The following is a 101,004-nucleotide window of genomic DNA, read 5'->3' as shown; positions in this document are numbered from 1 at the left end:
CCACATCTAACTCCCTCTTAAATATAGCCAATGAACTGGCCTCAACTACCCTCTGTGGCAGAGAGTTCCACAGATTCACCACTGTCTGTGTGAAAAATGTTCTTCTCATTTGTTATATATGTATCTTGTATTTTGAGCAGTGGTCTTTCATAAGAGCGTACTGGGGTTTTGCTGTGTAGAAATAAAATAATTCTAAAAAGTTATAAAGCACAGGCAAACAAAGGCTGTAATGAGGCCAGGGAAGGGGGATCATGTGACTGATGTTGTAAATCACCAGAAGGACTCAGATGATTGGTTACTAGCTTGTCATACCCTCTGTATCTGAAATGTGTAATACCAATATAAATGCCATGAGTTTGTATCAAAGTTACTCCTCTTTGGACCCGCCCCAGAGCATCAGCTCTGTGTTGGAAGGTTCAAGAGACTAGTCTCAGCTGAATAAAGAATTGATTTTAACAGCAACAAGTGTTTGAGTCAAGTTGACTTTAGATTGAAAGAACTCAGTTTAACAGAGTTTGCAAGTTCTCCCTGTGACTGCATGGGTTTCCTCCGATTGCTCGGGATTCCTCCCACATCCCAAAGTCGTGGGTTTGTAGATTATTTGGCTTCTGTAAAATGCCCCTAATATGTAGGGAGTTAAGAGAAAGTGGTATAACATAGAACTAGTATGAATGGGTGATCGATTGTCGGCAAGCTGTATCTCTAAATTAAACTAATGCTGAGAACTAGATTCTACACTCCACCTTTTCCTTTGCTCTACTGATTGTAGTTGTGTTTAGACTGATTTTACTTATGTGTGGTATTATCTGATCTGATAGGATAGCATGCCAAACAAAGCTTGTCACTGTACCTTAAATTACAATAATAAATGTAAACTACAACAGAGTTTTTGGTTAGAAAGTTGTAATATGGTCACATAATCATAATGGGTTACATTTCTGGAAGGAAAATGCATGTGCTGCTCTGTATTTGTTGAGACTAATTAATCTTGCATTGTAATGTGTAAACGAACAAATCCTCCAGACAAACGATATTTGATCACCTGGAATTGTAATTAACAAATGCAACTTTCTAACATTTTACATAGGTTACAGTGTTTTCAAACGATTGAGAACATACTAGCTTTTGATCATTTTGATTATTTCTTTACAAAGAAGATGCCTGGGTTAAGGAGTATTAGCTACAAGGAGAGATGGGAGAAACTGTGATTGTTTTCTCTAGTGTGTCAGAGGTTGAGGAGATTCCTGATAACAGTATATATAATTATGGGAGGCATAGATGGAAATATCATAGTGCATAGCTTCAAGGTAACTTTAGAATTATTTAACAGACTATAAAGTGAAGGCATGCAGTATCACTGGTGACAATGGGTCTTCTCCCATTAGTTCACACTTTATGGTCAGTAAGAAGTTCCATAGTGTTTGGGGAATCAGCAGGATCAGACTTGTTTCGGTATCTTTCCCCTCTGTGCTGTTCCAAATACGGACCCCAATCAGGAGCTGACCTGCAAGCAGCAGAAAGTTTCTGCAAATAGAAAAGTTAAATATTTCATACATTATATTTAATTTTTTTCCACCATTAACTTACAACCAAGATTAGGCAATAGACTATAGGTGCAGGAGTAGGCCATTTGGCCCTTCGAGCCAGCACCGCCATTCAATGTGATCATGGCTGATCATCCCCAATCAGTACCCCGTTCCTGCCTTCTCCCCATATCCACTGACTCCGCTATTTTTAAGAGCCCTATCTAGCTCACTCTTGAAAGCATCCAGAGAACCTGCCTCCACCGCCCTATGAGGCAGAGAATTCCACAGACTCACCACTCTCTGTGAGAAAAAATGTTTCCTCGTCTCCGTTCTAAATGGCTTACTCCTTATTCTTAAACTGTGGTCCCTGGTTCTGGACACCCTCAACATCGGGAACATGTTTCCTGCCTCTAGCGTGTCCAAGCCCTTAATAATCTTATATGTTTCAATAAGATCCCCTCTCATCCTTCTAAACTCCAGAGTATACAAGCCCAGCTGCTCCGTTCTCTCGGCATATGACAGTCCCGCCATCCCGGGAATTAACATTGTAAACCTACGCTGCACTCCCTCATTAGCAAGAATATCCTTCCTCAAATTAGGGGACCAAAACTGCACACAATACCCCAGGTGTGGGCTCGCTAGGGCTCTGTACAATTGCAGAAGGACCTCTTTGCTCCTATATTCGATTCCTCTTGTTCTAAAGGCCAACATGCCATTTCGCTTTCTTCACTGCCTGCTGTACCTACATGCTTACTTTCATAGACTAACGTACAAGGACCCCCAGATCCCGTTGTACTTCCCCTTTTCCCAACTTGACACCATTTAGATAGTAATCTGCATTCCTGTTTTTGTTACCAAAGTGGATAACCTCACATTTATCTGCATTAAACTTCATCTGCCATGCATCTGCCCACTCACCCAACCTGTCCAAATCACCCTGCATTCTCATAGCATCCTCCACCCAACTTTGTGTCATCTGCAAATTTGCTCATGTTACTTTGAATTCCTTCATCCAAATCATTGATGTATATTGTAAATAGCTGCAGTCCCAGCACTGAGCCTTGCGGTACCCCACTAGTCACTGCCTGCCATTCTGAAAGGGACCCGTTAATCCCTACTCTTTCTTTCCTGTCTGCCAAACACTTCTCTATCCATGTCAACACTCTACCCCCAATACTATGTGCCCTAATTTTGCTCACTAATCTCCTATGTGGGACCTTATCAAATGCTTTCTGAAAGTCCAGGTACATTACATCCACTGGCTCTCCCATGTCCATTTTCCTAGTTACATCTTCAAATAATTCCAGAAGATTAGTCAAGCATGATTTCCCCTTCATAAATCCATGCTGACTCGGACCGATCCCTGCTAAATGTGCCAGGCTTTCTCATCTTACATCCAATGGACTCTCCAGTCCATCTTCCCCACCCTAGATGTCAGGCAAAAAATTCCAGAAGATTAGTCAAGCATGATTTCCCCTTCATAAATCCATGCTGAACTCGGACCTATCCTGTTACTGCTATCCAAATGTGCGGCTTTCTCATCTTTTATAATTGACTCCAGCATCTTCCCCACCACCGATGTCAGGCTAACTGGTCTATAATTCCCCGTTTTCCTACTCCCGCCTTTCTTAAAAAGTGGGATAACATTAGCCTACCCTCCAATCCCCAGGAACTGATCCTGAGTCTATAGAACATTGGAAAATTATCACCAATGCATCCACGATTTCTAGAGCCACTTCCTTAAGTACCCTGGGATGCAGACCATCAGGCCCTGGGGATTTATCAGCCTTCAGTCCCATCAGTCTATCCAACACCATTTCCTGCCTAATGATGATTTCCTTCAGTTCCTCTGTCACCCCAGATCCACTGGCCACTATTATATCAGGAAGATTGTTTGTGTCCTCCTTAGTGAAGACAGATCCAAAGTACCTGTTCAACTCATGTGCCATTTCCTTGTTCCCCATAATAAATTCACCTTTTTCGGTCTTCAAGGGTCCAACTTTGGTCTTAACTAATTTTTTCCTCTTCACATACCTAAAGAAGCTTTTACTATCCTGCTTTATATTCTTGGCTAGCTTACCTTCGTACCTCATCTTTTCTCCCCGTATTGTCTTTTTGGTTATCTTCTGTTGTTCTTTAAACATTACCCAATCCTCTTGCTTCCCGCTCATCTTTGCTACGTTGTACTTCTTCGCTTTAATTTTTATACTGTCCCTGACGTCCCTTGTCAGCCATGGTCGTCCCTTTCTCCCCTTGGAATCTTTCTTCCTCCTAGGAATGAACTGATCCTGCACCTTCTGTATTATTCCTAGAAACACCTGCCATTTTTGTTCCACTGTCATCCCTGCTAGTGTATCTTTCCAGTCAACTTTGGCCAGCTCCTCCCTCGTGGCCCCATAGTCCCTTTATTCAACTGCAACACTGACACCTCCGATCTACTCTTCTCCCTCTCCAATTGTAGATTAAACCTGACCATGTTATGGTCACTGCCTCCTAATGGCTCATTAACCTTGAGGACCTATATCAAATCCGATTAATTAAATAACAAGCTAGAACCCAATCTAGAACAGCCTAGAACCCAATCAGGATTTGCTTCATTCCAAGACATGGCAGCTTATATGAAGCATGTATATTTATCACAGGGTACAACTCTGATGTCTAAGGTTCCATTCATCGACTGCATTGAGATCATCTAAATAGAATATAGAACACAGAATAGTACAGCACACGAACAAGCTCGTCAGCCCACAGTGCCTGCGTTGAACATGATGTCCAGTTAAACCAATCTCCTCTGTCTGCATGTGATCCATATCCCTTCATTCCCTGCATCTCGATGTGCCTATCCAAAAGCTTCTTAAATCGACCTATTGTATCTGTGGCATTAGACATCAGAATCAGTTCTGTGCTTCAGTCAGGCAGCTCTGTCACTGCCCCATATCTCTCCTCATCTACCTGAACTCTGGTCTCTGGTTTCATGTGGAGATGAGAACAAAGGTCCCCCAGTCAAAGTTATACCGTATGCAGGGTGAACCAGACCAGACTGACTCACCAGTACCAACCCAAGCATCACACAAAGAACAGTGGGCTCAGAGTCTGGGCAGCACTCAGAGCCCAAACTCAATTCAGAACCAATACTCTGAAATCACTCTCGGAGCTTTCACAGCACAAGAAAAGTCCATTCATCCTCGGGGCTTCATCGAGGGGCTTCACCCCTCCACCCAACGCCTCGCCATTTTGTGTCCATCCTATGCAAATATTCATCCCATTCCTCAATTACCACAGGTGAAGCATTTCACAGCCCAGTGACCTCAGCACCTTCCTCCCCAGTGCCTTTGCACAATGCAAGATATTGAATAAAACAACCACAGTCATCTTTGTGAAGTGGATTTGCTCTTTGAAAGATGTCAAGGTGTTTCCTCACCTGGTACAATGTGGCGCCCTCAGCTTGGAAAACTCTCACGATGGCAATGATGGGGATCCACATAATGCATAAGGTGACCATACACCAGCCGAGTGCTATTGCCCAGTCGGGGTACTGAACGTGTCCGAATGTTGGTCGGGTAAATGTCGCCAAAGACCAGGCTAAGATGACCTGTTTTAAATGATTTTACAGAGACAGATCAGAAAATGAATGAATACCGGTGGTTCAATTATTTTCAATTCAAAATCATTAGAAGATGTGACCTTACCACCAGCAAACCCGGTGAGATAAAACACCAGCACACTTTCCACCACAGCCAGAACAGCCAGCTCCTCTCCCCAATCATCATCTCAATGTCCTTGATGAATCTGTTTACCCCTGTGGACAGCAGGAATGCAGAGATGCTCAATCACTTGTGTAGATGGTTTATGCATGCAACCTATAATGTAGCTACCTCATCACCATTAACACGCCCTCTCATATCAGTATAACTATGATCTCCTCCCCTTCCTTCCCCCCATTTTGTCCTGGTACGCCTGAAGGCTGGATGCAGCCAGTGCTGGGACGTGTGTGCCATGTGCTATAATAAAGACTCTAGTAAAGGTTACAGTGTGTCAGACTGAGTCCCTTTACAACTTGTTTTTGTTCCTCATGGTGTGTTAGAAACATAGAAACATAGAAATTAGGTGCAGGAGTAGGCCATTCGGCCCTTCGAGCCTGCACCGCCATTCAATATGATCATGGCTGATCATCCAACTCAGTATCCCGTACCTGCCTTCTCTCCATACCCTCTGATCCCCTTGCCACAAGGGCCACATCTAACTCCCTCTTAAATATAGCCAATTAACTGGCCTCAACTACCCTCTGTGGCAGAGAGTTCCAGAGATTCACCACTCTCTGTGTGAAAAAAGTTCTCCTTATCTCGGTTTTAAAGGATTTCCCCCTTATCCTTAAGCTATGACCCCTTGTCCTGGACTTCCCCAACATCGGGAACAATATTCCTGCAGTGTTGATGTTGCAGCTGAAGTCAACAATTTCAGTTCAGTTTATCGTCATGTGAAAAGCTTTTTTTTTTGCATGCTAATCAGTCAGCAGAAGGTCCGTCTGCAACAGTCCATGAGAAGGTGGTAGTGAGCTCAGTCCAGGAGGTGATATTATTCCCTGTGTTGTTACATTGTAAGTTTGACATTGATGAAGTAGCTGTGTACCCACTATGGATGGTATTGTGGGTCTGGAGGCACATGTGGACCAGATTTCTGAACGGGATTTGATGACAATCGAGTGGTGTCATGGCCGTCTGTAAAGTTACCAGCAGGTTTTTTCAGTCCAGATTATTTCATTATTTCACCTTCTGTGCTGGATTTGATCTCATGCCTCTGGATATTTAGTCTAGGGTTTTTCATTACCTACTGCAGTATTCCCCATTTTTTCCGCATTTTACAAGAAATAGGTCCAAATGAATGTAAGAATGAAGCCAAGGTACAGAAGTGAAGTTTGAAACTCCCGGGACCCAGGACATGTAAGGGATTGTTCTTCAGCAGGTCCAAGACTAATATCTTTGTTGAGAGACTAACTGGGCTGTTTCGGATAGCTTAAAGCAATTGAAAGGAGGAAGAGAAGCAGACAGCAGGTTCAGAATGGAGAGAGGCAACATTGGATATAGAATGGAGGGATTTAGGAAATCTCAGAAAGCAGCAGAGTATGGAGGCACAAGACCGGAGATGCTGAGATTAAGTTTAGATATCGGAGGAAACAAAGTCTGAAAAAAAAGGAACTTAACGTGGATCTGCTTAATTGTGTTTACTTTAGTTCAAGAAGCTTTAGAGATAAAGGGGACAAAGTGAGAGCAGTCATAGAGCCCGAAGTGTGATATCGCTGCCATTACTGAAGTTTACCTTGAAGGGGCAGGAATACAAGCTTAACATTCCCAGACACTGGGATGTCACGTTAGACAGACAGCTGGGTAGAAAAAGCAATACTTTGTGTCCATTTGATTTGTTTCAATGCTTTTTATGTTGTGCATACCATATATCCAGCTTAGACCGATGAGTTCCAGCAGAGCGATTGTAAGGAGAATCCATCCAGCACAGAAATAATCGGCTAAATGAACCCAGTAAATTCCAGCCTGAAGTTAAATAGAAAATTAGAAAATATTACAAGAGGAATCCCAAGCATTGAAAGTTCCAAAATATAAAGCTAAGAGGATTCATTTTACTATAAACCACTCAATTCTACATTGCTTCATTTGCATTTATTAGAATCGTAATCATATAGCACGGAAACAGTCCTCATGCCCAAATAGTCTATGCCAACCAAGAAGTTCCATTAAAGCAAGTCCCATTTGCTCACATTTGGCCCATATCACACTAAACGTTTTCTATCCACGCACCTGTCCAAATGTATTTTTAAATGTCACTAGACCAAGGGGGGGGGGGGGGGGGGGGGGGCGTGGTGCCTGTGGTGTCACACACACACTAACCACCCCCTACACACATGCGGGGGGAGAGGTAGGGGGAGGGAAGAGGGGAGTGTGGGAGGGGGGAGAGAGGAGGGGAGATGGAGAGGGGGGAAAATAGAGGGGAGGGGAGAGTGTAGGGGGGTTGGAGAGGGAGGGGCGGGGTGGAGGAGGGGAGAGGGGGTTAGTGGGGAGGGGGGGGGCAGAGGGGAGAGAGACGGGGTTAGTCGGGAAGGGGGGGGCAGGGGGAGAGAGGGGGAGGGGAAGGGGGAGAGTAGAGGGGGGAGAGGAGGTGGGGTGGGGGGAGAGGAGATGGGGAGAGAGGGGAGGGGAGGAGGTGGGGAGAGAGGAGGTGGGGAGAGAGGAGGTGGGGGGAGAGGTGGGGAGAGAGGATGGGGAGAGAGGAGATGGGGAGAGAGGAGGGGGGGTAGTAACTTAGTGGGTCAGGCAGCATCTTTGGAGAACATGGATAAGTGACGTTTCCAGTCGAGACATTTCTTCAGACCAACTCGAGATAACTCCATTTACTCACAGACCATCCCAGATGTTTGTGCTCCCTCTCCTCTGGCCTGCCCAGCTTCTCCAGAACCCCAAAATATAATTTCAATTTTCGTACTCCGAATTTCCCTTTATCTCTGATATTCCTCCACATTGTAGCTCCCTCTTGCAATCACACGTGGACAGGTAGTGGACAACCTACCTGTGTTACACACACAAGGCCGAGGAAAAATAGCAACACACAAGCACCAGCCGTCAGCAAAAGGCGTTTTGATTGCAGACGCTTGGGGTACTGGTCCATAAGGGATGTTAAAATTGTTTCTGATGAAACAAAATGTTAAATGAGGTTAGAATTATAAGCCTGTGTGTCTCGGGGACCAATACTGAGCCCATTGCTGTTTGTGGTTTATATCAATGATTTGGATAAGAATGTACAAGGCATGATTTGTAAGATAACATTAACATGGATGATATTGTAGATAGTGAAGATGACTTCCAAAAGGTATATCAGTTGGACAAATGGGCTGAGGAATGATTAATGAGGTTTAATACAAGTGCGAGGTGTTGCAAATTGGGAAGTCAAACCAGCGCAGGACCTTCACGGTGAATGGCAGGGCTCGGGGAGTGTCGTGGACCAGAGGGATCTAGGAGAGCAGATACATAGTTCCTTGAAAGTTATGTCATAGGTAGAAAGTATTTTTTTTAATACATTTCAAATATTTAAAAATAGAAAATAATTTTAAAATAACTTGAAAATTAAATGCAGTGATCACAACTAATACAGGGACATGAAAATTAGCTGAAACTTTGTTAGAGCCCATTGTCAAATTGAAATGATTGTGGTCAGTGCGCCTGTGCTACTTCTCATGGGAGCAGTATCGGTGAGCCGATTTCACAGACTGTCTGTTGGGAAACTGCAGGCAGTTATGTAGACTCTGAGTGTCCAGAGAGTGATACATTATGATACAGTGTATTGGGAAGGGGAAAGCTGCTTGGACACTCTGTTCCACTCCTTTAGATTAAGTACTGCAGGATTGTTCGGTCTAGAACAGTGGTTCCCAACCTTTTTTTGGCCACGCCCCACCTAATCACCTCTAAAATCCTGATGCCCCCCCCCCCCCCCCCATGTGGTGATATATAATTCTTATCATTTAAAAAGTGAACTCCGTTTCAACTGAAGAATGATGGCGCGGTGATTATGTAATAACTACACAATAAAGACCTTTTTTACCCCAAAAAAATTATTTACTCAAAATAACATCTGAAACATATAAACTACATATGTTTACCTGATGGAAAATCCTAAAAAATAAAAATTAAAAATTTGGACCTAGACCTCAGTCACGCTCAATTGCCCCCCTTAAAAACCAAATTGCCCCCCTGTGGGGTGTACGCCCCATGTTGGGAACCACTGGTCTAGAAGGACAAGAGACTGCAACAAGTGATGCAAGCATTGGATCAAGAGGTAATATTGGAGGAGCCTCAGCCCTTGCATTTGTCCAATGGATAGACAATGTTTTGACAAGAGTCCATAACAGGGAGGAAAGTGTGTAACCTGACCACAATACTAATGGCATTGGGACTGTCCATAATGTGACATGCAAAGAAATGTAGTAATGATGGTTGGCAGTGTATTTAGTGGGATGGATATACGTAATTCTTTGTATTCACCAGCACAAGATGTAAAGACTTTGCTGCTTGGCCAGTGCTAGGATTAGGGACCTCAAAAGACTATCAGAATCACTTGGACAGGAAGGGAAATGTCCAATTATTATGGCCCTTGGGGAACTAAAAACATTGATAGAACAATTAGGTACTGGTGAAGGAGAATCTAAATTAAAACGATGAACCGCAGACAATTATCTCCAGATTAATAAACTGAGCCCTAAGAAAATTGGAGACGATCAGAACTCCACCTACTGATGAAGCAGACGAGGACAACTTCCCCTCTTCATGCAACCCCACTCCCATTATTCTGATGTGTGGTAAACCTTGAGGAAGGAAATGCAAACTGCATAATTAATGTCCCAAGAACTAGGTGTAGTGGTTGTGGAAGAGGAATGATGGCCCAAACTGGGAGATTAGTAACCACTGGAGTAACTGGAAAACAGGGGTTGCATTACAAACATGCCCAGCGATATTTCCTTCACTTCAATTGTTGACTCATTTAAAACAAGTTGCCAGATGCTACTGGAAGGCAAGGAATGGAGTATTGTCTGCACAATACAATACAAAGAACTGTTGCACTACAATACTAAGAACTACATTCTGCACTTTGTATCTACCCATTGTACTTGAATTTGACTTGATTGCATCTATGTATTATGTTATTGTATCTGATTCAATTGGATAGCATTCAAAACATAGTTTTTCCCTGTACCTTGGTACTAGGCAATAGACAATAGGTGCAGGAGAAGGCCATTCGGCCCTTCGAGCCAGCACCGCCATTTAATGTAATCATGGCTGATCATCCCCAATCAGTACCCCGTTCCTGCCTTCTCACCATATCCCTTGACTGTTCCTGAGTTAGCTCATTCTAATTCTCGTGAAAGCATCCAGAGAATTGGCCTCCACTGCCATCTGAGGTGGAGAATTCCACAGATTCACAATCCTCTGGGTGAAAAGGTTTTTCCTCATCTCCATTCTAAATGGCCTACCCCTTATTCTTAAACTGTGGCCCCTGGTTCTAGACTCACCCAACATCAGGAAAGTTTTCTGCCTCTAGCGTGCCCAATCCCTTAATAAAAATATGTTTCAATAAGATCCCATCTCATCCTTCTAAATTCCAGAGTATACAAGCCCAGCCACTGCATTCTATGAACATATGACAGTCCCGCCATCCCGGGAATGAACCTCGTGAACCTACGCTGCACTCCCTCAATAGCTCCCTCAATAGCAATGTCTTCACTAAGGAAGACATAACTAATCTACCGGAAACAGCAGGGGACCAGGGGTCAAATGAGATGGAGGAGCTGAGTGAAATCCAGGTTAGCCGGGAAGTGGTGTTAGTTAAATTGAATGAATTAAAGGCCGATAAATCCCTAGGGCCAGATAGGCTGCATCCCAGAGTACTTAAGAAAGTAGCCCCAGAAATAGTGGATGCATTAGTGATAATTTTTCAAAACTCTTTAGATTCTGGAGTAGTTTCTGAGGATTGGAGGGTAGCTAATGTAACACCACTTTTTAAAAAGGGAGGGAGAGAGAAAACGGGGAATTACAGACCAGTTAGTCTAACATCGGTAGTGGGGAAACGGCCAGAATCAGTTATTAAAGATGGGATAGCAGCACATTTGGAAAGTGGTGAAATCATTGGACAAAGTCAACATGGATTTATGAAAGGTAAATCATGTCTGACGAATCTTATAGAATTTTTTGAGGATGTAACTAGTAGAGTGGATAAGGGAGAACCAGTGGATGTGTTATATCTGGACATTCAGAAGGCTTTCGACAAGGTCCCACATAAGAGATTAGTATACAAACTTAAAGGACGTGGTATTGGGGTTTCAGTATTGATGTGGATAGAGAACTGGCTGGCAGACAGGAAGCAAAGATTAGGAGTAAACGGGTCCTTTTCACAATGGCAGGCAGTGACTAGTGGGGTACCGCAAGGCTCAGTGCTGGGACCCCAGCTATTTACAATATATATTAATGATTTGGACGAGGGAATTGAATGCAACATCTCCAAGTTTGCGGATGACACAAAGCTGGGGGGCAGTGTTAGCTGTGAGGAGGATGCTAGGAGGCTGCAAGGTGACTTGGATAGGTTGGGTGAGTGGGCAAATGCAGTATAATGTGGATAAATGTGAGGTTATCCACTTTGGTGGCAAAAACAGGAACGAAGACTATTATCTGAATGGTGGCCGATTAGGAAAGGGGGAGATGCAATGAGACATGGGTGTCATGGTACACCAGTCATTGAAAGTAGGCATGCAGGTGGAGCAGGCAGTGAAGAAAGCGAATGGTATGTTAGCAATCATAGCAAAAGGGTTTGAGTATAGGAGCAGGGAGGTTCTACTGCAGTTGTACACGGTCTTGGTGAGACCACACCTGGAGTATTGCATACAGTTTTGGTCTCCTAATCTGAAGAAAGACAATCTTGCCATAGAGGGAGTACAGAGAAGGTTCACCAGACTGATTCCTGGGATTTCAGGACTTTCATCTGAAGAAAGACTGGATGGACTCGGCTTGTACTCACTAGAATTTAGATGATTGAGGGGGGATCTTATAGAAACTTACAAAATTCTTAAGGGGTTGGACAGGCTACATGCAGGAAGATTGTTCCCGATGTTGGGGAAGTCCAGAACAAGGGGTCACAGTTTAAGGATGAGGGGGAAATCTTTTAGGGCCGAGATGACAAAAACATTTATCACACAGAGAGTGGTGAATCTCTGGAATTCTCTGCCACAGAAGTTGAGGCCAGTTCATTGGCTATTTTTAAGAGGAAGTTAGATGTGGCCCTTGTGGCTAAAGGTATCAGGGGGTACGGAGAGAAGACAGGTACAGGATACCGAGTTGGATGATCAGCCATGATCATATTGAATGGCGGTGCACGCTCGAAGGGCCGAATGGCCTACTCCTGCACCTGTTTTCTATGTTTCTAAAGAATGTCCTTCAAATTTGGAGACTAAAACTGCACACACTACTCCAGGTGTGGTCTCACTAGGGCCCTGTACAACTATAGAAGGACCGCTTTGCTCCTATACTCAACTCCTCTTGTTATGAAGGCCAACATGCCATTAGCTTTCTTCACTGACTGCTGCACCTGCATACATACTTTCAGTGACCGATGAACAAGGACACTCAGATCTCGTTGTACTTCCCAACTTTTCCCAACTTGACACCATTCAGATAATAATCTGTCTTCCTGTTTTTGCCACCAAAGTGGATAACCTCACATTTATCGACATTAAACTGCATCTGCCATGCATCTGCCCACTCACCCAACCTGTCCAAGTCACCCTGCATCCTCATAGCATCCTCCTCACAGTTCACATTGCCACCCAGGTTTGTGTCATCTGCAAATTTGCTAATGTTACTTTTAATCCCTTCGTCTAAATCATTAATGTATATTGTAGATAGCTGTGGTCCTAGCACCGAGCCTTGCGGTACCCCACTAGTCACTGCCTGCCATTCTGAAAGGGACCCGTTAATCCCTCCTCTTTGTTTCCTGTCTGCCAACCAATTTTCGATCCATGTCAGCACTATACCCCCAATACCATGTGCTCTAATTTTGCCAAATAAACTCCTATGTGGGACCTTATCAAATGCTTTCTGAAAGTCCAGGTACACTATACAGTATACAATATTTTATTACATGTCATTTGAACCTCAGTGAGGCACAAACAAAACTCTGTTTCCACAGCCATACAAACAAAGTGGTTGGACAGGCTAGATGCAGGAAGATTGTTCCCGATGTTGGGGAAGTCCAGAACACGGGGTCACAGTTTAAGGATAAGGGGGAAGTCTTTTAGGACCGAGATGAGGAAAACTTTTTTCACACAGAGAGTGGTGAATTTCTGGAATTCTCTCCCGCAGAAGGTAGTTGAGGCCAGTTCATTGGCTATATTTAAGAGGGAGTTAGGTGGCCCTTGTGGCTAAAGGGGATCAGGGGGTATGGAGAGAAGGCAGGTACGGGATACTGAGTTGGATGATCAGCCATGATCATATTGAATGGCGGTGCAGGCTCGAAGGGCCGAATGGCCTACTCCTGCACCTATTTTCTATGTTTCTATGTTTCCTATGTAAAGACAATTCGTACAAGACATTCAAACAATTCAATTTACACAAACATCCATCACAGTGAATCTCCTCCTCACTGTGATGGAAGGCAAAATCTTTTCTCTCCAATGCTTCATTTCTCTCCTGATGTCGAAGCCCCAGGCGGGCGATGGTCAGTCCCACGGCAATTTAAGGCCGCGCCGGGCGATGTACAGCCCCGCTCCAGGCCCAAAAGTCACAAAATTGGAGCCCCCGGCGGGAGCTGGAATGTCCCGCGGCCATTAAAGCCGCGCCGGGCGATGTACGGCCACGCTCCGGGTTGTTCCAACCCTGTGACACGGGCTGGAGAAGTTGCGTTGCGGGAGCTCCAAAAAGCAGTCTCCACCCGGACCCACGAGCTACCGATGTCCCAGCCCACCAGTCTGCAGCTGGAGCCTCCGAGCTCCGGAGTCGGGCCGCAGCAGCGAGCCACGACCGCTCCCCACGCTCCGAAGCCGGCCGATGGTGGGTAGTCCGCAGGCTCCGCAACTGGAGCCCACAGGTCATTCAGGCTGGAGGCTGCTCCCCCGGTGCTAGGCCCCAACGACAACGGAGACCCGACAGGAAAAAGGTCAGGTCTCCCGTGCAGGGAAGAGATTTTTTTTAAGTGTCCCCCTCCCCCCCCATATATACAGTTAAAAACAGTATTAAAAAACACGAACAACTACATTTAACTAGAAATCTTTTTTTTAAAAGACAGACAGGCTGTTGGGGCCGCTGCAACGTGTCGTGCCGCCGCTGCAATACATCCACTGGCTCTTCCTTGTCCATTTTCCTAGTTACACCCTCAAAAAATTCCAGAAGATTAGACAAGCATGATTTCCCCTTCGTAAATCCATGCTGACTCGGACCGTTCCTGCTACTGCTATCCAAATGTCCACTATTTCATCTTTTATAGTTGACTCCAGCATCTTCCCCATCACCGATATCAGGCTAACTGGTCTATAATTTCCTGTTTTCTCTCTCCCGCCTTTTTTAAAAAGTGGGATAACATTAGATTCCCTCCAATCCACAGGAACTGATCCTGAATCTATAGAACATTGGAAAATGGCACCAATGCATCCACGATTTCTCGAGCCACTTCCTTAAGTACCCTGGGATGCAGACCATCAGGCCCTGGGGATTTATCAGCCTTCAGTCCCATCAGTCCACCCAACACAATTTCCTGCCTAATGTGAATTTCCTTCAGTTCCTCTGTCACCCAAGGTCCTCTGGCCACTAGTGCATCTGGGAGATTGTTTGTGTCCTCCTTAGTGAAGACACAAGATCCAAAGAACCTGTTCAACTCATCTGCCATTTCCTTGTTCCCCATAATAAATTCACCTGTTTCTGTCTTCAAGGGTCCAACTTTGGTCTTAACTAATTTTTTCCTCTTTGCATGCCCAAAGAAGCTTTTACTATCCTGCTTTATATTCTTGGCTAGCTTACCTTCGTACCTCACCTTTTCTCCCCGTATTGCCTTTTGAGTTATCTTCTGTTGCTCTTTAAAAATTTCCCAATCCTCTGGCATGCCGCTCATCTTTGCTATGTGTTACTTCTTCACTTTTATTTTTATACTGTCCTTGACTTCCCTTGTCAGCCACGGTCGCCCCTTACTCCCCTGAGAATCTTTCTTCCTCTCTGGAATGAACTGATCCTGCACCTTCTGTATTATTCCCAGAAACACCTGCTATTGTTGTTCCACTGTCATCCCTTTCCAGGGTCCCTTTCCAGTCAACTTTGGCCAGCTCCTCGCTCATGGCTCCATAGTCCCCCTTGTTCAACTGTGATACTGTCACTTTCGATTTTCCCTACTCCCTCTCAAATTGTAGATTAAAACTTATCATATTATGGTCACTACCTAATGGCTCCTTTACTTCGAGTTCCCTTATCAAATCAGGTTCATTACACAACACTAAATCCAAAATTGCCTTTTCCCTGGTAGGCTCCAGTCCAAGCTGCCCTAAGAGTCCATCTCGGAAGCACTCGACAAACTCCCTTTCTTGGGGTTCACTAACAACCTGATTTTCCTAGTCTACCTGCATGTTGAAATCTCTTACAACAACCATAGCATTACCTTTGCGACATGCCAATTTTAACTCTTGATTCAGCCTGCACCCTATATCCAGGCTACTGTTTGTGGACCTGTAGATAACTACCATTAGGGTATTTTTACCCTTACAATTCCTCAGTTCTATCCATACTGACTCTACATCTCCTTATTCTTTGTCACCCCTTGCAAGCGACTGAATTTAATTCCTAACCAACAGAGCTACCCCACCCTCTCTGCCCACCTGTCTGTCTTTTTGATAGGACATAGACCCTTGAATATTCAGTTCCCAGCCCTGGTCCTCTTGCAGCCATGTCTCTGTAATTCCCACAACATCATACTTGCCAATTTCTAATTGAGCCTCAATCTCATCTACTTTATTTCTTATACTTCATGCATTCATTTATAATACTTTTAATCCATTACTCCCCTCACCTTTCACATCGATTCCTATTTCACTTGGCCATATTCTCCTATCCCTTCCTGAGCTTTCTGCCCCGTTAATTCTGGTGTCTTTCATAACTTTTCTTATACTCTCTTTCCCTTTAACTCTACCAATGACTATGATAAATATTTACGCTCCAGATTTTGATAATCCCCAATTTTTAAAGAAAATTTTGGAAATAATATCAGAGTATAATTACCAAAATGTAATACTAGGGGGGGATTTCAACTGTGTTATAGACCTATACTTGGACAAATTCATAAAACCAAGGAAGGGTAATTCAAAATCTAAGAATAGCGAACTTTTAAATACAAACTAGACCAAGTGCAGACCAGTTGGGTCTGCTCCCCCAACGCAGCCGTTCCCTACCCGTAGCCCCCACGGGAGACGTGGTCCTCCAACTCAAGCGGCTCAGGAATCAGCAGTGCGGCTGTTTTTAAATGGCGTCTTTGAGGCGAGATGCGGGCGCCAGCAGCCGTTATGGTCGCTGGCCAGCAGGAGGTAACAAAATAAGTGAGTGGGGGGAGAAGGATTTGATTTAAAATGTGTACATAAACACGACGAAATGTAATGAGGAGTGGATACTTAGAAAGAAAAGTGAAATCTCTACCGAAATGTAAAAGATCTTGGCGATTGTGCGTCTGGAATCGGCGTGGCAAGGAATCAAAGGAAGAAAGGCAGCCGGCAGCCGTACATGTAAATGGATCCATTCCGATTGGACATCTGCGAGTATTGGGCATTCCGATTGGACATCTGCGAGTATTGGGCATTGTGACATCACACGATGGAACAAATCAAAAGGCAAAAAGGCAGCCGGACGGCAAGCGGCAGCCACAGAGTTTTATATACAAACTAGACCAAGTGCAGACCCATTGGGTCTGCTCCCCCAACGCAGCCGTTCCCTACCCGTAGCCCCCACGGGAGACGTGGTCCTCCAACTCAAGCGGCTCAGGAATCAGCAGTGCGGCTGTTTTTAAATGGCGTCTTTGAGGCGAGATGCGGGCGCCAGCAGCCGTTATGGTCGCTGGCCAGCAGGAGGTGACAAAATGAGTGAGTTGGGGGGGGGGGGGGGGGGGGAGAAAGATTTAATGAAAAATGTGGACATAAACATAACAAAATCTAATGAGGAGTAGATAGTTGGAATGAAAAGTGAAATGTCTACCGAAATGGCTACTTCTATGGGTGAGAAGCCAGTTTATTTTTGAAATATTGGGGGGTTGGGGGGGAAGAAGGATTTGATTAAAAACGTGTACTTAAACATGACGAAATGTAATGAGGAGCGGATACTTTGAAAGAAAAGTGAAATCTCTACCGAAATGGAAAAGATCTCGGCGATTGTGCGTCTGGATTCGGCGTGGCAATGAATCAAAGGAAGAAATGCAGCCGGCAGCCGTACATGTAAATGGATCCATTCCGATTGGACATCTGCGAGCATCGGCCATTCCGATTGGACATCTGCGAGCATTGGGCATTGTGACATCACACGATGGAACGAATCAAAAGGCAGAAAGGCATCCGGACGGCAGCCAGTCGGATGGCACGAGAGTTTTATATAATAATAGATAGATAGATATAAAAATACTAATATAAAAGACTTAAGGAGAATAGCTAACCCAACTGGAAGGGAATACTCGTTTTATTCATCGGTACATAAAACTTACTCACAAATTGATTATTTCTTAGTGGATACAAAATTAATTCCATTTACGTCCAATCCTAAATATTACAATAGTATTAATTCTGATCACTCTCCGTTGACTTTCACATTAAAAGTTCAGGGAATGCCGGGTATAAAACCTTTTTGGAGGTTCAACGCACAAATATTAAATAACCCACAAGGTTATGAATATCTAAAACAACAAATGAAATTTTTTTTTGAGACAAATGAGACACTAGGTATTTCACCATCCTTATTATGGGAAACTTTTAAGGCATTTATTAGAGGAGTTATAACTTCATACCAAAACTTTCAAAATAAAAAGAATAAGACAAAACAACGGATGTTACAACAGGAAATTAGACAATTAGAATTAGATAATGCCAAAGATTCAACTATAGATAAACATAATAAGATTATACTATTGAAGTTTAAACTAAATCGAAATTTATCGGCAAGAGTAGTAAGATTATTCCAAATTATAAAACGAACATTTTGAATTTAGTGACAAGCCACATAAACTCTTAGCTCGTCAACTGAAAAAACAAGAAAAGGAAAATACTATTATTAAAATTAAATCAGAGAAAGGTGAACTACTAACATTACCCAAGGATATTAACAAAAGGTTTGCTCAACTTTATCAAAATCTATATACATCTAAAACTAAAATAGAAGATAGTAAAATTACAAATTTTATCGATAACTATCATCTTCCAAAACTTGACCTCTCAGAACAAGAGGAATTAGCTCAGATTATAAGTGAAGAAATAAGAGAAACAATAAAATCATTGAAAAATGGTAAGACGCCTGGACCAGATGGCTTTAGTAATGAATTTTATAAAAGATTTTAAGAGATAACGGTCCCACGCTTACTTAAATTATATACTCACGCTTTTAACGAAAATAAACTACCAGAAACATTAGCAGAATCAACTATTACGCTTATACCAAAAAAAGATAAAGATTTAGAAGAACCGGCTTCATACAGATCCATATCACTTTTAAATACAGATCAGAAAATCTTAGCAAAGACCTTAGCAAGAAGATTGAGTAAATATATTAATAAATTGATAAATCCAGACCAAACGGGGTTTATACCTAAAAGACAATCATTTAACAATTTGAGACGCCTGTTTAATATAATGTACTCACATAAAACGGAAAACGAAGATATATCAATTGTCTCTCTGGACGCAGAGAAAGCATTTGATCAGGTAGAGTGGCAGTACTTATACAAAGTACTCCAAAAATTTAATATGGCAGAGAATTTTATTGTATGGGTAAAATTATTATATGATAAACCAACGGCAAGAATATTAACTAATAATATGTTATCTCCAAAATTCCAATTATCGAGGGGCAATAGGCAGGAGTGTGCATTATCACCCTTGTGCATTATGCCCTTATGATAGAACCTTTGGCTGAAAGGATAAGAATTTATCCGAATATTCAGGGATATAATACTAAAGACTCAAATAATAAAATCTCATTATATGCAGATGATACATTTTTATATATTACAAATTCACAAATGAGTATTCCAACCTTATTAAATTTAATAGAGGAATTTGGGTATTTTTCAGGATACAGAATAAATTGGAATAAAAGTGAAATTATGTCATTAAAGCCTCAAGAAACGACTCACTTATTAAAATTCCCCTTTAAATTTGCAACAGAAAAATTTAAGTATTTGGGTATTCATATTACTAGAAGATACAAATCATTAATTAATGCTAATTTTATGCTGTTATTAAATAAATTGAACGCGTTGATTAAATTCTAGAAAACGCTCCCGTTTTCATTAATAGGCAGAATAAACGCTATAAAAATGATTTTTTTTACCACAAATATTATACCAATTTCAATCTATACCAATATATATACCAAAACACTTAAAAAAAAAAATACTAGATTCTAATATTACCAACTTTATTTGGGACTATAGATCACATAGAATTCAAAGCAAACACCTGTGTAAACCCAAAGATGCTGGGGGACTTTCACTTCCTAACTTTTTGTATTATTATTGGGCAGTGCATATTAAGAATATAATTTATTGGCTGGACAGCCCTTCCCAACAGACAGAATGGATAAGAATGGAGAAAGAGGATTGTTCTCCCTGTGATATAGGAGCGGTCCTCTTCTCCCCGATAAAATTGAATAACACAATATACAAGAATAACCCAATTATCCATAATATAATAAGAATTTGGAAACAAATAAAATTAACTTTAAAATTAAGAAAGCTATCAGTGTTAACGCCAATAATGAATAATCCTTCATTTAAACCATTTCTTATTGATAAAACATACAACCAATGGGAAAGAATGGGAATTAAAAGGATAGGCGACATGTATGAAATGGGAAACCTGTTATCATTCCAACAATTAAAATTAAAATTTAAGCTGAATGACAACCAATACTTTAAATATCTCCAGATCTGCGACTTTATGAAGAAATATATACAAAAACATCAAACTATAATTTTGGACCCACTGGAAGAAGCAATGAATATTAAGGCTGACTCACAGAAATTAATATCATATCTATATAATAGTATCTTAAATAGAGAACTACCATCAACAGAGGCACTTAGAGAAGATTGGGAACGAGAACTAATGATAAAAAATCACGAAAGAAGCATGGGAAAAGTATTTGATATATATACATAAATGTTCGATTAATGTAAGACACAACTTAATTCAATTCAAAAGATTCTACATAGATTATATTATTCAAAAACTAGACTGAATAAATTTTATCCAAATATTTCTCCCATTTGTGATAAATGTCTATCTCAAAATGCCAATATAACACATTCTTTTGTTTCCTGCATAAAACTTCATAAATTTTGGTGCGATATTTTTGATATATTTACAAAATTATTTAAGATAAAATTGGAGCCTAACACTGAAATGATTATACTTGGAGTAACGGGAGACGGGAATAAATTAAACCCATTTCAAAATTCATTTTTTAATTATGGGTCAATAATAGCAAAAAAACTTATACTCAAATTTTGGAAAAATACACCCATACCAACGTTTAAAATGTGGATTATAAATATGTTGGACACAGCACATCTTGAAGAAATGCAATTCCTCCTAATATATAAACCAGACCAATTCTTAACGAGTTGGTCTCCATTTATTGACTTCTTGGATGCATGTGGTGCAACAGAATCGTAAAAATCAACTTTCAGGTCTGGGTGAAAGATGGTCAAGAATACAAATACTCATCTCCTATCTCCTATTTTCTACTCTTTCTCTCTTTTTTACTTTTCTCCCACTCTCTCTTTCTCTTCGTTTTCTTTGTCTTTCTTTACACACACTACACGTTTATCTACTCTCTATTATCTAGTAGGTATGTTACAAAACCTACCTGAATCGTGGCTGAGCATCTGCCCTACCCCGTGTGCGCGATTTTGGCGCTGTTTAGAGGGGGTGGGTTTAAAACGCGATTTTTACTAGGCTGTTGCAATCGAAAATGTTCAGCCTAGTAAATCATTAACGGAAAATCGCTGGAAGACCCCGTCGCAAAAGGTATTATTAGATTTTATGGCCTTGTATAATAGTTATAGTAGTTTAAAAATCACTCTCTCACTCCGCAACCTCTCGCAGCCCCAGGGTTTTATAAAGAAAACAATTAAAGGTATGTACCTTATTTTTACATTAAATGGGGCTTGTTTATAACCCTGTAATTAAAGTTTTCTATAGCGAGTAGTTCATTTTGGGCTCTTTATATCCCGCAGTATTTTTCTGGGCATTTGAGGGCACAAATCCAGCGCAATGTGAACGTTCTAAACCAGCGCGTTCACAGGAACCCACTAGAAAGCTGATTTAAATTGACTTTAATTTACAGCAATTGAACACTAAATTCCTTCCATTTGGCCTATAAATTGATGTAAATGAGATTTAAAAATCATGTTTTATTGTGAATTATTTGTGAATATTATTTGGACACTTGGGCTATTTAAAAATGTTAATCATTTATTAAGAAATGGATAGATGTTTAGATCTAGTAATTGAAGTTTGAAATTAGCTACAATTGGGTAACTAACTAATTATATGCTTTAATTTCAGGTCATCCAAGTAAGATTATTTTATATTTGTTTCAGAATGGTTCAATCTATGATAACTGAAAATTTCATTCAGTTCTCTTAATTTTTAAGAAGGTTATGGGCTTTTGACTGTCCACGATCACAGCTTTTTTGTTATGTCCATAGAAAATCAATAGGGAACAAGATGCTAATTTCCGAGTATGAAAATGGCCATAACTTTTTTATTACTTGAGATATGAAAGTGAATTAGGTGTCAAATTAAACTTATTGTTATGCTTTATCTGATGGGATAAATTGCAGACTTGATTTTTTTAAATCTCAAAATTTTGTAACATTGCTATATCTAGTCTCTTTTTTTCTCTCTCATTTCTTAAAAAAAAGTGAAGTTGTACATAGAATGTAACATGCCAACATATATTTGGCACCTGAAATAAGGTACCACTGTATTGTACTTACTTCTAATATCTAAAAAACCCCCCAAAAAACTCCATCCTTATATGTCCAGTTTGTCACCTCCCCTCCACTATTTAGTTTAAACCCACCCGTGTAGCTGTGGCAAACCTGCCTGCCAGAATGCTAGTCCCCCGCCTATTAAGGTGCAACCCGTCCCTTTAGTGCAATTCACCCTTACCCCAAAACAGTTCCCAGTGGTCTAAAATCTAAATCCCTACTTCCCACACCAGCTCCTCAGCCACACATTCAGATCCCCAATCTCCCTGTTCCTGCCCTTAACCAGCACGAGGAACTGGAAGCAAACCGGAGATAAGCACCCTGGAGGTCCTGCTTTTCAGCCTTCTTCCGAGTACGTGACAAAAATAACCTAAACCAAAACTAAAGAAGCAAGGAATGTTCATCCATTTTCATACAGCCAGCAGAAATTTCTCATGGTGTACAAGAACCATTCAGATAACTTCACTTAAAAAAAGGAAGAACTCTTACCTAATGTTCCAAACTGAGTGTCGATTCCCACCGTGACCAGCATGAGGAAAAACAAAGCGGACCATAGAGGAGCCCACGGTAGCTGCGCAAGAGCCTCTGGGTAGGCGATGAAAGCCAAACCGAAACCTGAACAGTGGATACAATCAAGAGTCAAGTGTTTTGTTGTTATATATCCCACACAGAACAAATGAAATTCTTATTTGCAGCAGCACAGGGCTGCCAATATTGGGTGAATGTTGGGAGTGAGATATTGCAAGAGACCAAGCCGAGGGAGCATAGTGACTGGGGGTGGGGGACGAGGTTGTGGGAAGGGGGGGGGGAGTACCCCTCCCATGGTATGGAGCTTTTGCATTTTTCAGCTTGAAATTGTGCAATCTGGTGCACACTGTAGCGAGGCTTTTAACTTACACTTGAATGCAATATTTATGCTTTAAATTGGATCAGGTATGTATAAGGTTAGGCTAAATTACATTCCTAATTACTTTCCACAGAAGAGCCAGACTCTGATCAACAGGTGCAGCACATGAATGATCCTATTTGGGTGCAACTGAGAAATGGGAAAGGTGTAGCAACACTTATAGGGGTGTATTATAGACCGCCTAATGGGGAGCGAGAATTGGAAGAGCAAATATGTAAGGAGATAGTAGATATTAGTAGTAAACACAAAGTAGTGATTGTACGAGATTTCAATTTTCCACACATAGACTGGGAAACATTCTGTAAAAGGGCTGGATGGTTTGGAGTTTGTAAAATGTGTGCAGGATAGTTTTTTGAAGCAAAACATAGAGGTACCTACTAGAGAAGGGGCAGTGTTGGACCTCCTGTTAGGAAATGAGACAGGTCAGGTGGCAGAGGTATGTGTTGGGGAGCACTTCGGGACCAGTGATCACAATACCATTAGTTTCAATATAATTATGAGAAGGTCAGAACTGGATCAAGGGTTGAGATTTTTGATTGGAGAAAGGGTAACTTTGAGGAGATGCGAAAGGATTTAAAAGGAGTGAATTGGGTCATTTTAATTTATGGGAAGGATGTAGAAGAGAAATGGAGGACATCTAAAGGTGAAATTTTAAGAGCACAGAATCTTTATGTCCCTGTTCGGTTGAAAGGAAATAGTAATAATTGGAAAGAGCCATGGTTTTCAAGGGAAATTGGACACTTGGTTTGGAAAAAGAGAGAGATCTACAATAATTATAGACAGCATGAAGTAAATGACGTGCTTGAGGAGTATAAAGAATGTAAAAAGAATCTTAGGAAAGAAATTAGAAAAGCTAAAAGAAGATATGAGGTTGCTTTGGAAAGGAAGTTGAAAGTAAATCCAAAGGATTTCTACAGCTATATTAATAGCAAAAGGATAACGAGGGATAAAATAGGTCCATTAAAGGACAATGGACAAAGGACATTTATTGTCACATACACCAAATGGTGTAGTGAAATTTGTCTTACCATGCAGCACACAGATAAAGATTAGACATAACATTAAAGAAATTTACCAATAAACATAAAAACATCCCCCCACAATGGTTCCCACTGGGGGAAGGCACAATGTCCAGTCCCCACCCCCAGTTCACCCATAGTCGGGCCTATTGAGGCCTCTGCAGTCGCCTCTACCTAGGCCCGATGTTCCAGGCCATTCTTGCCGGGTGATGTAGCTCCGGCATCGGGAGAATCCTCACAGCAGCTTGGGACACCCGGAACAGCCGCTTCCGTACTGGAGGCCGCGGCTTCCGAAGCCAACAAGGCCGCGCTGGATGGAGCTCCACAACTGGCGATCTCGGCGAGAGATCCCAGGCTCCCGATGAAAAGTTCAACGCCGCTGCCCGCAGTTGGCCGCTACACAGACCCGCGGCTCCGCGATGTTTTACTCGGCGGTCTTCAGCTCACCAGAGCTCCAGCGCGGCGACCCGGGCAAGGCATCGCCCGCACCGCTCCGCGACAGCGCTGTGCCGCCGCCGAAGCCGAGGTCCTGGGTGGTCCCCTCAGGAAACGCCACTCCAGGCCCGCTGGTAGGCCGCGAGGACGGGTCGGCGGTGCTACCCGGAGAAAAGCTGCCTCTCCGACCAGGTAGGAACCTTGAAAAGTAGTTTCCCCCTTCCCCCCTCCACCCCCCACATAAAAAAGGCTAGAACTCATAAAAACAAAACACTCAACTAACTAAAAATTAAAAAAAAGATGAAAAACAGATAGCTGCTGGCTGGGCAGCCATACCACACAGGATTGCGCCCCCTAGAGAGTCAGCGTGGACAGCTATCTGCAGAGCCAAAAGAGATGGGTGAGATATTGAACAATTTCTTTTCTTCGGTATTCACTAAGGAGAAGGATATTGAATTATGTGAGGTAAGGGAAACAAGTATAGCTATGGAAACTATGAGATTCAAAGAAGAGGAAGTACTGACACTTTTGAAAAATATAAAAGTAAATAAGTCTCCAGGTCCTGACAGGATTTTCCCTAGGACATTGAGGGAAGTTAGTGATCCGGTCCGGGGGCTGGGACGGTGCTCCGGTGGCTGGGACGACGTTCTTGCGGCGGTGTCCAGAGTCCTGGATTCAGCCGCGGGCCAGCGGCTGCGTGTGCTGGACTGGAGGTGTGGCGGCTTCGACCAACCCGGGCCGCAGTGTTTGAACCGGCCCGTTCGCAGGGTTCGGTGAGCTACGGGACTGTTTGTACCATCGCCTGGTGGGGAATCGCCTCAGCGCAGAGGGAGAAGAGGGAAGAGACTGCAGCCCTAAGATTTTTGCCTCCACCACAGTGAGGAAGTGTTTGGAGGACTCACTGTGGTGGATGTTAATTTGTGTTTATTGTTGTTTATTATTGTATCATTGTATGTATGACTGCAGGCACGAAATTTCGTTCAGACCGTAAGGTCTGAATGACAATAAAGGAAATTCAATTCAAAAATTCAATTCAATTCAAGTTAGTGTAGAAATAGCAGGGGCTATGACGGAAATATTTCAAATGTCATTATAAACGGGAATGGTTCCGGAGGATTGGCGTACTGCACATGTTGTTCCATTGTTTAAAAAGGGTTCCAAGAGTAAACCTAGCAATTATAGACCTATTAGTTTGAAGTCAGTGGTGGGCAAATTAATGGAAAGGATACTATAAATTGTGGAGGAGCCTTCTTGGGGAACGGCTGCTAACCAGCAGCCGTCCGTTTAATTCTTTTTTTAAAAAAAAGTTTTTAGCAAGTCTTGTTCTTCGTCTGTTGGAGAAATGGACTTCTTAATGTGGGGGGAAGGGGGTAATTATACTTCTAGGTCCCTACCTGGTCGGTGAGGCTGCGGGTCTGCGGAGCGGAGCGGGCGGCGCCGACTCAAACATCGGGAGCCTGGGAGCTCCAACCCGGCGCGGCCTTGTCGGCTTCTAGGAAGCGGCCGTTCCAGGTGGCCCAGCCGCTGTGAGTACTCTCCCGACGCCGGGGCAACACCACCCGGCCAGAAAGGCCAGGAAAATCGGGCCTCCGTAGAGGCAATAGCGGTGGCCTCAATAGGTCTGACTTTGGGTGAACTGGGGACGGGGACTGGACATTGTGCCTTCCCCCACAGTGGTATCCATTGTGGGGGGATGATTCTTTTGTGTGTAAGTAAACATGTTAGACTGTGTCCTAGATGGCTGTCGGAAGGGAGAGTGGACGCTGGCGCGCTTTAGCTGCCACTGCTCTCTCTTCACATTGTGTTTTTTGATTTTTTTTGTCTTTGGAGCGATTTCTGTCTTTAATTTGTGTATTGGTGATGTCCTTATTATTCTTTTTACTCCGACTATATGTTTTTTTTCTCCTCTGTTAATTTCTGTAAGGTGTCCTTGAGACTTTGAAAGGCGCCCGAAAATAAAATTTATTATTATTATTATTCTTATAAAGGCCTTTGACAAGGTTCCACATGGAAGGTTGGTTAAGAAGGTTCAATTGTTGTGTATTAATGATAGAGTAGCAAGGTGGATTCTTGGTGGTTGAATGAGAAATGCCAGAGAGTAATGGTGGATGGCTGTTTGTCTTTTAAGGATAACTAGACCAAGTGCAGACCCGTTGGGTCTGCTCCCCCAATGGTGTGATCCCCCAACCCAATATTCCACCATGCACCCGAACTGAGCCCGTTCCCAAATGTAAGTTTCCAGCACTCCCCTGCCTCCCTCAATGGCACCTCCCCTGCCTGCTGCAGCAGTGAAAAGTTCAGTGTTCCTGTCTTGCAACTTTGTTTCGAAGTGTGTTGGAAGCTGATAGGAAGGAGCAGCCGTCAACGAATCAAAAGGCAGGAAGGGATCCGTACTGCAGGCGGACGTCAGATGGATTTGAGTTTTATATATTAATAGATAGATAGATAGGGAAGTATTTTAGGACCGAGATGAGAAAATCTTTTTTTACACAGACAGTGGTGAATCTGTGGAACTCTCTGCCACAGAAGGTAGTTGAGGCCAGATCATTGGCTATATTTAAGAGGGAGTTAGATGTGGCCCTGATGGGTAAAGGGGTCAGGGGGTATGGAGAGAAGGCAGGTTGGATGATCAGCCATGATCATTGAATGGCGGTGCAGGCTCGAAGGGCCGAACGGCCTATTCCTGCACCTATTTTCTATGTTTCGATGTCAGGTTGGAGGCCGGTGACTAACGGATGCCTCAGGGATCTGTGTTGCGTCCACTGTTGTTTGTCATACACATCAATGATCTGGATGATGGTGGGTTAATTGGATTAGTAAGTATGCAGATGATACTAAGACAGGTGGTGTTGTGGATAATGAAGTAGATTTTCAAAGTCTACAGAGAGATTTAGGCCAATTTGAAGAGTGGGCTGAAAGATGGCAGATGGAGTATAATGCTGAGAACTGTGAGGTGCTACATCTTGGCAGGACAAATCAAAATAGGACATACATTGTAAATGGTAGCGAATTGAGGAATGCAGTTGAACAGAGGAATCTAGGAATAACTGTGCATAGTTCCCTGAAGGTGGAATCTCATGTAGATAGGGTGTTAAAGAAAGCTTTTGGTGTGCTGGCCTTTATAAATCAGAGCATTGAGTATAGAAGTTGGGATGTAATGTTAAAATTGTACAAGGTATTGGTGAGGCCAATTCTGGAGTATGGTGTACAATTTTGGTCGCCAAATTATAGGAAATCAGATTATAATCAAGTACTTGGCCCATGTTGACCAACCTGGGTCTCACTGCACACCTGGTATTACTCCTGAGCAGTTGCATACCTTCTCTCATTCCTGACCCCGAGTCCAACCGTACACCTGGCCCCCTATTCTACCCTGATCATAGCTGCTTACCTGCTGAGGTTCCCAGTGCTGAACACTCCCATTGTCCCAGCTTTGACTGCACACCTAGTACTATTCCAGACCTTGACCTTGAAGTTCAACAACATGGCAGCGGCGGTCATTATTGCACCGGATGATCGGATGGGTGATCATCGTCTGGTGACCTCCTCTCCGTCTCCCCCACCCGATCATCTGCCACGCCCCTCCCTCCAGCTGCTGATGCTGTTGCTGCTGCTGCTGCTGCTGCCGGAGAGTCGGAGGCTCTCTACAGGTCTGTGGACGACGGTGCCGGGAGCCCACGGCTCCCTGGGGGGAGACCGCTTTTCGGGGCTTCTGCGGCGGCGACTTCTCCCGCCCGAGTTGCGGGGTCGAAGAGCTCCTGGAGCGGGGCCTGACACCACTGCCCCGCGCGGCTGGAATGGCCGCGGACTCTGCGAGCGCACGCCGGGGGCTCTAACACCAAGACCCGGTGTGCGACCTCGCACCACCCGGCGTGGCTTTAATGGCCGCGGGACAATCGCCATCGCCAGCCGGGGGCTATGACTTTGACTCTGACATCGGGGGGGGGGGGGGGGGGGAGAGTGCAGTGGAGAGAGAAGTTTATTTGGCCTTCCATCACAGCAATGTGATGGATGTTTATGTTAAATGTAATTATGTTGTGTCTGGGGTCTATTTGTGTGTAATGTATGGCTGCAGAAACGGCATTTCGTTTGGACCTCCAGGGGTCCAAACGACAATTAAATTGACTCTTGACTCTCTCTTGACTCCAGCAGCTAACTGCTCCTCCCCACTGCTAACCATTCCTCCTTGCTCCTATCCTGCTCCTCCCCCCCCGCGCTACTATCCGTTCCCTCCGCGACGCCCCCCCCCCGGTCCCTCTCGCTCCCCCCACACGCCGCTCCACCCCACTTCGGGTTTTCCCGAGAGATGCCGAGAGTCAGGCCCTGTACTAGAGCTCTCTCTCATCCCGGGCTCTCCCCACTTTTTTTCGTAGCCCGATCACTCACCCGACTCCCCTCCACATCTCCCACCCCCCTTCTCTCTCTATCCCCCTCTACTCTCTCTCCACCCCTACCCTGCCCTCTCTCCCCCTCCTCTCTCTCCCCCGTTCCCCTCCTCTCTCTGCCCCTTCCCCATGTCTCCCCCCACCTCTCTCCACACCTCTCCCCCTCACACTCCCCATTCTTTACCCCCTTCCACCCTCTCTCCCCCTTCCCCTTCCCCCCTTCTCTCCCTCTCCCCCCCTCTCCACCTCCCCCTCCCATCTCCCTCCCCCTCCATCTGCCTCCCCTCCTCCCTCTCCCCCTCTCCCCCTCCCATCTCCCTCCCCCTCCCCCTCCCTTCCCCACCTCTCCATCTCACTCCCCCTTCTCCCCACTCTCCACCTCTCTTCCCTCCTCTCTCTCTCCCCCCTTCTCACCACCTCCCCCCCCACCACACTCTCACCCCCCCTCTCTCGCTCACTCCCCTTCTCAACCCACTCCCCCCCCTCTAACCCCTCCTCTCTGTGTGTGTGTGGGCGGTTGTTTATTGTCTCTGACGCCGCAGGCAGCCCCCCCCCCCCCGGCACAACTGCTCATTGAGGGGACAGGACCCAACGGTCTAGTAACTCTTAAAATATAACAAACATTTAAACGTTAAAGAGGAGATTTATTCAGTCCATTCCTTCTTGTTGTGTCTCTTGCTGTGTTCTGCAACCAGGGAAGGGGGCTGGCTTCAGGCGGGGGCTGTCCGGGGCCAATTGGGGGAGGGTCCTGCAGCCTGGGGAGGGGCACAGATTTAGCCGGGGCCAAAGATCCTAGAGGAGCAAGATAGACCACTCCTCGAAAAACGCGTGGTATCACGTGTGTGATCTTCGACGCCATTTTTCGAGGCATTTTATTGGGCTTCCCCCACACTGTCATGGCGTCCTTATCTAAATTTCATCTCACTGCTCTGCTATCAAGTATTCTAATCGTAAATCTAAACGACCCAACCTGTCATTCTTTAGGTTCCCCAATAAAAAAGAAAGGTGAGAAAATATTTTTATTATTTTCAGTCGATATTCTGTGGTGAAAATGTTATTTTCTGTTCTCCCATCAACGGCCATTGGGAAACTGGGTTTGTCGGTACATTAGAAAGTTATTAGACTTATTTTTAATATATCTTTACTCACCACAATAATAAAGACAATTTTAACACTTCTGTACGTTTTTGGTTTTGTTTTGTAAGGGATTAGACTCCACAATATGGCCCGCGGACACATTAGGTCCAGTGACCAGGAGATTTTTCGAGCTCAGATTCAAGTCCGAGAATGGGCGGCTGTTACCCATTATATTCCTCGAACATAGCAAACAACACTCACATACATACAAGACATCACAAGCAAAGATCACAAGCCCGCCGTGAAGAAGGGTGCAATCAAATATTATATAACTCTGCTCTATCATCTTTGAGTGCAATGGTGGGTCGGGGGGTTCGGTGGCGGCGGCCGCAATCAAAGATACTAGTGGGGCTCTGCTCTATAATCTTTGGTCGGAATGGGACGGCTGCGCGTTATAATGTGCTATCGTTCCACTCTCCCTCTCCCCCTTATCCTTCTCCCTCCCCTCTTCTCCCTGTCTCCCTCTCTCCCCCTTCTCCCTCTCTTCTCTCGATCTCTCTCTCCCCTCCTCTCGATCTCTCGCTCCCCTCTCTTCTCTCGATCTCTCTCTCTCTCTCTCTCTCTCTCTCTCTCTCTCCCCCTCTCTTCGCGATCTCCCTCCCTTCCCTCTCTCCCTCCCTTCCATCTCTCCCTCCCTTACCTCTTCGTGAGAGTTGGCAGCTCTGCTATGCCTTGGGTCCAAAAGAGGATAGATAGAAAATACTTAATGGTCTTTGTAAGAAGATTTTAATAAGCTCTTCTACATTTAAGGTAAATTGACATATTAGAGGCAAAACGCATTTTCAATATACAGGTCTCTCCACACAACTGAAAACAATTGCATTTAAGTGATATATCATCCATTGTTCAGGCAAGTAGCACTAGGTTACAATAAACTTCCTACATATTCCAGGAAATTCATCTCATAAAAATGGGAGAGGCTTAAATGCATTGTAAAATCATAAATCCATGTTGACTTGGACTAATCCTTTTACTGCTATCCAAATGCCCCATTATTACATCTTTAATAATTGACTCCAGCATCTTTCACACCACCAAAGTCAGGCTAACTGGTCTGTAATTCCCCGTTTTCTCTCTCGCTCCTTTCTTGAAAAGTGGGATAGCATTAGCTATCCTCCAATCCACAGGAACTGATCGTAAATCTATTGATCGTTGGAAAATAATAGAAACATAGAAACATAGAAATTAAGTTCAGGAGTAGGCCATTCGGCCCTTCGAGCCTGCACCGCCATTCAATATGATCATGGCTGATCATCCAACTCAGTATCCCGTACCTGCCTTCTCTCCATACCCTCTGATCCCCTTAGCCACAAGGGCCAAATCTAACTCCCTCTAAAATATAGCCAATGAACTGGCCTCGACTACCCTATGTGGCAGAGAGTTCCAGAGATTCACCACTCTCTGTGTGAAAAAAGTTCTTCTCATCTCGTTTTTAAAGGATTTCCCCCTTATGCTTAAGCTGTGAACCCTTGTCCTGGACTTCCCCAACATCGGGAACAATCTTCCTGCATCTAGCCTGTCCAACCCCTTAAGAATTTTGTAAGTTTCTATAAGATCCCCTCTCAATCTCCTAAATTCTAGAGAGTATAAACCAAGTGTATCCAGTCTTTCTTCATAAGACAGCCCTGACATCCCAGGAATCAGTCTGGTGAACCTTCTCTGCACTCCCTCTATGGCAATAATGTCCTTCCTCAGATTTGGAGACCAAAACTGTACGCAATACTCCAGGTGTGGTCTCACCAAGACCCTGTACAACTGCAGTAGAACCTCCCTGCTCCTATACTCAAATCCTTTCGCTATGAAAGCTAACATACCATTCGCTTTCTTCACTGCCTGCTGCACCTGCATGCCTACTTTCAATGACTGGTGTACCATGACACCCAGGTCTCGCTGCATCTCCCCTTTTCCTAGTCGGCCGCCATTTAGATAATAGTCTGCTTTCCTGTTTTTGCCACCAAAATGGATAACCTCACATTTATCGACATTATACTGCATCTGCCAAACATTTGCCCACTCACCCAGCCTATCCAAGTCACCTTGCAGTCTCCTAGCATCCTCCTCACAGCTAACACTGCCCCCCAGCTTAGTGTCATCCGCAAACTTGGAGATATTGCCTTCAATTCCCTCATCCAGATCATTAATATATATTGTAAATAGCTGGGATCCCAGCACTGAGTCTTGCGGTACCCCACTAGTCACTGCCTGCCTAATGAAGAACTCAACCATATTATGGTCACTCTTGCCCAAGGGGGCACGTACAACAAGATTGCTAACTAACCCTTCCTCATTACTCAATACCCTGTCTAAAATAGCCTGCTCTCTCGTTGGTTCCTCTACATGTTAATCATATGTATAAATATATATGTATGTATATATATATGCATGTATGTGTATATATATGCATGTATATATATATGTGTGTATATATGTATGTATATATATGTTTATATGTGTGTATGTATGCATATAAATGTATCATATGTATGTGTGTATTTGTATGTGTGCATACGTATGTATGTATGTATATATGTATGTGTGTATATATGTAAGTTTATATATATATATATGTGTGTATAAATATATATATGCATATATATATTATTACTATATAATTATATATATAATTGCCTTTATGGTTTATGTATATCATCTTACAAGACAAATAAATTAATAGTGATTATTTAAATCAAAGTTGCTTCTGATCCATGAGAATAAACTTAACTATCTCTAACTTGCCTCTCACACACAGACACACATTCATATAAATATATAAAATATGTATACGTTAAATTTAATTTTGTGCAGTGTGTGTTAAAGCAATACAATGCAAGGGAAACTACGCAAAGGAGGGGGCTGTTCCCGCTACAAGATACTCGAGGATCTTTGCTTTATAGCGGAGCCCTATAATCTTTGCTGGATCACAGCGGGTGGCATACTGGAAGTCGCGTGTCACATTGAAAAATGGCGGCCGTGACGTTCCGTCACGTACTACACGCCAGTCCATTGGATTTCGAAGGAGTGGTCTATCTTGCTCCTCTAGGATCTTTGGCCGGGGCTGCCGGGGGCCGGTGTGGGAGGGGGGAGCGTCCTGCAGCCTGGGAGGGGGAACGGCTTCAGGTAGTGGCCAGTCGGTGGGAGCTTTCTGGAGGGCTAGTATAGATGTGTCCACAGGGCTAATATGGACATTGTGGGCCGAATGCATTCTTGGGCTAGTCCTTCAGTTGGGGATGGGGAGGCTTCAGGTAGGAGGGTTCTGTAGCCGGGGGAGAGGGATGGCTTTAGGCAGGGGCCGGTGGGGGGGGGGGGGGGGAGCACTGCCGTGGTCTACCGTTGCCGTGGCAGCTTGTGGACTCACAGCTTGTGGACTCGGCCACAGCTTGTGGACTCACAGTTCACTGGGCCACGGCTTGTGGACTCAGTTCACTCAGCCACGGCTTGTGGACTCACAGTGCAGTCACTCACGGCTTGTGGACTTACAGCTCAGTCACTCAAGGCTTGTGGACTCACAGTTTTGTCACTCACGGCATGTGGACTCATTGTATTATTTGTACTGGTTCAAAAAATTCTCCTTGATGCACTTTTGAGGATTGGGTCCCAGCATCACACGGGAGGGCTGGTCACCCAATGCAATATTCCACCTCTCCACCAATTCCAATATTTGTGGCCAGTAAGGGGGCGGGAGGGGGGGCTTTCTGGAGCGCTAGTATGGGTGTTGTGGGCTGAAGGGACTGGTTTCCAGAGGGCTAGTACGGAAATTGTGGGCCAAATGGATTCTTGGGCTGGTGGCTCAGTCACTCAAGCCTGTTGTGCTGGCAGCTCACTCACTTACGGCTGGTGGGCTGGCAGTTGACACGGCTATTCCTTTTCAAGCAGGGTGCAAGGCCACTGAAGACAGCGAGCCGTGACCTCTCCCTCCTCCATCTTGCAGAGACTGAGCCACACCCACACTTTTATAGTCCCTCCCCCACTCCCACCAGAAGGGTCATGGCCTTCATGGCATGATTGGCAGGAAAGAGAATCTCAACATTTTTTAAACATTAATAACTCTTTTATTTTTCATCAATGGGAAAAATCCTCGGCACCTGATGAGCGGAGGGGGACTGAGTAAGATGGCCAAAAATCACAGCCGTACGTGGTAGCGTTTTTTCTAAAATCAATATAAAACGCAAAAAGTGGTCAAGATTAGACTTTTAATTATATAGAAGACAAGGCAACTGTAATTGGGCAAGGCAACTGTAATTGGGCAAGGCAACTGTAATTGGGCAAGGCAACTGTAATTGGGCAAGGCAACTGTAATTGGGCAAGGCAACTGTAATTGGGCAAGGCAACTGTAATTGGGCAAGGCAACTGTAATTAGGCAAGGCAACTGTAATTAGGCAAGGCAACTTTAATTAGGCAAGGCAACTTTAGCATTTCCAAACCAAAGGCAACACAGCTTTAGCATTTCCAAATCAAGGGCAACACAGCTTTAGCATTTCCAAACTATATTTTCAAACTACATTAAGGGCACTGACATGTCAGTAAAACCACTCACTGTTTAGTAGACATGTGTTCAGTGTTATTCGCAGCTCAGACTGAGAAACCTGACCCTCTCACTCCCCCATCTTGCAGAGACTGACTGGGGCATTCAACACTTCCGGGTTTTTTTTTTGGTTTTAAAAAAAAATTTTTTAATTAGAAGTACAGTAAATTACAATAATACACATCAGATATATCTTATTACATTTGTTGTAACACTTTGTTTTTCGAGCATTAAAAAAGATAGAAATAAAAGAAGTAAGGAAAGTGAGCAAGAATCGTGAAGGTGCAGGAAAGTGCTGGGAAAAGAAAGCCCCTTAGGGAAGAAGTTAGAGACGGAAGTAAAGAAAGGAAATAAGACCCTAGAAAGAAAAGAAAGAAAAAAGGAAAAACAATCACTCTATTGTAACACAAAACTCGCAAAAAAGGATATGCCAATAGTGTTTTAAAAAAATATATATTTTATACCCTCCGTTACCAGATCCTGGTACCATTTATATTTTAAATTACTATTGCACCTTATGCTTGTAATAGTTCCATAAATGCAGGCCACGTCTTTTGGAAGTGGTCTGCTTTGCCTGCTTCCAGGTTTTAAAGTCGTTCCGGAAGGGACATGGCCTTCAGGAGAGAGAAACTCAACATTTCTTAAACACTAATAACTCTTTTATTTTTAATCGATGGGAAACATTGAAACAGAAGATGTGGAGTCAGTATGAATAGAACTAAGGAATTGTAAGGGCAAAAATACCCAAAAAGACCCCAGACAGTAGCCTGGATATAGGGTGCAAGTTGAATCATGAGTTAAAATTGGCAAAGAAACATAGAAAATAGGTGCAGGAGTAGGCCATTCGGCCCTTCGAGCCTGCACCGCCATTCAATATGATAATGGCTGATCATCCAACTCAGTATCCTGTACCTGCCTTCTCTCCATACCCCCTGATCCCTTTAGCCACAAGGGCCACATCTAACTCCCTCTTAAATATAGCCAATGAACTGGCCTCAACTACCTCTGCGGCAGAGAATTCCAGAGATTCACCACTCTCTGTGTGAAAAAAGTTTTCCTCATCTCGGTCCTAAAAGATTTCCCCCTTATCCTTAAACTGTGACACCTTGTTCTGGACTTCCCCAACATCGGGAACAATCTTCCTGCATCTAGCCTGTCCAACCCCTTAAGAATTTTGTAAGTTTCTATAAGATCCCCCCTCAATCTTCTAAATTCTAGCGAGTACAAGCCGAGTCTATCCAGTCTTTCTTCATATGAAAGTCCTGACATCCCAGGAATCAGTCTGGTGAACCTTCTCTGCACTCCCTCTATGGCAAGAATGTCTTTCCTCAGATTAGGAGACCAAAACTGTACGCAATACTCCAGGTGTGGTCTCACAAGACCCTGTACAACTGCAGTAGAACCTCCCTGCTCCTATACTCAAATCCTTTTGCTATGAAAGCTAACATACCATTCTCCTTCTTCACTGCCTGCTGCACCGGCATGCCTACATTCAATGACTGGTGTACCATGACACCCAGGTCTCGTTGCATCTCCCCCTTTCCTAATCGGCCACCATTCAGATAATAGTCTACTTTCCTGTTTTTGCCACCAAAGTGGATAACCTCACATTTATCCACATTATACTGCATCTGCCATGCATTTGCCCACTCACCCAGCCTATCCAAGTCACCTTGCAGTCTCCTAGCATCCTCCTCACAGCTAACACTGCCCCCCAGCTTCGTGTCATCCGCAAACTTGGAGATGTTGCATCAATTCCCTCGTTCAAATCATTAATATATATCATAAATAGCTGGGGTCCCAGAACTGAGCCTTGCGGTACCCCACTAGTCACTGCCTGCCATTGTGAAAAGGACCCGTTTACTCCTACTCTTTGCTTCCTGTCTGCCAGCCAGTTCTCTATCCACATCAATACTGAACCCCCAATACCGTGTGGTTTAAGTTTGTATACTAATCTCTTATGTGGGACCTTGTCGAAAGTCTTCTGAAAGTCCAGATATAACACATCCACTGGTTCTCCCTTATCCACTCTACTAGTTACATCCTCGAAAAATTCTATAAGATTCGTCAGACATGATTTACCTTTCATAAATCCATGCTGACTTTGTCCAATGATTTCACCACTTTCCAAACCTGCTGCTATCCCATCTTTAATAACTGATTCTAGCAGTTTCCCCACTACCGACGTTAGACTAACTGGTCTGTAATTCCCCGTTTTCTCTCTCCCTCCCTTTTTAAAAAGTGGTGTTACATTAGCTACCCTCCAATCCTCAGGAACTACTCCCGAATCTAAAGAGTTTTGAAAAATTATCACTAATGCATCCACTATTTCTGGGGCTACTTCCTTAAGCACTCTGGGATGCAGCCTATCTGGCTCTGGGGATTTATCGGCCTTTAATCCATGTCGTAAAGGTAATGCTACGGTTGTTTGGGAGAATTTAACATGCAGGTAGACTGGGAAAATCAGATTGTTACTGGACCCCAAGAAAGGAAGTTGGTGGACTACCTCTGTGATGGATTGTTGAAGCAGCTTGTACTGGAGCCTGCCAGGAAGATGGCAATTCTGGATTTAGTGTTGTGTAATGAATCGGATATGATAAGGGAAGTTGAGGTTAAGGAGCCATTTGGAGGTAGTGACCATAATATGATAAGTTTTAATCTACAATTTGAGAGGGAGCAGGGAAAATCGGAGGTGTCAGTATTACAATTAAACAAAGGGGACTATGGAGCCATGAGGGAGGAGCTAGCCAAAGTTGATTGGAAAGATACCCTAACAGGGATGACAGTGGAATAACAATGGCAGGAATTTCTGGGAATAATACAGAAGGTGCAGGATCAGTTCATTCCAAGGAGGAAGAATGATTCTGACATCTACCGAATGGTTCTAGAACTCACTGTCTCCATCGTAGATTACAGACTACTGACTGACATCTACTACAAACCCACTGACCCCCATGGATATCTGGACTACACTTCTTCCCACCCTGCTTCCTGTAAGGACTCTATCCCCTATTCCCAATTTCTCCGTCTACGCCGCATCTGCACCCAGGATAAGGTGTTCCTAACCACGGCATCGGAGATGTCCTCATTCTTAAGGGAACAGGGGTTCCCCTCTTCGACTATAGATGAGGTTCTCACCAGGGTCTCCTTTATATCCCGTAGCCCCGCTCTCACTCCCCATTCTCCCACTCGTAACAAGGACAGTCCCTATTGTCCTCACCTTCCACCCTACCAGCCGTCACATACAACAGATTTTCGCCACCTCCAACAGGATCCCAACACTGGCCACATCTTCAAATCTCATCCCCTTTCGGCTTTCCACAGATCAATTTGTCCCTTCCCATCTAAACCACCACCTCCCCTGTTACTTTCCCTTGCACATGCAGGAAATGCTACACTTGTCCCTTTACCTCCCCCCTCGACCACATCCAACGACCCAAGCAGTCTTTCCAGGTGAGGCAGAGGTTCGCCTGGAGCTCCTAAAACCTCATCTATTGCATCCGCTGTTCTAGGTGCCAACTGCTCTACATCTGTGAGACCAAGCGCAGGCTTGGCGATCACTTCGCTCAACACCTCCGCTCAGTTCGCATTAACCAACCTAAACTTCCTATGGCTCAGCACTTCAACTCCCCCTCTCATTCCGAATCCGACCTTTCTGTCCTGGGCCTCCTCCATGGCCCGAGTGAGTCCCAACGCAAATTGGAAGAGCAGCACCTCATATTTTGCTTGGGGAGTTTACACCCCAGCGGTATGAACATTGACATCTCCAATTTCAGGTAGTCCCTGCTTTCTCCCTCATTCCCCTCCCCTTCCCAGCTCTCCCACAGCCCACTGTCTCTGCCTTTTCCTTTCTTCCCGCCCCACCCACACATCAATCTGAAGAAAGGTCTCGACCCGAAACGTCACCTATTCCTTCACTCCATAGATGCTGCCTCACCCGCCGAGTTTCTCCAGCATTTTTGTCTACCTAAGGTTCCAAGGAGAGTAAGGGGCGACCGTGGCTGACAAGGGAAGTCAGGAACGGTATAAAAATAAAAGAGAATAAGTACAACATAGCGAAGATGAGCGGGAAGCCAGAAGATTGGGTGACGTTTAAAGAGCAACAGAAGATAACTAAAATGGCAACACGGGGAGACAAGATGAGGTACGAAGGTAAGCTAGCCAAGATTATAATGGAGGATAGTAAAAGCTTCCTTAGGTATGTGAAGAGGTTGAGATACACATCTTCAGTTGTGTACCTCAACGTCACCGGGTGTTTCGGCCTTTTATCACAAGATACCCTCAGTTGAGGCAGGCCCACCGCAGGGAGATCAGACCTGGGTGTGTGTCTTATGGTTAACCTCTAGATGGCAGCCCACACAGCATCTTTTCTCTTCAGCCACAGCCAGTGACTGCTCCATTAGGCATTTTTCCTTCCATCTTCCTCTCTGCCGCTGACTGTGGCTGGTTGGGCTCTGGACTCGTGTCCATTGGTGGGACAGTATTTGGTTGAGATTCGCCTGGTGTCACCTGGTCCAGGAACACCACTGGGACCGTCAAACGGGCCCATCAGCGACTGCACTTCCTGAGGAAACTAAAACAGGCCTCACTCCCCACCAACATCCTCAGGACTTTCTACAGGGGTACGGTGGAGTCTGTACTCACGTACTGCATAAATACGTGGTACTGCACCTGCAACTGCTCGGACAGGAAGGCTCTGCAGAGGGTAGTGAGGGGAGCAGAGAGGATCATTGGCGTCTCCCTACCCTCGGTACAAGAACTGTTCCAGAGCCGCTGTCTGAAAAAAGCTCAGAGAATTGCTAAGGACAAACTGCACCCCCTCCACACACACCTGGATCTCCTGCCATCAGGCAAGAGATATCGAAGCATCAAAGCCCGGACTACAAGACTGCTAAACAGCTTCCTACCACAGGCTGTGAGGCTGCTAAACAGTCACTCTGTACTCACAGTCACTTGATTCTGCGGCTGGCACGGACACTTTAATAACTGGCACTGGCCACTCAAATCAGCTGCCCCGGACAATTTTTATGATTGGTTTATTGTATTTTAACATTGTGTTTTTACCTGCTTTTAACTATTTATACTGTTCCATCAGGGACTGGATTGTTTTTTAGTGTTATTATGTGTGAAATGTTTTAAATTTCATGTGCGATGCTCCGCTATTCACTGGGAAACGTCTTTTCATTTTGCACTGTACAACTGTTGCTTGCAAGATGACAATAAAGGTTGATTGATTGATTGATTGATTGAAACCCTGTGGACTGTGTGGGTTAACCTGCCACTGGGTTTCACGCGACTGATTTGCCCTACCTCTTAGAAAGTAATGGTCAATGCGAGGCCCCACACCAAGCTCTCCCAGGCACTTTTCCCTGCCCTGGTGGATCTTGAGACCCTTCTCTGATGTTATCTTTTCCCAGCCACAGATGCAGCTTCGTAGCTTATGCCCTGCCGGTGCTGCTGCTCTGTCAATTACTGTGCCAGTTGTAATATTCATAGTCGATTCCTTCCGTAGCAATATAAGGGTTGACCAAAACACTGATTAGAGAGGTGGCATAGAGAAAACAGGGAATTATAGACCAGTTAGCCTGACATTGGTGGTGGGGAAGATGCTGGAGTCAATCATAAAAGATGAAATAGTGGCACATTTGGATAGCAGTAACAGGATCAGTCCAAGTCAGCATGGAGTTACGAAGGGGAAATCATGCTCGACTAACTTTCTGGAATTTTTTTGAGGATGTAAATAGGAAAATGGACAAGGGAGAGCCAGTGGATGTAGTGTACCTGGACTTTCAGAAAGCATTTGGTAGGTCCCACATAGGAGATTAGTGGGAAAAATTAGGGCACATGGTATTGGGGGTAGAGTGGTGACATGGATAGAAAATTGGTTGGCAGACAGGAAACAAAGAGTAGGGATTAACGGGTCCCTTTCAAAATGGCAGGCATTGACCAGTGGGGTACCGCAAGGCTCAGTGCTGGGATCGCAGTTATTTACAATACACATCAATGATTTCAATGAAGGGATTCAAAGTAACATTAACAAATTTGCAGATGGCACAAAGCTGGGTGGCAGTGTGAACTGTGAGGAGGATGCTATGAGAATGCAGGGTGACTTGGACAGGTTGGGCGAGTGGGAAGATGCAATTTAATGTGGATAAATGTGAGGTTATCCACTTTGGTAGCAAAAACAGGAAGGCAGATTATTATCTAAATGGTGTCAAGTTGGGAAAAGGGGATGTACAACGGGATCTGGGTGTCCTTGTTCATCAGTCAATGAAAGTAAGCATGCAGGTACAGCAGGCAGTGAAGAAAGCGAATGACCTTCATAACAAGAGGAGTTGAGAATAGGAGCAAAGAGGTCCTTCTGCAGTTGTACAGGGCACTAGTGAGACCACACCTGGAGTATTTTGTGCAGTTTTGATCTCCAAATTTGAGGAAGGACATTCTTGCTATTGAGGGAGTACAGCGTAGGTTTACAAGGTTAATCCCCAGGATGGCGGAACTGTCATTTGCTGAGAGAATGGAGTGGCTGGGCTTGTATACTCTGGAATTTAGGATGAGAGGGGATCTTATTGAAACATATAAGATTATTAAGGGTTTGGACACGCTAGAGGCAGGAAACATGTTCCCGATGTTGGGGGAGTCCGGAACCAGTGGTCACAGTTTAAGAATAAGGGGGAAGCCATTTAGAACAGAGATGAGGAAACATCTTTTTACACAGAGAGCTGTGCGTCTGTGGAATTCTCTGCCTCAGAGGGCGGTGGAGGCCGGTTCTCGGGATACTTTCAAGAGAGAGCTAGATAGGGCTCTTAAAAATAGCGGAGTCAGGGGATATGGGGAGAAGGCAGGAACGGGGTACTGATTGGGGATGATCTGCCATGATCACATTGAATGGCGATGCTGGCTCGAAGGGCAGAATGGCCAACTCCTGCACCTATTGTCTATTGTTACCTGACTGAGCAACCTCTGAAACGGTCTTGTCCTGTACGTGAGCGATGTGTCCGAGGACAGAGAAGATGGCAAATCCGGCAAACACACTTGTGCCACTGTTCACCAGACAGACAATGATGGTGTCTCTGTAACAGTTATTGTGGAATTTGTTGTAGGATGACAGGGTTATCAAGTAACCCCATGCCACCGCATAAGAATAGAATATTTGTGTTGCAGCATCTTTCCAAACCTGGGGAACAGAAAATAAAATTAGTCGGCACAGGGATAGTAAATTCAAACTTATTCAACAAGTTTGGATCAGAGACTGTCAGAACCATTTCCCCCCAGCATAAAAAGAACACATACAAGATGGCATAGCTATGTGGAGAGAGGGACAAAGTTTAAAGATAAGTGTTGGCGTGGAAGATTGCAACCTTCACGTGGTCCGCCCTGTTTTGACGAATGCAATCAACCCCGCGTCCTACAACTTTAGGCTGTGCACGCCATACGCAAGAAGAAGGTAAGTGTTTTACACATAGCATGGCAACTGCCTGGAAAACACTGCCGGAGTTGGTGGTGGAGGCAGATATGGTAGTGGTATTGAATAATTTTTTCGATCGGCACATGGATATGCAAGTAATGGAGAAATATGGATTACGTGCAGGCAGTTGGTCTCAGCATCATGTTGGGCATATACATTGTGGGCCTGTTCTTGGACTTTCATTTTCGCACCACTGACTTCTCACTTTTTCATTCAGAGGATGGTGGGTAAATGGAGCAAGCTGCCAGAGGAGGTAGTTGAAGCAGATACTATAGCAGCACTTCTTCGAGTTAATAGGCCCTTCAGTCCAACTTGTTGATGTCAACCAAGACGCCATCTATACTGGCCTCATTTGCCCTTATTCCATATACACATTACCCTCTGAGTGAAACCATTGCTCAACCATTGATTCTTTTCACTCTCGCAAACCTATGTCCTCCTACCATGGGGAAAAATACTATGCTTTTACCCAATCTATTCCCCTCGTGATCTTATAGATAACCATATAACAATTACAGCACGGAAACAGGCCATCTCGGCCCTACAAGTCCGTGCCGAACAACTTTTTTTCCCTTAGTCCCACCGGCCTGCACTCATACCATAACCCTCAATTCCCTTCTCATCCATATGCCTATCCAATTTATTTTAAAATGATACCAACGAACCTGCCGCCACCACTTCCACTGGAAGCTCATTCCACACCGCTACCACTCTCTGAGTAAAGATGATCCCCCTCGTGTTACCCCTAAACTTCTGTCCCTTAATTCTGAAGTCATGTCCTCTTGTTTGAATCTTCCCTATTCTCAAAGGGAAAAGCTTGCCCACATCAAGAGTCAAGAGTCAATTTAATTGTCATTTGGACCCCTGGGGGTCCAAACGAAATGCCGTTTCTGCAGCCGTACATTACACACAAATAGACCCCAGACACAACATAATTACATTTAACATAAACATCCATCACATAGCTGTGATGGAAGGCCAAATAAACTTCTCTCTCCACTGCACTCTCCCCCCCCCCCGATGTCACAGTCAAAGTCAAAGCCCCCGGCTGGCGATGGCGATTGTCCCGCGGCCATTGAAGCCACGCCGGGTGGTGCGAGGTCGCACACCGGGTCTTGGTGTTGGAGCCCCCGGTGTGCGCTCGTAAAGTCCCGCGGCCGTTCCAGCCGCGCGGGGCAATGGTGTCAGGCCCCGCTCCAGGAGCTCTTCGACCCCGCAACACGGGCGGGAGAATTCGCCGTTGCAGCAGCCCGAAAAGCGGTCTCTCTCCAGGGAGCCGCGCGGGGTCGTCCGAGCCGTCCGCAGACCCGCAGTAGCAGCCTCCGACTCAGCAGCAGCAGCGGCAGCGCTCCTCCACCGCTCCGGTCTCGGCCAGCTCCGCGACGGCAACGGTGAGTCGGCACCAGAGTCCCCGGCTTCTTCTTCCTGTTGTAGGCCGCTCCTCGTTGCGGCCTCAACGACACCCGAGACCCGACGAGAAAAGGTCGGGTCTCCAGTGCAGGGAGAGATTCAACAGTTTCCCCCCCCCCTCCCACCCCACCCCCATCCCCCCACACACACACCCCAACAAAAAATAACAAAAACTACATAAAAACACAGACAAAAAATAATAAAAACGCGGACAGGCTGCAGAGGCCGCTTGCTGGCCAGAGCCGCGCCGCCGCCGCGCCGCCACCTACACATCAACTCTGTCTATCCCTCTCATCATTTAAAGACCTCTATCAAGTCCCCCCTTAACCTTCTGCGCTCCAGAGAATAAAGACCTAAGTTATTCAACCTTTCTCTGTAACTTAGTTGTTGAAACCCAGGCAACATTCTAGTAAATCTCTGTAAGATCGCCCCTCAGCCTCCTGCGTTCCAATCCATAAAGTTCTAGCATGCTCAACCTCTCCCTATAGACACAAAATGCTGGAATAACTCAGCGATTCAGGCAGCATTTCTGGAGAAAAGGAATAGGTGACGTTTCAAGTCTTATTCATACTCCCTATATTGTGTGCAATGTTGGTCTCCTAATTTGAGAAGGACATTATTGGCTAATTCCCGGGATGGCGGGACTGACATTGGATGAAAGAATGGGTCGACTGGGCTTGTAATCATTGGAATTTAGGATGAGAAAGGATCTTATAGAAACATAACATTCTTAAATGATTGGACAGTGTAGATGCTGGAAAAATGTGTAGATTGGCTACTTCTTACTAACCAATTGTAATGCCTGTTAGTAGAAGCTCCGCCTACTATGCAGTTTATATTATCAGACGTCTGCTTAAGTAATTAGTCTGAGTGGCTGCTAGTTTACTGTAACACCATGCAGAAGAATGCTGTGAGCGAACTTTAGTAAAGATGTACCCTGACATACGTATGACTCAGCTCATTACATGATGTCAAGAAGTAGTATCTTACCCACCCCGTTTAAGTTTATCGGGTTATATTTCTTTCTAACTTGTTTTATGTGCCTGTTATCTCCATCATGGTAAATTTGTCTAGCCGTCCTAGTATTCTGATCTTTGACTCTGATATCGTCGAACGATGGCGCCTTTTTGAGCGCGACTACACCCACTACATTTGTGCAATTCATTGCAACAATCCGCCAGAGATACGTGCTTCTGTACTCTTAAACCTCGCTGGCCCTGAGGCAATGAAGCGTGTGCTTCCTGGCCACACATTCATATCTCCGCTGTCATCAGGCAGAAGGTACAGAAGCCTGAAATCTGCAACATCCAGGTTCAGGAACAGCTACTTCCCCACAGCCATCACACTATTAAACACAACTTCAAACAAACTCTGAACCATAACAGCCCATTGCACTTTATCTGTTTATTTATGTGTGTGTATATATGTATTCTATGGTATATGGACACACTGATCTGTTCCGTATTCATGCCGACAATATTCTGTTGTGCTGCAGCGAGCAAGAATTCCATTGTCCTTTCTGGGACACATGAAAATAAACTCTCTTGACTTGAAATTTCAATTTCCTTTCAATTTCAAGCACAGGGCAGACCAACACCTCATTTAAATTTCAATTTCAATTTCATTTCCATTTCAAGCACAGGGCAGGCCAACACCTCATTTCAATTTCAATTCCATTTCCACTTCAAGCAAAAGGAAGGCCAACACCTCATTCAATTTCAATTCAATTTCCATTTCAAGCACAGCAGGCCAACACCCCATATAAACTTAAATTTAAAATTCCTTTGCATTTCAAGCACAGGGCAGGCCAACACCACATTTCAATTTCAATTTCAATTTCCTTTCCATTTAAAGCACAGGACATGCCAACACCTCATTTAAAATGTCAATTTCCTTTCCATTTCAAGCACAGGGCACGCCAACACCTCATTTAAGTTTCAATTTCAATTTCCTTTCCATTTCAAGCACAGGACAGGCCAACACTTCATTCAAATTTAAATTTAAATTTTCTTTCCATTTCAAGCACAGGGCAGGCCAACACCTCATTTAAGTTTCAATTTCAATTTCCTTTCCATTTCAAGTACAGGGCAGGCCAAAACCTCATTTAACTTTACATTTCAGTTTCCTTTCCATTTCAAGCACAGGGCAGGCCAACACCACATTTCAATTTCAATTTCTATTTTCATTTCCATTTAAAGCACAGGGCAGGCCAACACCTCATTTCAATTTCAATTCCATTTCCATTTCAAGCACAGGGCAGGCCAACAACTCATTTCAATTTCAATTCCATTTCCATTTCAAGCACAGGGCAGGCCAAATAACTCATTGCATTGTCATTTCATTTCCATTTTGCATTGCATTTTCAAGCACAGGCAGGGAAGGCCAAACAACATTGCATTTTCATTAAGGGCTAACAAATCATTTATTGCAAGTACATTGCAGACTCACGTTTCAGTTGATTTACAGCTTAAAATTCCAGCTGTGGCCTCTCCCTCGCGATCTTCCAGACTGACTGACTCACGTCCAGGCATCCGGGGTTTTAGCGTCCTGCCCCCCCCCCCCCCCCGGAAGGCAATTCATCATGGTGATTGACAGGCTAGAGGACCAATCAGCTGATCTCAAGATTTTTCAAACATTCATAACTTTTTTTTGTTTCATCGATTGGAAAAATCCTCGGGGCTGCCTCAGCGGAGGAAGACTGAGTAAGATGGCCAAAAATCATAGCAATATATGGTAGCGTTTTTGTTTCTCACTCTTATTGACAGTAGTAGCAGAACAAAATATCATGAACAAGAAATCAAGTTGAGCCAAGGATTGGCTAATAATTTTTACAAGAATGTTGCCTGTAGTACGGGGGTATTACCTACAAGAAGAGGTTGGACAGGCTTGCATTGTTTTTCTTCTGAAACTCCATAGGTTGAAGGAAGACTTGAGAATACAACTCAGCGGGACAGGCAGCTTTTCTGGAGAGAAGGAATGGGTGATGTTTCGGTTCGAGACCCTTCTTCAGATCTCGACCCAAAAGAGATACTTCCTGTCCCGCTGAGTTAATCAGCATTTTGTGTCTACCTTCGATTTAAACCAGCATTTGCAGTTCTTTCCTACACACTTGAGTATATAAACTGGGTTATTGCAACAACAGACACCATTCCCCCCATGGTCTGTTATAACAGTTTTCTGTATTTCTGTTGAGATTACCTCAGCTTCAGCCAGCTTTGAGAAGTTGGACTGGTTTCCAATGTAGAAGTCAATCCCTTTCCAGGCTCCCTCCAGGGTCAGTCCTCGGATCAGAAGTACAGTCAGAACCACGTACGGGAATGTTGCAGTGAAATAAACCACCTGGTCAGGGAGAGGGATTGTTAGATTGTTCTGCGTTGTTGTACATCCACACCACTGAATTCAATTAAAAGACAAACAGGAGGAACTATAATCAAATCAGAGGATGAAGCAAGAGAAACTGGATGAGAACTAATAACATGGAATGTATATTTAACACTGAGTTGCGCAGTGAACTAAATTTAAATGGCACAGGTGAGATAATTTAATGGCTTGTACACGCTGTACACGGCTTCGGACTCGGCTTGCACACGCTGGAATTCAGAAGATTGAGAGGGGATCTTATAGAAACTTACAAAATTCTTAAGGGGTTGGACAGGCTAGATGTAGGAAGATCATTCCCAATGTTGGGGAAGTCCAGAACTAGGGGTCACAGTTTAAGGATAAGAGGGAAGTCTTTTAGGACCGAGATGAGAAAATCATTTTTTACACAGAGAGTGGTGTATCAGAACTGAACAAGGAGGAGGACACAAATGCAGGCTCAGACACAGGGCAGATCAGTCTTCAGAGTTTAATCGGTCCAAGTCAGTACACAGGTAAGCAAAACAGAGGCAACAGTACAATCTAGGAGCAGGCAAAAAACAGAGGTCGAAAAACAGGCAATGGTCGAGGTCACAAGATTTCTAGAGCTGGAACGAGGTGATACCAAGTAGCATACACAATGAACTGGCCATGAGAACTAAAACACAAAGGGCTTAAATACAGACTAGCAGGGGATAACGAGACACAGGTGAAACACATCAGGGCGGGGCCAATAATCACATGAGGGTAAACGACCTGACAGGAAATGGGACCTGAAACAAGAGGAGATGCGAGACACCAAAATAAAACAAGAATGCACACTCTAATACTAACAAACAATAAGAAACAGAAACTAGATCAAACCCGAGACCTGACATGGTGAATCTGTGGAATTCTCTGCCACAGAGGGTAGTTGAGGCCAGTTCATTGGCTATATTTAAGAGGGAGTTAGATGTGGCCCTTGTGGCTAAAGGGATCAGGGGGTATGGAGAGAAGGCAGGGATGGGATACCGAGTTGGATGATCAGCCATGATCATATCGAATGGCGGTGCAGGCTCGAAGGGCCGAATGGCCTACTCCTGCACCCATTTTCTATGTTTCTATGTTTCTATGATACATCATGGAAACAGACTCTTTAGCCCACCGAGTCCATGCTGACTATCAATCAACTGCTCACACTAGTTCTATGTTATTTCACTTCTGCATCCATTCTCTACACATGGGACAATTTAGAGGGCCAATCAATTTAGAAACCTGCACGTCTTGGGGATGTCGGAGGAAACCGGAGCACATGGAGGAAACCCACGCGGTCACAGGGAGAACGTGCAAACTCCACACAGATAGCACCCGAGTTTAGGATTGACCCCGGGTCTTTAGTGCTGTGAGGATCAGTTCTACCAACTGCACCATTTTCCAACCACCGACTAAACAATCATACTCGGTACCATGAATGCAACCAAGCAGTGGATACATAATGGAAAACAGATCACAATATAAATGCTACACAGAAAAGCTGGAGAAACTCAGCGGGTGCAGCAGCATCTATGGAGCGAAGGAAGTAGGCAACGTTTCGGGCCGAAACCCTTCTTCAGACTGGAGTTTCTCCAGCTTTTCTGTGTAACCTTCGATTCTCCAGCATCTGCAGTTCCCTCTTTAACACAATATAAATGCTGGTGGGGGATTTTTATGTCATTCTTACTACTCAGTTGAATCACATTTCCCTATTTGGAAACCACCAGGTTACTGGGCCAGCCCTCATCTGTCCAATCACTGGGCCGGTGTTGATCAGCCTTCCAGTTGTATATTCACCCACAGTCCTGGAGGAGTGACGGAAACCCTGAGACCAGGGGCCGGTTGCAGCAGTTTGGGGACTCGCTGCCATTCCTTCACCCAGGGACAATCTTCAGATGCCCCGCTCCCCTGGCACAGAGCCAGTGGTAGCATCAATGCGATTTCCTTGTGTAGAAACCCATATTTTATCACCAGAGTTTGAACTTTTACCTTTCTAAAATTATTTTACCTTTCCTGAAGATTTGATTCCCTTAGACAGGGCGGCTCCAACTATCAGCCAGGCCAGAAGCACACAGAGAACCAGGTGCCAGACAACCTCCCCACTCTCATCTATCGACCTTGACCGGCGTAAAACCTGCTTACTGAATAAGATGAAAAGAAAATATCACATCTCATGAATTAGTTCAGTACACGCCATCATTATGAGATACAAACCATGAGGAATTCAACCGCGAGGCATTTGGATGTGTTAAAATCAACGTGTTAGCATGTATCAAAGGTAAAACACATAAAACTTTGCCAAGAAAGCAATCAGCTTCCAGCACAGGCGAGCCGAGACAGCATGGTGGCACAGCAGTAGAATTGCTGCCTTACAGGGCCAGAGGCCTGGGTTCAATCCTGACTATGTTTACAAGAATGATCCCAGGAATTAGTAGGTTAACCTATGATGAGCGTTTGTCGGCTCTGGGCCTGTGGTAGCTGGAGTTTAGAAGAATGAGGGGAGACCTCATCGAAACATACAGAATAGTGAAAGGCTTGGATAGAGTGGATGTGGGGAGGATGTTTCCACCAGTGGGAAAGTCTAGGACAAGAGGCCTAGAAAGTCTAGGTCAGAGGGTGGTGAATCTGTGGAATTCTTTGCCACAGAAGGCTGTGGAGGCCAAAGTGGTATTTTATAAATTCAAGAGGTTTGCTAGAACCAACTAGGTACAGTGAAGGAGTACAGGTGAACAATCTGCCACATGGAATTCATTTGGCCATTCCTCACTGTGATGGAAGGCTGATATAGAGGCCATTTATTGTCACTATACATGTACAGTGAAACTGAAAGCTGCTTTACTCAGTGCATACATTCAATTTAGTTCAAGTTCACGAGATTGGCGTGGAATAGGTATTGCGGTCACTACAACCAACAGATAGTCCGTGTTGGCGGTGTAGTCAGTGTATGTGGTACAGTGAAATTTAAGATTATTCTCCACTATTCCTGAGTCTGTTTGTCCTGGATTTGATGCACCTATAGCGCCTTCCAGAGGGCAGCAGGTCGAACAGTCCAAACGCAGGATGGGAGCTGTCTTTGATGATCTTCTTTGCCCTGCTAAGGCAGCGGGAGGTGTAGATGTCCATCAGGGAGGGGAGAGGGTCCAGCAATGATCCTCTGTGCTGTCCTGGTTACCCTCTGAAGCCTCTCCCTGTCTGCCATGGTGCAGCTGCCATACCATGCTGTAATGCACTGTGATGGAAGGCAATACGTTCAGTCATCTTCGATGGAATACTCAGTCATCTTCCTCCTTTGTAAACCCGTGGTCGGGGCCTTTGAACCATCTGCATTTGCCGCTGCCGACGGTCCGATGTTCAAGCCCTCTCGTCGGGATGATCGAATCACCGGCGTCGGGATGGATCGGAACACTCTGAGACATGGAGCTCCCGAGTCGAGATAGATAGATTCTTGATTAGTAGAGGTGTCCAAGGTTATGGAGAGAAGGCAAGAGAATGGGGTTAGGAAGGAGATATAGATCAGCCATGATCGAATGGTGGAGTAGACTAGTTGAGCTGAATGGCTTAATTCACAGTGAAATGTGATCACCACACAGCCATACAATAAAATAAAGAACACAACACATGATAGAGTTCAACATAAAACATCCCCACACAGCAGAATCAAAAGTTTCCCACTGTGAGGAAAGGCACCAAAGTCAGTCATCTTCCTCTAATGTTCACCCGTGGTCGGGGCCTCCCCGAACCCTCCGCAGTCGCCGCTACGGGTGGCCCGATGTTCAGGCCCGCTAGCCGGGGTGATGTTAGTCCAACGTCGGGGCTGGGGGACCTCCTCAGCGGCCTGGTCATCCGAGTCGGGCACCCCCTACTGGAGTCCGCAGCTCCCAAAGCCCGCAGGCTGCGCTGGGCGGAGATGTAACGCTGGCGGCCCTCGGCAAAGAGCCTCAGGACTCCGCGATGTTGTTCAGCGCCGCCCATGCTGGGAGCTCTCCCAAACCGCATTCCCACGATGTTGGAGCAGTGGCCCAACGCTCCGGAGCTCCAAACGGCAATCTAGGTAAGCATCGCCCACTATGGGGTGAATCCAGCGCTGCGCCTCTGCTGTTGTAACTCTGGTCCGGTTCCCAGCCAACTGGCACATGTGACAAATAAATGTATCTTGTATCTTGTATCGTTACCTCATTGGAGACCATCAGACTATCTTTACTGCCTTTATCTTGTACTAAATATCCACGTTATTCCCGTTATCATGTAGCTGTAAACTGTGAATGGCTCGATTGTAATCAGCATAGAAGCACCGCAAGGCTGCGTACTCTCCCCTCGCCTCTACTCTCTCTACACCAACGACTGCACCTCCACAGACTCCTCTGTCAAGCAAGTTTGCGGACGACATAACCCTGATTGGACTGATCCGGGATGGGGAGAAATCTGCCAACAGACAGGAATTGACACAGCTGGCGTCCTGGTGCCATCGCAACAACCTGGAACTCAATGCTCTTAAGACAGTTGAATTGATTGAATACTTTAGGAGAACTCCCCCTCCCCTCACCCCACTCACCATCAACAACACCACAGTCACATCTGTGCAGTCTTTTAAGTTCCTGGGAACCATCATCTCCAATGACCCTAAATGGTGTGTGTGGGGGGGTGGCACCATCGATTCCACAGTCAAAAAGGCACAACAGAGGATGTACTTCCTGCGCCAATGATGGTCCAATTCTACACGGCCATCGTAGAGTCTGTTCTCACATTCTCCATCATGGTCTGGTTGGGCTCAGCCACCAAGCACGACACCCGGAGGCTGCAGCGAATCATCCGATCAGCAGAGAAGGTTATTGGCTGCAACCTTCCCTCCATTGATGAACTGTACACTGCAAGGGCCAGGAAGCGAGCGGGCAAGATCATCTCTCACCCCTCTCACCCTGGCCACAAACTCTTTGAACCACTTCCCTCTGGAAGGCGACTCCGGACTGTCAAAGCTGCCACAGACGGACATAGAAACACCCTTTTTCCACGAGTAGTAGTTCTACTCAATAACCAAAAATCTGTAGCCTCCTTTTGCTCTAGTATTTTATTTAATGCACATGTTTAATCAATAATGTTTTATTATTAATGTTTAATGTTTTATGTGTCATTCCTAACTATCACTGTATGTCATGTTGTCACTTGCGGGCGGAGCACCAAGGCAAATTCCTTGTATGTGAATATTTGGCCAATAAACTTATTTATTCATGCACTCAAAGGGTAGCAGGTATATGGAATGAGCTGCCAGAGGAATTAGTGGAGACAAGTACTGTAACATTATTTAAAAGACACTTGGTCAGGTAAATGGACAGGAAAGATTTAGAGGGATATGGGCCAAATGCAGGCAATTAGGACTGTTGAGTGGATAGGCATGTTTCTGTGCTGTATCATTATGACTCCAAGTCAAACTCTTATAATCACTCATCAAACCAGACATTCACTTGACTATCCACCCCGGAGGAAGCGACAGGCAGTGTGGTGCGGGTGAATGATGTCGCTTTCTATAGCAAGTTACTTACTCCCAGTATTGCTCGGTGGGGGCTTGGTGAGGAACATAGATTTCTGATCCATTGGAACAGGTTTTGTTGTTTGCCTGCAGCCAGGTTGTATTCACGACTTCTGAATATCCGCTGTCCATAGTGAGGTTGCAGAGCGGATCTGGAAAATGTGGGGTGGCATTTACTAGATGATTTCTTTTGAAACAAAGATACATTTCCAGTCAAATAATCAGGGTCACTGTTGTTTTCAGATTGAATCAGTCTGATCCCTTTAATCAGCTGAGTGGGGTTTCAGAAGTCAGATATAATGGAACTGACTGCTCTGGTTATCACTCGGTGAGTGATGGTAGATTTTCAATCATACTATAATGCTGCTACTCTGAATAAGCGTAACATTTATCACAACTCAATGCCAGACAAAAGCCAAAGCTCCTGTCAAACATAAAGGCTTCTCGACGGTGGGGATTGGGAACGAGGCCTTTATCGAGGCGCCGTGGTATAGATGCCTCCCAGATCATCGCGGAGAAGCCAGAGTCAGGGGAAGCTTCCGACTCCATAGCACACCAGGGAGGCGTGAAGTGGGGCATTGACAGTGGTGAGACCTCTCGGCGGTGGTAAAGCCTCGCGGCGGCGTCGATGCCTCGCAGGTTGACAGTCGATGAGAGCGTGGAGGACCACCATGAGGGAAGGAGAAGAACAATGGAGGACCCGGCGTGGGGGGGATCACCGTTAGGGGGGAGGGGAGAGAACAGCGGACAATGGGGGAGTGGAGGACAATGGGTGACCCAGCGTGGGTGAACCGCTGTGGATGGGGGGGAACTAAAGGAAGAGCCGGCGTGCTTCGTAACTTTGTCAATGCCGTAATTGACTGCTATTTGCAAGCAAAGAATCTCACTGTGCCGAGTCATATGTGACAATAAAGTATTCCTATTCCTATATTATGGCAGTTGGAATGTTGGTACATTGGTAAAACATTTGGCACGAGAATGAATGCCTCAGTCGAGTGAAAAAGCTTGGATTTATTTCTTGTCATTGTGAGAGCAGGCTGGGATTGGACCTGTTGACTCCAAATGGAATGTTGTCTGAGACATAAGGAAGCCACAGAGTTATTCTTAATGCAATTAACGTCCACAAGAAGGAGGGGATAGATGTTTTGTTGTGATCAGATACTGACCAAAAGCAGGGGTATCATCTCTGGTTGGAAAAGAAGTAAAAGCCAAGCGCAGATTGGTCATGAAAATACTATCTGTGATGAAAAATCTTAAGATTGGATTACACATGTCCTATACAATACAATACAATACAATACAATTTATTTGTCGTTTGGACCCCGTTGAGTTCCAAACGAAATGTCGTTTCTGCAGTCATACATACAAAACGAAAAAGACCCAAGACACAACACAATTTACACAAACATCCTAATACCAATGGGCACAACAGTGACTGTATGAGTTGTGATGTTAAGATCGCCTGGACCTCTGTGTCGAATAAACTTGTGAACAAACATAGAAAATAGATGCAGGAGTAGGCCATTTGGCTCTTCGAGCCAGTACCATCATTCAATATGATCATGGCTGAACATCCAAAATCATTACCATGTTCCTGCTTTTCCCCCCATATCCCTTGATTCCATTAGCCCTAAGAGCTAAATCTAACTTTCCCTTGAAAACTTCCAGTGAATTGGCCTCCATTACCTTCTGTGACAGAAAATTCCACAGAATCACAACTCTCTGTCCAATCCTTTAAGAATTTTACATGTTTATTTAAGATCCCTTCTCATCCTTCTAAATTCCAGTGATTACGTCCAGTCGTAATTCTTTCATCATATGTCAATCCTGCCATCCGGGGAATTAACCTGGTGAACCTACACTGTACTCCCTCAATAGCAATAATGTCCTTCCCCAAATTAGGAGACTAAAACTGCATACAATATTCCAAGTGCAGTCTTACCAGGGCCCTGTACAACTGTAGTAGGACCTCCTTGCTCCTAAACTTAAATCCTTTTGCAATGAAGGCCAACATGCCATTAGCTTTCTTCACTGCCTGCTGTACCTGCATGCGTACTTTTAGTGACTGATGTACAAGCACACCCAGGTCTTTTTGCAACCTCCCCTTTTCCTAATCTGACACCATTCAGATAATAATCTGCTTTCCTGTTCTTGCCACGAAAGTGCATAACCTCACATTTATCCACATTATACTGCATCTGCCCACTCACCCAAACTATCCAAGTCACCCTGCAGCTTCAGAGCATCCTCCTCGCAGCTCACACTGCCACCCAGCTTTGTGTCATCGACAAACTTGCAGATGTTATATTTAATTTGCTCGTCTAAATCGTTAACACATATTGTAAATAACTGGGGTCCCAGCACTGAGCCTTGCTCGCACGTCATTGCAATTGAATTTCCACTAATTATAGTTGCGGTTGAATTTTGAGATCACACACCCACAGCCCCAGGCTGTGTAACAAAGTCATACATCACCCACAGCCCCATTCTGATTTAGTCTCCATTTTCTTAATCACTCAGATGGAGTAAATGTTGAATATTTGTTGTACAAACATTAGACAAAACGGTACCTCTGGGTGTCCGACTGCAGGTTTCATCTGCACCCCACCAGCTGAAGCAGTCTGACCACGGCAGGGGGGATTGGAATGAGGCAAACAGGTAGAACAGGCTGTAGGCGATGATGCAAATGTAGGAACTCGCTGAAACCACTGATAGAAAGATCATAGTGATCCCCACACCTTAAATTAAGAAACAAGCAGTTAAATAGTAAGTAAGCTGAATAATTCTTCCCCATTAGTTCAGTTGGTTGGATGAAAAGTTGCCATTTTTTACAAGGAGCCCTTCTTAATTATAGAAATATCCCAGATGACCACAACTTCAGGAGAACACTTCAGGCTCGATCACGCTGAGCACCGGCTCCCCTCAAGGCTGTGTGCTCAGCCCGCTGTTGTTCACACTGCTCACACATGACTGTGCTGCCAGATTCAGGGACAATAAAATCATAAAATTCGCGGACGACACTACAGTGGTGGGACTCATCAGTGGAGATGACGAAACAATGTACAGGGAGGAAGTAGAACAACTGGTGGACTGGTGCGGCAAAAATAACCTAGAATTGAATGTCGACAAAACTAAGGAGATGGTTGTCGACTTCAGGAGGGCGCAGCCAAAGCATACACCGCTCAACATTAGTGGCACTGCAGTGGAGAGAGTGGAGAGCATAAAGTTCCTCGGTGTGCAAATAACGGACAGCCTCACCTGGTCCAGGAACACCACTGGGACCGTCAAACGGGCCCATCAGCGACTGCACTTCCTGAGGAAACTAAAACAGGCCTCACTCCCCACCAACATCCTCAGGACTTTCTACAGGGGCACGGTGGAGTCTGTACTCACGTACTGCATAAATACGTGGTACTCCACCTGCAACTGCTCGGACAGGAAGGCTCTGCAGAGGGTAGTGAGGAGAGCAGAGAGGATCATTGGCGTCTCCCTACCCTCGGTACAAGAACTGTTCCAGAGCCGCTGTCTGAAGAAAGCACAGAGAATTGCCAAGGACAAACTGCACCCCCTCCACACGCACCTGGATCTCCTGCCATCAGGCAAGAGATATCGAAGCATCAAAGCCCGGACTACGAGGCTGCTAAACAGCTTCCTACCACAGGCTGTGAGGCTGCTAAACAGTCACTCTGCACTCACAGTCACTTGACTTGACTCTGCGGCTGGCACGGACACTTTAATTAACTGGCACTGGCCACTCAAATCAGCGGCCCCGGACATTTTTTATGATTGGTTTACTGTATTTTAACATTGTGTTTTTACCTGCTTTTAACTATTTATACTGTTCCATCAGGGACTGGATTGTTTTTTAGTGTTATTATGTGTGAAGTGTTTTTAAATTTCATGTGCGATGCTCCGCTATTCACTGGGAAACGTCTTTTTATTTTGCACTGTACAACTGTTGCTTGCAAGATGACAATAAAGGTTGATTGATTGAGGTTGATTGATTGATTGATTGATTGATTGAACTGCAGGAAATCACACTGCCCGAAGTCACTTTAGCTCAGACATCACGTACATGCTCAGATCCACATCAGCCGGTCTCCTCTCCATCCACAAGTCCAACCTCCGCAGTTTTGGGGACAGAGCCTTCTCCAGGGCAGCTCCCAGGCTCTGGAACTCCCTCCCCCAACTGATCCGCAATTCCGTGTCCCTCACCATCTTCCAGTCCCGCCTTAAAGACCCATCTCTTCACCGCTGCCTATCCTTATCCCCACGTGCCGTCCCTTTTCATCTGTGCATTAATTGCCTCATACTGTGTTTTGTATTGAATTCTGCATTTACTTTGTGTACTAGTCACGTCTCTACTATTTATTACATTCTCCTTACATGTTTTTCCTCTACCTGCTAAATGTTTGTAAGGTGTCCTTGAGACTCTTGAAAGGCGCCCATAAATAAAATGTATTATTATTATTATTATTATTATTATTATTTGATGTTAAAAACAAAGTGCTGGAGGAACTCAGTGGGTCAGGCAGTATCTGCTGGGAAATGGACAGATGATCTTGGGTCAGGACCTTTCATTAGACTACAATCTTTGGTCTGAAGTAAGGTTTTGACCCAAAAACGTCATCTGTCTGTTTCCTCCATAGATGCTGCCTGAGCAGCTGAGTATCTTCAGCATTTGTTCAAGGTTCCAGCCTCTACAGTCTCTTGTGTCTACATGGAGTAATGGAGTCATAAAGCACCTAAACCTGCTTTTGGCCCACATCTATCTAAACATTTCCATCTTTTACCAATTACTCCCCGAAACTTCCACCTGATCCGTTGTTTTCTAATGGAAGTATCATTAACCGGAGAGTCCACAGAAGATGCAATTCAGTTCATTTTGGTTTGTTGTCATGTGTGCAACGGTGCGGTGGAGAGCTTTTGTTGTGTGCTGGCCAGTCAACAGAGAGACGATACATGATTACAATCAATCCATTTACAGTGTGTGGATGCATGATGAGGGAATGACGTTTGGTGCAAGGTGGGGCCAGCAAAGTCCGATCAAGGATGGTTCGAGGGACATCAAAGAGGAAGATAGTTCATCCGGAGAGTTGTGAATCCTTCAGCCCTAAGAGCTAAATCTAACTCTCTCTTGAAAGCATCCAGGCCAATTCACTGGATGTTTTCAAGAGAGAGTTAGATTTAGCTCTTAGGGCTGAAGGAATTAAGGGAGTTGGGGAAAAAGCCGGAATGGGACACGTCGGGCACTAGGAGTGGACCAGTAGGAGGGTGAAACAGGGTGATGGCTCCAGAGCCTTCATGGTAGGTAGGTAGGCAGAAGGCATCCTTGGGACACAAAGATGGCTGGAGTAGGGGAGGAGAGGGATGTCGATTTGCGGGAAATGCTCCAGTACATCGAGCGCATAGGACGACCTGACTTTAGGCTTTAAATAATGGCAGCACCTGCCATTATTAAACAATGGGGGGGAAGGGCGTGTAAGGAGCTTTTGCATTTTCAGCTTGAAATTTTGCAATATGGTGCATACTGTAGTGAGTCTTTTAACTTACACTATATGCAAAAGGAATTTCACTGTGCAGTTACATACGTGACAAATAAAGAATTATTGATCTATTGAACTACAAAAATAGACACAAATTGCTGAAGTACCTCAGCGGGTCAGGCAGCATCTCTGTAGTACGTGATTAGGTGACATTTCATGTCAGGACCCTTCTTCAGACCGATTGTAGTACGGGGCAGAAAGGTGAAAAGAGGTGGGGTGGGACAAAGCCTGGTAGATACACGAGAGAGGAGTTTGATTCGCAGATGGGTGAACACAGGCATAGTTGAAAGAAGACAAAAAACTGTAAGGAGAGAAGAGGGTGAAGTGTGAAGCCAGAGGGGATATCGGTGGAAGGATATTGAGGGAAGGGGAAATGAGGGCTGAGTAATGGGGGGAATGGATGTGCATTCAGCTAGGGCATGGGAAAGAGAGGGGGGTGAGAGCGGTGGGTTATTATCCAAAATTGGAGAGCACAATGTACATATTATTGGAAAGAAGTTAGATTTAAATTGAGGTCAGGTTGGGGAGTGGACAGGGCAAATTGAAAGGAAGGACAAAGGGTGCAGTCATAGTGGGCATGAGGATAAATCATTAATGACGGGAAATAACTCAACCAATGGAATGTAAGAGCTATGAAATGCAACTGCATCAGAATAGCAAGCATGTCAGTTAACTATCAGTTATCCAGACCTCTCATGAATTTAGATATTTCTTTTGACCAAGTTGCAGTAACTGAATGAGCATTCACCTTGTAACATTGGCACGGCTTTCCACACTGCAATTGGTCCACAGCTGGCAAACTGCCCAAAGGCCGATTCCAAGAAAAATACCGGCATCCCAGCCATCGTCAGTATTAGTAAGTAGGGAATAAGAAATACACCTGAAAAAATAACAACGGCATTTGAGAACAAAATTAGCTGAGGCAAATGTGTACCTGTAACTAGCAATGTTACAAAATTTTCAGATTTAAAAAATCAAGTCTTTAATTTATTCCATCAGATAAAGCAGAAAAAGAAGTTTAATTTGACACCTAATTCACTTTCATATCTTCTATTAAAAAAGTTATGGCCATTTTCATACTCGGAAATTGGCATTAAAAAAAAAAAAAAAATTATTTATTAGAAGTGAGTACAATGCATTGGTACAAAAACGGTTAACATATTACATTCTCTGTACAACTTCCCTTTTTTCTTTTAAAGAGAGAAGTGAGAAAGGAGAGAAGAGAAAGAGGTTGTGAAAAGTGAAGAATAGATTAGTGAGCGTGGGTGAAAAACCAATAAAGAAAAAGTGAAAGAAGGAATAAGTGAAGAAGGAAAGCAGGAGGGAGATTATTCAATCGTCACAGTGAGATGATTTTTTTTTAATATTCTAAATCATCTTTCACCCATACCTGAAACTGTTAGTTTTCATGATACTATGTCACCACATGAATCCAAGAAATCAATAAATGGGGACCAACTCCTTAAGAATAGGTCTTGTTTGTCTATTCGGAGAAGTCTCATTTCTTCCAAATGTGCTGTGTCCAGCATATTACTGATCCACATTTTAAATGTTGGTAAATTAGCATTTTCCCAAAATTTAAGTATAAGTTTATTTGCTGTTATTAACCCATAATTGAAAAATGAGTTTTGGTGTGTATTTAATTTGTTCCCATCTCCACATACTCCAAATATAATTATTTCAGTGTTAGGTTCCATTTTTGTCTTAAATAGCTTTGAGAATATATCAAATATATCACACCAAAATTTATAAAGTTTAGTACAAGAGCCAAATGAGTGCGTAATATTGGCATTTTGAGAAAGACATTTATCACAAATGGGAGAAATATTTGGATCAAATTTATTCAACCTAGTTTTGGAATAATATAATCTATGTAATATTTTAAATTGAATTAAGTTATGTCTAGCGTTGATCGAACATTTATGTATATGTATCAAATATTTTTCCCATGTTTCTTTTGAGATTTTTATCATTAATTATTTTTCCCAGTCTTCTCTAATTGCCTCTGTTGATGGTCATTCTATATTTAAAATACTGTTATGCAAGTATAAAATTAATTTTGTTGACTCCGCATTGATATTCATTACTTCTTCCAGTGGGCCTAAAATTATACTTTGGAATCTTGGTATATATTTCTTCATAAAGTCACATACCTGTAGGTATTTAAAATATTGATTGTTATTCAATTAAAAGTTTTGATTTTAGTTGTTGAAATGATAATAAAATTCCCAATTCATACAAATCACCTACCTTTTTAATTCCCACGTTTTCCCATTGTTTATATGTTTTATCCATACCAGATGGTTTAAATACAGTACTGGGTTATTCACTATTGGTGTTAGCACTGATAAATTTCTTAATTTTAAAGTTAATTTTATTTGTTTCCAGATTCATATTGTATTTTGTATAATTGGATTCTTCTTATATAACATATTATTCAGCTTTATTGGGGAAAAAATGATCGCTCCTAGATCGTAGGGGGCGCAATCCTCTTTCTCCATTCTTATCCATTCCAACTGTTGAGCAGAACTGTCCAACCAATAAATTATATTTTTAATATGTACTGCCCAATAATAGTATAGAAAATTAGGTAGTGCAATCCCCCCACCTCTTTGGGTTTGCACAAGTGATTTCCTTTAATTCTATGTGCTTTATAATCCCAAATAAAATTAAAAATATTCGAGTCTAATTTTAAAAAATAGTGTTTTGGTATATATATCGGTATAGATTGGAATAAATATATTATTTGTGGTAGCGCTATCATTTTCATAGCGTTTATTCTGCCGGTTAGTGACAGTGGGAGCGTTCTCCAAAATGTAATCAGTGAATCAAATTTATTTAATAATGGTATAAAATTAGCATTAAATAATGATTTATATCTTCTAGTAACCCAGCTATTTACAATATATATTAATGATCTGGATGAGGGAATTGAAGGCAATATCGCCAAGTTTGCGGATGACACTAAGCTGGGGGGCAGTGTTAGCTGTGAGGAGGATGCTAGGAGACTGCAAGGTGACTTGGATAGGTTGGGTGAGTGGGCAAATGTTTGGCAGATGCAGTATAATGTGGATAAATGTGAGGTTACCCATTTTGGTGGCAAAAACGGGAAAGCAGACTATTATCTAAATGGTGGCCGATTGGGAAAAGGGGAGATGCAGCGAGACCTGGGTGTCATGGTACACCAGTCATTGAAGGTAGGCATGCAGGTGCAGCAGGCAGTAAAGAAAGCAAATGGTATGTTAGCTTTCATTGCAAAAGGATTTGAGTATAGGAGCAGGGAGGTTCTACTGCAGTTGTACAGGGTCTTGGTGAGACCACACCTGGAGTATTGCGTACTGTTTTGGTCTCCAAATCTGAGGAAGGACATTATTGCCATAGAGGGAGTGCAGAGACGGTTCACCAGATTGATTCCTGGGATGTCAGGACTGTCTTATGAAGAAAGACTGGATAGACTTGGTTTATACTCTCTAGAATTTAGGAGATTGAGAGGGGATCTTATAGAAACTTACAAAATTCTTAAGGGGTTGGACAGGCTAGATGCAGGAAGATTGTTCCCGATGTTAGGGAAGTCCAGGACAAGGGCTCACAGCTTAAGGATAAGGGGGAAATCTTTTAAAACCGAGATGAGAAGAACTTTTTTCACACAGAGTGGTGAATCTCTGGAACTCTCTGCCACAGAGGGTAGTTGAGGCCAGTTCATTGGCTATATTTAAGAGGGAGTTAGATGTGGCCCTTGTGTCTAAGGGGATCAGGGGGTATGGAGAGAAGGCAGGTACGGGATACTGAGTTGGATGATCAGCCATGATCATATTGAATGGCGGTGCAGGCTCGAAGGGCCGAATGGCCTACTCCTGCACATAATTTCTATGTTTCTATGCCTATCTTGGATACACAAAGGAAGGAACCAAGCCTCAGCAGACGGTAGTAAACAGGCCAGCACAAGCACAATCACCATTTTGGATGACCCATCCATTGAGACAATAGGAGCCCATCCAGGCGATGGGATAACGATCAGGCTGAGGGATCATGACATCAGCAAACCCCTTATCATCGGAAGCCTATTGTTCATGCCAGATCGAAACTGGGAATCATCAAAAGAACCCTTTTATCCAGAGGACCACCTGGGGGTTTCAAAGGAAGCTCAGGTATAAAAACAGGAGTCAAGCCAGAACTCGCTCTCTTTCTGCTCTGCTGGACGGCTCGTGGGGGCTGTATCGACCTAGCTGTGAGTATCCCGGTGACCTGGTGAAATTCCCGAAATAAGATAGAGGTTGAGAAGATAAAGGGAAAGGGAGGGGGTAAAATTGTGTAAAGTAAGTTTGACGACGTGCCCGATAGTTTTCCGTCCATAGTCTTTTTTTAAAGCATATGTTTAGCCACGTATTATGTAGCGTTGGTGAGATTTGATTTCTCATTGTTTAATAAAGCCTGTAAATTTTAGACTTGCTTCGAGTCCATCTTGGTTTCTGTTTTCTCTCATCAGCACATTCTGGTCAATTCAACCTTTTTTTTTCATCATATCCCACCATAATTCTGAAGTCTAGAACCTACGGGAATCCCTTTTGTTGTATTCTCTCTCTTGGAAACCGCTCGAGTGGAGTGGTGGGTGTTTGACCCTCCGACAAGGGAGAGAATAACTCGGGCAGTTGGGCCCGAAGTGGAGTGAAGGGAAACGCAAAACCCCTACACTACTTGCCCCTCCATCTGTTTTCGTATCATCCCCAAACTTTGCCACAAAACCTTCAAATGCGGTTCCAGCACCGAGCTTTGCGGTACCCCACTAGTCACTGCCTGCCATTCTGAAAGGGACCCGTTAATCCCTACTCTTTGTTTCCTGTCTGCCAACCAATTTTCTATCCATGTCAGCACTCTACCCCCAATACCATGTGCCCTAATTTTGCCCACTAATCTCCTATATGGGACATTGTCAAATGCTTTCTGTAAGTCCAGGTACACCACATCCACTGGCTCTCCCATGTCCATTTTCCTGGTTACATCCTCAAAAAATTCCAGAAGATTAGTCAAGCATGATTTCCCCTTCGTAACTCAATGCCGACTGGACAGATCCTGTTAGTGCTATCCAAATGTGTGGCTATTTCGTCTTTTATGATTGACTCCAGCATCTTCCCCACCACTGATGTCAGGCTAACTGGTCTATAATTCCCTGTCTTCTCCCTCCCGCCTATCTTAAAAAGTGGGATAACAATCCACAGGAGCTGATCCTGAGTCTATAAAACATATAGAGTAACTCGGAGGTCAGGCAGAATTTCTGGTAAAATGGATATATGGGTTGGAACTGTATGCCATTCCCTGTGTGTGGATCTTTTTCTCAGCACTGGCTGCCTGCATGTGAGCTACTAAACTCTGTAATATTTCATAGGAATAAAAACATGCTATATATTGCAGGCCTTTCAATCAGGAAAGAGTATACCGTGGAGTCAGCTGAATAAATGAAGCCACACAATTTCTATGCATGAGCACTAGACTCTAAACCATCCTTGACTTACCAAGTGACGATGGGAGAAAATTTAGGCCGGACACAAATAAACAAAATAAATGGTCAACATAACTTGGAAATGAAGATGAAATTTTGTAAAGATTGAATATCTGGCAGGTTTATCTAAAAATGTATATGTTCTAAAATGCCAAAGAGCTAGACATATAGAACATAGAACAGTATAGCACATGAACAGGCTCTTCGCCCACAATGTCTATGCTGAACATGATGCCAAGATCTACTCTTATCAGTCTGCACATAATCCATATCCCTCCATATCCATGTGCCTATCCAGAAGCCTCTTAAATGCCACTATCATATCCGCCTCCATCACCAGTCCCATCAGCACATTCCAGGCACCCACCCACCCACTTTGAACAAAAAACTTGCTCTACACATCACCTTTAAACTTTGTCTCTCTCACCTCAAGTCTTTGACATGGGAAAAATATCTACCCTATCTATACCTCTCATAATTTTATATACTTCTATCAGTTCTCCCCCATACCTCCGACATTCCAGAGAAAACAATCAAAGTCGGTCCAAACTCTCCCTGTAATTAATAATTCCCTAACCGGGTGCCATTGTGCTAAATCTCCTTTGCACCATTTCCAAAGACTTCCCCCTTTATTGATATTTCCAGAACTGCACACAATACTCCAAATGTGGGCTAAGCAAATTCCTAGAAAGCTGCCTCATCACTTCCTGACCTACACGTAACTCTTTTGTTGGCGTGCTATCCAGTCAACTAAAAGACTTTACACGATTACAATCTCGGGATCCACAGTGCACTATTAGTGAATAAAGGATACAACATTTAATGCAAGATAGTCCAATAAGGTTCTATTAAAGATAGTTCAAAGGTCTTCAAGGAGGTAGAAGGGAAGTCAGGACTGCACTCTAGTTGATGAAAGGACCATTCAGTTGCCTGATAACAGCTGGGAAGAAATTATCCCGGAATCTGAAAATATGCAAGTATGCAGCGGCCCCTGTAGTCCATCTGTCTTTTTTTCTTTTGTTAGGTGTATGTTTTGGATTTAGTTTTATATTATTTTTTATATATTATTATACGTACAAAGTAGGCGTACAGACGCCATGCCACCAAAAAAAATCCCGCATCTGCTGAGGAGGTTGACGATATTAAAAAATCACTTGACATGCTGACGGAGGAGGTTTCGGCCGAACGCACTATGGGAACTTCACTTGCCCCCCTGCAGGAACTATACATCAGGAGGTGCAACTCCAGAGCCAACAATATCATGAGAGACCCCTTCCACCCCTGTAACGGACTGTTCCAGCTGCTACAGTCAGGCAAACGCCTCCGTTGCCATACGGTGAGAACGGAGAGGTTGAGAAGGGGTTTCTTCCCAGAGGCCATTCAGATTCAGATTCAGATTCAGATTCAATTTTATTTGTCATTGTCAGTGTACAGTACAGAGACAACGAAATGCATTCGGACTGTAAACGCCTATCTCACCAGGGACTAACTCTACTGAACGTTTTTCCTTCCATTATTTATTATGTAAAAGAATATGTGTGTTATGCTTGTGTTTATAGTTTGTTTGTTTGGTTGTTTGTCTTTTGCACAAAAGTCCGCGAGCATTGCCACTTTCATTTCACTGCACATCTCGTATGTGTATGTGACAAATAAACTTGACTTGACTTGACTTGACTTGACTTTCTGTTAGACAACAGCAGGAAACCATCATGAGATTGGTGGAGGAAGTTAAAGCCTTGAGGCGACAAAACTCCGAGAAGGACAAGCGGATTATGTTGCAGGAGAACCGGTTGGCTGATCTGGAGCAGTGCACCAGAATGAATGATATCATTGTCACTGGTCTGGAGACGAAACCCCGCTCATATGAACGGGCGGTGACAGCGCTGAATGGAGGGGAGACGAGCGAGCAGGATGCTGCATCTGTGGAGTAACAGGTGATGGTGTTCCTCCACTCAAAAGGGATTGAGTTGGACAGGGACAACATCGAGGCTTGTCACCCGCTCACACAGAGAGGCAAGACAAATAAACCAGCCATAATAATCCGGTTTGTTAACACAAAACTGACCTGCTGAAACAGGGAAGGCGGCTAAAGGGCTCCGATGTGTATTTGAATGAACACCTGAATGAACAATAAACAATATCATGAGAGACCCCTGCAACGGACTGTTCCAGCTGCTACAGTCAGGCAAACGCCTCCGTTGCCATGCGGTGAGAACAGAGAGGTTGAGAAGGAGTTTCTTCCCAGAGGCCATTCGGACTGTAAATGCCTATCTCACCAGGGACTAACTCTACTGAACGTTTTTCCTTCCATTATTTATTATGTAAAGGTATATGTGTGTTATGATTGTGTTTATAGGTTGTTTGTCTTTTTGCACAAAAGTCCGCGAGCATTGCCACTTTCATTTCACTGCACATCTCGTATGTGTATGTGACAAATAAACTTGACTTGACAAAGAAAAATGCTGACATTGCGAGAACGGCCCGACTCCTGAGAAAGCAGAAGAAAATTCAATCTACATGGACTGCAAACTGCAAAATATTTATCAAGCTGAACGGAACACCAGAACAAGCTAAAGTATTTGTCATTAGGGACCTGGATGAACTGTATAAATACCAATGAGACAAACCACAACAAAGTAATGAATACACTTAGTAGCAAATAAAGAATATCGAAACTAAACACCACAACCATGACAGTTCCTGACAAAAAACAGATATCTCTATCAGGACTAGAAACCTTTGCATATACAGAGCATAACACACAGGACATTGAAAATGATATTGATCTGGAAAATAAGTTACTTAACAATATCAACAACAGCTGCAGTTATTGCACAGATGAGCAATTCAATTATTTAGGCATTAAGATTACCAAGAAACACAAGGATCTATTTAAAGCCAGTTTTATGCCATTAATTGACCACATTAGACAACAGTTTACTAAATGGTCACCTGTGTCCTTATCTCTAATCGGCCAAATCAGTGCTATTAAAATGTTTATCCTACCTAAATTTTTGGATCTATTTCAGATGATACCAATTTTTATTTCTAAACCTTTTTTTGATATTATTGATTCAAAAAATTTTCATATATATGGCAAAATAAAAATCCCAGACTAAGTAAAAAATACAGAAATTTTAAAAATTGCAAAATATAATAAGATAGCTGCATTAAAATTTAAATTAAACCAGATTCTCTCTGCAAAAATTAATAGGGTATTTCAATATACAAAACAAAAAAAAAAATGAATTTGGTGATAAACCACACAAGCTATTAGCTCGTCAACTCCGCAAATTAGAGAATGACCGTACAATACACAAAATTAGATCAGAAAAAGGAGATTTGCTTACATTGCCTAAAGATATTAATGAAAGATTCTTACAATTCTACCAAACACTATATTCATCAAAAACAACAGTCGATCATGCAAAGATGAAAAGCTTTCCTGAGAATTGCAATCTCCCATTTCTTAATGAGGTGGAACGGGATGAATTAGGCGCAGAGATAAACAACAAAAGACATCGTAGAGACTATTAAATCATTGAAAAGTGGAAAGGCTCCTGGCCCGGATGGGTTTAGTAATGAATTTTATTAAAAATGTAATGATTTAATTTCTCTACGCTTACAAGCCCCTTTATATTCAAGCATTTAAAGAACAGACTTTACCACAAACTCTTGCTGAATCAATCATTACATTAATTCCAAAAAAAGATAAAAATCTCGAGGAGCCTGGATCCTGTAGGGCAATAGCCCTATTAAATACGGATCAGAAGATACTAGCTAAGACTTTGGTTCGTAAATTAAGCTTAGTTATCGGTAAACTAATACACCCAGATCAAACTGGGTTTATACCTAAACGACACTCGTTTTATAATTTGAGACGTTTGTTTAACATAACAGGGCGGGTATAATTTGAGATGGGAACTTAATAAAAAAAACTCTGTCAGAACAACTCTTAAAAGTATGGGCATAGCAATCTGTGGGGGGGATTTGTGGAATGGTTTGGAACAGGAGATAGAATGTAACACAAACATAATTCAGTTTAGAAAGATGTACAAACACACCTTTTAAAAAGGATATTGGGATGAGGATAGGTGATTTTGAGTGGGATATTTGTTATACTGATTGAATTGGGAAGGGTGATTATAGGGTGATGGGTTGTATATATGACTAAGAGATACTGTATAGTACATTTTTTCTCTCTCTTTTTTTGTATGGCTTTGAAAATATTGGACTAGTGTATAAATGTAAATAATTTGGTGTACATATGGAAATAGGGGTTTATAGCTGTTAAATTTGTATAAGATAATTATAACAGTTGAATAAGGGGTGGGAATTAATAAGCTTTGGCTTCCTCCTGCTCCTTTTCGGACACAGACAATTCATTTATAAATTTTGTATATGACACTTTATAAATATTCTTGTTTTTGTTGTGTTTTTTTGTTTTTTTTGTATGCTGTTTCACACTTGCTTTTTATTTTTTATTCTGTTTGAAATAAAGAATTAAATAAATAAATATATATATATATATATATATTTAAAACCTCTGTACCTGATAGGAGAGGGGAGAAATGAGAGTGACCAGGATGAGACTGGCCCTTGATTATGCTGGCATCCTTGCTGAGGCAGCATGAAGTGTAGATGAGTGAAAAGAGTCATGGTTTGCACAATGGTCCGAGCTCCATCTACAACTCTGCAATTTTCTTGGGGTCTTGGATAGAGTTCATGGTCGGGTTTATACCTCACTTCCACCAAGCCTGGTGACTAACCCTGTCTCATTGAGAAGTGCAGGAAAGCTGCCCTCCAAGAACAAGAAACTGCACAATTCACACCTCATACAGAGCAGCCTACCCTGTGAAGAAATGAAACAGGACCATATGCATACTGAACAGGGGAAGCTCCATGTTATAAACTGTTTAGCAGTTCCTTGGACAATTGCATCCAATCGGGCTTTGCAGTCCTGTCAGAACCCATGAATAACTATGGTGGGCATTAAGATAAATCCGAGGTGAAAAAGTCCAAAAACATCCTCATCCTTAGTTACATTAGAGCATTGAACAAAGGTTTAAAATAAGCTACTAAGATGTCTTTAATATAAACAGCAAGGTGTCGAATATACATTGCAAGAAAAATGTACGGTTTAAAGTTGTGAGATTTTTGGTCTGAGGAGGAGGTTGTTTACCGTCGGGGATCGGTGTCGGCGTTCCACTAGCCCGGCATGAGGGCCTGAACATCGGGCCACCCGGGGCGGCGACTGCGGGTGCTCGGAAGGCCCAGACCACGGATGAACATCTGGGAAGATCGGAGGGGAGGCTGGCTGGACAATGGTGCCTTCCTCACCTTGGTGCCACTGTGTTGTGTTGTGTCGTGGACTTTCTGTGTTTGTGCTTTTTTTTTAAATTCTATTTTATTTTTTTAATAGGTTTTAATATTTATTATTTATTTATTTTTATGATACTGACTGTAAAGGGAAATTCATTTTGTTGTCTCTAATTGAGACAATGACAATAAATTTGAATACAATACAATACAATTTTATCAACATTATTGAAGCCACACTTCTACCCTGCACAATAAATTAATATTTGAATTTAATGCTATTTATAAATCAATGCCTTGTTGACCTAATTTCTGCCTTTCCCTCTTGTGTATTGCGAAAACTCTACAGTACCTCCTCCGTTCTTGTACGCCAGGTAAGGGAATCTCCAGATGTTGCCCAGACCCACAGCATAGCCGATCACTGAGAGCAGGTAGTCGGTCTTCGAGGACCAGCTGCTTCGCTCCACGTTCTTGTCACTTTCACCCACGTGTCCATCGGCGGCAGACTGGGGAGAAACAGACAATGGAATCGTGGAAGTTTCACCTTGTCGGACCTCAAGCAATGACAACAGTTCCTACCCACTCACCCACCATTCACACATTGAGCTATTCTCAGTTTATCAGCAAACAGATGGTAAGTTGTAAACATCCAGAAACCCACATGCTGCTCCTTTCGAGGCTGTGATGGTAAATCAATAATGAGAAATACTGGTAATGACAGAGATTTCAAACAAATGAACATTTAAATAATGAAAGGCCTGGATAGAGTGGATGTGGAGAGGATGTTCCCACTAGTGGAAGAGTCTCGGACCAGAGGGCAAAGTCTCAGAATAAAAGGGCGTTCCTGTAGAAAGGAGATGAGGAATTTCTTTAGCCAGAGGGTGGTGAAACGGGTCGACACAAGTTTGTTAAGCTGGGGGACTGTGTTTCTGGGACAGTGGTGTGCAATGTTGGAGCCCCACAGGGAACAGTTCTGGCCCCGTTTCTCTTCACCCTGTATACTGCAGACTTCAAGTCTGACACGTGCCACATACAGAAATATTCAGATGACACAGTAATTGTGGCATGTGTATGGAACGGGCATGAGGGGGAATACAGGGACTTGACCAGTGCCTTCTGGGCCTGGAGTAAAGAGAACTGTCTCATCCTGAATACAACCAAGACTAAAGAGATGGTGGTTAACTTTGGCAGGTTCAAGCTCCTCCTTCTGCCAGTCAACGTTGCAGGGGCTGACATTCAGGTGGTGCAGTCATATAAATACCTTGGAGTGCACCTTGATAACATACTGGACTGGTCAGTCAACTCTACAAAAAAGGCCAGAGCAGACTCTTTTTCCTCAGAAGGCTCAAATCCTTCAATGTGCGTAATGATATATTACATCCTGGGATGTCAGGACTGCCTTATGAAGAAAGACTGGATTAGGAGATAAGCTTAAAAGTAGGACCTCAAAGGTAATAATCTCTGGATTACTACCAGTACCACGGGCCAGTCAGAGCAGAAATAGGAGGATATTGCAGATGAATACGTGGCTTGAAAAATGGTGCAAGGGGGAGGGATTCAAATTTTTAGGGCATTGGAACCAGTTCTGGGGGAGGTGGAACCAGTACAAACAGGACGGTCTGCACCTGGGCTGGAATGGAACCAATGTCCTTGGGGGGGTGTTTGCTACTGCTGTCGGGGAGGATTTAAACTAATGTGGCAGGGGGATGGGTACAAGAGCAGAGGGGCAGGGGGGTGTAAAATGAAGGTAGAAGCAATAGGTAGCAAGGTGAAAAGTAAAAGTGGCAGGCAGACAAAACCAGGGCAAAAATCAAAAAGGGCCACTTTTCAACATAATTGTATAAGGGGTAAGAGCGTTGTAAAAACAAGCCTGAAGGCTTTGTGTCTCAATGCAAGGAGTATTCGTAATAAGGTGGATGAGTTGAACGTGCAGATAGCCATTAATGATTATGATATAGTTGGGATCACGGAGACATGGCTCCAGGGTGACCAAGGCTGGGAGCTGAACATCCCGGGATATTCAATATTCAGGAGGGATAGAGAGAAAGGAAAAGGGAGGTGGGGTAGTGTTGCTGGTTAGAGAGGAGATTAACGCAATGGAAAGGAAGGACATTAGTTTGGAGGATGTGGAATCGGTATGGGTAGAGCTGCGAAACAATAAGGGGCAGAAAACGCTGGTGGGTGTTGTGTACAGGCCACCTAACAGTAGTAGTGAAGTTGGGGATGGCATCAAACAGGAAATTAGAAATGCTTGCGACAAAGGCAAAGCAGTTATAATGGGTGACTTCAATCTACATATAGATTGGGTGAATCAAACTGGCAGGGGTGCTGAGGAAGAGGATTTCTTGGAATGTATGCGGGATAGTTATCTAAACCAACATGTAGAGGAACCAACGAGAGAGCTGGCTATTTTAGACTGGGTATTGAGTAATGAGGAAGGGTTAGTTAGTAGTCTTGTTGTGCGTGGCCCCTTGGGCAAGAGTGACCATAATATGGTTGAGTTCTTCATTAGGATGGAGAGTGACATTGTTAATTCAGAAACAATGGTTTTGAACTTAAAGAAAGGTAACTTTGAGGGTATGAGACGTGAATTGGCCAAGATTGACTGGCAATTAATTCTAAAAGGGTTGACGGTGGATATGCAATGGAAGGCATTTAAAGACTGCATGGATGAACTACAAAAATTGTTCATCCCAGTTTGGCAAAAGAATAAATCAGGGAAGGTAGTGCATCCATGGATAACAGGGGAAATCAGGGATAGTATCAAAGCAAAGGATGATGCGTACAAACTAGCCAGAAAAAGCAGCATACCGGAGGACTGGGAGAAATTCAAAGACCAGCAGAGGAGGACGAAGGGCTTAATTAGAAAAGGAAAAATGGATTATGAAAGAAAACTGTCAGTGAACATAAAAACTGACTGCAAAAGTTTTTATAGATATGTGAAAAGAAAGAGATTAGTTAAAACAAATGTAGGTCCCTTGCAGTCAGAAACAGGTGAGTTGATCATGGGGAACCAGGATATGGCGGACCAATTGAATAACTACTTTGGTTCCGTCTTCACTAAGGAAGACATATATGATCTGCCGTAAATAGCAGGGGCCCGCGGGTCAAAGGAGGTGGAGGAATTGAGTGAAATCCAGGTTAGTTGGGAAGTGGTGTTGGGTAAATTGAATGGATTAAAGGCCGATAAATCCCCAGGGCCAGATAGGCTGCATCCCAGAGTACTTAAGGAAGTAGCTCCAGAAATAGTGGATGCATTAGTAATAATCTTTCAAAACTCTTTAGATTCTGGAGTAGTTCCAGAGGATTGGCGGGTAGCAAACGTAACCCCACTTTTAAAGAAGGGAGGGAGAGAGAAAACGGACAAATTACAGACCAGTTAGCCTAACATCGGTAGTGGGGAAACTGCTAGAGTCAGTTATTAAAGATGGGATAGCAGCACATTTGGAAAGTGGTGAAATCATTGGACAAAGTCAGCATGGATTTACGAAAGGTAAATCATGTCTGACGAATCTTATAGAATTTTTCGAGGATGTAACTAGCAGCGTGGATAGGGGAGAACCAGTGGATGTGGTGTATCTGGACTTCCAGAAGGCTTTCGACAAGGTCCCACATAAGAGATTAGTATACAAACTTAAAGCACATGGCATTGGGGGTTCAGTATTGATGTGGATAGAGAACTGGCTGGCAAACAGGAAGCAAAGAGTAGGAGTAAACGGGTCCTTTTCACAATGGCAGGCAGTGACTAGTGGGGTACCGCAAGGCTCAGTACTGGGACCCCAGCTATTTACAATATATATTAATGATCTGGATGAGGGAATTGAAGGCAATATCTCCAAGTTTGCGGATGACACTAAGCTGGGGGGCAGTGTTAGGTGTGAGGAGGATGCTAGGAGACTGCAAGGTGACTTGGATAGGCTGGGTGAGTGGGCAAATGTTTGGCAGATGCAGTTTAATGTGGATAAATGTGAGGTTATCCATTTTGGTGGCAAAAACGGGGAAGCAGATTATTATCTAAACGGTGGCCGATTGGGAAAGGGGGAGATGCAGCGAGACCTGGGTGTCATGGTACACCAGTCATTGAAGGTAGGCATGCAGGTGCAGCAGGCAGTAAAGAAAGCGAATGGCATGTTGGCTTTCATAGCAAGAGGATTTAAGTATAGGAGCAGGGAGGTTCTACTGCAGTTGTACAGGGTCTTGGTGAGACCACACCTGGAGTATTGCGTGCAGTTTTGGTCTCCAAATCTGAGGAAGGACATTATTGCAATAGAGGGAGTACAGAGAAGGTTCACCAGACTGATTCCTGGGATGTCAGGGCTGTCTTATGAAGAAAGACTGGATAGACTTGGTTTATACTCTCTAGAATGTAGGAGATTGAGAGGGGATCTTATAGAAACTTACAAAATTCTTAAGGGGTTGGACAGGCTAGATGCAGGAAGATTGTTCCCGATGTTGGGGAAGTCCAGGACAAGGGGTCACAGCTTAAGGATAAGGGGGAAATCCTTTAAAACCGAGATGAGGAGAACTTTTTTCACACAGAGAGTGGTGAATCTCTGGAACTCTCTGCCACAGAGGGTAGTTGAGGCCAGTTCATTGGCTATATTTAAGAGGGAGTTAGATGTGGCCCTTGTGGCCAAGGGGATCAGAGGGTATGGAGAGAAGGCAGGTACGGGATACTGAGTTGGATGATCAGCCATGATCATATTGAATGGCGGTGCAGGCTCGAAGGGCCGAATGGCCTACTCCTGCACCTAATTTCTATGTTTCTATGTTTCTATGATATTCTGTACATGTTTTACAATACTGTGGTTGCAAGTGTCATTTTTTACGCTGTTGTCTGCTGGGGCAACAGCATCAGTGCGAAAAACAACAAGAAGCTGGACAAACTGGCAAAACGGGCTAGCTCAGTGCTGGAGGGGAGAGTGGACTCTGGGATGGATGTGCTTGAGAGGCGTATGAGGCGCAAGGTGCAGTTCATCCTGGAAAACCCCGGGCATCCCCTCCATGTAATTCTGGAGTCAAAAGTGCATTCGGAACAACAAGCGGCTCCTCTCCCTGCGCTGTAGAATGGAGCGGTTCAGGAGATCCTTCACCCCTGCAGCCATTAGATTTTATAACACGGATCGCTAGGCTGTAAGGGGATGTGTTTTTGCATTTTTTAATTGTTCATTATTGGTCTTTTTAAGTATTTATTGCTCTCAGGTAGTGTCCACATTGTATTTTATATGTTTTCTGTCTGCGTTCGTTTTGAATGTGTGGGTTTGTTGGTTGGGGGCTTCTGCATATCTGAATTTCCCTGAGGGGATCGATAAAGTATTTATTATTATTATTATTATTATTATTATTATTATTATTATCTGTAGAATTCATTGTCACACAGCTGTGAAGGTCGTTTAAGGGTATTTTTAAAGGGGAGAGCCGTGAGTGAGTGAACTGTGAGTCCAGAAGCCGCCCAATGTGCAGAGCCTGCTCAATTGCTGCAAACTCGAGAGCCTGGGAAGTGAGGAGTGAGCGTGGGGGGATTGAGGGAGCCGGGCACTGGTGGGGCTCACCATCACCACCTACATACCCCCATCCCCCTCCCACTCTCCCACCCCCCAGCAGCAGGCCACGGCAGCAGCAGGCTATGACAGCAATTGGCCACGGCAGCGCTCCCCCCCCCCCACCGGCCCCTGCCAGAAGCCATCCCCTTCCCCGGCTACCGAACGCTCCCGGCGGCCCCCACCTGAAGCCTCCCAGCCCCAGCTGCAGGACTAGCCCTAGAATCCATTCGGCCCACAGTGTCCATACTAGCAATCTGAAAATCAGTCCCTTCGGGCCACAACACCCAGAAAACCACCCCCACTGGCCATTGCCTGAAGCCATGCCCCCTCCCCCACTGCAGAATGCAACAAGAGACGCAACAAGAAAGACTGGACTGAATAAATTAGCAATGTTACAAAATTTTGAGATTTTAAAAATCGAGTCTGCAATATATCCCATCAGATAAAGCATAAAAAGTTTAATTTGACACCTAATTCACTTTCATATCTTCAGTATTAAAAAGGTTTTGGCCGTTTTCATTCTCGGAAATTAGCATCTTGTTCCCTATTACTTTTCCATTGACTTAACACAAAAGCTGTGATCAAGGACAGTCAAAAGCCCATAACTTTCTTAAAAATTAAGAGAACTGAAAGACATTTTCAGTTATTATAGTTTGAAGCATTCTGAAACAAATATGAAACAATCTTACTTGGATGAACTGAAATTAAAGCATATAATTAGTTAGTTACATAACTGTAGCTAATTACAAAATTCAATTACTAGATCTAAACATCTATCCATTTCTTAAGAAAATGTTAACATTTTTAAATAGCCTAAGTGTCCAAATAACATTCACACAAGAATTCACAATATAACATGATTTTAAAATCTCATTGTCATGAATTTATAGGCCAAATCGAAGGAATTTAATGTTTAATTCCCGTAAATTAATGGCCATTTTAATCATCTTGCGAGTGGGTTTTTGTGGTCATCCTAAGAAGCAAGTTTACATGTAAAATACACGACTTACATTATGTTTTGTCCCCTACGTGAGATCCGTCCCGTTGTCGGCGTTGACGGCGTTAGAAGTCGTTTTTATTTTACTCCAGCGATTAAACTGTCCCGTAATTTAAAAAAAAAGTCGGACCGATTTTTCTGCAGCAGCTAGCAGGCCGAGAAAATATGTCTCGGACAGGCAGGAGAAAAAGGCATTTTACTCCCGCCCCCCCAAAGGCGCCAAAGTCCCGCACATGGCCAGTGGCAGAACTGCAGCGCCGCTGAAGGTAAGTATTGTAACATACCTAAATAAATCTCCTCTTTAACGTTTAAATTGTTGTTCTATTTTAGGAGTTATTCACAATTTAAGCTTTAATAAATCCCTTTTTCACTTTCCGTGCCCGTCAGCTGCACCCGCGAAGTAATACGTGCGTGCTGTACGTCATAATGGGAACCCAATGGGAGGGAATGGTTGAACGCCGGACAGCCGCTAAGACTGGATGGGGGTGGTTTGAGGGGGGGATGTAGTGAATACGGGGGGGGGGGGGGGGGGGGGAGGGCAAGGGGCAAAGGGGGGAGGTGGGGGAATCAGGGCGGACCAGGGGCGTCACAACGGAAACCCGTCAGCCGCGCCTGCGCAGCTGGGGGCTATGCGTGGGTGGCGGAACATTGGAATTGGTGGAGAGGTGGAATATTGCGTTGGGGGATCAGGCCTCCTGTGTGAGAATGGGATCCAATGGGTCCCACATAGTCTAGTAAATGATTATAATCGAGCCATTCGCAGTGTAAAATGCCAGTATAAAATGTGGAGGGTCAAGGATGGAGGAACTTAACACAGTTATGATTACTAGAGAAAAAGTTATGGAATTAAAGTTAGACAAGTGCCCTGGATCTGAAAACTAAAGTTGAAGGTCTTAAAGAAAGTGACTTCTAAGATGGTGAATTAATTGCTTGTGATCTTCCAGAGTTCTTTGAACAGTGGTTGGGACCCAGCAAATTGAAAACGCAACACTCTTATTCGAGAAAGGAGAGATGCAAGTAACATAACATTTGGAAAGATAAAGGGAGATTAATCAAATATCAGGGACAACGTCAAGATCAACAATATGGTTTTATGGAAGGACAATCACGTTTAACATGGCCCATGGCCATGGAAGTGGGGGGGGGGGGGGCTGGGGAGACTGCAGCCCCCCCCCCCCCCCCCATTTTTTGATTAGACAGGTTTCATATGTATAGCTTATAGTTAACGCACGCAGTGTACAAGTGCCACATACGTCACGTTCTGCATCCATGGGCGCGCGTACAAAATCATAGCCAATCATGGCTGCCCATGGTATACATCTTGTCATTTTTGAATCCATAATTCACACCGACAAAGTGATAGCTTGAGGTGGAGTGGAACATAGTGCACGGGATCAAGAGGTTAACACCAAAGATCCTAGAAGGGGGAGGGAGAAGGGGGAAAAGGGGGGAGAGGGAGAAGAGGGAGAGGGGGAAGGGGAAAAGGGGGGAGAGGGAGAAGGGGAAAAGGGGGGAGAGGGAGAAGGGGAGAGGGAGAAGGGGGACAGGGAGAAGGGGGGAGAGGGAGAGTGGAACGATAGCACATTATAACGCGCAGCCGTCCCATTCCGACCAAAGATTATAGAGCAGAGCTCCACTAGTATCTTTGATTGCGGCCGCCGCCGCCACCGAACCCCCCGGCCCACCATTGCACCCAAAGATGATAGAGCAGAGTTGCATAATATTTGATTGCACCCTTCTTCACGGCGGGCTTGTGATCTTTGCTTGTGATGTCTTGACAATTCGAGGAATATAATGGGTAACAGCCGCCCATTGTCGGACTTGAATCTGAGCTCGAAAAATCTCCTGGTCACTGGGCCTAATGTGTCCCGCGGGCCATATTGTGGAGACTAATCCCTTACAAGAACAAAGCCAAAAACGTACAGAAGTGTTAAAATTGTCTTTATTATTGTGGCGAGTAAAGATCTATTAAAAATGAGTCTAATAACTTTCTAATGTACCGACAAACATAGTTTCCCAATGGCCGTTGATGGGAGAACAGAAAATAACATTTTCACCACAGAATATCGACTGAAAATAATAAAAATATTTTCTCACCTTTCTTTTTTATTGGGGAACCTAAAGAATGACAGGTCGGGTCGTTTAGATTTACGATTAGAACAGTTGATAGCAGAGCAGTGAGATGAAATTTAGATAAGGGCGCCATGACAGTGTGGGGGAAGCCCAATAAAATGCCTCAAAAAATGGCGTCGAAGATCACACACGTGATAGAAACATAGAAACATAGAAAGTAGGTGCGAGAGTAGACCACCAGGTCCGTCGAGCCCGCACCGCCATTCGCTCATGGCTGAACACTAAACAGACACACTTACCCACAAACAGTAGACACAAGACACAGAACACAAGACACTACCCTCCCCTTTATACCTCTATCACCCCTCTCCACCCCAAGAACCTCGTGATCTCCTGGGGGAGGCAAAAAAACGGATAAAAACCCAGGTCCAATTCGGGGAAAAAAAAAACGGGAAATTCCTCTCCGACCCCAATCCAGGCGATCGACACTTGTCCAGGAGATCACTCAGGTCTTACTATACTAACCATACCTAGGTCCATATCCCTGCCCTCTCCCCGTAGCCCCTTATCCCCTTGGCAGCTAAAAAACCATCTATTTTAGTCTTAAATATATTTAAAGTTTCTGCTTCCACTGCTCCCTGGGGCAGTGAATTCCATAAATTAACCACCCTCTGGGTGAAGAAGTTCTTCCTCATCTCAGTTTTAAAAGAGCCCCCCCTTATTCTGCAACTATGTCCCCTAGTTCTAGTTTCCCCGATCATTGGGAACATCCTCGGTGCATCCACCCGATCAAGGCCCCTCACGATCTTATATGTTTCAATGAGATCGCCTCTCATTCTTCTAAACTCCAAAGAGTAGAGTTCCAGCCTACTTAACCTTTCCTCATATGTCAATCCCCTCATTGCAGGAATTAATCTTGTAAACCTTCGCTGCACTGCCTCCAGGGCTAGTACATCCTTTCTTAAGTATGGACCCCAGAACTGTACACAGTATTCCAAATGTGGTCTCACTAATACTGTGTACAGCTGCAGCAAGACCTCCGTGTTTTTATACTCAATCCCCCTAGCAATAAAGGCCAAAACTCCATTGGCCTTCCTAATTGCTTGCTGCACCTGCATACTAACTTTCAGTGATTCATGTACTAATACCCCTAGATCCCTTTGCGTTGCATTACAACGCAGCTCCTCCTCATTTAGAAAATAACTTGCCCTATCATTTTTTTCCCCAAAGTGAATGACTTCACATTTATTAGTATTAAATTTCATCTGCCAAGTTGTTGCCCACTCACCTAGCTTATCTATATCCTTTTGCAGACTCTTCCTATCCTCCTCATCCCCTACTTTTCCTCCCATTTTTGTAACGTCCGCAAATTTTGATATATTACACTTGGTACCACGCGTTTTTCGAGGAGTGGTCTATCTTGCTCCTCTAGGATCTTCAAGATACTCGAGGATCTTTGCTTTGGATCAAAGATTATAGCGGAGCTCTATAATCTTTGCTTTGGATCACAGCGGGTGGCATACCGGAAGTCGCGTGTCGCATTAAAAAATGGCGGCCGTGACGTTCCGTCACGTACTACACGCCAGTCCATTGGATTTCGAAGGAGTGGTCTGTCTTGCTCCTCTAGGCCCTTTGGTTAACACGGTCACAAAACTAATAGCGCCACTAGCGGTGACATTTATATGGCTAATTGCGATCCCTCGAATTAATCTCTGGTTCCTGCTGAATGCGCTTTCATTGTTAGCACTTTGTGAATTTATTACAGTGTAATAAAAGAAAATAATTGTACAAACAAAAACATCGATGATTATTATTCAAATCTGTTTCCTGCAATAAATGTAGAATGTATCTTTTTTTTATAAACTTTAAGCTAGCCTTGAATCTTCTCATATTTTAATAGGCCGTTCGAGAGTCCCCTCCTAAAGAGAGACAAGCACAATCAAGCATCGAGAAGTTCTGCTTTCCTAAATCGCGCCAAAGTCAAGAGAAATCTTCGTTGATTCCTGATGAAAGAAATACATCGAATCAAGATGATTTCACTGGCGGGTCTGCAGTAACAAGTCCATTGATAGCTCCAGAAGGTGCCCTTCCAACTTCCAACTTCCAACTTCCAGCAAACCTGTGGATGAAGAATCACCCAACAAAGACTTCTGGAAAAACATGTAGTTTCGTCAAAACTTAATTGGACCTTATCACGCTTCAAGTAAGTCCTTCGCTCATTCTAATCAATATTTCATTCTTTTTTTTTCCTTTTTACACCAAACACGTGCAGATACAATTTGGCGGCATTGCGTTGAAATGTATATTTCTAATGCATTTTAGATTTCTGGAGAGTCTTACTTTAAAAAAACAAAAAATTTCCACAAACATATGCCCCCTTTATTAATGTCATGGTTTGATGTTTCTCAATTTAAATCAAAATGAAATATACATCAAAAGGAGAACGCATACTTTCAAAATACTCAGATTTTTTCCCCGAGCAAAATATAACTTGTATGAATCTGCCACATCAGGAGATGTTATGATATTTTTTGTTCCTTTTTCCAACTACAAACAAAAAAAAGCACTTGAGATTATAACACATTTAAAAGTTTTTTTTGTCAAATTTTCTGTACGGTGGAAGATTTAAATTAAACTTCTACAATGCCTTAAAGCATGATTTTAATACATCAAATTTCAAAGAGTCCCTCCCATACCCTGCCCCCGAGGCCAGTGATCAGTGATCGCTCAGCCCCCCCCACTTTCAAAAACTCTCCGCAGCCCATGTTTAATACATTTTCTATAGCTCTATGGATGTAGTGTTTTGGATTTCCAAAATGATAAAATGCTCAATGTCAGTGCTGTATGTTTGATTCTGGTGTGAAATGTCCAAACTCATCAAGTTTCAGGGGAACAGATAAAACATCACTGTTAATTCTAACAGCCCCACCAGCAGACTCCTGCTTTCTCTTCAAGAACTAAGAGACCCGGTAGGAAACCCAAACTTTCTTGATGTGGAACTGTTCATTGTTTGGCTTCTTAGCAGAAATATTTTTTTGTACCTCTCCTATCCTGGGTCCTTTTAAAAATATCATGACCAGAAGGATGCACAGTCCTCAATGTCTAGTCTGACCATGTGTGAGCTCAGTGCCAAAGCATCTTAAGCTTATAATGCGAATTGTAAACACTTAACAACATTTCCAGTTGATGCACTCACCCCATCAAACACCACCTCTCCCATCTGTGATATTTCTCACTGGATTGTTCAGACACCTCAGAAATGGCCAGTAGTCAATGTCATCAGCCTTGGTGGAATGCCTTGGATGAAGAACTTGTTCAGCACAACTCTCCAACTATAAATACCAGTAACTGCTTTGCATTTTATAAACATTATGTAATTTGTTGGGATATAGAACCTCTGACAGTACAGCACAGAATGTGGGTTGGCTCACAGTATCTGGCAAGTCAGGTCATGTTTATTTGTCACATACGCATACAAGATGTGCAATGAAAAGTGGCAATGCATGCAGAATGTGCAAAAAACTACAAAACAGAATAGAACAGAATAGTAAGATTAAACGAGAATTTACCAGTTTGAAGTTTGATCTTGATTTTATGAGGAGTTACGATGAGCGATTACGTGAAGAAGGGCCGTCCGTCTGCGTGCGCGTCAATCTTCAAAGCAGGGCACATGCCCAAAGCGTTAAATCACAGATAAAAGAGAAGACCTGAGAATAGTAAGATTGTGAAAAACTAGAACTTCCGTATGACCTTGATAATATGATGGTGGGAGCGGTGGGCACGTAATCGTTCATCGTAACTCCTCATAAAATCAAGATCAAACTTCAAACTGGTAAGTTCTCCTTTAAACTTACTATTTTACTTCGGAGTCACGTGAGTGACTACGTGAAGATTTCAAAGCTCTGTGATTTCATGCTGGTTACGAATCCAGGCGTCACACACTGAATGGATTGACCATGGATGAGAGTATTATTAAAGCATTCAGACATAACGTAGTTAGTAAAGACACTGGTTCTTTAAAATAAAGAAAAAAGAAAATGTTTTATTAGCTTCCCCTCCAAACCTGTGGGAAAACTAGGTAACAGAACTTAAGATGGCACAAGCAAATACCCCTGGTTCGATAATGGGTTTGTTATAAAAACCGTTGGAACGTTCTTTCGTTCACCCATCCTGCAGCCGCTAGGATGTCATCAAGGGGCACGTCCATCGTTCTTGCTGCCGACGTAGATGCAGCCCTGGTGGAGTGAGATTTAAATATATAAGTATTTATTCCCGCTACCACCATTACCTCCTTTAACCATCTGGAGATAGTTTATGTTGACACCTTTCGGTGTGTTTTTTTGTGGCTGATGAGGACCGATTGTTCTGAGCCTCTGAGGTTCTCTGTGACTCTCAGGTATTGGTGTAAATGTGTTACCACACACAATCGTTGGTCCTCTGGATATGCCAGGAAATGGATCTTCATCCCTGGCATTCCTGGCCTGCTCGGTTTGATCAGGTCCTTCACAACGAATGTTATGTTATTCATATTGTTGGTCATGTAGTCCAGTCGTAGTTTTTGTAGTGTCTGGACTCTTTGGGCTGTTATTAGCGCCATCAGCATAACCACTTTCAAGGTTAGTTTTGACAAAGATAAGGCCATTGGTTGTCCCCACTGACGAAGTAAGGTCAGTACCATGCTCACATCCCATGTGTCCGTGTATCTAGGCCTTGGGGGTATCGAATTATAAATTCCCTTCATGAATTTTATTACGAAGGGGTGCGTTCCTATCGGCCCGTGCCCTGCCTCCAGTGTCAGATAGGAGGATAGTGCACATCTGGCACTGTTGATTGCGCTATAACTTAATTTATAGTCATAGTACAGGGCTGATAGGAACTCCAAGACATCCGTTATCCGAACTGTGTTGTATGTTATATCATTTTGCAGATGGCAGAAAGCTTCCCACTTCTTAATATGAGTGGTGTACTGTTTTTTGGTACTGTCCCTCCATGCCTTTGTGATGACATCCACAGTTCGTTCGGATAATCCAATGTCTTGAAATGGCCTCCTCAGAATCTGCAAACCAACAAATTAATCCGGTCAGAAAGTGGATGGCTGCTCCCTGAAACTGGGTTTACTAGGAGATCTCTCCTCTTAGGTACAACCATTAATGGCTGGACTATGAACCCAATATTTTCGGGAACCAGGCTTGTGTAGGCCAATTTGGTACTACTAAAATGCCTGTGGCTTTGTCTTGCTTGATTTTAGTCAAGCAGCGGTTTATGAGGCAGAATGGTGGGAAAGCATAAATATACATTCCTCCCCAGTTTAGAGAAAAAGCATCCACTGACTCTGCTCCTGGGTCCGGCTCCCAGGACACATATCTGGGTAATTGATGGTTTAATCTAGATGCAAACACATCCAAATCTGGAGTGCTAAATCGTATAGTTATTTCATTGAATACCGTACGATTCAACATCCATTCTATATTATCATTAAACATTCGTGACCTTGCATCTGCCACCGTGTTATATCTTCCTGGTAGATATACTGCCATAACCCAAATATCCCCCTCGATGCACCAGTGCCAAATGAGGTTGGATAATCTGTCACAGGATACAGATTTTACACCACCCATGTGATTGATATATGCTACCGCAGTAGTGTTATCAATCTGAATTTGAACATGCACATGTTGCATGTTGTTACAGAGCGACTTGAGCCCATATTGTGCCCCCAACAATTCTAGGTAATTGATTCCATATAGTTGGAGTATTGTAGACTCTTGCTCATTCCATCTGCCTCCACAGCTCCTGGCTGTGTTAGTGGCTCCCCATCCTAAACCGCTTGCGTCGGTTTGGAGAAACACTGATGGGCTCTCAAGTAAGATTTTCCTTGAGCTGAGTCTTATGTTTGCCATCCACCATTGTAGTTCAATAATGGCTTCAGCTGGTAACCGCATAGATTTGCCAAACTGACCTGCATGCAATTTCAATGCTCGTTCCTTTACCCGCTGTAAATGCTGGTAATGCAAAGGTCCGTAGTGTACAGCAGGAAAGGCAGCTACCAACTTGCCAATTACACTTGCTGTTTGGCTGATAGTTGGTTTGTGTTTTTCTATCAGATCATTGCAGGCTTTCCTCAAGTCTTGTTGTTTGCCTTTAGGCAAAGTCACCAACATGGTTACTGTATTGATAGTAAATCCTAGGTAATCAATTACCTTAGTAGGAGTTAATTTTGATTTAACTGGATAGATTAGGAACCCAAGTTTTTCAAACAGGGTTTTGGTTGCCTTGACTGTTGCTTCCGCCAATTCTTTGGTGACTCCAAAAAATGAAAATGTCATCGAAATATGCCATGACTATGTGATTTTGAGATCTTAGCAGCCCCAGAATTGGTTTCAGTAATTTGGTAAACAGTCTAGGGACTGATGTCAACTCATTTGGCAGAGCCTTGTATTGCCATTATTGACCCATCCAGGTAAACTTCAAATATCTCCTATACTCTTTGTGAATAGACACCGAATAGTATGCATCTTTGAGGTCGATGCATGCCATGTAGCCATTTTTGGAAACCAACTGAGGTGCTGTTCCAAAATTGTCCATTTTAAAGTGTTTATATTGCACATATGTATTGAGTTCCGTAACATCCAAAATAATACGGATCCCTCCATCTTTTTTCACTTTTGGAAATAAATTGGATATAAATTGGTGAGGTTCTGTGTATGACCTGTCAATAACATTATTGTCAGATAGCGTTTCAATTTCTTTTTGTATATTCATTGTCTCTTTTTGGGAAAAGACATATGTGCGAATATTAGAATGTGTTGGTGGTGGTGATGAATTCAAATTGAACTCAATTTTGAATCAATTTTGAATCCTTCTATACTGTGCAGTATGAATGGATCCTTAGTAACCCAACACCATTCTAGAAACATAGAAATTAGGTGCAGGAGTAGGCCATTCGGCCCTTCGAGCTTGCACCACCATTCAATATGATCATGGCTGATCATCCAACTCAGTATCCCGTACCTGCCTTCTCTCCATACCCCCTGATCCCCTTAGCCACAAGGGCCACATCTAACTCCCTCTTAAATATAGCCAATGAACTGGCCTCAACTACCCTCTGTGACAGAGAGTTCCAGAGATTCACCACTCTCTGTGTGAAAAAAGTTCTTCTCATCTCGGTTTTAAAGGATTTCCCCCTTATCCTTAAGCTGTGACCCCTTGTCCTGGACTTCCCTAACATCGGGAACAATCTTCCTGCATCTAGCCTGTCCAACCCCTTAAGAATTTTGTAAGTTTCTGTAAGATCCCCTCTCAATCTCCTAAAGTTGCTCTTTTAAGAAGTATTTTAACCTTCCCCCCGCCTGTAAGTGAGGTTCGGCTGGTATGTTCCCTGAGGAACTGGTTTGACTGGTTTACGTCCGCGAGGTTTGGGGAGCAGAGCTGGTGGTTGCTCTCTCCTCAACCTCGCTGTCGGCCTGCTGGGGCCTGCCCCTAAAAAAGACCTTGACTCAGGTGTGAATCTTCCTCCCGTGCCTGGTTCTCTAGGTGTAAAACGCCGAGAGCTGTAGGGGTGGAATCTCGTGGATGGACCCCTGGGTGTGGCCTGACCTCTTGTTATGAGGGGCACGGTTTTTGCCTCGTCATCCAGGTCCCGTACCTGTCTTGACTGGTCTTCCCCAAACAGGTAGTTTTTTTATTTTTATTTATTTTTTTTTAAATATTTTATTTTATTAGAAGTAAGCACAGTCATATGGCACCAAAGTGCCTAATATATATTTTCATAATACATTTTATGTACAACTTCTTTTTTTTTTGTTACATTGAAAACAGGTAGTTTATAGAAACATAGAAACATAGAAATTAGGTGCAGGAGGAGGCCATTCGGCCCTTCGAGCCTGCACCGCCATTCAATATGATCATGGCTGATCATCCAACTCAGTATCCCGTACCTGCCTTCTCTTCATACCCCCTAATCCCCTTAACCACAAGGGCCACATCTAACTCCCTCTTAAATATAGCCAATGAACTGGCCTCAACTACCCTCTGTGGCAGAGAGTTCCAGAGATTCACCACTCTCTGTGTGAAAAAAGTTCTTCTCATCTCGGTTTTAAAGGATTTCCCCCTTATCCTTAAGCTGTGACCCCTTGTCCTGGACTTCCCTAACATCGGGAACAATCTTCCTGCATCTAGCCTGTCCAACCCCTTAAGAATTTTGTAAGTTTCTATAAGATCCCGTCTCAATCTCCTAAATTCTAGAGAGTATAAACCAAGTGTATCCAGTCTTTCTTCATAAGACAGTCCTGACATCCCAGGAATCAGTCTGGTGAACCGTCTCTGCACTCCCTCTATGGCAATAATGTCCTTCCTCAGATTTGGAGACCAGGTTTGCGGGCTGGATGTCGCTAGCTTTGCAAAGAGCTGCGAACTTCGAATTTATTGCTGGTTTTATTGCCTCTTTCCGAATGCAGTTTATTTCGAAGCGGGCATTACATAGCAGTGCCATGGTATCCTGTTCCCAGTCGGTGAGGAGGCCTCCTTCCACACCTCCTGCAAACGAAGTAAATCCGGACCCCAGCAGGTTTAATACTTTAATACAAAATCATGCCTGACATTGATACCCCAGACTTGGCACTCATTCTGAGTTGGGATTGTCAGGTCACTGCCTACAGCAGCTGCCAGGACTAGCCCTACAAATCGATGCTCTGTTGGTATCCTCCTTCACCAAACAGGCTGCACGTGCTAGCGACTCCAGTCGTGCTCTTTCCAGATGCCAACGCTATTTATAGGAAAGGATTGGAGCGGCTCTGGCCCACGTTCGTCAGACATAGCTGGAACAAAACTGAACAGTTATATGTCATAGGCAAGGATGCCCACCCCAGTAAATTTGGGATTTATTGACTTTTAATATGAATAATCCGGCGCCTTGGTACCTGCACTGTACCTTTAATGAGCAGAATTACTATGATGCCACCTGGTGTAACTCCCACAGATGACTGATAAATTGAGCTCAACAAGGCTTCCCATTTCCTATTATTGGAGTAGATGGTAATCACCTGTCTTGGTATGATAGTCACAATGTGACATAATGGCAACTATAATGTCTGCCCTTTTTGAACGCTTCCCAAATTTGCGTGCCATCCTTGCGCAGGCCTACTCCAGCCTTCTGTGTATCCCTCCATTTTTTTAAAACACTATGCATGCCACTAGAATCGAATACAACCCATGTTACAGGAAAACCAGCCTCATGTACCTGCCTAGTTACGGGTGGTATTGAAGCAAGCCCAAAGGCCCCTGAAGTAGGTTGCATTCACATCCTTAATTTGGAGGGCAGCAGATGCCTGAATTGTAAATTCTCCTTGAAGGCCAGCTTGGACCTAGACCTGAAAACCTCCACAGAATTAGCAGAGAATGCTACTGCCATAGACACATAAGGGTGATAAACCTGTAAGTTATTGGGGCAAATCCTCCAAAATTATGGAAGAACTCGGATAAGGACATGGATATTTTAAAAAGACAGATTTGCTGGCTGCAACGGAAAAAACCCCAATCCACAGAAAGAAGCAGTTTCAAGTTTCAAACCTGTCTGGCCTGTGGACTTGGGCATCACACAACTGTGCGAATGATGTGGACAGGAAAGGCTGAGACGGAGATAACGAGATTATCTTGGATACACAAAGGAAGGAACCAAGCCTCAGCAGACGGTGGTAAACAGGCCAGCACAAGCACAATCACCATCTTGGATGACCCATCCATCGAGACAATAGGAGCCCATCCAGGCGATGGGATAACGATCAGGCTGAGGGATCATGACATCAGCAAACCCCTTATCATCGGAAGCCTATTGTTCATGCCAGATCGAAACTGGGAATCATCAAAAGAACCCTTTTATCCAGAGGACCACCTGGGGGTTTCAAAGGAAGCTCAGGTATAAAACAGGAGTCAAGCCAGAACTCTTTCTCTCTTTCTGCTCTGCTGGACGGCTCTTGGGCCTGTGTCGACCTAGCTGTGAGTATCCCGGTGACCTGGTGAAATTCCCGATATAGGATAGCGGTTGAGGAAATAAAGGAAAAAGGGGGGGGTAAAATAGTGTAAAGTAAGTTTTACGACGTGCCCGATAGTTTTCCGTCCATAGTCTTAGTTTAAAGCATAAGTTTAGCCACGTATTATGTAGTGTTGGTGAGATTCGATTTCTCATTGTTTAATAAAGCCTGTAAATTTTAGACTTGCTTTGAGTCCATCTTGGTTTTTGTTTTCCCTCATCAGCACACTCTGGTCAATTCAACCTTTTATCATATCCCACCATAATTCCGAGGTCTAGAACCTAGCGGAATCCCTTTTGTTGTATTCTCTCTCTTGGAAACCGCTCGAGTGGAGTGGTGGCCGTTTGACCCTCCGACAAGGGAGAGAATAACTCGGGCAGTTGGGCCCGAAGTGAAATAAAGGGAATTGCAAAACCCCAATAAACCACAAGTCTCACTTCCTGGGTTGGGGTCAGCCACACACTGACCCCAACCCACGGGGACCAAAACTGTACACAATACTCCAGATGCATCATTGAAAACATACAGTTGGGTTGCATCTCAACTTGTGACTTACCTTTACAAATATAATCTGACGACTGGTTTATGACTCAGATCTCCGGAGTGGTTTTGGGGGGAGTGTTAGGCTGTGGTCTTGAATGGGTGTCAAGTTGTGGTTCTGAATGAGAGTCAGGTTGTGGTTCTGAATGAGTATCAAGTCCCAGATCATTTGCCTTTGTCTTCACTTTCTTTGAAGAATGTGATCTAGCATCTGAACTTGGAATAATACCAAAGTCTGACAGATGAGCTTCTTCATCTGTGCTCTTGAAACAGATCATCCCTTGCAGGGATCATATCGTTTGTTCAAGATTCAAGATTCAAGATACATTTATTCGTCACATGTGCCAGATGGCACAGTGAAATGAAATTCCCATACAGCCATACAATAAAAATAAGGGACACAACACACTATAGGGTTTGACATAAAACATCCCCACACAGCAGAATCAAAGTTTCCCACTGTGTGGGAAGGCACCAAAGTCAGTCTCTTCCTCCACTGTTCCCCGTGGTCAGGGTCTCCCCAAGCCCTCCGCAGTTGCCGCTACGGGCGGCCTGATGTCCAGGGCCGCTCGCCGGGGTGATACAAGTCCGACGTCGGGGCTGCGGGACGTCCTCAGCGGCGTGGACACCAGAGTCGGCCCCCTCCTACCGGAGTCGGCGGCTTCCAATGTCCGTAGGCCGCGCCGGGTGGAGACTGCTGCTGGCGACCCTCTGCAAGGTGCCCCAGGACTCCACGATGACGGTCAGCGCCGCCCGCGTTGGAAACTCTCCGCACCAGAGCTCCACGATGTTGGAGCAGCGGCCCACCGCTCCGAAGCTCCAAACGGCGACCCGGGTGGGCATCGCCCGCTCCGCGGTGACTCCAGCGTTGTGCCGCCGCTGTAGCGGCCCTGGTCCGGTTCCCCGTCCCCGGCAGGAAAGGCCGCTCCGGTCCAGCTGGTAGGCCGCGAGGTGGGGGGGCGAGGACGCGACTCGGAGAAATAGTCGTGTCCCCGCCAGGAAGAGACTGGGAAACGATTTCCCCCATTACCCTGCCCCCCTCCCCCACATAGAAAAGTAAAAGTTCCCCCCCAAAACAGACTTTGGACTAACTGAAAATTTAAAAAAAGATAGAAATGACAGAGGCTGTAGGCAGAGGCTGCTGCCAGTGCAGCTCCCCTAGAGGGGCGTTGTTACAAGTGTGAAGTGTTTGAAGTGTGCACACTTCTAACACGCCCTCCAATTTCTAGCAAGTACCTTCTTGTACCACCCAACTCCTGTTCCCACCTCCCATTTGTACGCTTTGCAAGGAGGGCTGAGAACACTGAGAACATGTTGGGGAACACTGAACATGTTGGGGAAGTCCAGGACAAGGGGTCACAGCTTAAGGATGAGGGGGAAATCCTTTAAAACCAAGATGAGAAGAACTTTTTGCACACAGAGAGTGGTGAATCTCTGGAACTCTGCTACAGAGGGTAGTCGAGGCCAGTTCATTGGCTATATTTAAGAGGGAGTTAGATGTGGCCCTTGTGGCTAAGGGGATCAGAGGGTATGGAGAGAAGGCAGGTATGGGATACTGAGTTGGATGATCAGCCATGATCATATTGAATGGCGGTGCAGGCTCGAAGGGCCGAATGGCCTACTCCTGCACCTAATTTCTATGTTTCTAACACAAACCTGATCATGTGTATTGAACCTGCGTTCTTTTTGACTTTCACCATAATGATGTTTCCGATCAGATTGTTTCAACCTTAGGACCTTGAACTGGCATTTATTTGCTTTGTGTTGGCCATTGCATAGATGGCATGTATTTGTGCTTTTTACAGAACTTTGAAGGCTTTTTCCCCATCCTGTCATGCTTGTGTTTTGGAACTGCCTTTTGACTGTTGACTGACTGTGCCCACATGTGTTAGTGGAACTTCACATGCACATTGAGATACCATCTCCATGGCCAAGGCAGTTTTGCATGCAAAAGCAAACGTAAGGAACGGTGTGTTCAGTAATTTTGATTGGATTCACTCATCCAGCAATCTGCATTCAAATCTATCATGCAAAGCCCGATCCAGAAATGTCCCAAAGTTGCAGTATAGAGATAACTTCTTCAATGAGATAATGTACTCACCCACAGTCTCACCAGACTTCTGGTTTCTTGAGTGAAATTCAGTGGCCATAGGGGGTGAAGGGAGCATCAAGTTTTGAAACATTGAAACAACAGTTTCAAATGAAACATTCTTTGCTTTCCACGGGGCTACGATATTAGTGAGAGTTGCATAAACTTCAGGCTCAATTTCAGTTAATAGCCTTTTTATCTTTCCTGATGGCCTGGTTTTGTGCTCCTGCAAAATCACCATCCTCATTTTCTTCAGCTTTTATTGTATGAATTGTACTAAAAAGCATACGTTGACATTTGATGGCACAGGGCCTGTACTCGTTGGAGTTTAGAAGAATGAGGGGGGACATACATTGAAACATACATAATAGTGAAAGGCTTGGAAAGAGTGGATGTGAAGAAGATGTTTCCACTAGTGGGAGTGTCTAGAACCAGAGGTCATAGCCTCAGAATTAAAGGATGTTTCTTTAGGAAGGAGTTGAGGAGGAATTTCTTTGGTCAGAGGGTGCTGAATCTGTGGACTATTTTGCAACTAAAGGCTGTGGAGGCCATCAATGGATATTTTTAAGGCAGAGATAGATACATTCTTGATTAGTATAGGTGTCGGGGGGTTATGGGGAGAAGGCAGGAGAATGGGGTTAGGAGGGAGAGATGGATCAGCCATGATTGAATGGCGGAGTAGACGTGATGGGCTTCTGTTCCGATCACTTACGACCTAATGGCAAAACATTTCCGTTCGCTCACGGTACGAGGTAAAGGTTTCACGGTTCTTGTCAAAAGTCCCCAGTCGGCCAATGTATCACAGGGACACCATGTTGCCACGCAAACACAACACAAAGTTTGCCTGACAATATCTAGACGATTCGTGAAGCGTCACGCCGACATTGGTTTTGCATACACGTCACGGCTGGCGACTCGCTAGAAGCCTCACGAGAAGCTGCAGCCACAAGAGCTCAATAACAACTCCAAGGTCAGATGCACTAATGGGCCTTTTCTGCACAGGGGTTACGATTGGTGAGAATGTAGGTAAAAGGGGCTACTGGAATAAACGTGACACAAGGTGTCTGGCTCAGCTAAGTGTCGTTTGTTCTTTGCTTTCTGTCGTGGGATTCAGTAGATCCTACAACTGGTGACCCCAACTTGATCTATCAGACAGGGCGAACAACAGCAATGGTCTACGTACCTGCTGACCTCCAACGCTGCAAACGTGTTTTGGTCCGACACAACGCCGTACGCCGACATTTTCAGCAAGCATGCGATGGCCCTTACCAAGTCATCCGACGCCTACCCAAAAGTTTTGTGATCTTTTGGAACGGATAAACTGCCAGCCTATCTGTCGACCAGTTAAAGCCAGCATACGTCGAGAACCAACCGACTATCCCACCCACTGAATCGGCGAAGTCACAAGACCCCAACACTTGCTGTCAAAGACCTCCCACACTGCAGTGCCAAACAAGGTCAGGCCATAAAATAAACCCGCCAGACCGCTACGGGGCAGGTCAAAGCGGGTCAAAGCCAGGCAGCCACCACCTTGTATTGACACGCCTTTGCGCCTTCATGTCAGCATTGGTTTTGCCTACAGCCTGTCACGGCTGGCAACTCGCCAGCAGTCTCACGAGAAGTAACAGCCACAAGAGCTCAATAACAACTCCAAGGTCAGCACACAGGTTATGATTATTGAGAATGTACATCTCGTATGTGTATGTGACAAATAGACTTCACTTGACTTGATTTGACTTGTAGGTAAAAGGGGCTTCTGGAATAAACATGACACAAGGTGTCTGGCTCAGCTAAGTGTTCTTTGCTTTCTGTCATGGGATTCAGTAGATCCTACATAGATGTGTTTTACATTACAGTCGCATGCATAGAAAGATCTGCACACTATTGTGTCCAGTTCACAAACACCTGCGACAAAGCTCGGTATTTCTCGTTTTAAATGTAAAATAATACTGCATATTGCAAAACAGTTCTGCACTGAATTTAAAGGTGGAGTTCACAAATTAGATCCAATCCTCATCGCCATTTGTAAGATATTACCGTATGGCATAGGCAGAAACAAACACAGGTTTCAGTCAAGCAGTTGCCAGTGTGGGTCTTCTATATTTTACAAAAATATACTGTGCATACTCATGCACATATTCACGGGACTGATAAGATATGAATATATCACCACTTAAATCACACCTCCTGGTATTCAGTTCTTATAGTTACCATTATATACACTACAATGTAGCCCAGTCCATCTCACAGATGAGACTCCGCACCATTGACTCCTACACTTTACGCTGCCTCTGGAAAGCATGGAACATAATCAATGATGTGCCCAATCGCAGTCACTCCTTCTTCTCCTCACTTATGTCCAACAGAAGGTATAGAAACTTGGAAGCGTGCACCATCTGACTCAGGAACAGCTCTATTATAAGTCTTCTGAATGGCCTTTCCATAAGCTAAAGTAGTGTTGAATCCATAAGCATCTGCAGTTCCTTCCTACACATTTAGTTTAGTTTAGAGATACAGCGCGAAAGCATACCGTTTGGCCCACCGAGTCCACGCCGACCAGCGATTTTGCACCCTTTGCCAAATGGGGTGTCAAATGGGATAGTCGAGGACGGAGTTAAAGGGAAAGAGAGTAAAGGGATGGTTAATGACCCCAGAATTAACGGGAAAGGAAGCTCACAAAGAGATAGGAGAGTATGGACAAGTGTAATAGGGATCGATGTGAAAGGTGAGATGCGTAAGGAATTAAAAGTATTGTATATGAATGCGCGAAATATAAGAAGTAAAGTACATGAGCTTGAGGCTCAGTTAGAGGTTGTTAGATATGACATTGTGGGGGTTACTGAGACAAGGCTGCAGGAGGCAACGTTTCGTTACACAAAAAAGCTGGAGAAACTCAGCGGGTGCAGCAGCATCTATGGAGCGAAGGAAATAGGCAACGCTTCGGGCCGAAACCCTTCTTCAGACTGAAGTCTGAAGAAGGGTTTCGGCCCGAAACGTTGCCTCCTGCAGCCTTGTCTCAGGGAGCAGTAACATTTGCAAGCTGATGCAAGGAGCAGGGGAAGAGAACATTTACTTAACACATGGCTTTCTTTCCCTAACGCAGAAAGTTATTGCAATGACTCCAAAATATTTCCACTGTCCAGTTAACATTTTTGAATGGATTTCACTCCACCCCAGCAGAGACTTTATTTTCCAGTTCCATGAACCTGTCTGATCTCGTTACACTGACACTGTCCGAGTCAGTTACAACAGCATTGTTAGCACCAGTTATAGTGACTATCTGGGCTGGCATTGTGATGCGGCACTAGAGTTGCTGGCTTACAGCGCCAGAGACCTGGGTTTGATCCTGATATTCTCCCCATGACCACATGGGTTTTCTCCGGGTGCTCCGGTTTCCTCCCACACTCCGAAGACGTACAGGCTTGTAGGTTAATTGGCTTAGATTAAAAATTGTTAAATGTCCCATGTGCTAGTGTGTCGGGTGGAGTTAGTTTACAGGAATCGCTGGTCGGCGTGGAATCGGTGGGCCAAACGGTATGCTTTCGCGCTGTATCTCTAAACTAAACTAAATGTGTAGGAAGGAACTGCAGATGCTTATGGATTCAACACTACTTTAGCTTATGGAAAGGCCATTCAGAAGACTTATAATAGAGCTGTTCCTGAGTCAGATGGTGCACGCTCCCAAGTTTCTATACCTTCTGTTGGACATAAGTGAGGAGAAGAAGGAGTGACTGCGATTGGGCACATCATTGATTATGTTCCATGCTTTCCAGAGGCAGCGTAAAGTGTAGGAGTCAATGGTGCGGAGTCTGATCTGTGAGATGGACTGGGCTACATTGTAGTGTATATAATGGTAACTGTAAGAACTGAATACCAGGAGGTGTGATTTAAGTGGTGATATATTCATATCTTATCAGTCCCGTGAATATGTGCATGAGTATGCACAGTATATTTTCGTAAAATATAAAAGACCCACACTGGCAACTGCTTGACTGAAACCTGTGTTTGTTTCTGCCTATGCCATACGGTAATATCTTACAAATGGCGATGAGGATTGGATCTAATTTGTGAACTCCACCTTTAAATTCAGTGCAGAACTGTTTTGCAATATGCAGTATTATTTTACATTTAAAACGAGATATACCGAGCTTTGTCGCAGGTGTTTGTGAACTGGACACAATAGTGTGCAGATCTTTCTATGCATGCGACTGTAGTGTAAAACACATCTATGTAGGATCTACTGAATCCCATGACAGAAAGCAAAGAACAACACTTAGCTGAGCCAGAAACCTTGTGTCATGTTTATTCCAGAAGCCCCTTTTACCTACAAGTCAAGTCAAGTACAAGTCAAGTCAAGTCAAGTCAAGTCAAGTCAAGTTTATTTGTCACATACACATACGAGATGTACATTCTCAATAATCATAACATGTGTGCTGACCTTGGAGTTGTTATTGAGCTCTTGTGGCTGTTACTTTTCGTGAGACTGCTGGCGAGTTGCCAGCCGTGACAGGCTGTAGGCAAAACCAATGCTGACATGAAGGCACAAAGGCGTGTCACTACAAGGTGGTGGCTGCCTGTCTTTGACCTGCTTTGACCTGCCCCGTAGCGGTCTGGCGGGTTTATTTCATGGCCTGACCTTGTTTGGCACTGCAGTGTGGGAGGTCTTTGACAGCAAGTGTTGGGGTCTTGTGACTTCACCGATTCGGTGGGTGGGTTAGTCGGTTGGTTCTCGACGTATGCTGGCTTTAACTGGTCGACAGATAGGCCGGCAGTTTTTCCGTTCCGAAAGATCACAAAACTTTTGGGTAGGCGTCGGATGACTTGGTAAGGGCCATCGCATGCTTGCTGAAAATGTCAGCGTACGGCGTTGTGTCGGACCAAAACATGTTTGCAGCGTTGGAGGTCAGCAGGTACGTAGACCATTGCTGTTGTTCGCCGTGTCTGATAGATCAAGTTGGGGTCACCAGTTGTAGGATCTACTGAATCCCACGACAGAAAGCAAAGAACAAACGACACTTAGCTGAGCCAGACACCTTGTGTCACGTTTATTCCAGTAGCCCCTTTTACCTACATTCTCACCAATCGTAACCCCTGTGCAGAAAAGGCCCAATAGTGCATCTGACCTTGGAGTTGTTATTGAGCTCTTGTAGCTGCACCTTGGTGAGAGTGGTGAGTCTGTGGAATTCTCTGCCTGGTTCTCTGGATGCTTTCAAGAGAGAGCTAGTTGGGCTCTTAAAAATAGCGGAGTCAGGGGATATGGGGAGAAGGCAGGAACGCGGTACTGATTGTGGATGATCAGCCATGATCACATTGAATGACGGTGTTGGCTCGAAGGGCCGAATGGCCCACTCCTGCAACTATTGTCTATTGTCTTTGGAGTGTGGGAGGAAACCGAAGTTTCTCGGAGAAAACCCACGCGGTCATGGGGTGAACGTACAAACTCCGTACAGACAGCACCCGTAGTCGGGATCGAACCCAGGACTTTGGCACTGGAAGCGCTGGGAGGCAGCAACTCTACCTCTGCGCCAACACACCGCCCCTCAATACGTGATTGCGGATCCACCTCTGTGACGAGCACACATAGAGTTGCCTGGGTTGGGCACCATCTGGGATCCTGAGATAGTGCGTTAATTTACTTCCCCCTAACCCCGTACAAAACAGCATTTGAACGCAATTCTCCAGCAGTACATTATCCTGTCACCAATTACTGTCACATGCAGTCTATCTGACATATTTTATGTCCTATTAATAATGCATGGCCTGTCTGTATTTCCACACTCACTGCAGGGGTGACTCATTTAACAATGAATCAGGCCAAGCAATCAGAGGAGGGAGAGTTGAGTAAATTGAAAACAGTTGACAGCTATGAGAAATAAATACTATAACAGTGCGGCATGGCGGCACAGCAGTAGAACTACTGCCTTACAGCGCCAGAGACACGGGTTCGATCCTGACTATGGGTGCTTGTCTGTACTGAGTTTGTACTTCCTCCCCCTCACCTGCGTGGGTTTTCTCCGAGATCTTCTGTTTCCTCCCACACTCCAAAGTCGTACAGGTTTGTAGGTTAAATAGCTTTGTATAAATGTAAATTGTCCCGAGTGTGTGTAAGATATTGTTACTTGTGCGGGGATCGCTGGTCACCACGGACTCGTCGGGCCGAAGGACCTGTTTCCACTCTGTACCTTTAAACTAAACTAAACAAAGTCTACTCTGCTATTCAATCATGTCCGATCTCCCTCTCCCCCCTCACCCCATTCTCTTGTCTTCACCCAGTAACCCCTGACACCCATACTAATCTTCAATACCAAATTCTACTTGAATTTGACAACATTAGAACTTTGTGTATGTTTTAATTTTTTCTAAATAAGATTAAATTCAAGGTTTTAACTTTACCAGATATGTGCTTCACCGGAGTGGGATTTTGATGAGGATAATTTTATATTATTTTGGTCATAATTTAAAAAAAAAATCACAAGAGAGTCAAGTGGGTGAAGAGTCAAGAGTGTTTTTTTGTCTTATATCCCAAAACGGAACATTGAAATTCTTGCTTGCAGCAACACAACAGATATATGTAAACCTAGTTTAGAAACAAGGAACTGCAGGTGCTGGTTTATAACCAAAGATAGACAAAAAGTGCTGGAGTAACTCAGCGGGTCAAGCAGCATCTCTGGAGACAAAGGATCGGTGATGTTTCAGGTCAGGACCCTTCTTCAGAAAAGGCAAGGGAAGGTGTGATCTCAGTGGTATGACTTTGACTTCTCTAACTTCGAGTAACCCTTGCTTCCCCTCGCTCTCCATCCCTCCCCCACCCTAGTTCTCTGACTAATTTCACTGTCCTCCTGATTAAATGTTACTGTTGTATGCCCCGTTCTCACCTTCCCCTCGGCTAACAATGAACAATTCTACATACAATACAATACAATACTTTTATTCGTCACATTGCACATAAAGTGCAAGTTTTTCCCTGACCTACACCCCCTTTGATATCTCGTTTTCACACCTTACCCTTCCACATCTCTATGTCTCCCTCACCCTGACTCTCAGTCCGAAGAAGGGTCTCGACCCTAAACATCACCCATTCCTTCTCTCCAGAATTGCTGCCTGTCCCGCTGAGTTACTCCAGCATTTTGTGTCCATCGTCAACATTCAGGTTTGTAGGTTAATTGGCTTGGTATATATGTAAACGTTGTGTAGGATAGTGTTAGAAACATAAAAATCTAAATGGTGGCCGATTGGGAAAGGGGGAGATGCAGCGAGACCTGGGTGTCATGGTACACCAGTCATTGAAGGTAGGCATGCAGGTGCAGCAGGCAGTAAAGAAAGCGAATGGTATGTTAGCTTTCATTGCAAAAGGATTTGAGTATAGGAGCAGAGAGGTTATACTGCCTCACCCTTGTGGCAGGGAGTTGGTGAGATTCACCTGGAGTATTGCGTACAGTTTTGGTCTCCAAATCTGAGGAAGGACATTATTTGCCATAGAGGGAGTGCAGAGAAGGTTCACCAGACTGATTCCTGGGATGTCGGGACTGTCTTATGAAGAAAGACTGGCTGGACTTGGTTTATACTCTATAGACAGTAGGGGATTGAAGGGGGATGCAGTAGAATATTACAAAATTCTTAAGGGAGTTGGACAGACTAGATGCAGGAGTCTTGTTCCCGACAGTTAGGGAACATCCCAGGACAGTCTGGTGTCACAGCTTAAGGATAAGGGGGAAATCCTTTAAAACCGAGATGAGAAGTACTTTATTCACACAGAGAGTAGCGAGTCTCTGGAACTCTCTGCCACAGAGGGTAGTCGAGGCCAGTTCATTGGCTATATTTAAGAGGGAGTTAGATGTGGCCCTTGTGGCTAAGGGGATCAGAGGGTATGGAGAGAAGGCAGGTACGGGTTACTGAGTTGGATGATCAGCCATGATCATATTGAATGGCGTTGCAGGATCGAAGGGCCGAATGGCCTACTCCTGCACCTAATTTCTATGTTTCTATGTTTCTGGTCAGAAAAACATAGCAAACATAGGCCCATTTCCGCACTGTATCTCTAAACTAAACTAAACTAAACTCAATGTTCACACCACTGGGTTGGATGCTACCTAAGCAAAACCATAATAAACAACAAAAAGTTCAGCATGCTGTTTGTTATCCAAGGTTTCCAATGTCAGATCCTCGCCTTGATCCCTAATTTCTATTCTCCAATTCAGCTCCATAGTTGCAGCCATCAGAAACTTGACGTAATCTTGTGACAAACTGAGCAATGCTTTCCCCCTCACTCGGGGTCCATTGCCGGTATGAATGTCGTTGAAATGTAGTGGCTATTAATCCCCGAGCAGGAAGATGGAGGCACAGGCAAGCACCGAGAAAACAATAACGCCTGCCTAAACCTCTCATCTCCTGGTTGCTAAACACTTTAACTCCCCCTCCCCCTCCCATTCCCACACTGACCTTTCTGTCCTGGGCCTCCTCCATTGCCAGAGTGAGGCCCAGCGCAGATTGGCCGTACAGCTCCTCATATTTCGCTTGGGCAGCTTACACCCCAGCGGTATGAACACTGACTTCTCCAACTTCAAGTAACCCTTGCTTTCCCTCCCTCTCCATCCCTCCCCCTTCCCAGTTCTCTGACTAGTCTTGCAGAGGTGGTTTACCAGAATGAAACATAGACACTAGGTGCAGGGGTAGGCCATTCAGCCCTTCGAGCCAGCACCACCATTCAATGTGATCATGACTGATCATCCAAAATCAGTACCCCTTCTCCCCATATCCCTTGATTGCGCTAACCCTGAGAGCTAAACCTAACTTGAATGCATCCAATAAATTGGCCTCCACAGATTCACAACTCTCTGGGTGAAAAAGATTTTCCTCATCTCAGTCCTAAATGGGCCTACCCCTCATTCTTAAACTGTGTAACCCCAAGTCCTGGACTCCCCCAACATGGGGAACATTTTTCCTGCATCTAGCCTACATGTTTCTATAAGATGCCCTCTCATCCTTCAAAAATCCAGTGAATACAAGCCCAGTCGATCCATTGATGCCAGGGTTAGAGAGTATCAGCTGCAGGGAGAGGCTGGATAGACTTTGATTATTTTCTCTGGATTGATGGAGTTGCAGGAAGACCTGATATGTATATAAAATGACAAGAGGGTCAGATAGGGTAGACAGTCAGAACCTTTTCCCCAGGGTGGAAAAATCAAATACTAGAGGGCATAGCTTCAAGGTTAGAGGGGCAATGTTTAAAGGAGATGTGCGGGGCAACTTTTTTTTTTAACACAGTGGGTGGTAGGTGCCTGGAATGTGCTGCTGTCGGCACTGGTGGAGGCAGGATCCATGGTGACATTTGAAGAGAGGGTTGGGTGGGCTTGTGGATATACAGGGAATGGAGGCACGTGGATTATGGGGTGGCAGCTACACGTTCTGATACCATGTTCAGTACATACATTGTGAGTTGATGGGCCTTGCTCTTGTGCTGTTCTGTTCTATGGGTTCCATATATTAAAGCAAAGAATGCTAGGCTTCCGCGATGCCCGTGCAGCGGCAGAAGACTCCTCGGATGTGCCCCGTGGAGCCGAAAGACCGACGGGCTGCTGAGAGAACCAAGGGGGACCCGGTCTTGGGGGCCGCTGAGAATGAAGAAGGACCCGGCTGGGTGGCTGATGGCAACAGAGAGGGTAGATGTTGGAGAAACTCAGCGGGTGAGGCACCATCTATGGAGCAAAGGATAGGAGGCGTTTCGGGTCGAGACCCTTCTTCAGGCTGATGTGTGGGGGGGGGGGGGGGGGCGCCGAGAATAAAGAGGCACCCCACAAGAAGACCGCACTAAGAACTTTTGAAACATTGTCGGCACCAGAAAGATGGCGACTCTTTGCGCACTGCCTTGGTGAAGTCTGCCGTATGATTTTTTTTAACGGATTGTATACAACAACAATCCTCTCTAGAATTTAGAAGATTGAGAGGCGATCTTATAGAAACTTACAAAACACTTAAGGGGTTGCACAGGCTAGATGCAAGAAGATTGTTCCCGATGTTGGGGAAGTCCAGGAAAAGGCGTCACAGCTTAAGGATAAGGGGAAAATCCTTTAAAACCGAGATGAAAAGAACTTTTTTTTCACACAGAGAGTGGTGAATCTCTGGAACTCTCTGCCGCAGAGGGTAGTTGAGGCCAGTTCATTGGCTATATTTAAGAGGGAGTTAGATGTGGCCCTTGTGGCTAAGGGGATCAGGGGGTGTGGAGAGAAGGCAGGTACGGGATACTGAGTTGGATGATCAGCCATGATCATATTGAATGGCGGTGCAGGCTCGAAGGGCCGAATGGCCTACTCCTGCACCTAATTTCTATGTCCGATTCAGATTCAGATTCAGATTCAATTTTAATTGTCATTGTCAGTGTACAGTACAGAGACAACGAAATGCATTTAGCATCTCCCTTGAAGAGCGACATAGCAAACGATTTGAATAAAAAATAAAAGTGTCCGGGGGGGGGGGGGGGGGGGGGTGGTGTTCAGTTGAGGTATGTTGCTATGTTTCTATGTGGAAGTTCACTGTACCTAGTGTACATGCGATGGTAAAGTGTTCATTAAATCATTGGAACATATTAAAAATGGATCATGACAGAGACATTGGTTGTTTAAATGATCTTTATTTGCAATACTTTAGGCCAAAGCTTCAAACTCCAATTTTTTTGTGGCTTTTCTTTTAAACACTAAAGACATATTCATGCACAATCCACGGTTTAAATGAATCACTTCTAATGCTTCGGCCCATCTGAAACATTGGGAGACCAGGCGGAAAAAATAAATCCCAACAAACCAGCAACATTGCTGCAATGCTGAGGTCTGGGACTGTGTGCGTAACAAAGTTGTTCCAGCTTTATCCCCAAATTAAATAAAAAGTCATCAAAGAAAAAAAGA

General features: G+C 44.1%; 1 protein-coding gene across 1 annotated transcript; it reads right to left on the bottom strand.

The window, feature by feature from the left end:
• Nucleotides 1–202: 202 nt before the first annotated feature.
• Nucleotides 203–55,261, bottom strand: LOC129702019 (sodium- and chloride-dependent neutral and basic amino acid transporter B(0+)-like). Its single transcript, XM_055643510.1, has 11 exons — nt 55,045–55,261; nt 52,488–52,626; nt 48,959–49,091; nt 46,780–46,920; nt 41,652–41,880; nt 22,788–22,913; nt 8,103–8,221; nt 6,973–7,072; nt 5,216–5,325; nt 4,948–5,118; nt 203–1,524 (listed from the first exon to the last, which is right to left on the bottom strand). Exons 1-11 carry the CDS (start codon nt 55,196–55,198, stop codon nt 1,387–1,389), a joined length of 1,560 nt encoding a protein of 519 aa, XP_055499485.1. The 5' UTR covers nt 55,199–55,261; the 3' UTR covers nt 203–1,386.
• Between the last annotated feature and the right edge of the window lie 45,743 nt (nt 55,262–101,004).

The sequence above is a fragment of the Leucoraja erinacea genome, chromosome 12, assembly GCF_028641065.1.
Source record: "Leucoraja erinacea ecotype New England chromosome 12, Leri_hhj_1, whole genome shotgun sequence".
Taxonomy (NCBI): Eukaryota; Metazoa; Chordata; class Chondrichthyes; order Rajiformes; family Rajidae; genus Leucoraja; species Leucoraja erinaceus.
The sequence above is the reverse complement of the archived record's forward strand: the minus strand, read 5'-3'. Positions and strand labels throughout refer to the sequence as shown.

What these genes read in the sequence shown, in the direction of transcription:
- LOC129702019 (XM_055643510.1), bottom strand. Translation starts at nt 55,198, where the DNA reads ATGATCTTTCTATCAGTGGTTTCAGCGAGTTCCTACATTTGCATCATC. An exon ending in TTCAGAGGTTGCTCAGTCAG is followed by an intron (nt 22,914 to 41,651) that starts GTAACAATAGAC and finishes TCCACTGTTCAG; the next exon opens with GTTTCGGTTTGGCTTTCATC. An exon ending in CACTCAGTTTGGAACATTAG is followed by an intron (nt 8,222 to 22,787) that starts GTAAGAGTTCTT and finishes TTGTTTCATCAG; the next exon opens with AAACAATTTTAACATCCCTT.